The 143203-nt window shown below is 44.5% G+C and overlaps 4 protein-coding genes across 12 annotated transcripts; 1 reads left to right on the top strand and 3 right to left on the bottom strand.

The window, feature by feature from the left end:
* Positions 1-4098: 4098 nt before the first annotated feature.
* On the bottom strand, positions 4099-17479 carry SLBP (stem-loop histone mRNA binding protein). The gene is made up of 8 exons (XM_019478627.2): positions 17357-17479; positions 17126-17251; positions 11788-11892; positions 10711-10770; positions 10356-10487; positions 8174-8323; positions 6133-6217; positions 4099-5297 (listed from the first exon to the last, which is right to left on the bottom strand). The coding sequence occupies exons 1-8, from the start codon at positions 17422-17424 to the stop codon at positions 5181-5183; spliced, it is 843 nt and encodes a 280-aa protein (XP_019334172.1). The 5' UTR covers positions 17425-17479; the 3' UTR covers positions 4099-5180.
* A 7624-nt stretch (positions 17480-25103) lies between these two features.
* LOC102565949 (histone RNA hairpin-binding protein) lies at positions 25104-43566 on the bottom strand. 8 transcript variants are annotated; one of them, XM_019478653.2, is made up of 12 exons: positions 43403-43566; positions 42872-42988; positions 40255-40362; positions 39287-39418; positions 36881-37030; positions 34543-34677; positions 33687-33797; positions 32400-32510; positions 31930-32034; positions 29518-29664; positions 27573-27890; positions 25104-25800 (listed from the first exon to the last, which is right to left on the bottom strand). In XM_019478653.2, exons 1-10 carry the CDS (start codon positions 43495-43497, stop codon positions 29523-29525), a joined length of 1206 nt encoding a protein of 401 aa, XP_019334198.1. In that variant the 5' UTR covers positions 43498-43566; the 3' UTR covers positions 25104-25800; positions 27573-27890; positions 29518-29522. The 8 variants fall into 8 exon arrangements, with proteins under 8 accessions (XP_019334198.1, XP_019334195.1, XP_059577461.1 ...); XM_019478650.2 differs by having other exon boundaries at positions 33687-33800; positions 34543-34674; positions 43403-43564; XM_059721478.1 differs by having other exon boundaries at positions 29487-29664; positions 33687-33800; positions 43403-43564.
* A 569-nt stretch (positions 43567-44135) lies between these two features.
* TMEM129 (transmembrane protein 129, E3 ubiquitin ligase) lies at positions 44136-59342 on the bottom strand. Its single transcript, XM_014607714.3, has 4 exons — positions 59085-59342; positions 57150-57624; positions 49810-49969; positions 44136-48192 (listed from the first exon to the last, which is right to left on the bottom strand). The coding sequence occupies exons 1-4, from the start codon at positions 59287-59289 to the stop codon at positions 47944-47946; spliced, it is 1089 nt and encodes a 362-aa protein (XP_014463200.1). The 5' UTR covers positions 59290-59342; the 3' UTR covers positions 44136-47943.
* A 3932-nt stretch (positions 59343-63274) lies between these two features.
* Positions 63275-85587, top strand: TACC3 (transforming acidic coiled-coil containing protein 3). 2 transcript variants are annotated; one of them, XM_019478678.2, is made up of 16 exons: positions 63275-63377; positions 68922-69084; positions 69196-69341; positions 72409-73464; positions 74951-75029; positions 75584-75773; positions 77422-77474; positions 78253-78380; positions 78474-78588; positions 79677-79832; positions 80747-80823; positions 80909-80952; positions 81359-81519; positions 83169-83275; positions 83943-84063; positions 85391-85587. In XM_019478678.2, exons 2-16 carry the CDS (start codon positions 68923-68925, stop codon positions 85457-85459), a joined length of 2664 nt encoding a protein of 887 aa, XP_019334223.1. In that variant the 5' UTR covers positions 63275-63377; position 68922; the 3' UTR covers positions 85460-85587. The 2 variants fall into 2 exon arrangements, with proteins under 2 accessions (XP_019334223.1, XP_019334228.1); XM_019478683.2 differs by lacking the exons at positions 63275-63377; positions 68922-69084; positions 69196-69341 and adding an exon at positions 71464-71528.
* Positions 85588-143203: the final 57616 nt, after the last annotated feature.

Consider the following 143203-nt stretch of genomic DNA (forward strand, 5'->3'; position numbering starts at 1 on the left):
TTCCATCTCCCCCAAACAAGGTGCATGTCTTACTTGGAGGTTTGTGGTAGTCACAAAAATTTGGTAGCCCATGAGAGAGAGAAAGCCAGATTACAAACATCTATTGGTTTGTTAAGGTCTAAAATTTTAAGACATTATCTCCAAAGACTTGCAGTCCAAGATGTGTTCCTGGATGTTTTTTGTCCCGTTAAGGTAATGCGATAGTGTTTTTTTATGACATCAAGTGTGTGAAGTTTCACTATGCCCAGAGGGTGGATGAACTTTAAGAAGGAAATCTAAAAGATGAATTGGTCCCCACAGGATTCAGCACGAGCCTCAAGAGTAAAACATAGTGTTTCATAAAACTAGGAAAAGGGAAGCCAATGTGAGGGCATTCCTTCAAGCAGAGATAATTATTAAAAAGATAATCCTCATCAATCAACAGCTAAAAGGGCTCTGACTGAGGTCTCACCAACACTGTTAACATTATTTTGAAGGTACCAAGAAGGGGCTCCTAAAAATCAAGTGGCAGGGGGAGAAGGGTAGGCAGAGTGGAGGGGCACTATTTACACCCTTCAGTAATGTATCCACTGTGGAGTAAGGAAACACAATGCAGTCTTGGACGGAAGAGCCACGTGAAGTTATGGCTGCTAAATAAATCCTGATGCAACTAATGGATGCTAAACAAGCCAGAGTCCAAATGACACAGGGAATGAGCAGCACCACAAACTAACAAACTGATCCAAGCCAGAGATCCCTCCAAGACCTTCAGGACTGATGTACGAGAATCAACTTGCGAGACCTTTTCAAGTTATGCAGCTGAAGGTGGGTAGTACCTACACACCAGTTCAAAAGTGCTTCAGTTGATTAGAGTTGCGCAAATACAGACTTTTTGGACAAAAACCCCCCAAAAAAACAAAAACAAAAAAAAGCCAAACCCCCCCCACCAACAGTTCAACTAAAACTGAAGTGAACGCTGGCCTTTTTCCCTCTCCCTTGTAACAGAAGAAAAATTTGCTTTTTGTTAATTCAATGTTTTGCTAGACTCCAGACCTGGTTGTGTTTCATGTTCAAGTTAAGAGACAAGAAGTTTAATGAGGTCAACTTTAAATAAAACGTTATGAACATGTTAAAATATTTAGAAATGCTGGGACTGTTTAATTTAGAAAACGTCAAAACAATGTTTTAACAGAGTTAGTACATTGTCGTAGCTTAGGAAATATGCAAGAAGCAAGGGCTTTTGGATGATACCTTTTATTGGATTGACTGTATAAAATTGGTCCAATTAAAAAAAAAAAACTGTCAAAAAGCAATGCTTTGACATTTAAAAAAAAACAAAAAAAAAAACCACACAACTTTCACTCTTTTTTTGGCTGAAACTTTTTGTTGATTTTGTCTTTGTCATCTCCTCGGTGTCTAAGGAAGCACTGGAGTGCTACAGAAAAGTTATATTTAGAGACATCTCTAAGGTCAGCGCTATTTTTGCCAAAGTAGTATAAGAGGACGGGAGTACCCATCTTGAGTGCCACAGAAGCCTCGAGTGCACGCTTAAAATCTAGTTACTCTGTTTACCTAAATCCAAGACAAACTCTCAGTTATTAGGTTCTATACATGGAAAATTATGAACATCTCATGCTTTCCACAGCCCAGTGTATCAAACATTTCCCCTGCATGCTGCCAACCCCGCATAGCGTGATCTCACTTGGGTCAGGGTTGGAGTTGCAGCAGCTGCCTGCCCCAGGCCAGTACTCAAATCTAAGACAAGGTTTCTTCCCCCACCCTCCTGCTGAACAGAGGAAAAACAACCTAGTCTTGGATTTATAGTAGAAACCACTGTATTTATTTAAGACTAAGAGAGCAGAAGACTGAGCCCTCTTTAAAGAAAGTAAAAGTAGATTAACAGCCTACCTAGATTAAATAATTACCCGTCACATTTAAATCACAGAGAAATGGTGACACTACAAGAATTCTAACTGATGCTAATATTATTTTGAAGGTCTGAAGAAAAAAAGGGTTTCAACCAGGGGCCTTCAGATAGAATGATGCACAGATGCAAATGCAGCACCAGCGGATACTGCTGCCCAAAAAATTTATAATAGCTTGTGCATGCACGATAGAACCAAGCATGAGATCCATATGGATAAATATTTGATGAGTCTATCTAAAAAGTAATTTATGGAAAGAAAAACCAAGAAAATGGTTTCAGTATTTGAAAAGAAAGAGTTGCTTACTATGTAGGGGCCTGAATCAGAATAGTTGGGAAAGGACCTCAGTCACTAATTCTGCAGCCTGTTCCCAGTTCTGCCCTAGTTTTGATTGTTTTTTGAAGGTTCAGCAACTTGGTGGCAATTCAGTTTGGTAGTTTTAGTGCTTTCAGATCCAACACTATAGTATATTGATTGAGATGGAGGGTGTTCTGAATAATAGTAGCATATTCATGAGATGGGTGCTGCACAAGAGACTCCTTAGAAGCCTAAGGTCTTAGGCAACAAATTAATTCTAGGGGTGCACCAATAGAGATTTTGGGGGCCGATACCAATAGGCAATTTTTAAGGAGGCATGTCAGCCAATACTGACCTGATTTCCAATACGCAGCCAGGAAGCTTGAAGAGTTGTGTGCAGCTGGCAAGTCTGCTGTGGTGGAAGCAGAGGGGGAAGGGAAGGGGCATGGGGAACAGATTAAAGGCCCCTGCAGTGAGGGAGGAGTGGGGCTGGGGCAGGCACTGCACAGCTGGGGAGGGGTAAGGTGTGGGATGGAGCTGTGGCTCATCCATGGGAGGGGGCAGCTCCTGCCGCTGCACGCACCCTAGAAGGGCATGGTGGGGCATGCCCTAGAACTGCACAGGGCAGGGTGGCTGCTGCTGTGGACTGGGGCAGTGCTGGGCTCTTCCCAGTGTGGGAAGGGGGGGGGATTTGGGCCAGGGCTGTCCTTGGGGCAGGTGCTGGCAGCACTGGGAATGGGGCTATGGAGGGGCTGCAGCCACCCCAAGATTCACCATATCCCACCCTCATCCCAGTGCTGCTGCCACCCACCCTGAGATAAGCTCAGGCCTAATGCATGTATGCAGTATGGCAGACTTACTTAGGTTATTTATACATTTTTCCCCTACAAAATGTATACATCATTCAGCGAACAGGATAGAATCTCATTCAATATTCTAATTTTACTTATTATTCAATATATGGCAATCTTGCTTATTCACAGCACCAGGTTTAGATTCCGTCCGAACACAGATTTTGTAGTTTCATCACAGGCTTATGGTGCCTATCACTATAGTATCTGGATGGCTCAGAACTGTACAACACTAGAGAAAGAAGAGCAAGGGACCATCATCATTTTGTAAATGGCAAGTGGATGCAGAATGAAATGTCCATTAATTTTGTGTCTTTGATTTAAGGCACCTATAACCAGATTTTTTTCAGAACACTTAAGCATTAAATATAGTAACGTTCAAAGCACAGCTTCCAGTGATCAGCTGCAACTGTACATACGCAGGCCCATGGCTTCTGGTTGGCACCCAGAAAAAGAGAACACCTAATTATCACCTGCCTATTTAAGTAATTCAACTTTCTTCACATCATAAAGGAACTCTGAAAGAGGACAGGACAGAATCCAGTACTCCAGGTTAACATTCAACAGTCTCAGCTCCAAGATCATCCTTTCTTTCTGCAGCCATTGGCCTCATGAACAAAATCCAGCCACACACTATCCAGCTTCTGCAACAAGTGTGATGGAGTCCTATGGACAGCTTCTTTCAGTACAGTACATAACCCCAATTCATCCTCCTGCCCAGATCACACAGCTCTACTGAATAAGACCAGGGTCCTGTAAAAAAGTAATCATGCAGTGTCTCTACTAACACATATGTACAAGCCAGCCACATTCTGATATTACAAATACATTAAAGAGTTAGGAAAAAAAAAAAAGACAGTCAAACTTGCAGTTTCCTAGGTTCAAAAAACCAATTGAACCAACTGGAAAAAAGGAGAAGTTATTACGTAGAATCATAACGATGCACCTATGGGTCACTATGATCCAGCTTTGTCAAGAACCCAGGGGGTGGGGAGGGGGCGGTTAACAGGAAAATGAAGCGTGAAATGAGAATTACAAGTCACAGGTTAAGTTACATGTACATTTATTTTTTAAAAACACCGTCTCATACAAAAAGCAATAGAAACATTAACTGCTTTCAGCAGAAAGTCTGTACAAAAAGGTATCATTTACAACAGCTTTACATTAAAGCAGTTAAAAAAAAAAAAAAAATCAAGCGCTTTCCCTAGATAGATGCTTTTTTCCTGCAGGTGTTAAACAAATTGAATATCCATGACTATTTACAAGTACCAAATGACTACTGTTTCTTAAAACACTACTGCCACAATTCCAGGATTCTGTTGTTGCTTGCTTGTTTCTTTCACTATACTAAAGCCTCATTTATCTTGTACTATTTTCTTTTCCCCATCTTTACAAAAGAGCATTAAGCGAATTTCTCTCATTTGGAAAAAAAAAGTCACGCAAAACGAAAACCTCAAGAACAAAACTATTTACACAGGTCTGTCATTGATAGGATATCGTGCCAAAAACATTAAGGACTAGGCGATGCTGGAAACTACCTTCAGACAGAACGTTTCAAATCTGATCATAAGCTAGTTAATACAGGCCACTCTAGCTGCCTTAAGTTTCAGTTTATCAACACTGATTGGCAGCATTACAAGGCCATGGCTTCAAGAAGTGCCTGCAAGGTAGGCCTTTGTGGTCAAGCCTGTGCATGCAGCAGGGCAGTGCACAAATGCTCAAATATACTTGCATATCCTGACCCTTTTCTGAGGATAAGGAGTTGCTCTGCTGACTGCCAAAATAGCACAAACTATAAACTTACTTATGGACAGGAAAAACAACTTGATATTTCACCCAGCTACTTAAGTTTGCTGAAGGGCAACAGTCTGGCTGGCTTCTATTATAAAAAGTCTTATAAAAACAACTGATATACATATATTAAAAAGACAAACTGGAAGTTACACAGCTTAAGTTCTATTCTTTGACAAATTTGGTCCAGAAAAATAATTAAAATAAACCACAACTTTGGAAGCAACCCTTAACTTTGTTCAAATTCTGTTATCAACCAGCAGAGAGCATCTAGGTTGTTAATACTCCACCAAATCTTTAAAAATAACATGTGCAGACTCCTGGGAAAGAATGCTGTTTAGCTCACAGAATTGAAGTCTTTAAGTGGCTCACTCAAACATGCCTCCAGGTCAAATTCACCTTCCACTTGATAGTCAACATGTCTAACCTTAGTGGGAGTGCCAGAATAGGTATCCTAAAACACAATTAGTGAATAAGCAAGGTCAGAATGCAGCTCACATTTCACCATCAGGATTCATTATTTCTGCAACTTATTTAGAATACAATTTTATTAATATATTACATTTTAGATGTTAATAAGCCAAAGCTAGTTTAAAACTGAAAAGGTTTAAGTAAGTGTTTACAATATCACCATCTTTCAAGAATGTGCCTTTGCAGTTGTAAACTTAGGGGTTGGTCAGATAGTCGGGTACAGCATTACAGCACTACATGCATGCACTGCATCAGAGGAAGGAACAAGCCTGGAAGCAGGACAAGGACAGTGAAACATACTGTCCTGTACTGTGGTTTATTGCTCACAGGGGGACAAAGTACTTGCGTTGCCATTCAGACTTTAGTGAGAAGTCCAGCTTTTGAAAGTTAGATAAATCATGCCTCATTAATTGATATGGTCTAGCCAAAATGAATGGTTTGACAGCAACCTCTCCCTTCTTGCATACTTTTGAGTGAAATATTTAATGTTAACATTTGAAGGATGCAATTAACAGCTACTCTTTATTACTTTCTGGAACTCAGAAAGACATTGCTCTATCAGTGATACTTTAATGCTTCCAAAATGTTTTCTTCTTCTTCCTCTCTCCCCTCCTTTTATTTATTTGGTATTAATTAACAGGCTAGAAACTAAAATAAAAATAAAAATCACAGACTCCAGAGAACAAATGAACAGTCTGTTCACACCCCTGGGTAGTCTGGTGGACAACTGACACTTTGGAAATGCTAGTTTTAAATCAGTGCAAGTTTAAAGATGTGAAGTAATTTCAATTAATAGTTCAAAAGAAAATTATACTTACATCATTGCCTTGAGAACTTGCTTGAGATTCAGTAGAATTACTTGCTGTGGATTCCGTTTCCATCTCACCAAGATCAATAGGAGTCCTATACAAAGAGGAAAGTTATAATATTATACTCTGAATACAAGCTCTAACTGTAGCTGCTCTTTAAAGATCGCCACCAGACATTTGAGGGCTGCCAACACCCACCAGAGGAAACTTAGAGCAACATGGGGAGAGAGCAGACAGTGTTGCCCGAATTCTTTATCTGTCTCCCAGAAAGATGCAGCAAAAAAGAAAGTCCAATTCCTCAGCTGCCAGAAATTGGGGAATGAAAATAAAGCTCTCTCGCCTGTTTTGTTACTAGGAGTGCCGTAAATGCATTTGTTTTCGATCTTTAGACATGACCCCTCCACCACCACCACATTTACTAGGGTAAAGTAGGGAACTAAGCTTTTCCCACAACAGTTTCTAAATCAAATGCTTTGATTTTTCTTAAAAGCAGTTTTGAACAGGCAATTCAGAAACTAAGCATTTACTCTGTTCAAATCAATAGTTTTGGATTTAAAAATTACTGTACAGTTAATCCTTAACTACCTTCTGGTGAGGAAAGCAAGTTAGCCAGGCCAAATTCTCTCTCTATGGAAGCCCTTCAAAGTTGGCTCATGGACCAGGTAACCTCAAGCAGCAGCAGCACACTACTACAAAGACAACCTTCTCTTCTTTAACTGCTGCTTGTGCTACATACTTTCAGCATTTTAAATGTACCACTCCACTTCATAAGATTTTCAAGTGCTCAGCTGTGAACAGCCAGAAATGGTAAAATTTAGGTTGCTCTCATAACCTTTGCTGCCCTTTCCTCCTCCCCCATGTGTGTATGCATTATTTGTCTTATTACACAGTAACTGAGCATATCTACACATATATTACCAAAGTTTAGTTAATATGCATTAAATCTAGTACCTCCATACTGACGTACTAAGAAAATGCGCATTAGCCTGTCTTAACGTGCATTAACTAAGGAGCACAGTTTTTAAGTGATGCTTAATGTGCATTGGCCCATTTTAATGCATATCAACTAAATAGCACTTTTATTAGTGATGCTTTAATGTGCAAAATAGGCTAATGCACATTAAAGCACACATGTAGACACACCCATTGTATTCCAAAGGATACGGCCTTATTCACTGCACAAGCTGCACCAGGCTTCAAGAATTTAAATCAGTATTGTGTAGAAAAATTTGAGCAAGGCAGGGATCTACAGGATGAAGTAAAGACAAATGTCATACAGGGAAATTTGGTCTAATCCTTCCATTTACAAATTTTCCTATATGATGCTGAATTACATAAACCCACATTTTGAGGATGACTACTTTTGGAAAACAAAAACTGCAGTCTGAATGTACAAAATTAATTCTTAAACTGTAGCTTAAGTTTCACACAATGAAATAATCATTTTAACTAAAATATCACAACATTTTTGAGTTAGGATATCCTTCCTGCGTTCTTTACAAACATTCTTAATATACGCTGACAAGCAGAAACTCCACAAACCTGTTTTAGGATTGTGATAGAGCACAACAATACCAGTACGTTTGAGGCAGACAAACAACAAATGTAAAGAAACAAAATTTGCCTTGCGTCCTCCAGTTCTTCCATACCTTCATTAGCCCTTGTTACTGTTCTATGGCCTTGGGTTAAGGCTTGTTTTCTTGTTTTGCCTCCATTTAAACAATTTGGATGAAATAAACATGTAAGACTGAGTTGTATAGTATAGACAAGTCATATTGTAGTCAAACATTTTAAGGAAACTATAAACAAAAAAACCCAAACCAGGCTCAGGTTCTGAAATGGGCTCCCAAGTGAGGTGGTACTCTCTCCTACCTTGAGGGTCTTCAAGAGGAGGCTGGACAGATATTTGGCTAGGGTGATATGACCCCGGCACCCATTCCTGCCCTGGGCAGGGCGTCAGATCGGATGATGTTTAGGCCTCTTCCGACCCTAAGCCCTATGATACTATGAAACGAAAAAAAAAAACCCCTCTCCCTTAAATGATACTTACATTGCTTGCAAGTCGCATCCTTCTTCAGCAGGAGGGTCCCAAGAATGCAAAGCAACCTTCCACAGTCTAATCTGTTGGTCCCAGGATCTGCGGCTATATTTCTTAAATTTGTTTGGAGTCCTGGGATGGACCCCTGGTATTCGATGACACCTATTCATTTAGAAAACCGTCATGAGAACTTTAAAAATGATGTTAAACCCATCTTTAAAACAATTCAGTTTGCCTAGCACTGCAAGCCAATTAAGTCTCAGACTCAATGCCTTGGGTTGGTCTTTACTGGTTTTAGCACATAGATACGATTTGTTGTTTTCTCTGTCACAAGCATATGAAGTGCTATTCTCAACTGCTGTGCAGCTTGGTAGTGCTGCTCTTAAACATGGAGAAAAGAATGATTTTAGTTTTTCCTTCCTCAATCCTGGGAGAAATACAAATGATCAAATACTTCAGTGCAATATTGGGTTTACAAAAGTTGACAGCAAAATTTAAGACCCAAGAGAGAATTTTAATTCCACTGTGGCTGGGTACAGCTATTCAGGGAGGCTAGACCAAGTTAAAAATGGCCACCTGATGCAAGGTAAGTAGGAAGTAGCAGGGGGGAAGGGAGGGCTAGTGGGAAGGGGAAGTCGGCATCTGCAAGGAAGGAAGCTAACTTACACTAAACCTCCCTGAACATCTGTATGCACCCTACATAAAAAGAGTACCTCCCTTAAAGTGATACATATGCAAAATCCATATATAAACAGTAAGTTCCTACACAGTTTTTTTAATGGAATAAACATTTAAAAGTGTATTTTACATTTAAGTTTAAAGCTAAGACTGCTATTTGATCCTGAGAGTCATCTAGATCCTTGTAGTGGCACTAATATTGAGTGCCACTAGGTATGTAAACATCTACACGATTTCCAAGACATACCCAGAAATTTCAAATATAAAAACATTCTAATCTGCTATGGTCCAACTAGCAACAAAGAAATGCTCTATTATCATTTTGTTTCCCTGGCACCTCTTCTTCCCCGAATACAACACACACTCCCCTGCCCCCCCACCCTCCCCCCAAAGAACTGCTGGAAATAGCACCAGAACAGTTTACTTTCATGTTTACTGGCAAGAGGCAGAAGAATTAGCACTCAACTCACAAGGAGCAAAATATTTGGCTCCGCTCCCTTGCTGCTGCTAATTAAGTTATTACAAGGAAATATTTTTCTTTGCTCTGCTTTTTAAAAAACAAGGTTCATATTGTATTCTCAAAGCGTGCATGCAAGAAAATATGGTACATGTCTGCAGTCAAAACACACAAGAGATAAGAGCTAGTATATTCCAAGTGACCTTGACCACGACCTGTACTTCCAGGATAGGGCCTTGTTTGGACAAGACAGGCTACATCTCTCTCCAAGAGGTAAGAGTCTGTTCTCTTACAGGTTGGCTGATCTCCTATGCAGGGCTTTAAATTAGGTTTGTCGGGATGGGGATGTTGATGACAGGGTGAGGCCAGGAATGACAAGCCATGAGCCAGGTGCTGGAACAGTCCAGGTAAGTACCAAGGGCCCTGCTAAGCATCAGGGTGGGGAAGTACTAAGGGTACCCTGTTGGGGAGCTTAGATGTCTCTACATTAATGCTAGGAGCAGGGGGAACAAGCAGGAGGAACTTGGACTGGCAGACAGGACACAGCAGGAAACAGGGGGATATGATGTTTACCAGGGCACCCATAAGGGTAACTAGAAATAATGGCCACAAACTAAAGGAGAGCAAATTTAGATTGGACATCAGGAAAAAATTCTTTACAGGGAGGGTTGCCAAAATATGGAATACTCTTCGAAGGGAGGTAGGTGCTATCCCCTTCCTTGGAGGTATTTAAAAGGAGATTGGACAAACACCTGGCTGGGACCATCTGACCTCAGCACTCTTTCCTGCCCAGGGCAGAGGGTGAGACTCAGTGATCTAATAGGTCCCTTCTGCCCCTAAAATGTATGAAATCTATGGAAGTGGTGTCTTGAGTCTAATGAGGTTGAGAACCAGGGGACTGGATTCTGGTTTCTTCTGGCAAAGTGAGTGACAACATACCATTTATATAGCTTTCAGTGAATCTAATCTGTATGAAATCAAGCCTAAATGCAAATATAAGAGAAAGCCGGGTGCTCACAATTTTCATATAAAATTCATAATTCCTCAAATAAAAGTTACCTTGGAACTTCCTTAATATATCTGTCATATGCTATTGTGTTCTTTCCATAATTTATCTGCTTTTGCCTTCTCATTAGAACCACTTCATCTGTCTCGAGTTCAACTGCTACAGTAGACTCCTTTGAATCCGAACTAAAAAAAATTGAATACAAAAATATTTTTACAGTAAGAGAAGTTATGTAAAACAGTGTTTTTATAACAAACCCTCAAGTTTGAGGAATTATAATATTGCAGTAAGTTTATGAAAACAGGCTACTTCAAGTGCATGTTAAAGAATACTAAACATGCAAGGAATTCAAAACAAGCAATTACTGTAGAATATTTTTTAGGTTTCTAGAGATCAAATGATGCTTACCTTCCAGAAGAGGACCTCCTTTCTCTTGAAAATTCGTTTATCAAAAGCTTTCTTCTATATCTAGAAAAGATTTTATACAATGCAACTTCATTGGAAACTACTTGAAAATAACCTTAATTGAGTAGATTTCCCCAACATTCATGTTATTAATCTTTAGAGCTTTTGTGATGTTTAACTCAAATGTATTAAACATTTCTTGGCACTGAAAGGGCCAAACTGGAGATTTATCTTTCCCCCATTCTCACTCCAAAACTCATAAAGCAATTACCTTGAAGACAAGCAAGCAAGGGATGGACACTCTCAGAAAAAGAGAACTCTGGATTTGTTACACAAGTGGTTGAAAACCTGCAGCCTATAGAGACACTGGATTTGGCCTGTACAGCTGGGAGGTTTTGCTGGCTTTCTGGTGAAGGATGGGGAGAGGAAGGGGAAATGATTCAGACAGAAGTGGCAGCGAGGATGAGAGCTTCACCCATGTGGCAGGGTCCAAGTGCTGGCCTGCCTCAGATCTGAACTGGGTCACTACAGCTCACCACTAACAAAAATTGCTGACCAATGTGCTACAGCATCAGAAACTCAGCAATACTAGTCACCATTTTATAGGAAGAGACTACATCACTTTTTACTATGCTGCTTAGACTAAACCAGCATGAGAACAGAAAATCAGAGTTAGATCCTCGTTATCACAGGTAAATGGATGTCTTTGATTTTGCAGCTAAAATGCTTAAGCGCAAAAAAGTATCTATAAACATCATACCTATTTTTGCAAAGCAGGGGATCCCAAACTGTGGTACACATACCCCTGGGGGTACGCAAGACATCTCTGGGGGGTTACGTGGGAGAAATTGTGTAATGGTAGATTTAATTTTCATTATAATAACTGGCATTTAAGGGGCTAAAATAGTAGATGTATGTTAGTAGGCGTACGCAGGCAGCTGGTAAATCTGGAAGGGGGTAACGCAATAAGAAAAAGTTTGGGAACCTCTACTATAGAGTAATATTATCATTCAATTCCCATATCACAAATGTGATTTTTTTCTTAATAAGCCAACCAATAAACCCACTCACTCCCATTACCTTGCAATTTCTTTATTAACACTGGTCTTCATTTCATCTTCTTCAACTGTAGCTCCCCAGTCTGAACACCTTGATAAAGGCCCAGGGCCCTCCGGCGTTGTAAAGCTAAAACAAACAAGCACACAGCCTGCATGAAAACTAGATCTTATACCAGTTCTTCTGCCTGTAACCTTATTAAACATTTAAATAGTTAGTCACACTCATTGCAATCTCAAGAAGAGTTTTAATTCTATTTTTTTACCCAAACACCACGGAGGCAGTCAATCCCTTATGCAGTCCACTGAAATGTAAGACAGAGCTTAGGATACACCATGGTTTACTCCAGAAGGCTAACAAGAACATTAAGGTGCAGGTCTGCTTTTCTATCTGCTTTTATTAACAGAATGACAGTGCCAGATGGTAACATCTATTTTGCTTTGATTTTAATGAAGTTAATAAATGTAAGCACTCTCAAAGGCAACAGAGTTGCAGAGATGAAAATTTGCCTGGTAGATTAGTGGTCTTCAACATTTTTTCATTTGTGGACCCCTTTGGACATTTTGAATGGAGGTGCAGATGCCTCTAGATTGTAAGTACAGGTATTCACACACTTTTGATTGACCATAGTCATCTTTCATAGACTCTGTCTAAGGGATCCACAAAAGCTCAGGGGTCTGTGGACCAGGTTGAAAACTACTGTTGTAGACAGTCCACACAATTTAACTTTCTGCTGCTAAATTGAAGTTACAAGACCTTATGCTAACTAGGGATGTAAATATTGGGTTTTTTAAAGTTAACCATTTGCACTCTAATTATATCTGCCAACCGTTTAAACAACACCACAACTTCACAGCAGTTAAATATCTACTCCACCTATATTTGTCATGTATTGCAGTACCTACAAGAAAAAACAGGCCTAAGTGCATATACTCTTTCAATCTATTGCAACCTTCATCTTATTGAAAACACTGATACATTTCTTTCAGCTTTACAAAGCATTTAAACCATTAAGCCATTCTGTACACAACAGCACGGAGCCTGGAAACAAGCAGGAAGAACTGGAAGTCCTTGCACAGTCAAGGACCTATGATGTGGCTGGAATAACAGAGACATGGTGGAAGCTCGCATGACTGGAGCACTGTCATGGATGGGTACGAACTGCTCAGGAAGGGAGGGCAGAAGAGGAGGAGGAGCTGCACATTATGTAAAAGAGCTGTATGATTGCTGAGAGCTCCAGTATGAAACTGGAGACAGGCCTGTTGAAAGTCTCTCTGGGCTAAGGTTAGAGGGGTGAGCAACAAGGGTGATGTCGTGGTGGCTGTGTGCTATAAGCCACCAGACCAGGAGGATGAGGTAGATGAGCCTTTCTTTAGACAATTAACAGAAGTTTCCAGATCACAGATCCCAATTCTCATGAGGGATTTTCAAATCACCCTGACATCTGCTGGGAGGGCAATACAGCAGTGGTTAGGCAATCCAGGAAGTTTTTGGAGAGTGTTGGAGATGAACCTTAGCGCAAGTGTTGGAGAAACCAAACTAGGAGCTGTTCTAGTTTTGACCTACTGCTCTGAAACAGGGACGAATTGGTGGGGGACACAGAAGTGGAGGGTAAGTTGGGCAGCAGTCAGAATATGACCGAGTTCCGGATCCTGACAAAAGGAAGAAAGGAGAGCAGCAGCGTGGACCCTGGACTTCAGAAAAGCCGACTCTGACTCCTTCAGGGAACTGACGGGCAGGATCTCCCAGGAGGCCAGTCTGGGAGAAAAGGAGTCCAAGAGAGATAGTTGTATTTTAAAAGAAACCTTACTAAGGGTGCAGGAAGAATAGTAAATGTGGCACGCGACCAGCTTGGCTGAGCAGAGAACTCTTCGGTGAGCTTAACCACAGAAAGGAAGTTTACAAGAAGGGGACACTTGGACAAACAACTTGAGAGGAGTATAAAAATGCTGCTCAGGCATGCAGGGATGAAGTCAGGAAGGCCAAAGTGCAACTGGAGTTGCAGCTAACAAGGGATATGAAGAGGAACAAGAATGGTTTCTACAAGCATGTCAGTAGCAAGAGGAAAGTCAGGGACAGTGTGAGCCTCCTACTGAATGGGGGAGGCACCCTAGTGACAAGTGAGGAGGAAAAGGCTGAAGTGCTCAATGCCTTTTTTACCTCAGTCTTCACAGGCCAGGTCAGCTCCCAAACTACTGCACCAGGCATTGCAGCTCGGTGAGCAGCCCTCAGTGGTAAAACATGTTAGGGACTACTTAGAAAACCTGGATGTGTACAAATCCATGGGGCCAAACGCAATGCATCTGAGGGTGTTGAGCGAGTTGGCTGATGTGATTGCTGGCCATTATCTTTGAAACCTCATGGCAATTGGGGGAAGTCCCAGGTGATTGGAAAAAGTCAAATATAGTATTCATCCTTAAGAAAGGGAAGGAAGAGGACCCAGGGGATTACATACCAGTAAACCTCACCTCAGTCCCTAGAAAAATCATGAAGCAGGTCCTTAAAGAATCTACTTGGAGGTGATTAGGAACAGTAAACATGGAGTCAGCAAGGGCAAGGCATGCCTGACCAACCGGATCGCTTTCTATGATGAAATAAGTGGCTCTATGGGCATGGGAAAAGCAGCAGACATAACATATACCTTGACTTAGCATGGCTCTTGATACGGTCTCCCACAACACTCTAGCAAGCAAGCTAAGGAAATACAGGCTGGATGAATGAACTGTACAGTAGATAGAAAACTGGCTGGATCATTGGGCTTAGAGGGTAGTAATCAATGGCTCAATGTCTAGTTGGCAGCTGGTATCAAGTGGAGTGGGTCAGTCCTGGGCCTGGTTTTGTTCAATATTTTCATTAACAAATCTAGAAGATGTGACAGATTGCACCTTCAGCCAGTTTGCAGATGACAGCATGTGGGGGGGGGGGGGGGGGGGGAAAAGAGGTAGTAGTAGATACACTGGAGGGTAAGGCCAGGATTCAAAGTAACCTAGATAAATTGGAGGATTAAGCCATAAGGAATCTCATGAGGTTCAACAAGGACAAATGCAAAGTCCTGCACTTAGGACAGAACAATCCCATGCACCAGTACAGGCTGACTGGCTGGGCAGCAGCTCTGCAGGAAAGGGCCTGGAGGTTACAGTGGACAATAAGCTGAATATGAGCCAGCAATGCGCCCTTGTTGCCAAGAAGGCTTACAGCATACTGGGCTGCATTGGTAGGAGAGTTGCCAGCAGGTCAAGGGAAGTGATTATTCTGCTCTATATTCACTGGTGAGGCCACATCTGGAGTACTGTATTCAGTTTTGGGCCTTGTACTACAGAAAGGATGTGGAAAAAGTTGGAGAGTCCAGCAGAGGGCAACGAAAATGGTTCAGGGGCTGGGACACATGACTTATGATGAAAGGCTGAGGGAACTGGGTTCATTTAGTGTGGAGAAAAGAAGACTGAGAGGGGATTTAACAGCAGCTGTCAACTCCCTGAAGGGTGGTTCCAAAGATGATGGAGCTGGACCTATTCTCAGTGGTGGCAGATGACAGTACAGTCAGTAGTAAAAGCTGCGCTGTTTTTCCCAATTTTTCCTGAAGAGAGTTCATGCAGGGGCAAGCAGGGACAAGCAGATGAGGCAGCCACAGTGCCTGCTTGGTCACCTTCTTGGGGCACTGGGCCACTTCCCTTCACCACCAGGCTGAGCCCCATGTTTACTATTAATGCATTGCAATTAATGTTTTAAATATAATTATAGTCTAACAGCTTGTTTCACATCCCTAATGTTAACAAACATCTTTTCTGTTAATTGAGCATGTCTGAGGCTATGATGCACAGGCCACCTGGACAACACCACAGAACTAATACTAGTCACTTTTCAAAGTGAAGTTAAGCTTCAATTGTGTAGCTTCTTATTTATATGCCAGCCCCAGCAAGTAAAACAGAAGCCACCGATTGCAAGAATGGAGTAGCAATGTGCTTAATGTTATACTGGCAACAGAAACAGTGCCTCAACTCTGAGCACATTCATGAAGATGTTTGCTAGGTAACTATAATTTTTTTCCTGCAATATGGTACCTAAACGGGTACATAAGATTTCATAAGCAAAGAGAAGAAAACAGGGTTTCCTGTCTTGGTAAATCTAGCATATATCAACACTGGACTCTTCACTAGCCCAGAGCCAGGTTTGGCATTTGGATCACGTTGTGCTGCAGTCACCTTGGCAGACGGGGAACTCTGCCCCTGTCAGTTGAGCAGTGGGAAAGGAACAGCTGTGGCTGTAAGGTCATAATGCCTGACCAAGCACCCCACTTCCCCCTACCCAACTTCATATAGATTTATAGACTGTAGGGCCAGAAAGGACTTTAGAAAATCATGGGGTCAAGCCCCCTGCACCAAGCAGGAAAAACAACTGGGGGTCAGGTGACCCCAGCAAGGTGACCATCTACTGCTAGGCCTCAGCATTATACAATTAACTGGCCAATTGCCCAAAAAATTTAGACAGGCCACATGTACAAAGTCATGATCACATGATTAAAAGGCCCATTCCTGCTATTAAATACAGAACAGCTCAACAGCTACTCAGCTTTCATCTGAAGGTGCAGCAGGGCCCCTAGAGCAGTGTCTCTCAACCCACCTCTCACAAACCAAAAGTGGGTCCCATGAATATAGGAAAGGGTTGCAGAGAAGCTTAAAAAAAAAAAAAAAAAATGGATCAGCAAGCTTTAAAAAATGGATTCTCTTTTAAAAGGAGAAAAAGGTGGGGAAATCAGTGAGTTTCCCCCTTGCAGGCTGCCCAGTCCCAGCCTGGCCGGGGCTCCGTGCCCCACACTGGGGGCAACGGGTCAGGACTGAGGGGCACCGGGCTCACAACTGGCCCTTGATGTTTACAAGGGGGGTACAGCCCGCCGCCCGGGGCTACGCGAGGTGCGGGCTGCAAGCAGCAGGCAGCCCATCAGCCTCCGTTCTCCGCGGCGCGCTGCCAAACCAGCCCGTCTTTCCTGGGTCCCGGCCCCTTCGCCACCTCCTGCAGAGCCTCCTGCTGAGCTCCTGGCCACAGGACTCCTCCCCCCGCCCCCTCCCACCATTTTATGTACAGCCTCCCCCGGTACTCCTGGCCCTGGCGATGCTGGCGAGATACCCGACCCGCTCCCGGCCCCGCGTACGCTTGTGACATATCCAACAGGGAGGCGGCTCCGGGCAGGAGGACTGCAGGGTCTTCTTGTCCCTCCGCTCACACCCCCGGCCCGTTTCACTGGTCCCATCCCGCGTCCCGCTCGGATAAACAGGCCCCTCGCTCCCGCCCGGCGGCGTTTCCTATTGTGCTGCGCTGTGCAGCCACCCGACCCCCTGGGAGACCGGCCCCGAGGAGCACCCACCTCTCGGCGCGGCCGCCCGCCGGCCTGGCCCGCGGCTGGTCCTCGTCCTCAGGCCCGCTCGGCGTCCGTTGCTTCCCGTCGGCTCCGCGCTTCCTGCCGTGGGCCCAGCGCGGCGGCGCCGGGGGGCTGCGGGGACGGGACAAGCGTCAGAGAGCCCCCATTCCCCACCCACGTTTCCCGCCTCCCCAACCGCCCCCCGCGGGAAGGGCCCGGCCGCTGCCTGCCCCCGACCTGCAGTCGCTGTCGCGCGGGCGGAAGGCCATGGCGCGGGGGGCGCAGCTCGAACCCTCCATTCGCATCTCCCGCCGGACGCCGACTGAGCGGTCCCGCGTCGCCTCACCCTTCTCCCCGCACTGCACATGCGCGGGCCGGCCCATGGAGCACAGTGAGTGGGGGGGGTAGCGACTCGGAATGTTCCATTCCCCACCGGCGCCATTAGCGAGGACAAATGGTATGAGCAGGAGGGGGAATGGAACATTCCCCTTCCCCCCCACATGTGGCGGCTCATGGACGCGTCAGGCAGCTGGCGCGTCCTGTGCGCAGCGGCCCCGCCCTTCGGGGCGTGTTGGCGGGAGAATCCGAAGTGGGCGCTGGGGTGGCTTTAGCGCATGCGCGGGGCGTTGCTCAGGCCTGGAGGGGGAACTAGGAGCTTTACTCACCCCAGGGTGCAATTCTGCAGGAAAGCAAACAAGGGTGGCAGTAGGGGGGGGAGAGATCGAGGAGAGGGAGATGATAATAAGCCATGAAGTCAGTTGACTCTTTCAGCACTTCCTGAATAGAAATGCAGTTGTCCCTCCCAGGCAGTTGGTTTTAAACTTTGGGTGGATCCAAAGGTGGGGTGCAAGTGCACCACTGCACCTCCACCCCATGGATCCACCCCTTGCTTGGGGCACTTGTGAGCCATGCTGTGCACAAGCCACCTGCAGCCCACAAGGATGTTCACCTCCACTTACTGAGCAAGATCATAGGAAAGGAGGGGTGGAAGGGACCTCACAAGGTCATCTACTCCAGCCCCTGCTCAAGGCAGGATCAGCCCTGACTAACCACCCCTGCCAAGTGTCTGACCAACCTGCTCTTGAAAACTTCCAGGGGTGGAGGAGGTTACAGAGTTTCTCTAGGCAGCCTGTTGCAATGCCTGACCCCCTTCATAGTCAGGCAGCTCCTCCCAGTCTCCAGCCTAAATATCCCCTCCTGCAGCTTGAGGCTGTTGCTCTTAATCCTGACCCCTACAGCCACAGAGAAAAGCCTATCTCCATCCTCTCTATAATTGCTCTGCAGGTATTTGAAGGCTGTTATCAAATCCCTTCTCAATCTTCCCTTCAGACTAGCTTTTTCAGCCTTTCCTTATAGGTCTCGTCTCCCAAGCCCCTGATCATTTCTGTTGGTCTGCACTGAACCCTTTCAATCTTTCTGCATCCCTCTTGAAGCATGGGCCCAAAACTGGACACAATTCATGAGTGTGGAATAGAGCATAAGAATCGCTTCCCTTGATTTGCAAGATAACACAGCCAGTTCTCTACCAAGGGTTCAAAGAGTACGATCCCTGCCCCTGCCTCCAAGGAGCTCCCACATATCTAGTATTGCGGAGCCCAGTGCACAGTGCAGTTCCTGTGTGTAGTGCAGGGCATGTAAATCCCTGCTGTAATTGGGAACAAAAGGTCCCCAGAAATTAGTTGTTCTTTTATGCCCCTGAAGCTAAGGAGCTAGAAGAGTGCAGATAACTGTATGTAACTCAGTTACATGATGTTTTTGAAAGGCTTAAAGCATCTAGAGAAGGGTTCAAATATTGTTAACTTCCTTGAAGCTGAATCAGAATAAGCAACATGCAGAGACTGCTTTTGTAGTGACAAAAAAGGACATTGATTTTCCACAGTTATAGCCATACCAATGTGGTAGAAACTGCATTTTAGAGAATAGCATGAGCTGTTATGCTCTTCTTCTCAATGGGCTGTTAGTTGATCATTTAAATGCCCTCTTTTCTGTTTGTTTTAAATACAAGTAGAACAAGGTAAGCAGAGATCCTGGATCAAGGAACTATTTATTTCCTTCCTAAAAAGAAAATAAACCTCCTACCCTGCCTGCAAGGATCAGAAAGAGAACTGCATCCCATTTGCACAGCTGCCTGTATGGCTTTGCAGGCAACACGTCTGCAGAAGTCCTCTCCCATCCTGCCCAGATTCTAAAAGCTCTGTTCAATGCCTTTTTTTTTAAATAAAGATACATGTTCTCCTACTTGTAGAGAAAGAATCCTTGTATGTTAAGGCCTTCACACTGCTACCACAGAGGGATGGACATGTATGAATTTCAGCTCCTGATTTTTTTTCTTGTAGTAACAAGGCCAGAAGCACAGCATAATTCCTGGTTTCTACATACGGTAGTTCACATGCGGACACGACATCCTCAGACCTACTAAAACTAGAATCTTTTTTTCCGAAAAGGCAAAACTTCTACTGTAGTGTGCATAAAAGGATAGTGAACGTGTCTTAGAACTAGATTAGCTCTCTAGACTAGCCGTTTTTTATTGCATGTTGTGTTCTGCATAATATTTGCAAGGCTAGAAGTGAAGCATTATAGAAGAATGGAAACAGGAAGTGGAAACTGCTGATTCTGAGCAGCCTATTTCAAGGGCAATTACTAGCACCCACTGAGGTGCTGTACAGATGAGGAAGGCCTTAAAACGCCCTTTGATTGTGTGACACAGCCAGTAATCTTATTTTTTAAGGTAAAGTACACAGCCAGGTTCTGAATTGTTTTACACTTTAGAATTTGGTATGGTGTTATTGAACCTGGGGTGGAGCTACAGCTCCATTGTGTTGAGAAAAAATACAGGGTACATTTGCACCTCATAAATGAAATCAGATCTATATAGTGCAATTTTTTTGTAAGCCCAAACTCACTTCATTAGATGCTGTGATCACTTAATCAGCATCTGAACAAGTGAGCTTGGTTTTATGAAACTTATGTTATAGATCTCTGATTTAGTTGGTCTATGAGGTGCACAGATTCCCTGCCTTCTGCCTGTTTTCAGACTAATATGGCTAACTACCTCTCTGCTCATGGAAACAAAACACTCATGGGTTTTCACAAAATAGGACTTTAGCATGACAAAAAAAGCACAAGGTGCTGACCACTCTGGGTTGCATCACAGTTTGGTTTCCTGGGCTGGACAGCAGCTCTCCTTATCCACTGCATGAGAAACTATTGCAGGCCACAGAGGGGTCTGGAAGGGAAGTATACACCTCAGGCCAAAGGAGGAAGGAATCATCCACACAGCATGACGACGGCCAGACCATAGGACTTCAGATACATTGTTCTGCATAGACTGCAATTCAATGCACCTTGTGGGCTTCCTACACTTTCTTCAGCATGCTTTTCTCTCCATTCCCTGGCCTCTAGATCCAAATTTCTCCAGTAGCTCCAAGAACACATATCTTGTTCATTGTTCTTGACTCATTATCACAGTCAGTCTTTCAGCAGTATGGAAAGGGGGTCTGCAAAAGTATCCCAGCTTAAGCTACCGATATATCACCAAACATCTGCTGTTAGCATTAATAGGTTAGTTGACAGTGATCATTGGATGCCTGCTCTTTCCTATTATTTTTCCTATAGATCTACACAAAAATGAACAGGGACAGACTCACTGCCCTTGGTGCACACTGCTGGCATTTAAGGGGGTATTTTACAAACCCTGTAGTCATGTGGGAGCAGGTGGGGGCATCCTCAAGTAAGCCTAGTAAGGACTGATTACAGGCAGTAGTAGTTTCTATGACCTTGTCTCATGCCTGTCTCTGGGCACCACATTGTCCACATCCCCCATTCCTCAATCAGCAAGTTATCACTGTGCAGTTCTTCCCCATGTTAAATCAGTGGTTCCTACTCCCTTTAGCATTATGTTTTAACTAGTAGCAGTGCCTCTGGTGAGAGCATGGCACATTCTGCTGGGCTCCTTTGTCTCTTGGTAAAGTCTTCTGGATTTCCTTCTCCTGTGCCTGGGCCTGAACTCACCACTCTTGTACCTCAATTTCTGCCTCTTCCACATAAACTGCCTCAATTCCTTCAGAAATGCTGTATTTGCACTCATACTGCATCACCAAGGAAATCCAGACCTTCTTTTTGGACCAGGGACCACTGTGTCCATCTATCAATGCTAACTGCAAGAATTACTGGGGTTGAGTGGGAGGATAGTAGGAAAGTGTTTGTCAAGAACTGTGAGATGGGGAGACTGCAAAACAGGCACCTTCCAAGCATGAGGTCAGCCTGCAGCCATACCTGCAGGTTTGCTAAGGTTACCTAGTAGGAACAGAAATGTTTCAAAACATGGTAGGCTATTCAAGTGGGGGACTATGCATGTGTGGGGGGGGAGCTTCCAGTCACGGTGATCCCCACAAAGCAGAAGATGTAAAAAATTAAATGTTCAATTCTGTGGGAACACTTGGTTTCAGTATAGCTCCTAAGCATCTACAAAGGCATTACTGGCACACTGCAGTGGGTATAAAGCACTTATGCAACTCTGGAAAGTGGTATAACTTGCATGCCAAGCTGCCATAGGCAGACTTTTACTGAGAGGACTTTGAAACCTAAAGCAGAAACCCTTAGAGACCCTGGTTTTGATTACAGCAGTGTCAGCCTTAGAAATGCAAATGGCCAGATGGATTTTGTGCAGGTGTGAATCGCTCACTTGGCCAGCTGGCAACAGGGTGTCTCAACACTGATAAAGGAAGGAGCATTAAGGGCTTATCATAGGAACAGAGAAAATCCAGCCTGCAGCCCAGATCTGGCCCATCAGGCCATTCTATCTGGCTTGTGGGGTTCCTCTAAAATTTAGAAAATTATTGCCTGCTGGTGACTGCCTATCTAAAAGCCGATGAGGCGCCAGTGATGGGCAGGAGGACCCAGCAGCAAGACCCACCCGGCACTCCCACACCCCACCCTACCCTTAGCTCCCACCAGAAGCTTCTGCCTAGCAGAGACTTCTGGCCTGGGACCCTGCTGCTGTTCCCCTGCTCTCCCTCAGTCCAAGAGTGGAAACTCAGGTAAGAACAGTGATGCACACACACATACCCCGCTGGTGATTGCTCTGCTGCAGGGAGCTCATAGGACTCTGGCTTCATGCCTCCATGTGCCACTCCCAGCTAGAAGTGGCAGAAGCACCACCTGGAGGCACAGAGCCAGCCCAGTCTGAGGGTGCAGGACTTTCCTTAGCTTTTGGCACTCTAATGTGACCTCGCATTCAGCCAGAGCCAGCCTGGCAGCACATCCAGGACCTCAGGATGCAGAGGGAGTTAGCTAGGAACCACAGGGGCCAGGCAGGGCTGTCTCAATGCCCCACCTTAAGATCCTGACCTTGCAGCTGGGGACCACAGAGGCTGGGCTGGGCCAGGCTGGCTCCAGCACCATGTGGTGGCCAGGACCGCAGAACGCAACAGGAGCCAGTCTGACCCCACGGTTCCCAGCTGCAAGGGCGGGACTGTAGCGTGTGGCATGGAGCCAGCCTGGCCCAGCCCCTGCGGTTCCTGGCTGGCTCCTGTTGCATCCTGAGGTCCCGGATGTCATCGCTTTCTTCTGCTCCTGTGGTGTGGGGCTCTTGTTGCTGTAATAGCCACCCATTTTCACTACTGCAGGCTAGGCCAGTAACGCTGGGTGCAGGAAAAGAGTTGCAATCCCACAAGCAAACAGCCTTCTGCCTAAATTGCTGACCAGAGCTGACCGTACAAACAGGGCTTGCACTGCAATGCTGTTCTAGTTTGTCCACACCACAGTGCTTCTAGTCTCCTTGCTCCTTTGCTCTCCAGATATTGGGAATACAGTCCAGCCTTCCTTTGGGCATCTGCAACAAAGTTCAACATCTGTAAAGCACTCTTTGTCCCGGGAAAGGCATGACAGAATATAAGTGTTCTGTACTGTTGTGGTTTAACTCCCCTCCCACTGCTGGCTTTGCCACTTTTGCATCCCACAGGCTCCAGCTCCTGCAGCTTCCCAAACCACAAACCCATACCCTTGTTCCACTTACTGGTGACACCTGGAGATAGATGAAGTACAGGGGCTGTGAGAAATCAGTGGCTGGTACAGGAGCAATTGCTGATTGCAGCTGAGTCACATGTGCTTCCCCCAGGAACTATTTGCATCCCACCAGGGGGTATGCTCCACGGTTTTGGAAATGCTGACAAACAGAGATGAGGGACACAGGGCTGGTCTCAGGCTGGATTGGACTCAGACTGGCCCCGTGCACCAGAGCTAGCAAATGAGGCCCGTCTAGTGCAGACAGCTAATGCAATGCCTGTTCTAGACCATCCCTGCATGCTGAGTGCAGCACACACTGGAACAGGACACCAGTGTGGATGGGCACCAAAACCAGTGCTCAGGGCTGATGTAGTGCAGTGCCAAATGTAGCGTGCACCCTGGATCATGCATGCAGCATGCGAGTAACATCCATCCCAGCACACTGCATGCAGCATATGCTGGCCCCGGTCACTCTACATGAGGCATGTAGGGCTGGCGCTGGACACGTGGCATGTGGTGCCCATGCTGGACTGGTCCTGCATGCTGGCTCCAATACACAGGGAGGGTCGGTGGACCTGATCCTGCTCCAGAGCTTGCATACAGGGCCTGTCCAACACAGACACTGAATGCAGTATGCACCAGACTGACTCTATGCATTGCATGCAGTGAGTGGGGCTAGCCCAACGCATGTCACTTGTGGTACACAGGGTCAAAGACCCACAGGCTAGATTGTAGGGCTCCATGGGCCAGATCCAGCCTGCAGGTTGTATCTTTGACACACCTGCTGTAACTGAATCAGTGCAAGTGAAACATTATGTTTATAGTCACCCCTTAAGATATCAAGGAAGGCTTCACAACTGTTTGCCCATTTTGTACACCCAAACACAGAATACTGAAGCTGAAAAAGCAAAGACCTAGCAAATTCATAAGAGGTTTGTTTTTTTTTGGGGGGGGGGGGGGGGAGGAGGTTGGGGGGGGGGAGAAAGCGGTGTGCAGAATGACACAGAAGTTAGGAGCTAGTCTATTAATTATTCCAGAGCACTTTTTGGGGGCATTTAAACTGTTGGTCAGAAATAGGCAGAAAGGGAAAAACACGGATCTAATTTTTTTAGAATGTTTTTACCCATGTTCTATTTTCTCATTTCTCTGTTTCTGCCTGCTGCCTCTGATTTAGGTCTATCCTTACCTGTGCTCCTCCCTGTGCTGTCCCTGTAGCATGCAGCACTCTTCCTCGACTAGACTAAAAAGTCCCAACCTCCTCTTTTAAAAATCCCTGAATCCCCACATATTTCCATAGGGTTTACCATACAGTAGCTGATTAGTCTTTTACTCATTTATTCATCTTATGAATGCATGAGATGAGCTACATTTCATTGGGTTGTACCTTAGTCCTTCTTATTTGCTCTAATTATATCAAGGTTAGATCAATTCTCTTTTCTTTAGCCCTGACTGGCAGCTTGTTAGAAATTCCCATCCCCATCTTAATATGCCCTAAATTAGCTTGCAGCCTCTTGTCAAAGTTCTTATTTACTCTGTTTTAGAAAGTACCCAGGATCATTTTTGGCAGACAAGATGATTTGGGTAAATCTGATCTCTTTTATTAGACCAACTCAAACAGCTGGAAAAATTCTTCTTTGCAAGCTTTCTGATATAAATATTCTTTGTCAGGTGGAGGAAGCATCTGCAGTTGGAGTGCTCTTCCTGGATGGAATTAATGGTAAAGAAGCCAGCGGCTGGTATTCATTCCATCCAGGAAGAGCACACACCAACTGAGACACTTCCTCGGCCTAATGAAGGGTATTTGTGCCTGAAAGCTTGCAAAGAATTTTTCCAACTATTTGAGTTGGTTTAATAAAAGGTATCAAATTTACTCAAAGAACCTTGCCTGCCTATGCCCTTAGACCAACACATCTACAACCTATAACCCTAACACAGAATGTTTTTGGCAAGTTTAATAAATGGGAAAAGACAATAGTCATAATTTGAACCCATTTATTCCCCTGAAATGAAAGATGACAGCCCATATTATCATTATCATTAAGAGACATTTAAAAAAAAATCGGAGAAGGTTGCCCAGATCATGGTCCTTATTTCCTTTTTTTTTTTTTTTTAAACAAAGACACCATGCTACAAATTTTATTTTTCCTTCATTTACAAACATATATAAAACATATGGAAACATGCACAGTAGAGTAACAAGATGGTAAGTGCTACTTCTTCAAAATATATCATATTTATTTCTTAAATGTACATCTTTAATGGTAATAACTGGAGGCTGTCAGATCTCACACATTCAAAGCTGAGCTAAGTTCTAAGTGCTTTGGGACTTGTTGACGACTACTTAGTATGTTGTAGTTTTTCCTGGAGTCAATATGAGACTAATGTTCCAGTAGGTCATTAGCATACCACCTGCAGCATGGTACTCCTGCTGATAACAGCAGGAACTGCAAATGGAAATAGCCTTTAAAATGTCCCACATGTTACCTCATTACCTGTGTTGGCAGTCTCAAAAAGGCATACCACTTAAGTTTTAAGAAACTTCATCTTAGCACAAAGGTTAACTGATGGGGTGTGAACAAATCAGATGTCAGTGAAGTTGTAGCACAGCCACAGAAGGAGGGAGAGAGATAATAGCAGCAGCCTGTTATTCCTGTCCTTCAAAGACCTGGGAAAACCTAAACAAAACATAAAGAAAATATCCTTTATAACTAGTTATGCAACTGAAATGATTAATATTTACATCCCAACAGACATGCAAAATCTGTCTTTTCCTCAATTCTACAAGGAAGCATGGTGACAAAGCAATTAAGGCAGATCCAGAGTCTGACTCCTGCGGAGGGCTGCCTCCAGTTCATCCTGGCTGTAAATGGGTACCTGGTCATTCAGCCAGATGTGATGCTAGCTACATCATGCCCTTCTGTGCCACTGGCTCCATAAACTGGCATGCCTTTGTCAAGCCAGGCTGCTGGACCTTCTAGCCTTAGATGGCAGCTATAGGTGGGAGCTAGCTGGAAATTAAAGTACTGTTTTGTTAACTCTAAATACAGAATAAAAGTTATTAGTAAGCCCATGAAGCCCATGATACTTCTTAGTTTCACAGTTGGTAGGGTCGGAAGGGGCCTGAGCAGATCATCAAATCCGACCCCCTGCCATGGCAGGAAAAAGTACTGGGGTCAAACGACCCCAGCGAGGTGTTCATCTAACCTCCTCTTAAAGACCCCCAGGGTAGGAGCCAGCACCACTTTACTTTGAAGTTGGTTCCAGATCCTAGCCGCCCTGACAGTGAAGTAGCGCCTCCTGATGTCTAGTCTGAATATACCCCCTGCAAGCTTGTGACCGTTATTTCTAGTCACTCCTGGTAGTGCTCGGGGGAACAGGGACTTCCCCAATGCCTGCTGGTCCCCTCTGACTAGCTGGTAACAGGCCACCAGGTCCCCCCTCAGCCTTCTCTTGTGGAGGCTGAACAGGTTCAGGTCCCTCAGCCTCTCCTTGTAGGACCTGTCCTGCTGCCCCCTGATCATGCAGGTGGCCCTCCTCTGGACCCTCTCAATGCTGTCCACATCTCTCCTGAAGTGCAGCACTTACTTCTTGAAGTAAGCAGCTTTCAGAAACTTAACTGTTTTACAATAAATTATATTATTACAGGTATGTCACAGAAATGAGGCAAAATACTTAAATTTTCCCTATCTTGATATAGAAAGTTTTTTATTTTTCTATCTAAATATTAATCACAGAACCATGGAACTGGAAGGGACCTCAAGTCATCTGATCCAACCCCCCAAATGAATGCAGGAATGCTACTCCCAAATCATCCCTATCCAATACTTACCCAATTTCTTCCTGAAAACCTCCAGTGAAGGAGATTCCACAACTTCCCTGGGTAGTTTATTCTACTTCCTCACTGTTCTAACAGCAAGGAAGTCCTTCTCAAGATCTAGTCTGATGTGAAGCCACTACTTTGCATTCTGCTCTCTGTAGCAAGGGAAGAACAGTTGTTTTCCCTTTTCCTTATGGCAACCTTTCAGAAATTTAAAACAGCTATCAAGTTCCACCTTAATTGCCCTTTCTCCAAGCTACACACTCAATTCTCTGCCTTTCCTTGTACAGCTTGCCTTTTAACCCCTCGATCGTTTTTGTCATTCACCTCTGGACCCTAACTTCTCCACATCTTTCTTAAAATGTGGAGCCCAGGACTGCACACAACACTCTAGATAAGGCCAAGCTGGTGCTGAATGAAGTGGCCTTATCACCTTCCCCTGTCTTGCATGTAATATTCCTATTGATCCAGCCCAAAACAGCATTTGCTTTTTTTTTTTTTTTTTTTTTTTAAGATGCTGCTTGATAAAATACATTTTTCTTTTTCCAGGAAACACTTGTCATATTAAAGTATTATTGTTACATTCCTTCAGTGGTTTTAAATGACCACAGCTTTTGGAATCACAAATACCTGGACTCCAAATATTTGTTCTTCTTCCCTTCCTGAAACGAAGGATTCAGTTGCTGATCATTTATAAGATATTTTTTCCTTTTTTTTTTTTGTTTTAAAAGTCAAAGCAAAAACAGTTCCTCACAGGGTTTCAGACAGGTTCCTGTGGGATGGTTTTCAAGAAACATTCAAATTCTTCAGGCGAGTCAAAAAAAAATCTTCTTTGGCTTTTGTAAATCAGATTTAAACACACTGGAAGCCAAACATCGTAGGGGAAGCTTCTCTTTAAAAGTAGATCTTGATATCTGAACAAATCCCAGTGTCGCTTCATAATTTCACCTTTTTAAAACACAAAAAGAGAAATAATGGTAAATTTACTTTTTGTATCTATATGTCCCATGAATTATCTTTCTATATAAACATTGGCCAAAAGGAGAATAACAGTGTATCCCATTATATTTTTTATTCAGTTTATTTAGTTTACAGGAATGAAAGACTATCAGTGTATTTTCCACGTGAACTATAAGTTGGAAAAGACTCAATTCACCACTGTCCTATATCTTGTGTTCCATTGTTTGCCTTCGTTTATACCTGTGTAACTTAATACAAATTTAAGGTAGTGGAGGAGCAGACCCCAAATGTCTTGGATTTTTTTCCCTCTCCTAAACAGAGTTCCTCATGCTCTGCAATCTGTTCTCAACCCTCAGTGTTTTTTACCACTTGTCATTATAGCTTGTTAATTTCCTTTTTCGAATTCTTTAGATTGAACAAATAAGAGTCACTTGATTCCTCTCTCCTTCTTGGGGAAAAAAGGTGCGCTGCAAGTTTAAATTTAAAATGAAAGCGTCACTACATTAAAAATAAGCTACACTATCTTTTTTAAATGGAGACAAACACGTTTCTTTAATTTGGATGAATCTAAGGAAGCCCAATTGTTGATACTGTACTGACACTTTACTCTCTTGTACCTGTAAAATAATTTGGAGGCAGTGTGGTTTTTTTCATTTAGTTGAAAAAAAAAATCATATTTCTGCCACCACATGTGCAGGGGGCTGCCACTTTGACATTACAAATCAGAAAATGCAAGTTAAAGCATTCAACAGAAAACTTGCCATCTCTTATGCAAATTTAGTTTTGCTTAAAGAAAGTACTGTTGGGTTAATTCCCCCACAGGTCTTACAATTCTATTTGGCTGGTTTTTGAATACTCGGAGAATGGAAGGATAAAAATCTAGTAGGTTTTACAAGCTGGGAAAGCAAAGAGCCATAGTCAGCACTGACCCAGGAAGTCACAGTCAAGATAAGTAGGTAGGAACAAATGCAGCAACCCCTGCTCAATGACCGAGACACTGCCAGAGACCTGGGAGATGGAAATTGGAAGCAGCTAGTAGACTCAATCTTCTGTGTAAAAGCAATGTTTAAAACCAGAGTTCTTTCACTAATTTCCCAAGAAAAATCTGCCATGACTCAGCTCTCCACATGATATATAAGAACAATATGCAATATCTTTCCTCCTCTCCCCACCTGGACCATTCTCCAGATGTGTACAACACTGAATAAAAATGATTCCTGTCAACAAGTAACACGTCCCATTCTGCAGCACTCTTCCAGCCCTTTACTGGCAGGATTAGATGGTGCAGCACTCACCAGGAACAATATATTTGTTTTGCAAACAGTTAGAAAGCATGTATTCTGAACAATCTGCCTATCAAAAGCTAGGGACGTTACTAAAATATGGTGCTCTTTCAGCTGGTTTGTGACAATTTGGATGAGATGTGTCGTGCAGCATAACAATGGCTTGAAAACAGATCCATGCTGTGTGACAGTTTCTTTGAGGTTTGACACTCTGATAAAACAAGATATTTAATAATTCAGCTAGTGAGGCTAGAAAAAAAACTTTCATTTTAACTTTAGCACAATGACCTGATTCTTTCACCTGTGCAGTTTGGACTGTTAATCATACATACACTGCTCATAAATCTGTTTCTTTTTCATTGTAGGAATCCTTGGAGTCCAGATCTGTCTTCCAAGGTTTGATCTGCTGATCGCAGGAGGTCAAGCTGCACTTACATTCATTTTGCGTCCCTGAAGGAAGTCCTTCTTCTTTAATGCTTCTATTTATAAAGATGTATTAGATGTTTTCAAACGTTAAATTAGCACTTTTTAAAAACAGATCACATTACCCGATTTCACTGTCAACTGGAAGCTTGCTCTTTCAAGGGACCAGTTCAGAGACCACTGAAATCACATGAAGAACTGTCACTGACATTACTGATTGGTTCTTAATGATACATATCTAAACTCTAAAACTGATAAACCAATCACAATATCGAAATACTAACTCAGCATTCAATTTTTAGTAGAGGTGCAATGATATATCGGTCCATATCATATCGGCACCAATAAATGGGATATTGACATTATCGGCAATTGGCTTTTTTTGGCTGGTATGGCCGATAATGTTGCTGATAAATGCTGCGTGCATACACGCAGCCACAGCATGCACACAGCCGGCTAGCCCAGCACCTTGGACAGCGGTGTCTGGCTGGTAAGTCTGTTGGGGGAGAAGCAGGAGGGGGCGGGGGGCAGATTAAGGCCCCCGCTGTGACAGAGGAGGGAGGCTGGGGCTGGGACAGATGCTGCCCAGCTGGGGCGGGGCGTAGTACAAAACGGAGCTGTGAGTGGTTCATCCGGGAGAGCACAGGAAGGGGGGGGGGGTGGCTCCCACCACTCCACGCACCCCTGGGGAAGGCATGGGGGGTGTGTGCCCCCAGATCCATGCGTGGGGTGAAGGCAGGTTGCCACTGAGGGCCAGGGCCAGGGGCAGTGCTAGGTTCTTTCCGGCCAGGGGCGGGTTGAGCCCGGGCTGTGCTTGGGCTGGGCAGCAGTGGCACTGGGAGAGGAAGCTAAATGATGGGCTACAGTCCCCCTCCCAGCGCTGCCCATGCCTGCCTCAAGAGCAGCCCTGGCCCAAACCCCCCCCGCCGGGGAGAGCCCAGCGCCGAACCCAGCTCACAGCAGCAGCCTGCCTTCGCCCTGCACTTAGTTCTGGAGGAGCACAGTCCCTCCATGCGTCCCTGGGGGTGCAAACAATGGCAAGAGCTGCCCACCTCCCCACGCCCCCTGGACAAGCTGCTCATGGCTCCATCCTGTGCCCTGCCCTGGCTGGGCAGTGCCTGCCCCAGCCCCCCTCCTCCACTACCATGGGGGCCTCAATCTGTTCCCCGCCCTCCCCCCCACATACATACTTTCCCACCCCTTTCCCACCAGCAGACTTACCAGCCGGATGCTACTTTCCAAGCTGCCAGGCTGCATATCGGCAATTGAATCGGTATCAGTCAATATGGCTCATTAAAAATTAGCTGTCAGTATTGGCCCAAAACATCTTTATCCGTGCACCCCTAATTTTTAGTAGGTTGTAACACAGGATGCTAAGAGATGACTGTCAGGTGGTCATAACTATAAAATATCACAGAAAGATATTAGATTAATTAAGCTCTCAATTCACATCTTTACCAATTACCACTGCTGTACTCAAGGAGTTGTCTCCTCTATTTGATACTACAGTGAAATGAAAATCTGTTAGAAATGTTTTTATTAGTCATTGCTGCAAATGCAGCATTGTGACTTCACTGCAGAATGAAGGGAAAACCATCACTCAGGAAAGCCATTACTGAAAGCATATTTTCAAAGGAATAAGGAAAGATTTTTCTACTTATTAACAATACAGGAAGAAACAAAATAAAGGTAAAAATATGTATTCCCAGTTTATAGTTGAATGGATTATAAAGGAAATTGGCATGCTAATCTAGAGAACAGGAATGAAGTGGATTCAGCAAAAGTTAAAAGAGGCTGTTGGGAGCATCATTCTGGCTACGTCCCATGAAAACAAGTTCTGCAGACAACTTGTCAGACCTTCCTCAGTAGTCCTGGCAGAGACTAAAGAAGGGAGATCCACACCCCACAATACAGTGAGACTGACTGCCTTACTGGAGGAAAGTGCTGCAGGAGGTTCCATTTATTATTCTTCAATTTTTTTTAAATTCATCCTTAAATAATACACAAAAGGCTCTTGGCTTAGTGGATGAACAACAGTACATTTTATCCCCGTGCAGGAGACTGGCTCAAGAGGGATGTCTGACTGAAGTCTTCTCTTGTCCACTGCTGAGGATTGACCGTGAGCATCATTTAACTGAAAAGGTCCGTGGTTAAAATGAAATGGATGCACAGTGAGTTGGGGAAAATACTGACCAAGGAAGAGGCATAAATACAAATTATTCCAGCTACACCAGCCAGAAGTTTGAAGTAAACAAATAGATGGACCTTCCTCACAACAGACTAATTGTACTAGAAAACATAAGAAGTTGTCATACACTTGCCTTGCTATTTCTTTAATCTTTTTCCTCATTATTTTATCTTCAGCACCCACATTTCTCCAGTCAGAACACCTCGAAAGGGGGCTACAGTTTTCTGATAACATACACCTGCAAAGTTTAAACCGCCAAATAAAGCAGCAGCCTTTTATGCCTCACTTTCACCTCAACAGTAGCCAAAGACTAATGCATTTACTTTGGTTACTTAGCTAAATACCTTTACTAATGTGATAAAGTGACACCTGTATCAAATCATAATTTTCAGTTTATTCTCTGAAAGACTGTGTTCTGTCACATACATTGCACTTGCAGTGAAGCAGTGTATTAAGGACAGCCTTCATTCAAGCTGCATACATTTTAAAACCATCTTTAAGTATACCCAGTAGACACTGCAACCCAATTTGCAATTACGTCTTTAAAGAGATCTTTACACCTAACTTAATACTTCCAAAAATGCTGCAGTGTATGCTTTATACCTCTCCAGTGTCGAATCTGATTTTCCGCACTCTTCTCTGTCAAATACAAAGTCAGGTTCATTCTGTATTTCACGGTTCCGCCCTTGAGAAGATCTGGGTGGCAGCTGAAAACTGCAGAGAAGCAAACGCAAACATTAGCTGTTAGGTACAATACTGTGTCCAATGAGGCAAAAAGGTAGAAGCTTGTGACTGCTGCATTTAATAAGTAAAAAGTCAATTATTAGCAGGCCTGATTCTACAAAATACAGACTATGCTTCACTTCCTTGAAGTCAGTGGGAACAAAAGGGGCCCAACATCTTTGCAGTATTAGATCCTGAGAAAAGGAAGTTTTAATAGCAAATACACAGGAGCCAGGTTGGAAAGTGTCACAGAACCAAGAATAGGCATCACATTTAAGGAGCTTGGAGAAAAAAGGAGGGGCACAAACCAAGAGAGAAACAGTTGGGAGACCAGAGATAGTATCTTAAGGAGAGAGATCCACCAGGATAAAGGTGGAAAGAGAAGAACTAAATGAAACAGTGAAAGTGGGGATGGTTAAAAGTAAGCTTACAGAAATGTTAAGGATAAGGATATATGGGAAGGGATTTGTAGCACAAGAAGATATGAATAGCACCATGGTATTTACTTGGTTACTTCTTTACCAAACTATTCTCATTTCACCATCTTCACCTGATGTTACCCAGTTTGATCTCCCTGTAAGTGCCTCCTGACCTCCAAATTCAGTAAAACTAGGCAGAAATTGAAAAAGTCTAAAGAAGAAACAATGGATCAAGCTCACAACATCATTTAAAGGGCGTTTATCTTCTTCACCTAGGTGCACATTAGAGGAACAAACAGTGCATATAAGCATTGGCCACAATGATATAAAGGTACACAGCACCATCAGTATATGTAGCATTATAAAATGTGAACAGTACTAAGTAGCTGGTTTCTGTTCCAATACACAGTCTAAAACAGTGGTTCCCAATCTCAGGTTGTGACCCAAATGAGGGTTGCAGGGGCAATTGACTTATTTAGATTTAAGATATCTTCCACGCTTGCACTACTTAACCTACAGCTAAAGCTACTTCACTTTCACAGTGAAACGCACAAACTATTTTACATCGTGCTACACAATGGTTCTGACAAAGTTAAGAATTTTTTTTCCTATTAAAGTCACAGCACACTTTTAGATAAAATTGCAGTCATTAGGAATGTGTTTTATAGAAGCCCAGTCAAAGTACAAAAACAAACAAACAGTTGAACATTTCAGTAAGCTATGCCAATACGTCGGCTGGACTTTATACCTCTCCAGGCTGTTCTCTTGATGTCTATACGGGTTTTTGCCATCAGACATGGGGGAATCAGGATCGTTCTGTTTTCTGCGTTTCCATACTGGAGAAGAATCTGGTGAATGACTGCTGCAAATGTAAGAAACATGGATACAGCATTTATCTCTTTTGCTCGTTCCATCGGTCATAGGTGGTGGCTCAGCTAGGTTTACTTCGTAGATGTTTTTATGGTTGTTTCCTACAGTTACTGTCTGATACACGGAGAATAGCTGAAGAAAACAAAGATGTTTTGGATGCATGCCAACAACTGCTTTTGAACCAAGGCATTTGCTCTCCACCAAGGAAGTAGTTCTTGGTGCATAACTGTCCATCTCACAGAATGCAGTACTGCAGCAATGGATAGGGCTTGAAAGTGAAACCACAAAACCCTACACGCAGTGCCTTTTAGCTCAGAGTGAAGGCATGCCAATGGGGCCACATGAAGAACCTTACTACCACTTTACATGCTATTCCAAGACTGAATGTTAGTTAGGGACGTCAGCCTTGCTCTCAAAGGTGCTACATGTTCTACCTTTAGATTCAACGGCTAGAGATACTTTAGCATTCAACTACAAAAATATACAGCTAGCCCCAACTATTGTAATTCCTTTTTTCTATAATTACAGCAATGACTACTCCTAGTATCTTGGCACAGTCAGCATTTTCCACCACAAAAGCACCGACTGCAACACGATCAAGTACAGAGTTGCCAAACAGGGCAATTATGTCCTGGCTTCCTCTCTATATTGAGTAGCTTGTTAATGAAAATTGACTTTAGCAGCCACATCATGCACTGTTCCAGTAATCCCAACAGGAAAGTAGTACTTCATACCTCTCAGGCCCATAATCTGAATGCTGGCCTTGGTTTTCATATGAATTTCTGTTCTGCTTTTCAAACTCGGAGGAATCAGGGTCATTCGAGTCTCTGCAGTGCCATTCCTGAGAACTGCCTGGAGGGTCTGTGCTACTGAAAAATGTAAACCAGCAGTTACTGAAGTCCTGCAGTATTAACTTCATTATGAGAACACAACTGGAGTTACAGTAATAATAAGCACAAGACTTTTCATTCCCAAAAAGTGGTAATGAAAAATGTAAATTGATTTTGTTGTGTTGTAATACAGTTGTTACATTGTTGTCTCCTTCATTTGTGACCTTAAAATCAATATTAAAAAGTTGATTTAATGGGCAACACCTTATGCAGAAGCTCAACCTTCAAAAAAACGCACAAAATGACTCTCACCCCGAGATATGCATCTAGCAGTCAACTTCAGTAACATTTAACATTCTGTATTAACAGACTTGCACCAGCACTCTCATTGGGCATCACTGCACATCACCTGGACAAGGGGGAAGAGATTAATGTCATATATTTTGACTTTAAAAAAGTCTTTGATCTGGTATCCCATGATCACCTCTTGGCAAAACTGGCTAACTGCGGTCTTGGCCTCACCATGATCCGCTGGCTGGGGAATTGGCTCCGTGGTAGGACCCAGAGGGTGGTGGCTGACAGAAGTCAATCATCGTGGTGTGCTATGACCAGTGGGGTCCCTCAAGGCTCTGTCCTTGGGCCTATACTATTCAACATCTTCATTAATGATGTGGACATTGGTATCAGAAGCAGACTGGCCAAGTTCGCCAACAACACCAAACTCTGGGGTAAAGTGTCCACACCCAAGGACAGGAGGGTGATCCAGGCTGACCTTGACAGGCTCATGAAATGGGTGGACAAGAACCTGATGGTGTTTAACACCGAAAAATGCAAGGTTCTCCACCTTGGGAGGAAAAACCTGCAGCATCCTTATAGGCTCGGCACTTCTATGCTGGCTAGCACTACGGATGAAAGGGACTTGGGGGTCATGATTGATCACAAGATGAATGTGAGCCTTCAATGTGATGCTGCAGCTAGTAAAGCGAGCAAAACGCTGGCTTGCATCCATAGATGCTTCTCAAGCAAATCCCAGGACGTCATTCTCCCACTGTACTCAACCTCGGTGAGGCTGCAGCTGGAGTATTGCGTCCAGTTTTGTACTCTGCAAAGGATGTGGAGAAGCTTGAGAGAGTCCAGAGGAGAGCCATGTGCATGATCAGAGGTCAGGAAAACAGGCCTTATGAAGACAGGCTGAGAGCCATGGGACTCTTCAGCCTGGAAAAGCGCAGACTGAGGGGTGATCTGGTGGCCACCTATAAGTTTATCAGGGGTGCTCACCAGGATTTGGGGGAATGTCTGTTCACCAGAGCACCCCAAGGGATGACAAGGTCAAACGGTCACAAACTCCTCCATGACCGTTTCAGGCTGGACATAAGGAAGAACTTTTTTACTGTCTGAGCCCCCAAGGTTTGGAATAGACTGCCACCAGAGGTGGTTTAAGCACCTACACTGAATGCCTTCAAGACACATTTGGATGCTTATCTTGCTGGGATCCTGTGACCCCAGCTGACTTCCTGCCCCTGAGGCAGCGGGCTGGACTTGATCTTCTAAGGTCCCATCCAGCCCTAATGTCTATGAATCTACGAACATATGCTCCGGGATGGGGAAGTGTTTTAATAAGAGCGGCCCCAGGGGACACTGTATACACAAGACGGTGCAGCACACTGGAGCATTTTGATTAGAACAGTCCAGTAGACTTGATTAATCAAGTCTGCTCCAACGTGTTCTAATTAGACGTGTTAGAGCATGTGTAAAAGCGCCCATCATCCCCCTCAAATTCTCTAATAATATAAGGGAAGGTCTATGCAGTTTCTTCACTATGATCCAGAAACTTTTACTGTATGACTTGCATAGGAAAGAGGGGAATGCTACTATCAAGTCCAAATGCCAGTAACAGCAATAACAAAGCCTCAAATTACCTGAAACTTCCTCAAAGGAGTGCATTTCCTTTCTGCCCTTGGGGAAGAGAGATGGCTACCACAAGGGTTACCAAAAACTCCTTTCCCACAGGATTATTTGGGGATGTATCTAGGCTAAACATTAAGAAAAATCTTTAAAATTATTTTAAAGAAAGTTAATATAATGAAACAGGATACCAATGGAGAGTGTGGTAGACCCTTAAATGAGCCTGGGACAGATTCCCACCTACCCCACCCCAATTTAGGTAAGGCTTAAAGAAAACCAAATCAAGCCCATTAAGAAACAGGAATAAGAGACTGCATGCTGCTTCATCCATACGCACACTGGCTGCAGGTCCCAGGTTTCTTCAGTAGGGGGGTCCCAAGCATGAAGTGCTATCTTCCATAGCCTGATCTGCTGGTCCCAGGATCTGCGGCTATACTTCTTAAATTTGTTGGGGGTCCTAGGGTGAACTCCTGGTATCCGTTGGCTCCTACACAAACAACCATGTCAACATGTCTGTATACTCAGTGTCCAATTCTATAACTGATACATCACGGACACAGACAAACATACAAAACATGGGACTATGTGGTTAAGAGTTACTAATGCATACTACAGGAAGTTATTGCAACAGGTATTGTTATACTTCCTGTGCAGACTGTGGGGATTTCAAAAAGACTATCCAGATGCTGTAGGCACCATTAGCAATTCAGTAGGTGGTATGCTTTGAAAGAGTAATACTGAACTAGTGTTACTCCAAGTCGAGGTTAGGGGGCCACTGCACAACTAGGGGCAACATCATTGTCTCTTGTACTCAAGATCCTGCCTGCCCATGATCTCTTGAGGGCCCAGCCATTCTTCAACCACCAAGAAAAACATGCCTGCTTTTCTTGGTTCATTTTAGAGTAGATTTTCTGTGGGGTCAAGAAGGAATAAAAAGCATATTATACCTCGGCTAAAACATAGTGTATTTTATCACATACAACACACACCTATCCCCCTGAAATTCAGCTGTTGGAAATTGGAGTGAGCATGATATTTGAGGAAATATGGTAACAGCAATTTCTGCAGCTTAACCCTCTGCCAGGGGGCAGTGAAAGTTAAAAGTAAAGCTGTGTATGCTGCATTCAGGGCTCCTCAGGTGTTAGATCTGATGCCCCGACTGGGGACCGTGCAGGCCACGGTGGAGGTTTAAACTAGGGATCCACCGATAGAGATTTTTTGGGCTGATACCGAGGGTCGATTCCTAAACAGCCATTATGGCCAATATCGATCTGATTGCTGATATGCAGACCAGCAGCTTGGAGAGCAGCATCCAGCTGGTAAGTCTGTTGTGGCGGAATGGGTGAAGGGAGAGGGGCAGATTGAGTCCCCCGCCGTGAGGACGGAAGTGTTGCTGAGGTTGGGGCTGCACAGCCAGAGTGGGGTGGGGTTGTCCGGGGGATGCTGATGGGAGGTGAGCAGCTCTCACCATTGCACGTAACCCAGGAGGGCATGGGGGGCATGTGCCCCTGGGATCTGTGCATGAGGAGAGGGTGGGCTGCCATTGTGAGCTGAGGCTGGGGGTGGCACCTGGTTCTTCCTGGCGGGGGGGTGGGGCTGAGCCAGGGCTGTGCTCAGGGCAGGCAGGGGCACTATGACTGGGGTTATGGCAAATTTTGGGGTCACTAGCCTCCCCTGTAACTCCACTCCTGGCTGCACACCTCAAGTGCAGCCCCAGCCCAGTTACCCCTCTGGAAAAGCCCGGCACTGTCCCAGCCTGCAGCAGCAGCCCGCCCTCACCCTGTGCACAGATCCAGGGGGCACATGCCCCCCATGCCCTCCTGGGGTGCATACAGCAGCCAAGCCACCCCCCAGATGAACTGCGGCTTCATCTCACACCCTACCCCGTCTTGCCCCAGCTATGCAGCGCATGCCCCTGCTTCAGCTCCATTCTCTCCCTCAATGTGGGGGCCTCGGTCTGCCCCCCACCACGGCCCTTTCTTCCCCAAGGTCCCTTCTCCCACAACAAGTTTACCAGCTGGATGCTGCTTTTCACGCTGACATGCTGCACGGTGGCTGTACGCATGCACGTGGCATTTATCGGCGACATTATCAGCCACATCAGCCAAAAAAAATGATTTCCAATAATGTCAATTTTCCTTATATCGGTGCCAATATGATATGGGACCGATGTATCGGTGTACCTCTAGTTTAAATTGCTCCCCAGTCTTTCTCAGCACCACCCCCCCCCGGCCTCCAGCTCAGCTTCTCGGCTTCCCTCCAGCCAAGGGCTCACTCTAGCACCTCTCAGCTTCTGACCTGAGCCACTGCAGGCATGTGGTCGCATTTCCAGAATCAAAGGCAAACATCTATTCACTTGCTTGCCAGTTCAATTTATGCAGGTTAGACTAACCTGCAAAGCTTTAATTGATTCAGGTTCGGGTTTTTTGAATGTCTGACTTAGCCTTTGTGGCAGGTTCACATTCAAAAGAAATGCAAGGATAAGGGCTTTATGATGGGTACCTACAGTGGAATCAACGCCTGTTTTTGCCTAGATATGCTTTCCTATTTGCTTGCTCAGATGTATAAAATCCCCATTTAAGTTGGCCATTCAAAAAAAAAGTTGCTTTTATGCAAATCTGGCAGACGTGTTCATTTTACGTTACTTTGATTTAAAAACCCAGTCACGCAAGATCTGCACACACATCAGCTGTAAGTGGACATTCAACAACAGGAATGTATAATGCACATAACTGCAACTTACTTTGGGACTTCTTTAATGTATCTATCATACGCAAGTGTGTTTTTCCCAAAATTGATCTGTTTTTGTCTTCTCCTCAAAACCACTTCATCTGTTTCCCTTTCCACTGGTTTGGTAGAGTCATTTGAAACAGAGCTAGGAAAAAAATATAGTTGAAATGCAAAGCCATAGCTTTTATACCATACACTAGAGCTACAGAAGTTCTTAAAAGCATCAGGCATGATTCTCTCATTTTCACGTCTGTAAATAAAGGCAATTGACGTCACTGGGGTGAAACAGATGAAAAACTAGAATTAAGAGATGATACAGGTTGTCTCTCCTGACGAAGTAATTATTTTTGATTTAACATGCAAGTTAGCCCATGTCTGCAGACTATAGAAGTACCATACCAGAAACTAAAGGTCATTTCTGAAACAAGGAAACCACTGGTAGCTGATGCTGATGTGCTCACATAACATCCTCCTACGAATTTAAGTTATAGGTCTCCATAAAGCAGAATGTGGGAAAACTTGGCCTGTGTTATAAGGAGGGCAGATTAAATCATTTTATGGCTTTCTCTGAAACTATGAAGCTACAACGAGAAAAGGAAAATTCCCTATATACTGGAAGACGCTTCAAGCGAAAACCTACTGTACTTCATGGATAAGCAATTTGCTGTTTAAAAGCAACAGAATTTGGGATGATGTTGCCAGTGATTTTTGAAGTAGTTCCAAAGAGAATTTCTCACTGCCTTCAAGTTTCATTTTGAATTGAAAGTTTGAGAATTTATTTGGGCCTAAAGGTTCAACTCAATATTGAGAAATTCAAGGGAAGTTGGGAAGAGAAGAGTCAAGATCCAGGAAAATATTACTGACTTATTTCCTACCCATGTTTACAAAGCTTTTGTTAATGTATGAAAAGTGCTCAGCAATCCCAGAAAAAAGGCAGAAAAGATGCAAAGTACTGTTATTAAATGATCATATGATACCTACTTTCCATATTTTTTTTTGTTCAATGTCTTCATGGTTTTGCCTTCTTCAACTGCGTTTCCCTTATCTGAACAACTTGAAAGGGACCTAGAACCGTCTAATCCTGGAAAACTGAAAAATAATTAAGATACCATAAGCATCTCTTGCCAAATTTTTCCTCCTAATTTGTCACTTAACTGACAGCACTTTAGGGTCTCTTTAATATCCCAGTTTCGTGGGGCTGAAAGTAATGTGAAATTTAAAATTACTTTAAGGAACACTGCCATCAGCAGCAAAGCAAGGACGTAATTAGGAGGGAAATCCTCTTTAAGTAGTATGGGATCCCACAATAAGAGCAATTTAAAGTTATTAATGTAATATTAACCATTTTTCTTTTGAGTTTCCCCAATGTTTTTCTTCTCTTAGGAAGCTGTACAATCTGACACCCAAAGTAGTTCAAACTCTATGAGTACCCTGCAACTTTGTAGGACATAAGGGGCAGAGTGAAGAGTTTCTCTCAACCAACTAATTAGCGTTTAACTTTTCAGCCATATTTTGGCTATGCGCCCCTGCCCACCTTTCTAATGGTAATCCCTTGTCCACTAAATCCACCTCTGTGTGCTGTTATGTTATCCATCAATCATATCCTCTCTTGCTTTTGTTTTCCAGTACTTGATACATGGTGCTGGTCTGAACAAAGAGGTACTTGAGTTCTGTATAATTCAAAGACTGAGTGGATACATATTCCTCTTAAACTACCAGAAATTGAAGGTGGTGTCACTATCTGCACATTTGTGTCAAGGTCTCCATATTACCCTCAATAATTTAAGTATTTTTTATTACTTAATAATAAAAGTATTACTATTCCTAAAGACTCAAGAATCTCTACTAGTACATACTGGATTCTTCTTAACCTTTCTTCAGTTATAATCAAGAGATGCACTTATCATTTTTCCATATTCCCTTTGATACTGTTTCTCCCATAACTTGTGCAACACAATACTCAAAAGTGTATAAAATACTCTAGAAATGTGGTACTTAGAATTGGACAAAGGACATCAACAAATTAAACTTTTATGCCACTGTAAAAAGATATATATTTTATATATATATATATATATATATATATATATATATATAAAATATATAAAATGGACAGATACAAGCTCCTAAGTCTGGGTAACTTTGTCTAATCCAGTGGAGAAGTACGCCTAAAGGGATCAGGGATAAAACTAGCTGTATATATTATACTGGTTTAGGTTCTGCCTTTCCACGTTCTCTGTCCTCATCCAAAGTCTACCAGGAAGTTTGCTAGCCAGTGAGAACTCAATCTCTTCTAGCCTGTGTGCCATTCCATTCCCTTTGTGGCAACTGCCAAACATCAACGATTATGTATTTATCTTCATCATTTCCCCTTCCATGCATCCAAAAATAAGCAAAATGGAGAACACGTGAAACAAAAGCCACCTCATCTCGCATCATTCTAAGTGGTGCCCCCATAAGGATATCAAGGAAATAAACTTTTACTTCCATATTATGGTGTCACTGAACAGTCAGCATATTAATAAAGTAAGCGACTGCCAATTTTATCGCATGGCTGTCCTCAATCACAGCAAAGGATATGACAACAACACACAAAAATGTACTGCTTCTTATAGAAATGTTCAACTACTACAGATGAAACTTCAAAGATACCAGCAAATAATGGTGTCAAATTACCACTTTACCAGGCATAAATTTCTCCCTTTCTTTGAGTAGAGTGCTTCCTGATGTTATTACACATATATAATAAATTAGGTAGACAGACCGAAAGCTCTCATATAACAGCTGTTATCTATATACAGGAGAAGCAAGATTTATTTTGGTAATATGTTTTGCTGGAGCAACTCCACTGTTAAAAGAGATGTTAGAAAAATGTTAGACAAGTTTGCAGGCACAAAATGCTTTTCTCTCTGGCCAGGGAAAGAAGCAGACCTGAAGAAGGGCATTTTGTGTCCAAAAGTTCATCTAACATCTCTCCCTACTATACAATTTGGTCAATAAACCATTACCAAACAAATCCTACTTCTTGCATATTCCTAGACCATCATGTCTACCACAGCACAGTATTATAAAGATGTATTGCTTGCTGGTTTTATGCTACTTATTTAAACATGATTTATTAAATGTAATAAAAAAGTCAAGTCCAAAAATTGTGTTTCTCAAGAAAAAAAAAAAGAGACAACTGCACTTCATTTGGGGGTGTTTCAATAACTCAAGTAACTGAACCCCCAACACTCTTTTCACATCACAATTAGAAACACACAAATTCAGGATGGAGTTTTACCCCATGATCACAGGGGCACAGATTTGCCTTCCTCTGCAGCAGGGCCAGTGGTGGCCCTCTACCTGGGCTCTCTTGAGCCTATCCTGGCATTTCACAGAAGCAGGGCTGTTGGCTGCCGTGGTTCCCTGCTTTACCTGTGGCAGGTTAGGGTGTTATGTATCAGGGTCGACAGTAGTCTTGTGTAGAGTTCAGATGATGGTTTGTATGGGATGGCTTGGATAGGGATGATCCTGCCTCAGGCAGGGGGCTGGAGCAGGTGACCTCCGGAAGTCCCATCCGGCCCTACTTCTCTATGATTCAACCGACATGGCGCACCTCTCTACCCCGTCGTCCAAGCGTCCACTGTGACGTTCATCCGAGGCAGAGGAACCCGAGTCATTCCCGCTCCTGCGTTTCTGTCCTTGGGCCCAGAGGGCCGAAGGTCGTGCAGTGCTAGAAAAGACGAATCTCTTTTAGGAGTCAAGTGGGATAAACTTATTGCACCATCAACTTATTGGGCTGCAACAATGGCTGCTCCCCCCAAAACCTGGAGAGTCGGCTGGTGGGGTGCAAAATGCCCCCGCAAACGTCACCGTGTTGGGCACCAAGCTGCTTCCCTCCATCACTCTCCCCCAAAAGAGAAGAGAAGGGAGGAAAGAGATCAAGAGACACAAAGACGTGTACAGCCCCCAGAGCCCTGCCAGCCCAGGCGGGTCTCAAGCCATGTCCTACCCCAGAGAGACCCGCCACTGCTTGGGCACAGACCACCCATCCTGGCTGCTAGCTCTTCCCTCCCCTGCCACCAATATAAAGCCCTGGCCCCGGACAGACGACCACAGAAATGCTCTCCCCTCCCCCCCACCCCACCTGCGCGTGCCGCCCGGGGCGCTCGGCTGCTGCCCGCTGTACATGGCCCGGCAGCAGCTGGAACAGCTGGGCTCCCCTGGAATGCTGGCGCGCATGCGTCACCTGAGCACCGGGGAGACTGACAGCACCGCGCGCATGCGCCACCTGCGCTCTGCCAGGGAGACTGACAGCACCGCGCGCATGCGCCACCTGAGCTGCGCCGGGAAACTGACAGAACCATGCGCATGCGCCACCTGCGCTCTGCCGGGGAAACTGACAGCTCCGCGCGCGCGCGCGCGCGCGCGCGCGCACCACTTGCTGTCCTCCGGGTCCAATGACGCGCATGCGCAGTATTGGCATTACTCAGGCCCCCGGGAGCGCGCGACCACTCATGCCCGGAAGTCCGGGTCTTCCCCCATGCCCCTGAACTGGGGTGGAGAGGTTCAACCCGGAAGTGCTTGTGGCTGGACGCATTTAAAAGCTTCTTGCCTGTCAGTGGCTCAGTGAAACCCCTGGCCCACCAAGCCACTGGCTGAAGGGCAGTGCCCAGCCCCTAAGCCTGGGGGACGATGTGGGCAGCGCTGAGCCTGCAGCCGCACTGGGTGCAAGTGAGCGAGGCACAGTGAAGCGTGACCCTATCCTGCCCATGTGACTGACACTGGGCCCCTGACTCAGGTTATTCCCCTCCAAATCACCCCGTTCTGTCTCCCGCTGTGCTTCAGTTGGGAAGAAATAAAACAGGAAACCAGGAACCTGAAAATCAAACGATCTTTTATTCACCTCTGCAAACAGTTTTCAGATGACCTACTTCAATGCCATTAAGCCTCTTGAAGACCGATCCAATAAAACAGTAGTGTTTTTAAAAGTATATAAACAATTTCAGTAAAAAAAAATGCACTAAGTCTTTGGAAGGAAGTGTTTTATAATATATGTGAGGCACTCCCACCAACTAAACTGATCCTCAATGGGCATTAGGCCCAAATACAGCTCAAAAATCAAACCCAGGTCCGGCCTGAGAAGCGGCACTGAGGACCTCATGGGAGGCGAGCCAGGTTTAACCTGGCTTTGGGGTGCAGGCAACCCCCGCTTAGCGCTCTTAATTGGTTCCTGAAAAAACGAGCGTTAAGCGAAACCTAAAACATCTTTCGACCGAAGATGGCAACTGCAATTGTTTTTAATGACCCAAGATGACGACTATGAGCGTTATAACAAAACTCGCTGAGCACCAAGTGAAATCAGGTATCAATTTAAAACGAGCGTTATAGCGAATTAGCGCTAAGCAAAACAGCGTTAAGCAGGGGTTGCTTGTATACACAGAGATTTAATACAGCAAAAATATTCAAATCGGAAGTGACTGCATAATGGACCTCTGCCTTTGGACCATGTATTTTGGTTTCAAGTTATACAAAGCCTCATTATTGCAATTTTATTGCAACACAGATTTAATACACGACAGAAAGACAGACCTGCTGAGAAGGGCTTTTGCAGAGCAGTATGTCTGGTTTGGCAATAACGAACGGACAACACTCTTCGCACCAAAATATCCTGGATTGTAGATGCTACAAGTCTAGCAATGGTATAAAAGAGTGAAGCTGACGCCTATGTTTCAGAGGTGTTGGCTGTAGCTGTGTTGGTCTAAGGACATAGGCAGACAAAAGTTTTTTGGGTAAATCTCAGATCTTTTATTAGACCAGATAAAATAGCTGGAAAAATTCTTCTTTGCAAGCTTTTGGATACAAAAAGAAAGGCTTGCAAAGAAGAATTTTTCCAACTGTTTTAGTTGGTCTAATAAAAGACATCACATATGCCCAGCTTCAGAGAAAGTGGGAATTGGGAATCTCTGTGTACATAGTTAAGGATGTGCGGGAACATGTGCTTCTGAAAATTTGTCCATTGTAAATCCCAGTTTCAAGGTAATTATTATTTTGAAACAAATATTTTACACCACATCACGAAATGAGCTTGGCTAGTCTTTTAAAAAACGAGTCATGAAAACAATTCCTAAATATTGGTTTTATGCTTGGAGAGGTTATCAGGACATGGTGGGATGTCACTAGGGTGGCCATCACAGAGGACATCCTGGTTTTTTGCTACTCTGTCCTCCACTGATACAAAACCCGATACCTTCATGTCCTCTATTTTTCTCTTCAAAGGGGCCCAGAGTTCAGACTTCTACTCCAAAAATCATACCCCCTCCAACTTCTGTTGTGCAAACTTGACTGAAATAAGAGGCACATTATCCTTATCTGCAAACATTACAGCAGAGTGGGGTGCAGAGATACATATCAGAAAGCAAAATTCAGCTCTGTATAATGGTGTACTGTAGGTTAGAATACTGCTAACACAATTTCAAAACGACTTACCTGCCTATGAATCACTAGAGAATATTTTAAATTTTTGGTTAACACTTTGTATAATTTCAGACTAAGCACAAACCTATCTGAAGCTAAGCAATACAATTTGATTCTATTAAAAAAATGGAAATGTCACTTAATATTTTTTGTGCAAGAGACTCAAACCCATTCTGCCAGCCTCTATGACAAATTTCTACTCCATATGATCTGCTATTGCTGAAATATAGGCCCCAGAAAAGAATTATTAACTAATGTATAGCAGAAATAATAGTGAGTACTGCATAATAAAAAGTGCGAATGTAACAGTTATGATGCATGCCCAGAAAAGGATTATGATGCATATCATAACAGTTATGATGCATGCTCAGTTATGACGCATGCCCAGAAAAGGATTATTATTAATTAATGTATGGAAGAAATAATAGCGAGTACCACATAATAAAAAGTGTGAGTGTAACAGTTATGATGCATGCTCAAGTGATTATCCTACTTAAAGGAAAGCAGTTTTGCCATTTACAAATACATAATAAAAAAAATGGTTTATGCCGTGTCTGTTTTACGACTGAAATGTCAACCTGTGTTTTCACAAGTTCTCTCCACAATGTAAACTTCAGGCACTTTTATTACCATTACTTGGTATGCCAGGCTCTAAGTATACCCCATAAAGGTTTTTAAATAAATCTCCCATTACTGCAGCTCCCCTACTGGTACCATTTTTCAAACTACACTGTCTACCAGTCCAAAGCAGTCCTATATGACACAGTGATTTAAGTGCTTCCTACTAATGACACTTTATTGACTGTAGTACCTTTCCCGTTGTAGGATGGCACCAGTTGGAGGTATTAAGAAAGCTGGTTTGGATAAGGCAGTACAGAAAGACAAGCTAATACTTAGGTCTTGTCTGTAACAGGAAAAAAACCCACTCTGTTTTTCTGCGTTGATGTCACTCCATTTGCAGCAGTAATGATGGAAGCAATGGCATAAGCAGGACACAGGCAGTGTAGCAGTATTGTCTAAACTAGGCCTGTCTACACTCATTTCTGTTCTTGCTACCAATAGTTCAAAATCTTTACAAATTACTCTGATGGAGACCCATCCTAAGAGCTGAGCAAAATTCTCCTATTATTGAAAAACAGTGACACATGCTTATAACTAGACTTGAAAATAATAAATAAAGTGCTAATCTGAAAAAGCATTTCAGTGCTGACAGACTTGAAACATTCAGCATGGATATATGTCCTTATCTTGTCCCAAAATCCTATTCATGGTGAAGCCTGTTTCTTAGGAAAAGGCTGCAGGTTAGGAAGTAGTTGAACACTCTTTTACATTATTAAAATAATTAAGGTTGTTGCTGCTTTCCTTCCAAATATAGGTAAAAGTCGTACTTAAATTCTATCAGCTGAAGAAGGTTGATTTACCAAGTAAAACAGCTCTGGGACATAAGTGTTTAATTAGAAGATACTCTACGCAGAAACAACAGCAGTTTAGGTCAATGATCTATATATAAACATACTAATAAACCTTTCTTGCATGTTAAAAATGTCTGTAAACACGAGGGCAGAGCAGAACAGAATAAAAAAGAAAAAAGCGCAGGTGTCACATGTACTACTATAGATAAGAAAACTCAGGCCCCAAAGTTCTGAAGCCCTGTTCAGATGGGGGAATAGGAGAAAAAGAAAGACAGTATTGAGCTATCTCTTTTAGTGAAAGCCCACAAAGGTTAACAACAGGCTTTGGAAATTAATTCGAGATAAATAAAGGTAGAAGATTTTTAGCCTATTAGCCTTAACAATAGCAATTTGCTTAGGATAAGGAAAAAGCCCTTTGCTAAAAATACTTGTGCTTAAACCCTTTAACTAGAATAGCATTTAAAATAGTCAGAATACCAGGATTTCATCCAAAATGAAAAGCAAATGGGTCACCACTGCTTTAAAGTGTGGTCCAAAAGAAATTAAGAATACAAAAAAAAAAAAAAAAAATCAGCAATCTAGAATGTAAACTGGTGTTTTAGGAAACAAGAACTGAGGATAACTTTAGAAGCACAGTGAAAATAAAAAGATGGTAGGCTGACATTTTCAGGGCCTTTTTGAAGGGGAAACAACAGAGTTTCTACTTCTCCAGCAGAACATGAAATCTAATAGGGCTTGTATCAAACCCTGCTGTGAAACGCATTCAGATTTCGAAAGGTAAACTATACCAAGACACTATTCATCGTATAATGCAAACATCTAAAATGCAAAATTTGGCTCTGCAGGTTGGACAAGGCACTTGGCTTGAAAGCCAGGTCTCTGGGTGCTGCTGATCTTGCCGGCTGGCAAACCATTTGCCCATGCATGTCAGACACCACATTGGGCGACAGTAGCATTGTTGGCATTCTCCTTCATTTGGCTCTTGGCAGCTTTTTACAAGCTTGATGTTTGCATTCGTCTGCATACACCCGATGCATGGCTCCAGCTCCTACAGAAATAGAGAAGGCCAAAAAATGTAACTTTTATAGGAAATAGTAATGCTTTGCATTTCAATTGGGCTTTCTGCTTTCAAACCACCTCGCACAGCCCAGCAGATAGGACAAGGCACAAGACTGGGAGAAAGAACACCTGGGTTCTGCCCTTAGCTCTATCAATGATTTGTACAGCCCTGGGCCCGTTACTTAACACACTGTGCCTCAGTCCTCTCATCTCTGAAGTGGGCATGATTATAGCTGCTCTACTCTGTAAAGCAATTTAAGATCCATAAGTAGAAAGTATTGTGCAAGGACCACACATTAGTTATACTCAAATCATCCTAACACTTTCTGTGCCAATGAGTTATTTTAATTTTATAAGTGGGGAACACTGGGGCTCTGAACAGTTAGGTAACTTGCTCCAAATCACTCAAAGTTTCTGAGCAGGGAAAAAACCCTAGATTCTTCCTATTTCTGTGTCTGAGTTTTAACCTCTAAAAACAGGGGTGGGCAAAATGCGGCCCGCAAGGCCATTCTATCCAGCCCACGGGGCCCGTAAAAAATTTAGAAAATTCATACTTATCTGCCCCTGGCTGCCTGTCATGCGGCCCTCAATGGCGTGCCAAAACTCAGTGAGTGGCCCTCCGCCCGAAATAACTGCCCGCCCCTGATCTAAAACCACTGTTTCTGTTTTGTAATATAAATCATTGCTTACTTCATCAGGTATCAAACCAAAAGCCATAAGTACAAATAGTTTACATTAAATTTTGCACAAGGTAAAAGGTCTGCAATAAAGTGACTCTTTCTTAGCACAACAGTTATTTATGCACAACTTGAATCTGCAGGCTTGTTTCTGTTGGTTATGTTGGCATTGCAGATGAATAACTGCAGCATGTGCAGACACACTGAAGCTTGCTATGATCTTGCTGGCTTGGATACCAGTGATGGGAAGATGTGACAGCACACCTTGCACAAGCCTGTCCAGGCCCCTTGGTACTTAGGCAGCTGAAGTTCATGCTATGACATCATCACTGCATTGCTACCAGAGCTAGCTAGATTAGAACTAGCTTAGGTATGTCTGCATTCCCTGCCAATGCAACTGTGCCTGAAGGGGAGACATACGCACTGAAACCTGGCCTTTGATTGTCAATGTGATTTTGAGTCCTAAGAAAGGAAGATCTAATTTAGAAATCATGCCAAATATTAAAGAATAAGGTCTAAATGCAACCTAGTTCTCCTGAAAACTTAGCTTTGGCCAGTCTAGCACCATTACAGCTAATTGTCATGCATATCAGTTTCAATTATTAATTAGAATTTTGACTCTAGTTTGCTGGACAGCACCTGCAAACTCCATTTTCAAGTTCCTCAGGTAGCACCTAATCAGGATATTACAATTAAAATAAAGTTCCCTATCACAACATCTCCCAGCCTTCTCTATGCTTATGAGCACCCACAGGCCTCTGGTTGAAAGAGCAGGAAAAGAAAAATAAACAGCTAGATTTTCATATGTTAGTTACTGAACTGTAAGGTTGTCATTATATAAAGTACACTAATCATAAGTCTGACCATAGGAATCCTGACCATGTCACAAACTATGATTATTACCATCTTAGCTTATTAAAAAGTCCCACCTGATTGCTGGGAGCCGGGTACGTCTGGTTCATTTCCACCAGCGATGTAAAGGTTTCCAGAAATAAGTCACTGAGACTTTGATGGATCACAACATTGGCTGCATTACGGATAGGAGCACGGAGTTTCTCCCGCAGCTCCCCATACTCTGTGGAATTCAGCCTGAAAAGAAAGAGTAGAACAGACTGTCACCTAATCAATCCACTCATGTTCTGCTTATTACTTTGAATATTATCAAAAGAAGAGAACACAAAAAAGTTAGGTAGCTTGGTGTACACTGGTTCTTGGTCCGAATGTATACACTTTGGTCATTTCTGAGGACAGAAGAGAGGGAGGTGAAAAATACTACAGTAAAAAGGAAACTTTTGCTTTTCTAAAAATCTAGAAAAGTAATGAAATCCCAAAGTTACATGTTTCTATTTCTGTGATGGGCAATATGGGGCTTGTGATTTTGAGTGCCCAACCTGAGATGAACTTGAGTTGTTTTTGTCAGAAGTGCTGAGCACCATCACTGATTTCATATGAAGATGCAGGAGGACAACACCTCTAAGAACCAGAGTCAAATGGTCTCAAGATGAGCTTTCAAAATCTGGGTAACAAAAGCCACTTTTGAGAATGTTGGTCTAAACAATTTGAAAAGCAGCGCCTAACAGTCCTGTTAGAGTCGAGTCATTTCTTTATTTAGCCACAGGATATTTACAGTAGCTATTGGACAATGCATGCTTCTCACCACTGGCCACCAGTGTTTCCATCCAGGCTTCAAAGCACCCCTTGTAACATGGATCAAAGTGTAGTTCAAGCTTCCTGCCTATTTAGTCCCTGGCATCTCTGTTGAGCTGCCAATAAAGGGTATGCAAAAAAGTAATTAAAATATTACCTAAAAATATTTTAAACCTTGTTATTAATAAATATACCAACCTTATCCAATGTCTGCCTTATTTCACATGTCTATAATATTGCTCAGCCCTCCCCCTTGTTTGTTCTCATTCTTTTATATTGTACCTAAATTATAGTCTATGCGCACCACAGGACAGAGACTGGTTTACCTATATTTATTATATTAGACACAAACAACATATCTAGCGGTAGCACAAACAAATATCACAACTGCAAACTGTTGTGCTCTTACAAAGTAAAATGATAGGTAATGACTGAGGTTTTAAATAGGCTACATTGAGCAGCCATTAGATGGTACCAATTCCATATTATACAGGACTGAAGCCAGCAACACTTACTGTGGGATACCAGGGAGGGTGACGAATAGAGCAGGGGCAGGCTAAGTCTGGCCCACGGGCCACATTGGGCCTATGGCAAACTCCATTTCTTAGTAGCCCCTGCCCGTGTCATTGTGGCTGGTTTCCATGTAGACCCCAGGAGCAGTGGCACCATGACAGCATGTGGCCAGGGTTTACCTGCCTGTCATGGCCCTGGTAGAGGCAGACTCCATGCAGATCACCTCCAAAACTGCAAGCAGTGTAGCCAGCCACAAGCTATCTGGGGCTATGCATGGGCTAACTGGCAATGTCATTCTGAGGCTATGCAAACGCAGGTACATTGCTCCCAGTTATGGGGCAGCCTACGCAAAGCGACAAGGTACCTCTGAGGGCACTGGTTTGGGCATGATACATTTGTGTGTAGGGCTAAAAAGAGACACTGGATTTCTCCTAGGACACATCCTTTTACCCTGGGATCCTATGGGGGATAAGCCCACTGTCCTCACATTAAGTATCTGTGAAGTATCCAAATTAACACTTTACTCTGGGACAACATCAGCTAATCATTTGAGCTGTACGTACAGGACTGCCGTGAAATTAACCCAAGCTTTGACTTGTTTCAAAACAACCCGCCCTGGATTAAATTCAACCTCCATTTTTTTCATTAAGCTGTCAGAGGTGTGGCCCAGGTCAGGTCCAAGTGGGATACTCAGTCATGAAATACTAGTTTAGCTATGGCCTCTGCTTTTAAGCACTGCTTCATTTAGCTCTGCTCAGAGCAGGACAACGTAACACCGCTGGTGTCTTTCCTACCAATTACTTGCACAGCTTCTACCACTGGTGAAACTGAAACCGTAAAAAGGTTTGGCTTAAATACCCTAGTGCAGACACAACCAGAGGGGAAAAGGTCTATGTGCTACTGCTAAGTCCCTGTGCTATCACATTCTAGCCATGATTTTCTATTGTAAACTTTCTCGTCCCCTATTTTGAGCCACCATAGTTCTATGGCACCAGTTGTATTCAGAATAAATCACAGCAATCAACACACACAGCTGCAATTTTTTCTTTAGCTACTGACAGCACACAAGAAAAACCAGGACATGCGAGGTAATTATGGTGTCTCTTTCTAGGTAACTGCAGTGTCTAACACAAAAGGCCTACAGTGGGAAAGTTGCATCAGAAACCTGTTAAAATTGTGGTTTTGTCACTGTAGCCAGCTGAGACACAGCTAACTGTTTGGTCCAGCCACAACCAGAATGGCTAGAAAACAGTCTTTCAGGAATTATTTGAAAGAAATCTTCCAATGGAAAGGCTAACCTGATTTTAAAGGGTAGGGTGGAAAATGCTTGTCTGGAGTAGTAATAACCTGCTGGTCAGCCTTCTTGAGATAACTTAAATATTGATCATATGCATCTGGAAACGCTCCCATCATCTTTAACTACAGCTTCTGTAGCCTGAGAATCATGTTAATAAGCAAAATTACTAGACTTGAGTAAAACTATCCTATATGAGCAAAGTGAATATTACCAAGTTAAAGATTTTTCAGCTGTAGCCTCACAGGCTGTGGATGGAAAGGAAAGAAGCTGCAGATAACAGTGCAGGAGAGGGTAACTAGGAGCAACAGGAATTAAAGAAATTAATAGATGATGCACATCTTGTGGAGAAAGGGCTACTACATTTCAAATGTAAGCTGTGCTTCTCCGAGCCAATGAGCCTCAAGGAGGTTTTGAATTTTTTCTGCATTAATAATTTGCATTACAATAGCTCCAACAGGCACCAGCCAGACTGGGCCCCACTGTGCTAAGTCTGCACACTCACACAGTAAGACAGTCTCTGTCCTCACTGTGAATAGACAAGATTGACAAGGCGTGAGCAGGAAACAGAGGCACAGGAGGGGGTGGGAAATACCTGGTCCAACCCTGCACAACAGGCAGAGCTAGGAACAGAATCTAGGCCCTCCCATGGCCTATTCACTGCCTGCTAGTGCTGTGCTGAGTTAATGCTATTGTGGCAAATTTGCTCCCAGCTTGTGTGAAAACACTGTGCAGTATTATCTAAGTGTTCAGGGGGAGAATCAACAGCAGCTGGGAGAAGGCTGAGGAGGTCTGGGAGGAAAGACATGGCTGTTGAGGGTAGGATAAGGACAGGAAACAAGTGGTGGGCAGAGCAGCAGCTTGGAGCATCACAGTGGCTGAAGAAGCAAGATAACTGGAGGAGCAGGGGAAGGCAAAGCTGTGGCTAGAGCAGCAGCTTTCAAGCTTCCTAAAGTCCAGAACCCTTTCATATCACTTCTGCTGAGGAACCGCTACCCCTAGCTCCATGTGAGCTGATGCAGAGCCAGGCAACCCAGTCCGGCAGTAGCAGCAAAGTGCTTCCCAGCCCACTCCACCATTACCCGGATCTAAGTACAGATGTCTAAAACGCCAGAGGCGAAATCAATCCAATCTACGCAGGTTTCTCTAAGTGGTGTACATTGGACCATTAATGAACAGAACTCATGTTCGCTCTTTGGTTGAGGAAGGCAGGCAGATGCCTGCACTCGCAAGGTCAGAAGGCGCGGGGCACTGCCATACCCCTGCCAACCTACCAGACATTGCCCAGGACAGCTGAGCCCAGCTGAATGGGGACCATCCCTGATAGCTGCCAAGAACATGCCCCCAACCCCCTGCTGTCAGCTGCAGGGATGAGGGGGAACCGGCACAGAATTTCTCCCCTGCTCCATAGCAGCATGGGGAGTGGTGGTGGGGGAATGGAGCTCTCGTCCTGGCCAGAGGAGCCCAGGGGGATGGGACGGAAGGAAAGCCCCTGTGGCATGGGACTCTCCCTAGCTGGGCAGACCCTAGCTCAGGGAGGATCAGGGCCATGTGGGGGAAGCCCATGCAGCACGGCCCCTGCTCTCAGCTGGGCAGACCCCAGCTGGGAGGTGAAGATCAAGACCAGGGCAGAGGTCAGATGCAGCAATCTGCTGGGGGTCGGACTGTCCAGCTCAAGGGGCAAACCCTTGTCAGGTGGGGATCTCCCCAGCTGGACAGATCCCAGCTTGAGGGGAGATGGCTCTGTTCTCCTGCCTCCCCCCTACTGCCCAACTTGGTTGACAGATGCAGGCAGGCAGCTGGCTGGGGCACAGAGGTTTTGCTGCCTCAGCTCTGTGACAGCCCGGGAGTGGCCAGGGAAGAGCACTGGAGGAGGCTAGCCCACCTGCCCTGCGAGGGGGCAGTTAGCAAAGTGGGGGCCCACAAAGCATTTTGGGATACCAGGGGACTGCAACCTAACTTAAGTCAGAAGGGAATCTGGAAGGGAATTTCGATAGACCAGTCTAACCTAAACTGATTACATCTGAAACTACATGTATCCAGGTCAACCTTAAACCTCGTTCTGCCATTTTTAAACCGGTCTGTGTGCACTGAATTTCAGCTCTGTTACAGGTGTAGACCTGTTTCCGATCACGTATACTGGTCTGTGTATAATTTCTGTACTAGCCCCAATCTCTTTGCAGAACCCCTAATGATCTGTCATGGAAACCCTGGGTTCTGTGAAATGGTTTGAAAACCACTGGACTAGAGCTACTGGTCAGTTGTGAGACAGCAGGAGATGAAGTTGTCTTCAGGGGCATGAGTCTAAAGAGCAAGTTTTAGAAAACCAGTCAGCTGCATGAGATGGGCATGTTGCAACCCCTCGATTTGGAGAATAGGTTGTACATTACAGTTGTACATTACAGTTAAAGGGTCCTGTTGCTACGTGCCAAGAGAGGAAGGAACTCTCTTCAGCGTAAATGGTAGAAGTCTGCAGGTTTAAACCAAAAGCCATAAGATCTAAAATCTCACATTGAACACAGGTGAAGTGTGTGGCCTTGTCTACACATGGGAATTTTTATAAGAAAAACTTTTCACTATTGCTAATTCCAGTGCAGTTCAGCCTAGAGACATGCACCCATACTGTACACAGAGGGAGAGGGAATTTGCATCCCATTGCAACCTGCAGAGATGTAATTCCATATAAAAGAGATGTTATATTTCTCCATATTTTGACTACATAGTCTCTGGAAAACTCTTGCTGGTGCTATTCAATTGACACTGTCGCTCTTTACAGAGCATGATGTGTGCATCAATGAGTTCTTTGATGGCTGCTGGGTCCAATGCATCCTGCTCACAGGTAGGGCACACCCATGCACTAACAATGCTCTGAATCTGAGCAGCAGATTCTTTCCTCCTCTGACGCTGGTTATCACACAACTTGATCCAGTCTGCCTCGCAGCACCTCACTCCAGCTGCAAGCTGACTCCACCAACCCGGGCGGCATTCTGCACTCCTTTCCCAATCATCCACAGAGATGCCAAAGGATGCCAAGTCACCTTGGCAAGCATCCAGTAGTGAGCACTGTGGTATGGGTACTATTAGTCAGGTACAAAAGAAAAGCCACTTCTTGGGAGAAAAAAAGTTATCAAGGAAAGTGCTTTATGTCTCACCATGGTCATAATTTTATTGCCACCTCAACAAAACACCACTGAAATAATTACATAGAATCAGCCTGTCATCATTTTCAAATCCCTATATATTTCTGCTTCAATACTTATACTCCTTTGTCAAGCTTTGCCTCACCCACCATCTCCTCCTGCTCCTTGCCAAAGCTTCTACGCTCCATCCACCCCATCACCTTCTCACACAAATCGTCTCCAGACTACTTTCCATGCTTGCTATGGCCTCTTTAAACTCTGCTGCAAGGCCCCCGACTGGTTCACTTTTAAGCTCTGTTATGCTGCCTACAAGTTAATTTGTATATAAATTGTCTATTGATGTTCTCCTAACTCCTGTCTACTTGTTTATCCTAAGACTGTAGGCTCCTTGCTGCAGAAGGCATCCTTTATCACTGTTTGGGAACTCTTAGCGAACATTACTGTAAATATTGAAACTGATGGACCAATTGCAGATCAAAGCCCCTACAGTTAGGGAGGGAATGGGGCTGGGGCTGACCAGCCGAGGTGGGGATAGGCACGGGACAGAGCTGTAAGCAACTCATCCAGGGAGTTGGGGGGCATGTGCCCCCCGGATCTGTGCTGCTCTGTGCAGCACAGCACAGGGCGGGCTGCAGCTGCAGGCTGGGGCCGGACAGAGGCACAGCTCCGGGGGGGGGCAGCCCCATCAATGAGCTGCGCTTGTCCCACACCCGCCCCAGCCCCACACCCTCCCTCACCATGGGGGCCTTGATCTGCACCCCCACACCCCCTCCCTCTCTCCTTCCCCCTTCTACCACACCAGACTTAAGAGCTGCATGCAGCTCTGCACGCTGCTGGCTCTGCTTCTCACTGCCTGAGTGCTGCGCTGTGGCTGTGCATGGGCAGTTATCGGGCAAATTAATCGGCCGCACTGGGCTGATATCCGATACAGAAAATTTTCTTTATATCAGTGCTGATCTGATATTATACCGATGTATCAGCACATCTCTAGTATTTACCTATTAGCAGGCGGTGGCCAAACAATGTTATAACTGAACATTGCGTGACTTTAAAGGAGTATGTTCTCTAATAGATCAGCAATGTAATAGCGAAACGTTAACCCGGATGATGTTAAGTGAGGAGTACCTGTAATCTGAAGTCAGTTTTGAGGCCTAAGCCATTTTCAATAGTTCTCTTTAAATGAGTTTTGTTAGCAAAATGTCAGTGTGACACCTTCAGAGCAGCTATGTCAGGTTTTGGAGAGGAGGGAAAGGGAAATCATCAGTAACTCAGAGCCTATATTGTTAAAATCATTCATTTTATCAGTGTGTGTGATGGGAAGGAGATTTTCCCTTGATTCCTTCTCTCTCCCATCCCTCACCCAAAGCTCTTCCAGTTGCTTCCTTCCCCTCACCCAGGGTCTCTCTACTTCATTCTGTGAAGAGAAAATTTGGTCCCTCTGCCCAACCTGCTTTTCTAGTGTAGGGATCCCTCTAAACAATCCCTTCTTCACTGCACTTCAGTGGTGGGAACCAGAAGACAATGTCTTCTGTAGACTGGAAAGTTAGCAAAAGGGACCTGGAAAAATGCTAGCAGTCTTGGGATTTATCAAGGAAGCACAGACGAGCTATACAAGGCAGGATCATCATTGCACAACAGATACATGACATAATAGGACAAGGGTAATTTATCTTACCGGATATCAAAAGCCTTCACGTATGGGTTAATGCTGGCAACGTTGATGGTGAGGAACTGTACGGGCATGTTTGAATCTGGTGAGAGTTCATGCTGTCTCGAATCTGTCACCGTTAGATGAATGTCTTGCTGTTGGGCAACATGTAAACAGTACGTGGTCACTTTAATCACCCAGGTATCTGTGACAATCACCCTTGCTCCAGGGGCGCCAGTAGCAAACTTGTCAATCCTCCTGAATTCTGTATTGATGGAAGAAGCCACTGCCCTCCAACTGGACTGCGGGAGCGCGTGAACCGCAAGCGTCCGAGCTAAAGGATGATTATCCCAACCGTTCCATGACCAGTAATATGCTAGGATGCTGGTGATCGTTGGAAAAACAACAGCCAGAAAGAAGAATATTTTCCAGCCTTCTGGAGCCAGGTAAAAATAGCAAAGCTGTTTCTCAGGTGCTGCAAAACACATGCCAATGTAATAACCTGCAAGGAAAAACATTTGCTTTCAGAAGGCAATAAAATGCACGCTCACATATTCCCTAATCTTACAGTTCATTTGACAGGCAAGGTCTGTGCTGGGTAACTTGTTTTACTTACAAGCAGTGACTCTAACTCCAAGCCTCTGGACCCCAGTGGTTTTTAAAATAAGACTTCACCTCTAGCAGTATTTATTTTTTACCAAAATTAAATGGTGAAAGCACAATCATTCTAGTTTGTTGAGAAAATAAACTTTCATATAGTTATGTATAGCAAAACACAGGCAATGGGGTTTACGGACACTAAAGTTCAGAGGGAGATGCACTGGATCAGCAAGCCCGAGACAGAATCAGCCCCATCTTTCAGTTTGATAGCTTACTCCTGGGAGAAATATGAGTTTTCCATCTATTGACTCCTCTGTGATATCGTGTGAAATATGGACTTTCATTTCTACCCATGAGAACTTTTACAATCTTTTCTCCTATACCCGATGAAGGGTGTTTGTGCCTGAAAGCTTGCAATTAAAGATTTTTTTTTTTGCAAACATCTTTTGGCCTAATAAAAGATATCCTCTCTACTACCAGTCCTGACTGCCTTTTCTTGTAGACCAATATGGCTACAACCTGGACGCCTGACACAGGGAAGGTATCAAATTTTAGCCCGTTTTTTAAATGAAATCTGCGTATTTTCCCAAGCAAGAAGCAACTGTGACCACCTGAGATCCTGCTCCCGCCTTTTGTTCCAAGGCAATCTGCATCATCACAGACCCTCGGGGGAAGTGAGAGGCTCCACACCAGCTATGAACAGACTGCCCAGAGGAGTTTTCCATCTATTGACTCCTCTGTGAAATCCTGCGAGATATGAAGTTTCATTTCTACCCAGGAGAACTTCTACAATCTTTTCTCCGATGCCTGATGAAGGGTGTTTGTGCCCCAAAACTTGCAATTAAATTTTTTTTTCTTGCAAAAAACTAATAAAAGAGATCATCTCTACTAAGAGACCTGATTGCCTTTTATTAAAGCACGTGGCTCTTAAGGGTGCTCTGCCTCACACTGCCTCCCCAAACTGCCCTTCCGTCCTCCCTTTTGCTCTGCAGGACAGCCATCATCATTCCTATTGTCCTCATGCAGCTGCACACCATCCCAGCCCCCGCCGGAGCGGTACGGTCACATCCCCACCGAGCGCGTCTCATCACGGCAGCGCTCTCCTATCACTACCCCAGTCACCAGAGTTTTTCTGGTCACGTCCAGACGGAGCGTGTCTCATCACGGGTTGCGCTCTCCTAATGCACTACCCCAGTCACGAGTGTTACTGACCCGGCCCCACAACTGAGGAGGGTGGATATTTACTTCCACGACTGTCATAATGCCGTGGCATTAGTTTGCAGCACTGGGAAACCAGCGCCCACGTGCTGCCCCCCTCAGCAGCCCCCGGGCCCTCCCGTCCCGTCCCCGCGCGGGGCGCACCGAGCGGCAGCAGGGCGTGGGCGAGCAGGGTGCCGGTGCTGCGGCGCAGGTGGTGCTGCACGAAGGCCGCGTCCTCGCTGCCCAGCCAGGCGCCCAGCAGCCCCTGCACCGTCAGCCCGGCCGCGCGGAACTCGTGCGGCGGGAACACGAAGCACACAGACAGCACCACGTAGGCCAGCGTGAAGGTCACCGCCGGGCTCTCCATGGCGCCGAGCCCCGCGCCCCCGCCCCGCGCCGCGCCGCGCCGCTGCCTGGGAGCCGTAGTCCGGCACCGCCCCCAGCAGCCCCGCCCGGCGCGCGCCCCGTCACCAAAGCCCCGGGCTCTGCGTGGGGCGGGGTTTGCACCGGTGCACGCACGCGTGGATGTTAGCATGCACACGTGCACGCACATAGCACACATTAGCATGCACATGCACACATACAGACACATTAGCATGCGCACACATACGCAGCATACACAGACATATTAGCATGCACACGCACACATGCAGGCACATTAGCATGCATACACATACACACACAGCATACACAGACATATTAGCACGCACACACGCACGCAGAGTACTCATGCAGATGCACACATAAGCACGCACACACGCTCGCACACAGCACACACATAACCACGCACATGCACACACGCATTAGCATGCACACACACACACACACAGCATACACAGGCATTAGCATGCACATGCGCACACATAGTACACACATAACCACACACATGCAGACACACATTAGCATGCACATGCACACACAGTACACACATAACCACACACACGCAGACACATATTAGCATGCACACACAGCACACACACAACCACACACATGAGCATGCACACACAGAGCATACACAGACACGTTAGCATGCACATGCATACACATAGTACACACATAACCACACAATGCAGATACACATTAGCATGCACATGCACACACAGCACACATGCAGGCACATGTACATGCACACACACAGCACACATGCAGACGCACATTAGCATGCACACAGAGCACACATGCAGACATATGCATGCACATGCACACACAACACACATGCATACATACAAGCCAGCACATGCACACATACATGTGCAGGCACACAAAAGTATGCACATGTACACACACATAGCATACCAACACACACATAAGCATGGACATGCACATGCATAGTGCACACACACATTAGCACACACATGCACACAGACATAAGCATGCACATACATGCATACATAAATGCATGTACACACACATGCACACAGACTTGCACAAATGCATGCACAAACATACCTACACACATACACACACACATGTATCAACTATGTATGAACTATGCACACATCTGTCACAAAAAATTAAGTGGGGAGAGGATAGAAAAAAAAAAGGGGGGGAGAGGAAGATGCAGGGTAGGAGAAGAAAAGGGAAATGTGCCCGGACCATTTGGGGTCAGGAAAGAACTTAACCCCTGGTCAGATGGGGACCAACTGGGGTGCAGAGGCCCTCTACCCCGGTGTCTTGAGCCTGTATTGACAACATTTCATAGAAGCAGGATGTTGGTGCTGTGGTTTCCCTGCATTATGCGTGGCAGATTCGGGTGTCACGTCTGTGTGGGTGGGCATCCTGAGTAGAGTTTAGATCAGGGTTAGGCAACCCCCAGCATGGGTACTGGAGTGTGGCATTTTGCAAAGGCATTTTGCTTGGCACATGCACTCGGGGCAGATGGTGGGGAAGGGACCAGGGCAGGATTGGACCCCTCATGGCTCCCCTGCCATCTGCTCCTGTCACACCAACATCTTACAAGTTGAGGTTGTGGGTGTTTTTAGCACTCTGCCGAAAAACGGTGCCAACGCCTGGTTTAGATTATGGATTGCGTGGGATGTTTGGATAGGGCTGATCCTGTCTCAGGAAAGGGGATGCACTAGATGACCTCTGGACGTCCCTTCTAGCCCTTGTTCCTTGAGTGTGGCTACTGGTCATAAAAATAACAGCAGAAATTAGGGTTTTTTTGTCTTCAACAGCGCTGGGCACACAGCCTGCACTTCAGGATAAACAGCCATAATCTGAGGCTTCCTATTAAAGAGGAAAACTGCATCACCCTAGAGGACAGAGAGCATCTCATGGGGCCCTAACTTGTCATGAATTAAAAATTAACAACAAATGGACAGAGAGTAAAACCACAAACACTCTAGGGATCTGCATCTTGGCAGATGGCTGAAACATTGCAAATGGAGGACAGATTTCTTGGTTCTTTGTACACTTTACTAACGCTTCATGTGCCTGTTTTTGCCAATAAAGTCATATTTAAACCAAAATAGTGTGGATCTTGCAAAGGAGGTTGCAGCATTTCATTGTAGGGCACTTCAGCCTAAGAGATTTAATTGTTTCTATAGTTGTAGCACGGTCTCTGGCTAATGCAGCCGCCTTCCTGACTCAAGAGCTGGAGCGCAGCAAGTTTCACAGTAAATCTGCAATTAAAACAGACTAAGAGCAGCAGGTTTTTAACTTGTGATTTGCTTGCAGAGGTTATTAGGGAAGAATAATGACAGTGCAGTGATAGCATTGGAGTGATGAGTCTATAAGTAATATTTGTAAGAGGCAAGATCATGATTTGGAAAATGACGTTACATTAAAACAATATTTTGTATTGCTTGAGACAGAAAGCTATGGGGCACGTCCAGCACCCTACAGGAAACATTGCAGCATTTTGTCTCTAGTGGGTTATGGAATAGAGAAAATCCCACACAATTTACTGATTCGTTTTGATGCACTGGCTGGGGAAGTATTGATTGCACGATTTCACAATGATTACACACTTAATTCATACAACACAATTTTATTTTAAAATTCTTTGCTACGCATATAACACTGCTTAGCTTTAAGAAATACCACAAAAATTAAGAACACAATAATTACATATATCAGAAACAATGCTCCGAATGCGCTTCCTTCTCAAACAATGCTTTAAGAATTAGTATTACAAAAACAACTACAATTACAACTAAAAGTTACACTTGAATCAATACTATTATTTGCATAATATACTTACAATCCTAGAATTCCGAGAAGCCAAACACCTAAATATGGTTTCATTCCTCAGTAGTACAATTTAATGGGCTGGCCTCAGCAGTACGATTCAATGGGCTGGCCACAGCAGTACGGTTCAATGGGCTCGCCTCAGCAATACAATTCAATGGGCTGGCCTCAATACTGATAGGACTAAGTCCCCTTCTTTCAGTCCCTTTCGGGCGCTCTGCAGCTTCAGCGTGAACTAAGAGATTCGTGTTCACGGAGAGGGTGGTTCAGGTGATCAGTCTGATCCGGTCTACGCTTGCGATTCTTCCTTCATTGTTCTGCAAGTATAGTCACCTCCAATTTGGGAGAGTAAGTTACGGTTTTTATTGAGTGAGTTACCGTCCTGGGCCACTCCTACTCAAACCTGTCATTACCCCCAAATTTGGGCTCAGATCTTACTCAACAGATTCTTTTGCTTGGTAATCAGTTTCTTTCTTGAAAATTCTAATGACTTTGGGGAACTTCCATATCACTGCAAGTGACCTTTTCTTTCCAATCTTTTCGAAAAGGCCCTAGGGTTAGATCTCTCCGCACTCAGGATATTTGCTTTAAGGATCATTTTCAGGTTCTCTTTGTTAAAGACTTCTAAAGATAAAATTCAAGAGTTAAAACTTTAAGCAAAGTCTGGATCTTCTACACGTAGTCCAAAACAATGACCTAGATAAGGAGATAAATCTTATCTTCTTTCTGAAACTGGCTAATGGGCAACCATTACAAACATTCAAACTAGTTCATTCAATATGACACATTTGTCTTTGGAAGAAAGCAGAAAAAAATTATTTATATTAAATCAAGCAGGTTTTTTTCGTCTTTAATTCTCTAGTAATGTTAGCCTCTCATTGCTTTCCCCGAGATCACGTGGTTCAGGACCTCGTTCTGCTCCTCCAGGGTTAACTCTCACTCCTGGAAGAAGAGCAGGGCAGTGGCCTTAGCCCCGCGAACTACATTTCCCAGCGTGCTTCACGCAGCACCCCACCCCCTGGTTGCTTCCAGCATCCGGAACATCTTTATTGGTTGAGTGCTCGGCTGTCCCGCCCTTCTACCTTTCTCTGATTGGTCCATTCAGACAGGCATCACCACGGCCTTTCGCAGCTCCTGCCCTTTCATTGGCGAGAGCGGCGCCGTTGAAATTTGAAATCCGGCGGCGGCGCGCGGGGCTGAGGTGGAGGTAGAGGTGGACTGTGGGCTCGGGCACCCGGCCGGGCAGGGCCGCTCGGCAGGCAGGTAGGGCCGGGTCAGGGCTCGCATGCACGGGCAAGTTCCCCCTTGCACACGTGCTCTTGCACACTCGCACACAAAGCCACACGCACGCCCCCCCTTATTGTACACGCGCACGCAAGGACACGCACATTCCCCTGTCTTGCACACTCTTCCTCTTGCACACGGGCACACAAAGACACATGCACACTCGCCCTTGCATATGCACACACAAAGATACGCGAACCCCCCCTTGCACATGTACTCTTTCACTCTCCCTCGCAAGGACACACACACTTCTGCCTTTTGCACACTATCAACTCTATATGAACTATGCACAAGTCTGTCACAAAAGTGAATAAAGGGGTGGAGGAGGGCAGTGTGCCAGGGCTGTTTGTGGTGAGGAAGGGATGTCTCCCCCGTGAGATGCAGGGGGACGTTGCCTTCCTCTGTAGTGGGGCCTGCCTCGGGCAAGGGCCGGTCGAGATAACCCCTGGAGGTCCCGTCCAGCCCGACTTCTGTCTGACTTCTATGACTAATATTTTAATTAGCAAAATAATCTAAGGGTTCTCTCTAAATTGCATAAACTTTTCAAAACGGTTAAGCGTGCTGGATGTGATCCCATAGGTGCTGACTGCTGCTCGTCCTACCTGATTTCCACCCTTGGGCTAAGGACAGAAGTTACACGTGAACCAGTTTAAGTCATCAAAAACGGGTTTAAACCTCTAACGGAACAGAAGTTCAATGCACATCAACCCGTTTCAAAACGTCTGGAACTGGTTTAAGATAAACCGGGTTGAATGTAGTATCAGACTTAGCTGGTTTGGGTCAAACCAGTTTATGAAACTTCTGTCCCAGGCGCCTGAGATGTCCTTCTCAAATGCTGTAGTGTATTTGGTCACCATGTTGGCTTGAGACAAAAAGAAATGCAAAAAATCCAGAACTGTTGCTTCTGAGATGATGCCTTTTATTAAACCAACCGAGAAATTGCAAAAAAAAAATCTTTTTTTCAGCAAGCTTTTGGGCTCACATGCCCTTCATCAGGCTCAGGGAAAGTTAAAGATGGTAAAAAGTCCCCATCGGTAGGAAATCAACTTCATTTTTGCACAGGGGAGGCTGAAGCTAGAAATCTGTCCCTCTGGGTCCATGAGAGTGTCTTTGGGATGTGCTCTTTGTTGTGCAAATCACAACAAAGTAGAGGGGTATCAGACATGTCCCATGGGCCAGATAGCAATTTTCCCCAATTCTCACTTCAATGGGACATATCCCTACAGTGACAGCCACGGTGAGTGAGACCCCCAGCACAGCCCTGTGGCTCGTTCCTCCTCACCCAGTGGCAGCCAAGCACCGAGGATGTTGATCCCCTTCCTGCCAGGTCCCAGACCAGCAGGAGCAGGGGTCATGTGCCCTGGATCTGGCAAGGAGCGTGGGGATGGGGAAATGGCGCTGATCCAGCCCTTGGGGCCAGAAGAATTTGATATCCCTGTTGTAATACAATCCCGTGTGTCACTAATAACTGAATCCTTGCAGCAGGCCTTGCATTCATTGGGGATTTACAGACTGCCCGTTTGCCAAGGGTATCAGCGCTGCATTTGAAACCATGTTGGCTGTAGTTAGTTTTCTTTCCAAATACTAAGTTTTTCTATGCAAAATGTGATCTGAGTTGTATTGGACATCAAGAAATATTGTCAAAAACTCTGTGTTTCACTCGTGTTTCCAGGACCATCCCAGCTACAGGACCACTCCAATGCTACTTTGAGACTTTCTGTGGTGTTGTGCATGAGCCCTATGTCGCTCTCATTAGGTTTTAAGCATTAGTTAGGGTTTAGACTGCACATGACTAAAGGTCTAAACATTGGTCACAAAGGCAGACTAAGACTAAAATGTCAGCAATACTTGTATGCTGTTTGTTGCCCAGATAACTGGATTAGTAGTACTGGAGTACAATAATCCCATTCGTGTCTGCTGCAAACTCATTGCAAACCTTAAGCATTCAGGATTTGTGTGTGGCTTTGTCTGTTGTTTCCTAGACAGTCTCCTTCGTCTCAGGGCACCCATTGGAAAAGGCCAGCTCTTGGTTGTTACTTGTTTTTTGACTACAGAGAAATAATAGAGTCATTCTTTGGTTGTAAAGAAGTTGGAAAGACCACAACAGAAGAGAGTGCTTTTAATACTATGGGTTCCTATTTGAAATTTTAGACAAGGTTCTTTGGGTGAATTTATCTTGACTCGGGCTTGCACGCCGAGCAGTGATTACATTGTGTGGCACCCTTGAAAAGATCTCAAGGCAACCCAGGGTGCTGCAACATTGGCCTAAACTGTCAAACCTGAAGCGGGGTCTAGTATTTCAACTGGGCCTCTTCTAGCTTCAGATTGGGTGCATGCACTTGATCTGAAAAACTTGAGCTGACTGCCTGTTCAAGAGCATCACTAGAAAGCAATCCCAGACTGGTACTTGTACTTAACTATCCCGTGCTCAAACCCAACACAAATGGTGAAGTTTTGTATACATTGTACAGAAAGCTCAGTGATGGCTTTCACAGCCTTAGCTCTATCCCATTCTACACCCAATTATGCAGTAATATCACAAGTATAACAGGAGCATAATTGTATAAATAGACCATAGAATAGCACTTACAGCCATTATCTAATGTATGCAGGTAAGATCTTACTCAAATGTTGAATTAAAGTAATTTGCTATCTTCAGCGCTGCTGGAATTCCACTGACCATGTCTGTAATTCAGCTAGACTTCCTCTGGCAAATTGAAAGGCCAGTAGCAGTTAAACTGTTATTTTAATGATTCAAAATACAACAAAAGAGTCTAGCGAAGGGCTACAAAAATGGTTAGCAGGCTAGGGCACATGATTTATGAGGACAGGCTGAGGGAACTGGGCTTATTTAGTTTAGAGAAGAGAAGACACATACAGGGATTTGATTGCAGCCTTCAACTACCTGGAGGGCAGTTTTAAAAGAGGGTGGAGCTGGACTGTTCTCAGTGGTGGCAGATGACAGAAGTTGGAGAAAGGGAGGTTTAGGTTAGATATTAGGAAGAATTTTATCACTAGGAGGGTAGTAAAACACTGGAACAGCTTACCCAGAGAGGTGAGGGAATCTCTATCCTTGGAGGTTTTTAAGACCCAGCTAGACAAAGCCTTGGTTGGCCTGATCTAGTTGGGATGGTCCTGTTTTGAGCAGAGGTTGAACTAGATGATCACTTGAGGTCCCTTCCAACCCTAACTTTCTATGCTTTCTATATGTGACGGGCTAGTTGGCAGTGACCTAGCCCAGGGGTTTTGAAAGGGCAAAAGATGATTGGAGGACTTGGGATTCCCTTTCCTCACCAATCTGGTAATGATTTGGCCCAGGAGTTTTGAAGGGGTAAAAGATGATTGGAGGATTCGCTTTCCTCACCAGTCAGGCCCCAGAGACTCACCCTCCGTGTCCCCTGATTGGTCCCTTGGGTCACCTGAAGGGGGATAAAAGGGGCAGCGCAGCTGACTCAGGGGAGACTAGCCAGGGACCACAAGGAAGGAGATTCAAAGAGCTGGGCCAGTGGGGCGGGAGCAGTTGCCCCAGAAGAGCCTGAAGGAGCGAGACCTGCAGGCAGCAGTTGGACCCTCAGCAGCGCGGCGTGCAGCCAGCCGAGAGGCATCCTGCTGGGCTCCAGGATCATTTATGAGAGGCTGTGGCTAGCAGGAGAGGCTCCCCAGCTCCAGCAAAGATCTGAGCAGTGACCTGAGAGGTTCCCAGCCCTGCTTTCAGTTCCTCCAATAAGAGGTCTGGCAGCTTGTCCTGAGGCTGGGGCACCAGGAAGGTCAAGCCCCCAGCAGCTTAGAGCAGTACTAGCACTGGTGGCTGGGTGGGAGAGTTTCTGCCTACCACATGGGAGATCAGAGTTCAAGTCCTAGGTGGGGTGCCTTGGGGTGAGTGAGCTAACAGGGAGAAATTCTTCTTGCAGTAGAAAGGGGCCATTGTGTTTTCCCCCTTTCTCCCCCTCCAGGTACTTGGGCCCTATATTCCTTGTCATTTGACATTTTGTATTTTGTGCCTTGTATATTTTACCAACCAGTATTGTTTGTTCTGCTGTTTGTGTTTTACACTTTGGTTAACCCTGTTTTTTGTCAACTGGATGACTGTCTATGATTGTAAATGTCTAACCTTTGTTGAATCTTGCCCCCTCGGGGCATTGTAGTGTCCCCTATACCCCCTGGTTTATACTGGTTATGTTCCCAGTATTGTTCTCTCATTAAAAGGTATATGGTTAAGTCCCCATTGGTGGTCTGGCTCTGCTCTATAGGGGGAGGAGAGTCCCTACACCTCCTACAGCGCTTGTGCACCTGCTTTGATCCCTTCATTTGGAGAGGGGGTACCTCTTGGAGTACTGCCCGGGTTACATATAAAATACCAACTTTAATAAGCATTGTAACTTTGCCATCTAATATAATGACTGTACCTACTTGGTAATTATGCTAAAAAGCATTTTAGCAGAATGCTTACTAGGGAGATTTTTTTTGTCCCATGCCATTCCAATAGATCCAGCTCATGCTAGCCAAGAAATCTACCTCACTTGTTGCTGTCCCTGTAAATTTCTCATATCGGATCTATCCAAAATCTTCTAGATTTCACCATAGCGCCTCACTTTAGTCCAGCGATAAACAGTCTTGTAAAGACACAGTCGCTTGTAAAGGATGTCGTTTAAGGCTTGCTTTCTCTTTGCTCTAAAGTAGTTTCCTTCAGTCTTACCCTTGGTACAAGTTCTAGAAGTCAGTGTACTATAAATTATGACTTTTTTTTTAAACACTAATAAAACATTTCCATGGTAGAGGGATGTATATAGTAGGCTTCTTTTAAAAAGATAATACTGTATGGAAGTTCATTGCTTTTATCTGTTTCTTATGCCAAAATTATATTCAAAATAAGAGCATACAGTCATATGTGCCTAACTAGAATGAATCTTTTGGGATTAATAACTAGCATTACTCTAAGAAGTGAAAACCTGCATGTGTTCAGTACCACTTCCCTAAACTGATATTAAGGACTCTGCTCAATAGGAGTATCCAAGAGCTCTCTCTATTTTGCATGTGTATAAGCTCATAACATGAGTAGCATAGAGAAACTTTGCAGGCATTCTGCCCACTCACCATGGCTGTACTTAGTCATAATGTCATATGGCTGCTGGATGACTACGTAATGCTTTTTTTGTTGGGGGGAGAGGAGAAGGTTGGGAAGGAACTGCTATTACCATGTTGTGGTTTACAGGCTGGACAAACTGATCACAGGATTCTTGTTAATAGTGGAAGTATATTATGCACGGTGAATTCTCTTGAGAACTGTGAAAAGCAGAGGGGCTGTGGTAATTCAGTAATAATGACACCCTATAGTATACTGGAAAACAGCCTCACCTGGATTTTGAATGTTGGTAAAACTCAGTTTGATGGCTGTTCTACTTTTGCTTCACCAGCGTGTGGCTAGCTGGCTGTTTTAGAGTCCAACTATCTGGAAATGCAGCTGTCTGACCACACCCTCATTCACATGGCTTCCTAAATAGGTTTTTTTCCCCTACTCCTTAGAATGAGTCTGCAGAATTTAAATGTTGAAAACATCAGTGATGACCTAACAGCAGAAAGCGGTGCCTTCCTTTTCGCACCACCAGACCCTACGGGGAGACCTTCTATTCTTCGTCCATCACAGAAAGAAAATTTGCCACCGAAAAATGTTGCAAAATCTATGAAGGTACGTATGTGTGGTTACTCTGGCTTCTTTCTGTGATCTTACTTGCCTGCTGCGTGGTATCTTGGAGCTGCAGACTATTCAAATCTCTTTTTTTTTCTTTTGTCCTCAAAGGTAACTTTTCACACTCCTCTTCGGGATCCTCAGACTCACAGAATCCTAAGTCCTAACATGGCAGACAAACTCGAGACCACTCTCATTCTCAAGGACTGTGCAGGAGTTATAGGGGATCTTCACCTAGCTGCAATCAGCACTGTTGAGTGAGTAGTGCAGATTATCCCTGAAGTTATCTGGGGGTGATCAGTATGTGTAAAGGATGGCTGTCTCCCATTAGAAAGCTGCCTAAATCAACTCTCACATAACTTGTTCTAAATTGTCTAAGGGTAACCCCATGCTGTAGTTAAATGTAAGCAGAGGAGCTTCCACACTTGACATCAAGAGATGCTGGAAACAAATAACATGAAGCAACTCCTTTATAACATTCCAACTTCTGGGTTCAATTTCTAACAGCTAGTGATGCTAAATGAATCACTTGACCTCTCCCTGCCTCAGTTTACCTAGTGTGAAATAAATAATGCTTCCTTACTGCCATGGAAGTAGACAGAACGTTGTTTTTTTCTTAAGCATCTTGAGTTCACAAAGGCACCAAATGCAGACATGTAATAGAGTCATCCTTTGGTTGTAAAGAAGTTGGAAAGACCACAACAGAAGAGAGTGCTTTTAATACTATGGGTTCCTATTTGAAATCTCTGCATTTATCTTGAGTCATGCTTGCACACCTAGCAGTGATAACATTGTGTGGCACCCTTGAAAAGATCTCAAGGCAACCCAGGTTGCTGCAACACTGGCCTAAACTGTCAAACCTGAAGCAGGGTCTAGTATTTCAATTGGGCTTCTTCTAGCTTCAGATGGGGTGCATGCACTTGATCTGAAAAACCTGAGTTGACTGCCTGTTCAGGAGCATCTTTAGAAAGCAATTCCAGACTGGTACTTGTACTTAACTGTCCTTTGCTTTGCGTTTCTGTGGATATGCTTGGGGTTTTTGTTTGTTTGTTTTCCTTGGGGCTTTAAACACCCTTTAAACACTTACACTAAAGATTGTAATAGAAATGGGAATTTACAGCATTAGTCTGAAAGTTCTAGACCAGGGGTGTCAAACAGAGCACCCTTGAACTAGGGAATTTGGGAGCATGGCTCACAGAGGTCAGGATCCACCACAATCTTGGGGTCCTCTTGGACATGGCTTTTGGCAGCAGGAGGGAGAGTGAGGGCTGTGCTGACACAGCCCCTCTCACACTGAGGCTGCTTGCCCAGTGGATTCAATCTGGAAGTAGCCCGAAAGCCCAGACCAAATCTGGACCATGGGGTGTGATTTGATATCCCTGAAACCAAAAACAGTTCATCAGGTGGCTAGCAGAGGTTTGACTGTCCAAGGCTGATGAGCTTAAATTTTCCTTTCCATCATTCAGTTATTACTGTGCTCCTCAGGTTGCTTTCTTAACTTATTCATACACTGCATTAAGCTTATTTTGGGTGAGAGTGGCTGAGGTTCAAAACATTCTGGTAGGACAAAATGAGGAGATTATTAGTGCAGAACTGCATCTCCAGGACATTGCTAACTCCTGTTTCAGCAGTGCTCAGACTTCAACTCATATCCCTAGAAGGCCTGGTCATCTGGAGTTTAAAAGAAGATACTATACCGTGCAGTTAGAGGTGTGTGTGGAGTAGTAGTCTAACAAGGAAGGATGCTGAGGATGTAATTTGAGCTCGTGCTGCAGTGAAGAGAAGCCCTTTGGCTATGGGTTTTGTTTGTTTTTCAGTGCAGGAACGATCAAATCTTCAGTATCGCTCATGTATACAGTTATCTGAAAACAAAGATTGGTAGAAATGTATTGTCAAACTGAATGCAAAAGAACTGAACAATCTTTGAGCATCAGGAAAAGTTTTTTTAACCCATGTAGCCCCTCTGGGGTTGACGGCATTGTTTAGATTTAAATCTTCAGGTGTGAACGGTTATAACTAAGTCGTTACTTCTATGGCAGCTGAACTATTTATGCCCGACTTCTTAAAAGTGTGGATTTCAGACATCTGCCCTTTGGTCAATGAACTTTTTGTAGTAATAAGCAGCTACTGATTGTAGGGTACAGTCGTAAGCAAAGGCAAGTGTAACAGCAGTTCAGGAGAGATTGCCCTTGTACATGTTCTTTCTCCCTTCCCATTGCCAGAATGAGCCGTATATTACAGCACTGTATTAAATAGAGTGATTTATCCTAGAACTAAGAAAAGGGAGGTACTACAGAGTCATAAAATAAATAAATAATGCTCTATATTGCCTAGCTTTGTAGCAGGCATTTATTGGGTTAAATACTAAAGGAGGATGGGAGGGGCCTTAACTACTTAGACAAGTCTCCGGTCTGAACTCAAGGGAGAAGAGGCTTCCGAACAGGGTGAGGAGATGTTAGTGGACTCTATATCATTACTTTCAGTTGTTTCAAACTAGCATTTTAATGATCTTGTTCTTCTTTTGGTCATATACTTCTGTATATGATGCTTGAATGCCATACATAGAAATAATTATTCTTGCACCCCATTCAAAAGGGACACAACAATGGGAGGAAATCCTGTTTCAGGAAGTAATGTCTTAACTCTCTATAGTCTGAACTTAGGTTTGGAGAAACTCTTAACACGGAGAACATAATTTTAGAATTTGTAATGGGTACACAGAATGCTTCTGTGATGTTTGCTTTTTTAGAGAAGCCAGCCTTCTTGTCCAGTAATCTCAAAGTTTTTCTCCTTGCCTTCAACTTTGCTCTTCTGCTCTGTTATACTAAACTATTAAAATCCAGTCTTTGAAATTCAACCAAAGCACAATGATCAGACAAAGCAGAGCATGAATGAGTCATGTTATAATCAGACACAGTACACTAATGTTCACAACTCTACACTTTCTGTATGAATCATTTTCCAGGAAGGTGCACCACAAACTGCTGAAATACAGGAGTTTGTTAACACCAACTGGCTTGTAAGTACGGCAGTACCTATTAAGTCTATATGCAGGCTTATTTAAAAGTTTGTATTTGGTAGTGAATCCCCCAAAGGGGAAAAGATTTGCAGTAATTTGTACTTGCACAGAAACTGAGTATATGGATACTAACCAAATGCCCTTTTCAACCAGTCTTGCCAGTTTTTCCATAATGCAGTTATAGCAACAGACCATGTTGCCATGTGAGACAAAAGCAAAGAAATTTGCAAATTTGGAGCAATTTTTTAAAATGATGTCTTTAATATAACTATTATAGATTTTAATGTTGAGTTTTTCTGCTGCAGAAGTCAACAAGTAACTGAAGCTGAGGCAGGATCTACAAGAGCGGATACACAAATGCAAGAGAAGGCCAGTATTGCTCCTTATCCAGATGATGAAATGCCAGTGAAAAGTCAAGGTTCGTACAACATTGACTTCGATAACTTGGACAACATCAACCCATTCCAGAGTTCTGCTCAGTTGCAGAAGTCTCCAGAGAGCATTAAGTCTCCCATTCAAGTATCTACCAGCACTGAAAAAACCTGTGAGGAAAATGATAGCAATTCACCTTCACTGGATGATACAGTTTTTACTTCCTCACTAACTGCTTCTGTGCCAGAACCTTCAAGGCTAAATGAAGACACTACAAGCTGTATGGAAAAAGAGACAATTTCTCTGGTGTTGGGTAATGAGCCTAAGGTGATTCCTCATGACTCTGAGCTGGATACAAAGCCTGCTTCTAGTGCAGACAGCCAGACTGATCCTTCTGAGACATCAACGCAGCTAAAGAATATTCTACCACCTGCAGAAGTGTCCTACAACTTTGATCCAAACGGCACTGACATAATAAATCCTTTCGAAACTGGGAGTTCACAGCTTCAAATTTGTCCAGCAGCAGGAGGAACTTCAGCAAAAGAATCAAAACCTGTGGAAGAACCTAGTATTGGCAAGGCAGAATCCATCAAATTGGAATTTGATTTTGATAATGTGGTTAGTAAAAAGCCACCTCCTAAGAAACTAGGCAAGAAGTCTGGAATTAAACCTCCTCTCAAAAAAGTGGTGGGAATCAAAGGAAAAACATCAGAAAGCTCTGAAGCAAAAAGCCAAATTAAAACAGAAGAGGAAATTCCTGTTCCCAAAGCATCTTATACCTTTGACTGGGACAAGCTAGATGATCCCAACTTTAACCCTTTTGGAGGCGGTTCCAAAGTGTGTGGTTCACCCAAGTGCCCCAGCACAGAAAAAGCTGACCTGCCAGAGGAAGAGGATCATGACTTTCCTGAAAAAGAACTTCCTTCTGCAGAGCAGGACGACAGGTCAGGTGCTAGTGAGACGGCCGAGAAAAATGGGTCTGGAAGTCAGTAAGTAAATCTGCCTACTTGAACTCTATAGAACTGTCTTGTGTCCTCTTTTTTTTGGTGGGCAGGTGACTTTTTAAATATTTCAATTTAGTGTCCTAGGCAAGTAGCTAATAGCTGACTTATAATCCCTTGCTTTCACACTTGGTGCTGCTCTGAGGGTTGGTATCAATCTGCAGGTTCCTGAATTGCTAGACTTGACATCTTAACTCTTCTTTGTCATCAGTCAACTAAGTGAAAGGCAAAGGAGAAGGGAAGAAGATAGACAAGTGTCTCTGTTTGTTCTCCTTTTCCCGCTGCCTCTACTCCTCTGAAATAAAGTGTAAGGGGAAATGAAACAGATACTTATTACTTTTATCTCAACAGCAGGTTCTGAAGCTTAGCAGGCATTTACTAAATAGTGGTTGGTTTCTGCATCTTGTTATTAATGGATGGCTTTTCAGTTCTACAGTCCTAGGGGGAAAATCCTCAGTTGTCTCTTGTAACTAACTTTGCTTTCTAGGGATACAAGACAAGTGCTAGTCTGGGGGCAGGGGAGGGGAGTGGCAATTTAAGACCTTCTACAGCAACATTCTTTAAGTGTTGCTGTCCTGCAGCTTACAAATTGGGCAATGAATATGCTGCATGTACATGTTTTGCTTTCCCCATCAACTCTTGCTTTAATTCCTTAAAATTTCCTTTGCCACAATAACATCGGGGGAATATGCCTGCAAGCCATGGGTTGGGAGCCACTGAATTATGTGTAGGCCCCACAGATTTTGCTTCTGAATACTTTTGTTAGTATAAACGTTCGCCATAGATCTAGAATCAGACAGTAAGAAGGAGATGCAAGCTTTTCTCTGCCCCAGTTCATTTTAGGGTGGAAGACAGTTTTAATTACTCAAATGCCAGCAGCTTTACTGCTGGACACATTGGAAACAACTAGCTGCTTGTAAAGTGTAGAAACTCTTTCTGGATATATTTATTTGACAGAAATGAATCTGTTTGCTATTCCGGGCTCAATCCTCCAGGGATTTCTTAACTCTTCAGTTGATAAATTCACATAACCACCAAACACCTCCCATAAGGAGGCTTTAGGGACCATTTCTATAACATGGTCCAGTGTTAGTAGCCAAGTTTTCCAATTTCTGGAGTGGTAAAGGGAGGGAAGGGATGGAGGGGGTAGAAAAGTTCCCATAAGGGTTCAGTTGCTGGGGGGGGAATCTAATGTACCGAACTGCTGAGGAAAGTGGAATGACAGGCCATTCTATGGTGCCTTTATGTATTTCAGGTTTGGCAGAAAGGATTGGAGGTATAAATTTACTGTGTCTTAACTGCAGACCATATTTTAAACATCAAGTTTTTCATTTGACCAGGGTAATGTTGCTAGTGATGACCTAGTGCAGTCTCAGACAAGGTTTCTGTGCTGAAGTGATACCTGGGGCTACGCAAATCCTAGATGTGAGTGAGTCGGCTGTGGTTGATTTTATCCATTTGTCTGTCTCTTTAGGGAAGCTATTAAGCAGATTATAGCTGAAGACAAGCCTATGATTCAAGCGGAAGTAGATTCCTCAGGAGAACTAGCTGTGGTAATGTATAAACTCAAGATTAGCCAGGTCTTGGTTAAAACTGTATGCTGTTAAATAGAAAACTGCTCTGTTTTTCAGTGAAATTCTTATTCCCCTTCCTCTCCTCCTTCCTCCCCTATATGGTATGCTATATGTATGCCATATAGTTTTCACAGGCTGAGATTTCAGAAGCCTAGATACTTGTTTTTCCTGAAATGTAATGAACAGTCTCCTCTTTGAAAAGAGGGATTGGACTCTCTAATTGTACTACATTGTGAATAAAGTGACCAAATTGATGTTGTGGAACATCTCTTCGACCAGGATTATAAAGTATGCAGCCCTGAAAATTTTAAATTGAGGACAGGATCTTGGATATATCATTCTTATCTGTAATGAGGATTTACATATACTGTGTTGAACTGCAACCTGGGGCCACTAGAAGTCTTTTGTCCTGATGGACTCTGGGGTCTATTTTGGTAACAAACCAACCTGACCAGTACTTCTGTGCTTAAGGGTGATTATGGAACACTCAGAGGGTCATTAGATCTAAAAAGTCTCTCTCCCTCTTCCTGAAGGAAAAAACAAGTACAAGCCCGCTGAATAGCTCACCAGTTGATGTCCCTGCTGCTTTAACCGGTAATGGAAAATCCTTGGTAGCTGATGAAGAACTTGAACCCAGTAGCACGACAACTGAAATAGCAGTAGACTTAAATGACCAGGTTGCTGGCACTGAAGCTGAAGAGTTCTTCAGACCTTCTTCAGAAGGTAAGAGCTGTTTCTCCTTAATTGCCGAGACAAACTTAGAGGCATGTTTCCATTTATTACAGGAACATGTTTGGTTACTAATTTGAATTCTCTACATCTTATCCTGTTTGTTTTTAAAGTGACAGTCCTTTAAATTCTAACATATGATCTAACAGATGTTTACAGGGAGGAAAAAGTGCTCTCGAACTGTACTGTACATTGGAAAACCTGCTTCATGGTCTGTTTCCATGAACAGTTAGTAAGAAGCTTCCTTCATTCCCTTGTTCCATACAGTAGCTTTCTTTGCTTTTTTTAAAAAGGTTGTCGTGGCAGCTGGGGTAGGGTGGAGGCAAATGACTACAAAGCCACAGTAATTACATGGTGGGTACTAGAAGAAGGTGAAGTACCCAAAACTAGTTTGTTTTTGGAAAAGATTGGATTTGAAGCCAACTGTGTGCAAACAGCAATCCCACAACTCCTTCTTCCTAACTTCTAGCCCTTTTGCTTCTGTTCTTTTCAATACTATCCATTAACCGAAACAAAATGTCCGTAGAACAGTTCCCTAAAAGGGCTCTGTGGAGGCTTCTAAAAGCTGCGCTCAAGAAATGAGAAGCACAGTGCACACATCTTCGCAGTATGTTACAGACAGGGAAGATGGCTCACTTTTAATTGAGGTCCCTGACCTCAGCAGTGACCCTGCATTGATGTAGACTTAAATAACCAGAATTAAATTTAGATATAGTCCAAGCAATACCATCTGTGGAGTGACAGTCCTTTTTTTTTTTTTTTTTTTTAAATGGGTTTCATTGGCAGGTTGCAGCATTAGAAAAGCACGTGTGTTCATATCCAATTAATAAAAGCACTTAATATTCTTAGGGCTATTCAAATGCAGACACAGCTATAGTGATGCAGATGCAGTTTTTCTGCCCTTTCTTATTTAATACAGACTGGGTATGGGACTGCAATTAGAAAACACTTAAATATACTGCACAGTGCTCAAAAGATCACGTTTAGTTACAGTCTAGATGGGTGCCTGTTACTTTTTTTGTAACTGTGTGAACAAATGAGAACTGTTTTCAGTCACTAAAACATCTTAATACCAAAGTGAAGCTGGTATATTGGAAAATGACTACGCTAACTTGACGTAGCATCTGGCTGCTTATCATTTAACTATGTCAGCTTGCAATATGCTAAAAATTACATTTGTACAAGAGCAGTGTCCACTTGAGCATGCTTCACAGCTTAAAATAGGCTAACTGTAACTTTTCAAATGAACATAAAAGTTCCTGAATAACTATAGGCAGATAGCAAGCTTAATAACTATTCTCCACCTATTTGGGTTGGTCTAATAAAAGATATCAGATTCACCCAAGAAACCTTGTCTGCCTATGTCCTTAGACCAACACGGCTACAACCTACACCCCTTGAATAACTACATACATTTGACAGTAGAGGAAGGGGTTTTTTTCCTGTTTTTTTCCCTAACCAGGCTGAAACTCGGTTGTCTTTCTGCTACAACATAACCTCTTTAACAGGAACCGATGGACATGGATTTTATCATCGTTTCCTTTTGGTGTAATTTATGAAGCTTTGTTGATAGTGTGCATAACAACAGTATTGCAATGTTTATATCTTCACTGTATTAGTAATTTCCTTTTTAAATTCCTAGTTTTAGGAGCAGGCATAGAAATAGACTACCTGGAACAGTTTGGAACTTCCTCTGTAAGTATGGTGCTTAAACTGTTGGGCTTCCTGAGTTGGGAGGGAGGGACAGGGAGACAATAATAATGTCTGTCAAACCTGAGATGTCTTGCAAACGCTTCAGGTTTCAGTTGTCATAGTTTTAGGTGCTATTCTAATAATTTGTCTGGTTTCTTGGTCTGTCCCTTGTTATATGCAGGGCTTTGGAACATTTCTTATAGGCTAGGCCTTCCACACTACTAGACTCAGTCTGCCTGAAACATGGAGTCCTCATCTGCCTCACTCCACATGCAAAATCCAGCAGCTGCAAGCTGGAAATGACCATGCACTAGCAGTGATGAGATGGACAAATGTCTGTTTTAATGCATACTTGCTGGGAGCACCTTATTCTAGAAAAAAATTGTCAGTGTGTTTGGGGCAAATTTCAATAAAGCGAAACTTCCTGTAAACTGGAAACCCCACTCTGTAAGCAAACTCCAGAGAACCCTTTCCTACCAGGCTACAAATTTGAATCTGATCCAGCCAGTAGTAGACATGAACATACCATCTAATTGCTATGCTGAGGCAGTGGGTTAAGATGAGTCCTTCTGGTAATCCTACCATGATGGCTGTCATTGTTGGCAGTTAGTCAAGGCTGAGGTTGTCACAGGAATGCAAATAGAACTAACTTTTCCATTTCATGTTGCAGACCAGTGATAAGGTGGTAGCAGAACATTTGTGTAAGGTTGCTCTTACACAAGAGAGAGCCAGAGGACTTTGAGTTCTGTGGTGGCTGACCTATCTCACTATTTCTTTGCAGTTCAAAGAGTCTGCTTTGAGGAAACAGTCACTGTATTTGAAATTTGACCCCCTGCTAAGAGACAGCCCCAAAAAGTTGGTTCCTGGTACCAGTGAAACAAACATATTAAATGCACCACTTCAGAGTGGGTATGTATAGACTAAACCTAAGTAAATTGCCTAAACTCTGTTCTGAGTTTTCTGTTGTCTCTTTTTTTTAAATTGTCTGTCTACTTGTTTCAGGTCTATTGTTGAACTAAGTGAACTTCCTGGGGAAACCATAAAGCCTGCATTTGAATCTTTTCAAAATGAAGAGAAACCTAAAGGACTGGATCTTCTGGGAACTTTCACAGCTCCAGTAAGAACATCTGAAGCATTTGAAGCTGCTTGTTTGGGTTTCTGGAGGGACATCTGCAGTGGGAGAATTAGACAGTTTATCAACCTCTTGTCTATTCTGCATTTTTGGACTGCTGTGGGTCACAGTATTTTCAACTGTAATACCAGCACCTTCAAACCAGATGTGCATGGGTACAGTTGGTGGATAGTGAGACTAACAGACTAGTAGTGTCAAGAGATGTCAGATAGCTTAGTACACCTCTGCCTCTGAGCTGTAAAACTACATAGACCTATTCAGTCTTCAGGTACTGATTTCTTTTACAAATGTTCATAAGAATCTAGGAGTGTGAATCTCTGCATGGACATCAGATGAAAGTAGTATGCTTACAAACAACAAGCAATCATACCTTGAATGCTGCTTCAATATTTGGTAATCAAGTCATTAACATTTAGGTGCAGCATTAAGTGAATGTAATTGTCGATGTCAAAACAGTTCAAAGGAAACCTTATTTAGAGACATTGCGATGTTAGATGGTGGTATTGTTAGACTGCCACTTCTGTATGATGAACAGCTTCAGCTTTGGCAAATACAATCACATGCTCAAGATCTGTGTTTTCCACCCCTTTTGGAATCCTATTGCAAACTGGCTTAGTTTTCAATTTACCTGTTGTCTTTCAGATCCTAAAGGTAGCATAGGTTCCCATTTTAGTAGTAACTGTTTTTGGGGGGGAGGGGCAGAACCTCTACTTCTAAAATAAAGTCTATGTCCTCTGTGCCAAATGCTACCTTTTATATTTAATCACATTTGTAAGAGTTCAGATTAGTGTACATCTACTTTGTTCTTGCACTATATTCAGTTTGCCAAGGGTAGCTGCTATGTGCGAGTAGACAAAGACCAAGATGAGCATATTTTACCATAGCAGTTCTGCAACGTAATTGCTAGACTAGAAAAATGATTAACCAAAGTTGGACAAATAGATTTTTCTTTTTTTTCTTTTTTTTTTTTTTTAAATTACTTTTAAGTTAAGTTGGTATCTCTAAAAATCTGAATGAACTATAGGAAGTAGCTGTATTAGTCACTTAAACTCTTTTTTCCTCTCTTTATGCAGGATACAGTTCTTCTAACTCTAGATATCCCAGACAGTAATGTTTCACAACTTGCTCCTTTTGCTGCACCTGCAAACACTCCAGTTGATGCTATTATAGATGTGCTGAAATATAGCCAAAAAGACCTGGATGCAGCAGTTGAAGTGGTTAAACAAGAGGTATGGCATTCTTAAATAGGGAATAAGCACTTGGTACCACGGCTGTCTGTTACAGAGAATAAAACCCTATTCCACTTAAGCTCTGAAGAATAGTAGATCCACTCCCAATATCTGAGCACTTACTCTTGGAACACAGAATGAATTATTTGATGACTTGTAAGAGAACTTGTTGGTTAACTCTAATTTAAAAGGAGAATTTTAATAAATAAGAACTTGTCACACCTCCCTTGCCTCCTTAATGTTCTCTACTCAAGCATTATTTAGCTGCACACACTGGCCAAGATACAGATATATCTGATACAGGCCAGCTGCCTACAAAGACATACTTACACACTTGGTTGTGTAAAAGAAACTCTCAGGTCTACATTTTTTTACTGCCTTTCCTGTTCATTGGATTCTCCCCTGGCTCTTGTAATGAGTGAGTGAGTGCATCTGGACTTTCTCTTCCCTTCATTGACACACTACCTATTTTTGGCTGCCCTCACCCCCTATTATTTGCTTCATGAGGATCTTGCTCCACCATCATCTTCTAATATGGGACAAGGAACAATGACCTGACATAAGAAAGATCTAGGCTATATACTCAGGAAATGTTCCACTTCTAAGGAATCTTTACTTGGAAGCAAGTAAGAGTGAATGTGCTTTTGGCAAATCCTGTGGTTGCACTAGGTTGGGTAAAACTGAACCCTGTGTTTTTTATAGCTAGGCCAGATGGTCTCTTGGCCCAAGAAAGTTCTTGGTAAAGTTTTTGCCCTTTTAAGGAAGCCTAGTCCTGATTGTTTCAAAGGGACCAAGTCAGTCTGATAAATGTTGCCTTCTGTCAAGATCTGTCAATTTTATCTTTCATTTCTGTTTCAAAGGTCTTACGTTTGTATTGATTCCTGTAAATGAAACCAAAGACTGTTTTATTTTAGGTTCTCGAAAAGCAGATGGAAATTCTCGAGTGGAAGAAGAAACATAACATACTCCACATGGAATACCTAGAAATGGGGTAAGTGCCTGCTAATAGTCCAGCTTGGTTTATTTCCTTCAGTTGAATTTTTTTTTCTCATTTTATTCTCAACATTCTTTTTTAGAAAAATTGTTGCAGAGTTTGAAGGCACAATAACTCAAATGCTGGGTAAGTACACTTCTTACCTATCATTGACAGAGAGAGACCCTGGTTTCTACATAAGAGACCATTAAAATACTATTTTTAGGTGTTTGTTTTTAAGTTATAAGGTTTCCTTATTGTAAACTGCCCTGAGCTTTTGTTGGGAGAGGTGGTATATAAATTGAATAAATTAATCCATGCAGTTTTACACTCGAATAAATTAGTAAATGCCTTGGTTATAGACGTACCTGGTTCCACTGTCTAACATACTTTGTGAGCAAATAAAGGTTGGCTTCCTCCTAATCTGCCTGTCCTCTCAATCTGGCCCTTGACTCCTTTGTTGCCTGAACAGGGACATTCTGCTTGTATGTTAATTTTTATTAAAGAGGATGAGAAGAAATTGAAGGACAACCTTCCTGTATTTCTGTTTCAGAGGATGCTCAAAAGCAGAAAGAGATTTCAAGGAAAGAAATCCAGAAGGTGCTGGAGGAGAAACAGCAAGTTGTGTGTGACCTGAACTCCATGGAGAAATCTTTCTCTGATCTCTTCAAGCGATTTGAAAAACAGAAAGAGGCACTGGAAGGTTATCACAAAGTAAGATGATGATAAGATACGGGTACGGTAATTGCAAGAAAGTGAGACTAGGTCTCTGTCTAGGCCTAGCCTGGGAAAAATGGCAGAATTCTAAAATACCTTGGAGAGTCAGGCTTTTAAAGCTGTGAATGTTAGGTAGTTGTTACTAATTGTGGGGAAGCCTAGCTAACATCTCTGAAAGATCTCCAACATTAGCTGTGACGTGGTTTCATAGTTTCATAGTTGGTAGGGTCGGAAGGGACCTAAAGCAGATCATCAAGTCCAACCCCCTGCCATGGGCAGGAAAGGATGCTGGGGTCAGACAACCCAGGTAGGCGATTGTCTAGCCTCCTTTTGAAGACCCCCAGGGTAGGGGTGAGCACCACTTCCCTTGGAAATTTGGTTTCAGATCCTAGCCACTGACTGTGAAGTGCCTCCTGATATCTAGCCTGAATCTAGTCTCCATCAACTTATGGCCATTATTCCTCATTACTCCCGGTAGTGCTTGGGGGAGCAGGGACTCTCTCATTGCCTGCTGGTCCCCCTTGGTAAGTTTATAGATGGCCACCAGATCCCCTCTCAGCCTTCTTTTTGTGGAGGCTTAACAGGTTCAGGTCTCATAGCTTCTCCTCATAGGCCCTACCCTGCTTCCCCTTGATCATGCAAGTGGCCCTCCTCTGGACCCTCTCGACGCTATCCACATCCCTTTAAAGTAACTTTTATTGTACTTTGCAATTGGAAGTACTCCATACTTCATGTCTGGTTGCTTGTTTTAAAATTTGTATCAGAATGACTAGTGGAAGTTGTCTCCTTAATCAGTGTGGCTTGGGCAGAAATTAGTGCACAGGATGTCCTCTTACTGGATTATATTGGCTTCAGGTTCAAGTGAGCTGTCTATTCCAAAGCATTTGAAAGACTGACTTGATGCCAGTATTCCTAGTGTACAATATTGGTTCAAAACTTGCATATCTTTGCCTGTTTCCTCTAATTCAAACTTGAAACTGGCTTGGTCATTTAGGGGTGAATCCAAGGAAGGACTTCTTTCTGCCTATTTACTTGTATTTCTGTAGCAGTGTTTATCAGTATCCATCCAGGAATTGGGGTGGTTCTTCATTCACTGCTAAAAGGGGATGTGGGAGGCCTGGTGACTTTGTATAGGGATCTCTGCTAGGTTCTGTGTCTTGGATAATGGAGCACTTACTTGTCTCTCCTCCCCAACCTTCCTGTCTTGATTTAGTAGCTTCTGCAGCACTGCAGTATTTAATGCTTGTAGTAAAAAATAAGATTCATTAGCCTGAATTTCTTGTGGGCTTGCATGCTTCCTGGGAGAGCCTGGATCTAGCTACTCTCCAACTCCTGTATTGATATAAGGAAATTAAAACTGTACAGGGACACCTGTATTTTGTCATTACCTTCCTAAAGAAACAAGCTTTCATGAAACTGGTTTTGAGATGCTGGCAATGAAGAATAAGTCCAAAAACAAGAAAACTCATTCCCTATTGCTACCACTAACCAATATGTGATCAAGCAAGGGATTTTAATACCTGGTTTTAAATATCTGTGACATGAAGGGTCCTCATAGAGGTAGAATAACTGCAAATGCATACCTCACACTTTGAAGCTATGTACCAGTGTCTAAGAAGCTATTAACTGAACTTTTATTGGATTAGAATGAAGAGGCTCTGAAAAAATGTGCCGAAGATTACCTTGCAAGGATTAAAAAAGAAGAGCAGAGATATCAAGCACTGAAGAAACATGCTGAAGAAAAGCTATGCCAGTGAGTATGGAATCATAAGGCAATATGAGAGAACTCAGGGTTTATTTACCGTATGCATATATCAGTGAAATTATAGTAATTTAACCACAAAACACTGCCAATCCCAATTTTTTATTTGTTGTTTCCATTGTAACAAATATCTGTTACCTGTATTCCGGTTACGTTGATGAAATGCTTAACTGCATAGGAATGCTTTAATTCTGCTGTGTACTTCACAAATTATACTCCGTTTAACTGTATAATTGATTAAACTGCCTGTTATAAATCTTCTAAAGCAGCCTTGAAATTAGTAACTTCTGTCACTTTTAAGGCTGCTATTAGAGACCTAAAGTGCTCTCAAGCAAGGTAACTAGGTTAATGAGGTAGGGAGAAGAGAGTCCAGGTGTACCTCCAGTTTACATGCATTGTGTATACTGTTTGAATAAGTGCATATTCTACATAAAGGCTATAGTCTTTTCTTCAGACCTGAGATATGCACTTAAACAGCGTGATATAGAGGATGAATCTGTCTCTACTGAAATAAATGTCTGCCAGGGTTATGATTTCACACTCTAGTTCCCAGAAGTTAAACTATTTTTAAAGTCCAAAAAACAGATTTAACCTTATTTTAGCAGTTTTGCAAATTAGTTTGAAGTCTCATTTTAAACCCCAGTTGCTTTCATTCCAGAGCAAATGAAGAGATTGCCCAGGTACGAAGCAAAGCCAAATCGGAGACATTAGCACTGCAAGCCAGTTTGCGCAAAGAACAAATGAGGGTCCAGTCTTTAGAGAGAAGCCTCGAACAAAAGGTTAGTTTAAGTATTTTGCTATATAAATACGGAATTGCAGATTAATTTCCTTAGCAGTAGCAGTGCTAAAAATGGACAGGGGTGACAGCAGGCCACAAACTCAATGCGAGTCAGCAATATGATACCATTTAAAAAAAATTGTATCAATGGAAGTGTTGTGTGCAACATATTGTAAGTGCTGATACCACTCAGCTGGTATAACAGCATGTATTTTGGGTACAAAGAAACTAGAAACAGTCCAAAAGAAGGCAGTGAAGAAATCCTATTTTCCCATCCCAGAAGCAGGACCAAAATGTATGGGTTTAAATTGCAGCAAAACATCTAGATTGAATCTCAGGGGGAAACTTCCTAACTTGCCTTGAATAACAAATATGAATTTAATTTATCAGTTTTAATATATTGTCAAAGTAATAGAATCAGCTTCCTAAATGGGCACCTGTAAACCATGAACAGTAATGTTTATTGATTAGTCTTTTTCTTTCCTTAATAGCTTTGTACAATAAATGTATTACTTTGTGACTGTAGGATTTTATCCTTGTATGTAAGTCATGTTGTCTTATCAGTCTGGCTCATTAAGGGATTCTTTAATTGTTCATATAAAGACTTTCCCTGTCATGAGGCAGTAGAAGCAGTGCTTGGCATTAGTTTTCCTCTTTATAATAGCCCTGTAATAAGAGTTAAGTGCAGAGTTGCAACTTTTTTTTTTTTGTGATACTACCAATTCAAAGGCATTTCTTTTCTTTTGGAGAGAAGTCCCATACTCAGCCCATCTTCCCCAAATTAACTTCTAAAGTGTGCAGCCTCTTCCCATTTATGGCTACAAGTACTAGCTAGAGGTACTACAGAGTAGCAGACGAGGCAGAGCAGAGTGGTGGATTGGGCAGGGGAAGAAAATTGGAGTGGTCCTTGGGGAGGGAGGGGTGAAGCTTAATTTGTGGTGCCCCATGCCGAAAAGGTTTGCCCCCACTGCTCTAACGATTCAACATTGCTCCTACTGCAGTTACTGAAATAGGTCTGCTGGTTGGGGAACTTTTCAAAAATAAGCAGCAGAGAGAGGAATTTGGAAGTAGTAGCAGAGACTTTCCAAGTATGCCGTCCTGCCCAGAAAGACTAGAATATACATTTCAGACATTGCCTCGAGGTTAAAGAAATATGTTCACTTGTTCACTTCAAAATGTGAAGAAACCTAAAGAAGTTTTTCGTGAGGAAGCCCTGTTCTAATAGAACATCTCTTCAAGGTAGTGCCAACTGATTTCTGACTCTGGTGACTGCAGTCACATGTTTTAGGAGGTCATGACTCATTAACTTTTTTTTTGTCTTTTACCAGGTGAAAGAAAATGAGGAGCTAACAAAAATCTGTGATGACTTGATTTTAAAGATGGAAAGACTTGAATAGCTGAACTGTTTTTTGTACATATGTCTAGTCACTTTCAGGTTCCCTTTTCTGTCTTCTTTCTTTGTATGTTCAGTGATTTTTTTTTTTTTAATTGTGTGTAGAAAATAAATAAACAGTTCTCACTTGCATTTGTTCCTTCCTTAGTTTTTATAAGGATTAAGCAGGGTTTAGGCCAGTGGTTTTCAACCTTTTTAGACTCAAAATAGCCCTCCATAACTTCTGTGAATTGAGTGACATGCCATTTCAAAAACTAATTCACGTATTACAGTGCTTAAATCCTTGCAGAAGGGCCTGGCAGTGGGGATGTGGGATCATCCAGGCAGGGACAAGCCTGAGCTTCTGTTTATCTCCTAAAACCTACTTACTCCTCACATTTTGGCACCCTTCAAAAAGTTCCGGTGGCACCCTAGGGTCACCCAGCACCTTGGCTGAGAATTGGTGGTCTAGGCAGTCAAACCTTATATGTAGTGGCTTGCCTTAAGTTGCATGCTCACCAGAGTAAAGCCAAGGTCATGTTGAGGGTCTAGAGAGGGTCACTGTCAGTCAGAGCAAGCAGTCAATCCAGGCCAAGAGATCTAAGGCAGTAACAAGCTTTAACTGGCAATGGAGCAAGAGGATTCTAAACAGCTTCAGCTAGTAATGCCATTCATAGATTGTAAGGCGGGAAAGGACCTCAGAAGATCATTGGGTCCAGTCCCCTGTACCAGCAGAAAAGATAACTGGGGGTCAGATAACCCCAGCAAGGTGACTGTCTAGTCTCCTGTTGAAGATTTGGGATCTTATTCTACAGTCTGGACACCCTGACTGAAGTTTTTCCTAATGTTGAGCATGAATCGATCTTCCAGGAGTTTGTGGCCATTACTCCTGGTTTTCCCCTCAGGTGCCCTGGTGAACAGCTTCTTATCGAGCCATTGATGTACTCCCCTAGTGTAGTGGTAAGCTGCTACCAGGTCCCTTCTCAGCCTTCTTTTCCTGAGGCTGAAGAGTCACAGATCCCTCAGCCTTTCCTCACATGGCTTGCTGTGTAAGACTTATCATATGGGTGGCTCTTCTCTGGACTCTCTCAAGCTTGTCCACGTCCTTGTTTAAGTGTGGTGCCCAGAACTGGATGCAGTACTCCAGCTGCGGTCTCACCAGTGCTGAATAGAGCAGAAGAAGAATCGCCTTGGTTTTGCTGGAGATGCATTGGTTGATGCATACCAGAGTATTATTTGCCCTGCTGGCTACAGCATCGCACTGCTGGCTCATATTCATACTGTGGTCTATTATTACTCCCAGGTCCCTTTCATTTGTGGTGCTAGTCAGTTTGGTGCCGCCAAGCCTGTAGGTGTGTTGGGGGTGCTCGTCCTGAGGTGGATCACTTTACATTTCTCGATGTTGAACTTCACCAGGTTTTGATCTGCCCAACTTGCCAGCCTGTCTAGATCTGTCTGTAACTAACCTATCTTCAAGCATGCCCATGCTCCCCCATAACTTGGTGTCATCCATGAACTTGGCCACTGATGGGACCAAGGGCCTGCAGGAAGCTAGAGCCTTCCAATCATGGCTGTGGTTTCTGTTGCTGTCACCTGGGCTCCTGCTCTCCCACTAAAAACCTTGCAGGAGGACCCAGGCTGATGGGGCTCAGATCTGGCCAGGTGCCTTGTTGCATTACCTCATGGGCCTCTACCTGCAGGTGTGAAAGGTCTGGGTTCAAATCAAATCTATGACACTTGCAATAAATATAAATCATTAGCCTTGTCTGGTAATGTGGAATGAGTAGGTTTCAGATATCTAACTGGAGAATTCAATGGAATGAGCAATTGGTGTACACTTTCATTTGCTTTTTCTAAAATAATAAATATGCACAACTTGTGGCTGCCTAGTCCCTTACCCATAGTACTCTTGTGAAGGGTTCTGGGCTGATGAGCTGTAGCCGATTATCTATCTCAAAGTAGTTGAGCCAAGAATTGGGGTGCTTCTGATACTCGCCTGGTAACTGCCTGAGTTCTAGCGTTCAAACAGATCAAATGAAAGTAGGAGTACGGGTGATTTGAATGGTAAAAACCAGCAAGGCACAAGCTCCTATGCAACTCAAAGTTCTTGCTAGTCTTCCCTGCTTCGTCAGGTGAGACTCCTACCTTGTGTGGACTTTATAGAAACTTTATACAGTCTCTAAGCATGATGCAGGATTCTCCTGGTGTTCTGTACCTCATGAAAGATTATAGAACCAAAAATAGTGTTGCTATTTCTACAGTGGAGGAGGTGTACAGGAGCTTCCTGACTCACCTGAAGCTCCTTGAGCTCCTCATACACTTTCATTTAGGGTAGCAAATGAAATGTTTTCATTGCACTTGCTGGACATTTACAGAGCGTGGGCTACTACTTCCATAGGACTAAGCTGTTCAGAAAGTCTGGACCTTCCAGTGGACAAGATCTGAAGGTGCAGCAATGCCAGTCCAAATATTGCCTACTGCAGCAGTTTTCAACCTTTTTGGACTTGAGGCACCCCTCCGTAGCTTCTGTGAATCGAGTGGCACCCAATTTCAAAACTATATATTACAGTGCTTACCTCCTTGCAGAGGGGCTGAGCAGTGGGAATAAAGAATCATCCAGGCAGGGACAAGCATGAACTTGCCCTTATCTACTCATTGGTCTGCTGTATTTTGGGCCGTAGAAAACTTATGAGATGGTGAATAAGGGCAAAACCCAGGCTATTTCCTTAGCATCCCTGTGTAATGTCCCCATAAGTGACATCTGCAGAGAAGCCACCTGAAACTCCATCTATCCCTTCAAAAACGTGCCATTGTGGAAGCTGCTAGAGCAAGTACTACAACTGGCAGAGCAGTCCTATAATTGCTGTTTCCTTGAGGGGACGGAAGGCATTTTTGGATATGTAAATATTGCTCTGGAGTGACCTACAAGTAAGCATGTGAACATGGACAGTTATGCAGAAGAGCAAACATTTTGGATGTCTGTGAGATGTATTGCACATTTGAGTCTCACCCTCCTTTTCCTCTTCGCTGGAGTCTAAATGAATCGCACCCTGCATTGGAGGGGGGAACGAGATGGAAGAGTGTGCTGCCCTTTTATCCTGTTGGCTTGATGAGGAGTGAAGCTAGTGTATACTCTGTGGGGTCCTGTTAATGCAAAATGTTTCCAGTCAGAGCTAAAGGAGAGATGCATGTGGACAACATATCTTGAGGAACTCCAGGTGCTGATAAGCAACTGTTTGTCATCAGCTGTGATTTTTTTTTTTCTTCTTTTTAACCAAGGCAGGAGCATGAACTGCTTGCGTATACAGCTCTGGGGGCTTCATGGATCTTCAGCTTCCATTGCAGAGGCTAGCACTGAACAGGTAGTATTTAAAGCTGTTGTGAGGCAATCTGTTCAGACTCCATCACTATTAATTTTGGTTTCCTTTTCTAAATGAATTCAAGGCCCTTGGACATGCCAGGCTGATGGCATTGGCCAGCAAATTATCCACAGAAAGAGGATTTGGATATTTTAATTATTTAAGTTAAATATTCTCCAGGTATTAGCTACTGAGATGAATCTTTCTACATTTCACAGTTGGATGGGACCAAAACTGCATTCCCACATGTTTCCACAAGATGTAGCTGCTGCCTTTTTTAACCATGCTGAAAATATTATCCGTAAACAACCTATTTAGTTTTTTCAACCTGTGCAATGCATTGATTCTCTGTCTGTTCTTCAAACACTTATGTGTACTGGAAGATACATTAATACAGAGTTCTTGTTCTGATAAACCTTCCATAGGATGGGGAAACCGCTGCATGCAAAGGCAAATGAACCTACTACTCATAAATGAAAGTCTCCCTAGATAGTGGATAATGTGACTCGGTACACTTGGTACTCTCAAGATAACCTGTACCCCAGCTGCCTTGCACTGAGATCCTGCTGTTTTTTTCACGGTAAGCAGGAGGGTCTTGGACCAATATTTGAATAGAAATTTTGCAGGAGACTAGATATGAAAGAAAACAGGGCTGGTGGATCAGCAGGTGGTGCCTAAATGAGTTGTAAAAGCTTGCTTTTTGTGGTCATTAGTAGCACCATGAAATTTAACATTAATAACATAGAACAACATTTCAACAGTTCAGCATCTCTCCCAACTACATAGTTGCTCTAAAGATATTGCAAAACCCCCTGCAACTCAGGTAACTGTATTGTACCTGCCAATATCTCCCTGCATGGATGTGGTCTTCATCCCTACCTGCATTATCTGCTGTTAACAGCCGCCAGCAACCACCTCAGAAATAACTGCATTTCAGTTGTGGGGGGAACATATCTCCTCACGTGGATGGGGTGAGGTGCTATAAAACTGTTAGAGGACTTTGGCTGAAGGGTATTTTAGAAAGACAAGTATTGCATCGCTCTAGGGACATCTTTCTTGCTACATTTAGATGCCTCAAGTCCTGAGCACCCCTAGATTGCGGCAGTCATAGTGTGGACCCCTTTCCTGTGAACTACTTTCAAATGTTTGACTGTAATTGGGTGGGGTAGGAATGGTTTCACATAGTTTAGGAGATGATTATTTCTAAAAACTGGCACTTGACTAGGACAAGGAGCAGGTAGCGACCCTATTCTGGTCTCTCAAATTGTGAGCAAAGACCATTACAGTGGTGTAAAACTGATGCGAGAGGGCACGTGTAGACGAAATGGGGGGCCCTAAATTGAAGCGGTGGGGAGGAGTTTAATTGAAGCTGATTAAACCCCTGTGTCATGGGCACACCCCACTGACTTACCTGCCTCTCCGGTGGCGGGGAGGGGAGGGAAGGGCAAGCTGCCATAGAGGGAAGCACCGGGCCCCTGTGCAGCTCAGGCAGGCTCCAGGGGAAAAGGGAGGAGATGAGGCTCACTGCTTACCGTTTTTCTTGGGCAGAGCCTGCTTTCCCGGGCTGCTGCCAGGCTTCCTGCAGAGCCATGGAGCTCAGTGCTTCACTTCATGGCTGTAGGGCAGCAAACTAACACTCCTCCTCGGAATTCTAGTTTGCTGCGCCCTGAGTCATTTAAAGCACACTGAGCCACTATTTCCTACAGTGGCTGCAATTAATGTGCAATATGCCACTGAGGCGTGCAAACACCGACACCATTAAAGCAGCGCAAAAACATTTAGCCCGCTTTAAAGTGTCATGCACACACGCCCCTCATTTTGTCTGCACATGCCCAGAAACGAATCCAAGTAAATACTTTTTGTTTCTAGTGGCATGGAAGCACTGGGCGTCAGCTCCTGGAAATCAGCATAACTCTGCTGACTAGATGATAGGGAGAGATCTCCTTGCCCCCTTATGCTTACTGTCTCTAAGGACATCAGACAAGAGACGTTTGTTTCCACTGAGATTTTTACCAGATATGATCAAGCGGTTTATGATAAGTGCTCTGCTTACAGTGTCATCTTCAGCATTGTGTACTGTCACAGCGGCTTAGCTCCCCTGCATTTCCCATAGTGCTACTTGATTTCTCTTTGCTGTGATGGAGTTTGGGAACTATACATATACTCTTTGCTTATCTCCCCTAAGCGATAGTACCTTGGAGGCAATGTGTGTTATACACCTACACCAAAAGTTGCTGCTGGGTGGAAGTGACTTCTGTAATAGAACTATTTTATAATAAGCCTGAGACCTGGACCTGTAACATCTGCATAGCCCTGTTTCCAACATAGGAAAGTCTCTGGCTAATGTGCCAAAGTTGCTGCCTCAGGAATTTGGCTAGTTTCATCTGAACTAATACCCTACAAATTTTTTCTTATCAGGGAGCCTCCAGCCATAAAATGCTCCCTTTATTCTAGAGTTTGAAACAGGGGCTCAGATGTTATCAAAAATATTGGTTGGAGAAACTTGATTGAAATCTGGAATTTCTCCATATTTCCAGGAGTGTCGTTTGATATCAGAGGACAAGATCCTGCCCCACATGCTAGTTTGCTGCGCTGCTGCAGTAGCAGAAAAGGGCTGCAAAATTATCCTAAGTGAGAGCTGTGGATCTGCTTGGGGTGGGGGAATTTCAGTGGAGATTTTTCAGAGGGAGAGATGGGGTGATGCAGTGGTGAGCCAGACTGTGACTTCAGTCTCAGACACAAAAGAGCAGCAGATTTACACTTAGAGGCCACATCTGGGTGAGCATGGCCGTGCGGTACATGGTGCTGCAGACGCATACAAGGGAGCAGCACGGAGCATGCTTCAGCCAAAAAAGTGGAGGTGTGCATGCAGTGGCAGCATGCAGTGTCCCCCCGAAGTCGGAGCCTGGCCAACCGGAGTTGCATTTAGTTGCCTGGTAGGCTTTGCGCAGCAGGATCACCACTGCTGCAGCCGTGGGAAATACCCAGGACTCCAGGTAAGGGCTATTGGGGCCAGCACTGAGCTGGCCCCAAACTCCTCTACCCCATCTGGGGTAACTTGCTATGCACCTGTGTGTGTGTGGCACGGGAATTCCCCAGGGACAACTAGCGGCGGCACAAGGTGTGCCGCTGCTAGTTGTCTGTGGGGAACCAAAAGTCCATGCACATCTGGATGCAGTCATAGGGCACATCTACATATGCTATTATTATTATAAAAGCTTACTGGCCGGCCTTCCCTGGGAGCATGTCTACATGTGCTCCTTGTTGGGAGCAGCCCAGTATAGGGCTACTCCTATCCTGTTCTGGCCCCCTGCAGCAGCCAGGGTGAGCTCCAGGATCCCCCGGGATACTAGCTGGGGAGTAGGCAGGGAGCATGAGGGCTGGTCCTGGTGCGCATGGGACCAGAAGAGCTCAGCCACCTGCAGCGGCAGCTGTCTCTTGGCCCAATGCACATCAGAAGGGGTCTTGCTGTGCATGGGGCCGGGAGACTGCTGGTGCTGCAGAGCTCTCCTGGCCCTGTGCACATGGCAACAAACCCTGTGCCCAGTGGGGCTTCCCTGCACAACCAGGGTCTGGCCAGGAGCTGTCCCATTTCTGGAGAAGTTCCCAGCCTGCCCCCAGCTGCTCGGGAATTTCTGGGAGCTGGCTGGGAGCTGCCCCAGAAGCAGGACAGCTCCCAGCCAGCCCCTGGCTAGGCAGGGAAGCAGAGAGCTCCCCAGTGCCAGTGCTGCTTGGCTTCCAGATCTGTGGAGAGCTAAGCAGAGTCCAAAGATGGGGGGGAGGAGCAGGGGGGTGGGTTGGAGCAGAGAGCTACCCCATCCTGACACTGCTCGGCTTCTGGGGGCATCCAGGAGCTGAGCAGTGCCAAGACCAGGGAGTCCCTTTGCCTGGGGCTCCCCGGTGTTGGGGCTGAGCATCCACGCATGCGCTACTGCACAGTACCTATTGAGCAGTTCAACCTGTATTTATAGGTAGCTAACTCTGCAGTAGACTAATTAACTACACAGTAAACAGTGTGCACGTGTAGATGGTGATACTTTAGTGTGCAGTTGATTAGTCTACTGTACAGTAAAGCATCTCACGTAGACATGCCCATAGTGTACATCTCGGGGACAGATTGAACTTCATCCTTTTTTGCATCATGATAGAAATTTTAAATTAAATGAGATTTAACTTGTTGTGTGTTTCTATTTTCCTTCCAGATCTGAGGAAGGACTTTAAACTGGAATACGCAAACCAGTGCATTTTAAAATGGACAAGAATTGTGTGTTTGGAAGTTTTGTATGTTTCTGTAATGGAAATACAGCATTAAGGACTTTTTTCCCTTAAATTCCCTGACTTTGGTTACTCCGGGGCCTCAATTTTTAGAAAGTAAATATATCATAACATAACTATCCCCCACCTTCTTTTGTTTTTTTGTTTCTTAAAGGTTAAAATTATTTTAATTTTGTAAAATGAACTACCCACAGGGCTGGTCCAAGGGTAATTGGTGTCCTAGGTGAGCTGTGTACCCCTGCACCCCATTGCTTCCAATATAGAGGAAAAGGTAGGATTCATAGATGCTAGGGTCAGAAGGAACCTCAATAGATCATCGAGTCCGACCCCCTGCATAAGCAGGAAAAAGTGCTGGGTCTAGATGACCCCAGCTAGATGCATATCCAACCTCCTCTTGAAGACCCCCAGGGTAGGGGAGAGCACCACCTCCCTTGGGAGCCCGTTCCAGACCTTGGCCACTCGAACTGTGAAGTTCTTCCTAATGTCCAATCTAAATCTGCTCTCTGCTAGCTTGTGGCCATTATTTCTTGTAACCCCCGGGGGCGCCTTGGTGAATAAAACCTCACCAATTCCCTTCTGTGCCCCTGTGATGAACTTATAGGCAGCCACAAGGTCGCCTCTCAACCTTCTCTGGTGGAGGCTGAAGAGGTCCAGGTGCCCCAGTCTCTCCTCATAGGGCTTGGCCCGCAAGCCCTTAACCATACGAGTGGCCCTTCTCTGGACCCTCTCCAGGTTATCCGCATCCCTCTTGAAGTGTGGCGCCCAGAATTGCACGCAGTACTCCAACTGCGGTCTGACCAGCACCCGATAGAGGGGAAGTATCACCTCCTTGGATCTGTTCGTCATGCATCTGCTGATGCACGATAAAGTGCCATTAGCTTTTCTGATGGCTTTGTCACACTGTCGACTCATGTTCATCTTGGAGTCCACTAGGACTCCAACATCCCTTTCCACTTCCGTGCCACCAAGCTGGTCATTTCCTAGGCAGTAGGTGTGCTGGACATTTTTCCTCCCTGGGTGCAGCACTTTGCATTTCTCCTTGTTGAATTGCATTCTGTTGTTTTCTGCCCACTTGTCCAACCTGTCCAGGTCTGCTTGCAGTTGTTCCCTGCCCTCCGGTGTGTCCACTTCTCCCCACAGTTTTGTGTCATCCGCAAACTTGGACAGAGTACACTTCACTCCCTCGTCCAAGTCGCTGATGAAGACATTAAAGAGTATTGGTCCAAGGACCGAGCCCTGCGGGACCCCACTGCCCACACCCTTCCAGGTCGATACCGACCCATCCACTACGACTCTCTGGGTGCGACCCTCCAGCCAATTGGCCACCCACCGGACTGTGCAGTCATCCACATCACAGCCTCTTAGCTTGTTCACCAGTATGGGGTGGGATACCGTATCGAAGGCCTTCCTGAAGTCTAAGTAAATGACATCCACCCCTCCTCCTGCGTCCAGGCATTTTGTAACCTGGTCATAAAAAAAGACTAGATTAGTCAGGTATGATCTACCTGCTACGAACCTGTGCTGGTTTCCCCTCAGCATAATTTGTCCTGCCGGGCTCTCGCAAATGTAAGCCTTGATAATTTTTTCAAAGACTTTGCCAAGGATGGAGGTGAGACTGACTGGCCTATAGTTGCCCAGGTCCTCCTTCCTCCCCTTCTTGAAAATGGGGACCGCACTGGCCCTTTTCCAGTCTTCCGGGACCTGGCCCGTGCACCACGAGTGTTCAAATATTCCCGCCAGTGGCTGTGATTCACGATTCTAATGATCTTTCCTCTGAGATCTTTTCAGAGGTCTTTCTCCCCTTACCGAACCAAAGGTTGTAGACCAAGGTGGAGCCGTAGCTGGCCAGGGCTGTTATTTAGAATGATGTTTCTGTTAGTTTGTTCTGCAAATAATTCCCCCCCCCCCCCCCCCCCCCCAAATTTTGGCACCCTAGATGATCTCCTAGTTCGCCTAATGGTTGGACCGACCCTGCCTACAGCAGAAACATTTTTAAATATTTCCCTTGCTTTTCAGTGGGTCCAAGTGGCCCAGATATTCCATCTCCCTAAATTAGAAGGTAATTTTTCATGCAGCTTTCATCCTTTCTGGTGCATTGCACCAATAAAATGAATTGTAGTAGTACAACTCATTAATATTTCCACTACTACATTAAGTGCTGGATTATGTCCACAGTCAGTTACTGAGCAGTGCATGTTGTCACTCTTCTCCCAGTTCACTTGCAGACTCGAAGGCCCTTGACAGAAGTTCACTTTAAGATGTGCTGTGATCCAATTCTTGATCCCAAGAATTGCACATGCTGCCAAGCTACATGTGCATCATAGGACATGCAACTGTTGGGATTGGATCCCAGTCATACCTTACTTGCTGGTACAGAGAGAGCCCAGGCTCATGAACCTGGCCTCCCCCTGCATCAGCAAAATAAAACCAATCAGCTGATTGTCAGTTGGCGCTAGGAGCCAAACCAGTCCCTAGCCCCAACCCACAATTATCTTGGTGCATGGGGAGCTTTAAAACCACATGTGATGCCCAGCTGGGTGGCACACGGGGTTTATACAGTTCCATGTAAGGCAAAGAGCCACAAAATTATTCCACATATAATGTAGCTTGTTCACTGCATTATCATACCTTAAACTGACTTGCACATGGGACTAGGTTGCTATTTAAGAGGCAATTAACCTGTTAATTGCCTCTTAAATATAATGTGCATCAGAGGCATGAGTATAAATGCCTACAACACTAGCATGCAGGATCCTTGCTCCCTACTGGAAGTCAAAGCCACAGGTTAAGTATATAAGTTCTCTAGGCAATGCCTGGTAAAAGATACCTAAGACTAGAGGCCACCAAAGGCATTATGAGTGGGGAGCTGCTTAAGGGGGACCCAGGGCTGCGTTTTTGCCACCCCCACAGCCATGACTGGGCTATTTTTATTTTATTCCCTCCACTCCCCACTACAACCCTAGACAGACAACTTCCACCCTGCAGACCTACCGGCCCTCCCCAAGCCTGACAACCCCCTGGACATACCAACCCCCCGTGCACCTGCTAGCCCCCACGAGCTCACCCACCCCACCCCACCCCTCACTCTGACTTAAGTTGTGTTCCTAACATGACTCCCAGCACCAGCAACTGTCTGCACGAGTGGGACCTGGTCTACAATCACACTGTGTAAAGTAAGCCATGAGACTGTAGCTCAGGTCCTGCAAACATGTAAATGTGCCTTATGAGTTTCTAGCTTAGTGGGAAGGACACTCATGGGAAAGGAGAGCTGTGTTTCAAGTGCTACTCTAATGCATACATAATATGAAATACGTTACTTTTGGTATGGAGTGGAATCCAGGTTTCCTCTCTTGTAGGTGAATGCCCTAGCCCCAGCGACTTGGGTATTGATTCTTGTGCAATACAAAAGTTAGGCCACATGTAGTGAAATGACTTCGCCGGGGGAAGAAATCCAGACACCAGAATGTCCCATAGCCTGCTGGTTCAGATCAGTCACCTCGGCAGTAGGTTCAGTCTCCTGGCAGCAAGGGAACTGAAACCAGATGTCACATATCCAGAGTGCTCTGGCTACCAGATGGAAAGGGGGATGTTAGCAGCATCACCTCCTTTGATTGGGTTTTGTACTCCAAGAACCCTGTCTGAAGACAAATAAAGGAATACCTAGTTTGTGGATCCTGACAGAGCTTAGGCATGAGTTGTGTGCTGGGTTGCTCATGTCTGTCAAGATTGAGACGATTCTAGACATGTCCAAAAGCTGACCTGAAGGTGCCTACTGATAAAAGATACATGGCTTTGAGCTTTAGGTGTCTCCATCCAGGGTTAGGCTGTAGCTGAGTTGGGGTTCTGAGGTTCTCAGTTTTGGGCTGACCTAACTACATTGGTGGATACATGGCACTTAGGCATCTAAGTCTGTGTATTAGGCCCCCGTCTCTTTGCTTTGTGTCTACAGAATATTTAACACAGAGAGCTCCTGCACCATGACTGAGGATCTTGGGCACTACAGCAATAAGAAACACAACAATGCTAAAGGGCATCATCTTTAATCAAATTTGTCTCACTTCTCATTTGGACAACATTTTCATCAGTCAATGGGAGTTCTGTCTTAGTCAAAATTAAGCAAGGGCTTCAGGCTTTGGTCCCATGCATTTAAATGTACGGCATAAATATTCATTTAAATAGTGAGCTCGAATAGGCCTTTGTCTTTCAGACAACTATGGAAGTGCAAGATGGAACATGATGGCTCGGAGCCATCTAATCAGTCATTTAATCTTGCTGCCTTTTCTATCTCCTGAGCTGGCTGAGGGATACTGCATCCTGGAGCCTGGTTTGCTGCTCTCAGTTTTGTTGTTTTTTTCCAGTTCTCTAACAGCTGAAAGAACAAACTCCAGCTTTTCATTGTCTGTTTTAACTTGGTCCCCAAAGAAACCCAGACCGTTTCTCCACAAAGCCAAGCACCTGCACACTCTGTACGCACTGCATAAAGAATGGTTTTCACATCAAGAGCCCAATTCATAACGGCGCTGAAGCACTTCCCCTCCCTCCACAAGTAAACTGTGCACTTTTTGAATTCAGTCAACCCATTTTTGTCTGTACAAAGTGACAACCTCTCCATTATCCTCGTGGGGGGATGCACAAGCCAAAGGAGAACAAAGTCAACAGAAAAAGAGGTAATTCCAACTCCAGCAAACAAACTGCCTATATTCATTAGGGCAAACGGCCCACTCATCTGCCCTGCACTGGTGGGTTTTAGTCCAGCCTTGTCAGTGAAAAAAAACTGAATTTCTTCTGGACACCTGGATAGGCCACCTCCATGACAGTGCCCCATTGCCCCCACCCTGCCTCCCATTTAGGCAAACATGGATCAAGCAGCAAAATAAACCAACATGTGTCAACCATTAAGATTTATGATGGAAGAAAACATTTTGAAACAGGCTGTAGTTTTCACGATACAGAAAGTTCCGCTCGCGTATCTTTCCTGCCCCCTTCTCTTTTTAATCCTGGTCTTTATTTCCATTTACAAATCTCAGGAAGCCAGGTTCAAATTGTGCCCTGATCGCTGTGCTGAAGGGTAGCCTTGGAAACTCATGCTTGACAGCTGCTTGTTTCATTTATGACCGTGGTGTCATGAGTCAGTATTTCCATTTTAATTCATCATCCATAATAAAAAGAACCACGTTTGGGTTGGAAGAGAGGTAAATTTAAGGCTAAACGTAGCACCACAGCCCAGGCACTGGACTGTGCTTAGTGAAGCTCAGGAGCTGGGAATGTGATGGTGCATTTTCCCCCCATCTCTCTATTGCCATGGGCTAGGGAATCAAAGGCGACTGGACATGGTAGTACCCACATTACTCCCTTGTGCTGTTGGCTACAGAAACGGAGACATCTCCACCACATGGCTGGTTAGGTGTTAGGTTTGTGGTGAACTAAAGTCAGATACTGGAATAGCATCAGAAAGTAATGGAATTAGCTCTGAGATTGGGATTAGCTCTAATGGGATTAGCTCTGAGAAGCTATTGCAGTTACAAGGGACTGTCAAGGTGCAGGGATTCTATGGTTATGACCTTTTCTAGACGAGATGAGATGTAGGCTATTGAAGGGCAGTATGGTTTAATGGACAAGGTGCTGAACTAGCAGTCCAGGGACAAAAGCTCAGATATGCTATGAGATACTGTGAGTTTCGTCTCCTCTCTGCCTCAGTTTCTTGAACTCTTAAATTAGGAATAATTGTACTTACCTCTTTTGTTGCAAGGCACATTTTGATTTGTGGATTCCAAAAGCTAGATGCTATTATAGATGCATTCCCGGCTTACGGGGCAGTACGGAGCTAGCATTTCAAATCTTAACTGCCCAGAGCTCGAGTTAAGAATTATGTCATTTTTCTAACCGGATTCATTAACAATGAAACGACACAGCTGGTAGAAAAGGACTCAAAAGTTTGAGCTCCAGTTTCTATGGGGATTTCTGTAAATAAATAAGCTATCACTACTTCAATCAGTAGTTTGTTTTCAAACAATGGAACAAATTGGACAGAAATTGTCTAAATCTGGATGCCAAATCGAAAGCCCTCAGCACTTTGCAGAAACTGGAATCTGGCTCAACACTTACTAACAGTAGTATTGTAACAACATTATACCCCATTCTGTGGCCAAGAAATGTGCTGCGAAGTTAACCCTTTCATGCAGAATCTATTACTTATGCTTGTAGCCCTTCTGGTTGCAAAATAAGCCTTCCCCATATAAACCTGGTTTAAACTTCTTCAGTTCTCCTGTCCTGCAGACTGACACTAAAATGAGAGAAATCTACATTGCTTCAAATCATGTCAGGAGGTTACCACTGAAGCCTGACAGCAAACTAAATATCAGCCTCAGCATCTTCATAGCTGCTGATTTTTAGCACAGTGATGATGCTTAGTGCACAGCCCCATGGTGCCTTCTCTTCTGGAGAAGAAGGGTTGTTGTCACAGTGGTCTAGGGAGCAGGGTGCTGAACTGCAAGTCAGCTGGTCTCTACCATAAACCTATTACTTTTATAAAAAATGGGGCCAGACCCTTCACAGGTATATGTCAGAGTAGCCCTGCTCTGAAGGAAGCTGTTCCCATTAACACCAGCTGAGGATCTTCTACCACTATCAGTCACTTTCATTGTCTAAAAGATAAGTTGGCCTATTCAAGATGACCTCAAAACATGGACAAGATGCTTGCATCCAGGAGATAAAGAAGGGGAAGAACTGAACAGAGTTGAGACTTGCCTATATAAATGCAAAGAGCGGAACTGATTTGTAATGAGCAAAATGTGCAACCTTGGGGGAGCCTGGAGCTTGTCCTTAACAAAGTTTGGTCAAAGCCAGTTCCTGTTTACTGCAAAGTGCGTGCTCTTGAGGAAACTGCAAATGATCCGTGCTATTAGGGTTAGAACATTTTACTAGGCTACTGCTCATACTTAGAGCTTCCATCCCCTTGGAGAGTGTTTCACATACTCCGCTATTCCACAGCTCGTCGCAGCTGGTGCTGTACAGTAAACTAGTTGTTTACCTGGCACTGACATGCCCATTCCTCAAACCTTTGACGTTTCAATGCAACATGAACATGGAGTGTTATTAACTTCTTTCCGCTACTTTAAGTCCTTCTAGTGACAATTATGCACATAGGAATTTGGAGTCACTTTGTCTGCTTGAAATCTGTAATACATTCCTGTGGTTTTTCATAAAGCTCCCAGCATGTATAGTTCCTTCTACTGGAGATGTCCTGGGATGTACCATTTTGCTTAATTACATACCATGCAAACCAAAACAATATCATAGATGGGATATTAGTTAATGGTCCAGTAATGGATGATCATGGGATATATCATAGAAATCACGGAGGAGAAGGGCTGGAAGGGACCTTCAGAAGTCATTTAGTCCAACCCCCGGCCTGAGGCAGGATCATCCCAATCCAAACCATCCTATGCAATCCGTAATCTAAATTCTTTGTAAGACTACCCTCAACCCTGACATAACACAAAACATAACACCCGAACCCACCGTGCAGGGGAACCATGATAGCCAATGTCCTGCTTTTATGAAAGGTTGTTAGTATACGCTCAAGAGATCCCAGGTAGAGGGCCATGCCCAGCACTACAGAGGAAGGCAAAACCCATCACAGTCTGTACCTATCTGACCATGGGTAAAATTCCTTCTGGATCCCAAATATAGAGATCAATCTGACCCTGAGCAGAGGGGCAAGACCCTCTAGCCAGCAATCTCCAAGTTTGTCCCAGCAGGAGCAATAGCACACCTTAGTGAAAACCCCCAGCCTTGGCTGTAGCCAACACCCAATCCCTCTCAGGGAAACTTAAAAACACCCTGACACATGTAGCAGAGAGTGGGAGGCAGGGAAAACAGCAAAGCCCAGAAGCATGGGAAATACCTGTAGTAGAACATAGGCATAGCTCTGCCTAGATCATGTCCAGCCAGTGACTGTCCAACCTCTTCTTGAACACTGTCAGTGATAGCAAGTCCACAACTTCCCTAGGCAGTCTATTCCACTGCCTCACTATTCTATACTGATGAAGTTTTTCCTGATATCCAACCTAAACCTACTTTGCTGCAACTTAAAGCCATTGGCCTACATCCTATTCTCTGCAGCAAGAGAGAAAAAGTGCTTTTCCTCTTCTTTATGGCAGCCTTTCAAGTATTTGAAAACTGCCATCATGTCTTCACTTACACGCCTTTTCTATAAGCTGAACATGACTAGCTCCTTCAACCTCTCCTTGTATGACTTGCCCCCTAAGCCCTTCATCATCCTTGTTGCCCAGACTCTGGACCCTTTCTAACTTCTCCACATCCTTTTTAAAATGTGGAGCCCAGAACCGCACATAGTAATCCAGATAAGGCCTAACCAGTGCGAAGTAGAAAGGCACTATCACTTTCTGGGTGCATCTTCACAAGATGCTTTACTGAGCATTTTATATATATGTGTGTGTGTGTGTGTGTGTGTATTGCAAATATAAGGGTTTATATATATATATATATATATATATATATATATATATATATATATATATACACACACACACACACATATACACAGGCAGAGATGCCAAACATAGTATTGCTAGCCCCAAGCATTCAAGACTCATAAGTCAGGTCCCAAAATCATGAGATATGAACAACAAAAGCCTTTTTTTCTTATTTGGCTTTTGACCTTTTAGGGATCATATTTGCAAGGTTTGCTCTTCAGCTAAAAACTATCATTTATTTTAAAAAGGTAAGCCTTTGTAATCACGTGACTTCAAATGCTGGGACTTTATACAGCCAACCAAATTAGCAAGCATAAGCCATATTGTATTCACAGTATAGAACCATTCTTGGGGACTTTCCTGTACAGCCATCTATCCATGCCCCTTCAATCTTCTGCCCCAAAGAGTCCATCCTGGTCTTCTTAGGCTGTGTGTAATCCAGACAATGTTAGCACAGAAGTCCCACTGCTACTACCAGAAGTTCAGTTTGTATTGTAGATGGGGCTCTGGCATTTTTATCTGCATGTCACTTCGAGATCTGTCGAGGCTGACTCATTGGTGGAAGAGTTCTGCTAAAATTCCCACAGTGTAAATACAGCCCTGTGCTCTGGGCTGAAGCAAAAAGATCCCCTGACCAGGAAGAGTCAACAGAGATCTCTGACTCAGGAAGCACCGTTCTAGCATCTGACACAATGAGGATGCAGCAAATTAGCCATGCTTTCAGATGTCATCGCATCATAGGAAAGTAAGGCTGGAAGGGACTTCACAAGGTCATCCAATCTGCTCAAGTCTGCTCAGACCCTGTCCTGCAGTTACTGAGCTCTATAATGTATAGATGGGCAAACTGATTCTTTCCAACGCTAACCTCTGTTCTTAGTGTTACTGTTATCACTGTGATGCATTTGGGAACCACAAGTGAGGATCAGGGCTCCATTGGTCCAAGCACTGTACTGATGATTACTGCTAGGGTCCATCATGCTCAATGAATCCATTCCTCTGCAATCGCAGACATCCATAAACTGTAAGTTCAAAAGGGCGAATCTACATGTTTCTTAATGTGCTGTAATTATGGCACATTTAGTACCTGTAATAACAGGTACTAACTTAATGTGCTGTAGTCGGTGCTGCTGCACAGTAGTACAGGCACATTTTTTTTAGGTGATGCTAATGCACAGTAGACTAATTACACTGTGTATTAGCATGGCTCTTGCTGTGATGCGCTCATGTGCAGTAGAATTAGTCTGCTGTGCTTCTAGCGTCTCGTGTAGATGTACCCAGAAGGTTCAGAAAAGCACCTGGTGCAGCTCTGTGGCATGCCACAAAGTGCATCCTAACACCCTCGCTCAAGGTTAGGATTTTTAGTACAAAACAGGACTGTTAGTATGAAAAAGATGATGGCTCACTGAAGCAACAGACGGATGAGACAGACAAATGGGGCAGGAGGATAATACATGATTTAACAGAGAAAGCTGAAATCCCAGCTCCACACCTGGCTAACTCCTGCCAGAAGGCAGGAATTTGGCTGGTTATTTTTCTCCCATGTTTAGGGAATTCTATCCAGGGACATCAATTTTTGCTAAGACATTTGGTGTTTGAAGCACCACAAGAGGTCTCTCAGTCTCTCTTTGGCCATAACTGGCTGAAAGGGAGGCCCAAACGCGTATTTTGTTTCTTCTTTAATCCTGAGCATGCTTTCCTTTCTGCATTTCTGACAGAACGCTTTGCAGCAACAGTTGGTGAAGAAACAAGAAGCTTTTTCTCCCCTCTCTTGCAGCCAGGCTTCTTTATTTCGAGAGATTTTCTTTTTTCCTCCATGCGTATTGTGACCCACGATTGTACATACCAGAAGATGACTGACCCTGCATAATAAACTGTAGATGCCCTGAAAAAAGGATACACTGTATTTTCTAGGGAGTTCAAAAACATATGCTACAAAATCTGTTTGTCTGTAGATTGTGACTGTATTTTCATTTGCCAAGGAACTGCATGTACACTTTTGCGATTTCAAAAGCATATTGTGTATGCTATTGACAAGAGGCAGCTTGGCTCCAAAGGACTGCCAAATATCGTTGCTCAACAGTGTAAGAAATTCTTTTTTCTTTCTTTCCTTTTCTGCCTTTTTTTTCTCATAAGCCTAACTACACAAGCGATGTGCATGCCACATAGGAATAACTTTAACAGTCCAGCCCCTTGTGTGAAGACTAATGACTCTGGTCCATTAGAGCTATAGTTCGTGAATCAAGGTTCTTTCTCACTTATTTCTTAGTGCCCTATTTTCCTCAAAGCGTGGTTCCCATGTATATTTTAATCATGTTCTAGGATAGCTGCTTATGCTTGCTAATTACCAGTGGTGCTGGCACTTTCCTCCTTTCTCTTGGAAGGAGTTTTCTGGGTGCTGTCAGCTGCCTGGTTGTTTTTGGGGGTTTTTTTTTAAGCTGCACATTGTGTTAATTTGGCTGTTGTGTGAACTTTGTTTTTCAATCTTCCACTAATGCTGCCTGATTTTTTTTCCAGCTTGTCAATAAAGATGGATGGCGTCAGGGAGGAGGGAAGTGCCACTCTTGCCAGAGCAGCTACAGCAACCCCCATCAGTTCTGTCTTTCCTGGGATAAGGTTGAGTTTCATGATCTTGCAGCTTTCTTCTTGGACATCGTGGTGAGGACAGAACCTGAGTTACTGTAGACAGAGATGTATAATTGGTACCCACGTGCTGGTGCACCTGAGTCAAAGATGTCTGAGAATCTCATTGTATGAGCCCATGTAGATTTTAAAGGGAACATTACAGAGCTTTATATGGTAGGAAACTATAATGAGCCATAGGTTACTTGGTGACCCTCTGTCGGTCACTTAACTTCCATGTACATTGGCAAGTCTATACTGCCTGATTCATTTCCATTCAGTCCTCGTTGTAAAGTACCAGTATCATCTCTGGTACTGAAATGTTTTAAGTCTTAGTCTATTTGGGGTTGGCTGGGCTACAGCAGTTTTAAGGTGCCTGGGTAACTTGTTTTCTTTGAAAGGGAAAGCTCTGATCTTAGTAAGGGGACCTGCTGTTCTGTATTGGGTTTTGTCAACCATGAAGGGCTATTTTGAAAAGTGGTGACTCAAAAATTCCTGAAAACTTCCTGGGTTTCTGGTTGGCCAAGTAGCCTGAACCACTGTTGCAGTGGGACGTATCGTTCCACATTTTGTATGTTCTCCATTGTCTCTATGAAGCATCTTCCAATTTTGATTTTGCCATGCAGTTGGGGGGCAGGGGGACTTTGTACCAAGCAGAAGCAGGAACAGGGTGAAGGGGGAGGAATTCCTTGTCCATTATTGAGTGCAGAAAGTGTTGCTGCTGGTTTTGATTGGGCTGATCTGATGGTGCTTGGGAGGAAGGCTTTCTGTGTGCCTGCTGCATATGGCTGTTAGCAGCCTTTAAATGTCTACCGGATTTTGGCTGAACAAGTCACGGGCCCTCTAGTCACCTGATTTCTTGTGTAATACATTGGGGTAGGAGTGTTGTAATAGTTTGAGATGTAAGATGAAGTTTTTCTCTGAGTTATAACAGAGTGATTTGTCTTTTGTGTTTGCTCCTACTGGAGGCTTGAGTTGTTATGGGACTGGTTTGGAGGCCACAGGGGGTTTGATCCAGGTGAGCACCTGTGGATGGGTAGGCTGTGACAGAGGAGCAACAGCTGTATCAGGGCTAGGGACCCAAAAGGGGGAGAGATGGTGTGAGAACAGCCTGCAAAGGCCAGAGGCCCAGGGCTGGTGAGCTGCTTTAAACACGGGGCTATGGGACCTAGTGAATGAAAGCTGAGTAATACCTGTGAGGCATGGGTATGGCTATGGGGGTGGCCAGAGACCATGATTAAAGCTCTTAAGGCACAGTAAGGGTCAAGAAATCTGGCTTTGGGCCAGGGCAGCACAAGAGAGACAGTAACAGAGGGGCCAGAGCCTGAGAGACCATGTTAAGGAGTAGAGAAGACCCAAGTACTTTGTCAAGGAAAGAAAGCACCAAGGAAGAAGCTATTTCAGTTTCTAGGGGCAGCCTCCCCAAGTAATCACAAACATCAAAGTGAGGCAGGCCAGAAGCAGGACATTAAGGGGGCTGGAGAGCCAAGCAAGCTAAGTGGGGCACTAAGAAATGCCATGGCTGGCCTCAAATGTCAGGTCCTGTCACAGGGAGGTAGTGGGGAGTGGTTTGAAACTAGAAAGAGTTGCTGACAATATAAAGACTTGAAGAGGAAGGATTTGCAAAATTTTCTAAAGTTGCCCAGACTCTGAATTCAGCTGATAACCCCTGGTAAGCTGTTCCATGACTGGATCCCTTTGACAGAAGACACTTGATTTTGTCCCCTGCTCTTACATACTTTGGCCTTGGGCTTTGTGAGGCATGCTGTATGATTATAGTGGATCATAGGACTCAAAATCAGTCCTTGATGTGCCCAGGGACTCCACTCATTGCTTTAAAAATCATCTCCAAGGCCTTAAACTGGAATCAGAAGCTGATTTGGGCTATGTGGGGTGGGTGCCTTTAGCATAGGTTCTATATCCTCAGGGCAGCCTGAGCAATGGAGAAGGTAGGCAGCCACATCTTGTACCACTTGGAGCCTGGGCATCATCTTCCCATTCAGCTATAGATGCGATGAGTTACAGTAATCCAGCCTGGAGGTGACAAACCTTTAGAATAAAATGACCAGTTTCTATTCTGGAGTATGTACAGAGCAAAGGTTCTTAGGAAGCTAGAGATAAGAGGGCTTTTTTGAAAGTTGGTGTGACTTGTCCTCCAAAGCTAGTGAGGAGGCAAACAGGATTCCCAAGCTATACACCATTATGATGAATATATAGACTGCATGCCTGGAGTAGAAGATGAACATCCTCATTTGAAAATGTTCTCAATGTCTTGGCCAGCTTTTTGAAACATTTCCCCTTTTTTACCAGATTTACTTAGGTCCAACTTGAACCAGCTGTTCTTGTTCCAGGAGCTAACTTCCTCTAGGCATTTAGATGGAAAGGGTAGTTGCTTTGGTTGAGAATGAAGTGTACAGTTGAATGTCACCAGCCTGCTGTTGACAGCTGAGCCCACAGCATCTCACCGTCTCTCCCAGAACTTTAATGGATATAAATGGGAGTATTTCAATTGACATCAGTTGAGTACATCAGATGGACCAGCTGGGACCTGAAACCAGATGTGTAAATAAACAGAGCTGAGGTTGTACATTAACAGTAGCCTTTACATTTCTGGATTTGCAAGTGGTAAAGCAGTCGGACCTTGACAAATAGCCTCTACTAAAATGGATGGTCCAACAGACATCAGTGGTATTGGATTCCTTCTTTGAGTCATAAATTACAGGATTAGACTCTAATCCTTATTCAGAAGGGCCCTTAAAGTCATTGAAGTCAATGAGGTTACTCACAGTCTTGAAGTTGGGCATATACAATATACACATACATAATGATCTTGAATACATTTTTGCATTTAAATTATTAATATGCATTGTTTTAAACAGCGCATTGAACCATAACTATTATTGAAGAAGGCAGGAAACTGGAGTCATTGTTTTGGCCAGGAAAGTTTTAATACAAAATACAGCTATTGACTGCCTCATGCCCCCTGGATTGTAGCCTATGGCTGTAATATGTTGATTCAGGAATGCCTATTAATACTGACTAATACACTTGGGCGACTCTTGTAAGAAGTAGACAGAATTAATTCCGAAGTACTGCAGAGGCGGCTCTTAATAAAGGAAACAAACAGTTGTAAGTTGTTTTTCTACCTATTTGCTTCCAAGGAACTTTAAATGAGTCCTCTTTGTTTGTCTGCAGTGAAGCAATATACCCAAAGAGTTTGGCAGAAAACCAGAAACTGGCAGAAGCCAGCCACCAGTAAAAGCTCACTGAGCAAAAGGTGGCGGGGGGAGGGAGGAGAAAAGAGAGGAAAAATACACAGATCATTTTTTAACTTTGATTTAAGTTTTGTGTTGGAGTTCACTGCTACTTCTTGAAGCAATTCAGTGGTCTTTTCCAGCCCTACTTCCTACAGTCCTATGAACCCCACCAATCAATCCATCCTATAGACTGAGCATTGTTAACCTGACCAGCACTACAAATGAAAGGGATCCGGGGTAACAACAGACCCCAGCATGAATATGAGCCGGCAATGCGACACAGTAGCCACTAGGGCCAATAAAACTCTGGCATGCATCAATCGATGCATCTCCAGTAAATCCAAAGAAGTGATTCTCCCACTTTACTCAACATTGGTGCAGCCGCAGCTGTAGTATTACATCCAGTTCGGGGCGCCGCACTTCAACAAGGATGTGCTAAATCTCAAGAGGGTCCAGAGAAGGGCCACCCACATGATCAGGGACTTGCATGACAAGCTATACAAGGAGAGGCTGAGGGATCTCAGACTCTTCAGCCTAAAGAAAAGAAGGCTGAGAGGGGACCTGATTGCAGCTTACCGCTATATCAGAGGTGTACATTAGGGGCTCGGTTAACAGCTGTTCACCAGGGTGCTCTGGGGGAAAACTAGAAACTACAGCCACAAACTCCTGGAAGATAGTTTCAGGCTGAACATTAGGAATAACTTCTTTACAACTAGGGTGTCCAGACTATGGAACAAGCTCCCCCCAGAGGTGGTGCAATCATCCACCCTAGAGGTCTTCAAGAGAAGACTGGATGATCACCTGGCTGGGGTTGTCTGACCCCAGATGTCTTTCATGCTCATGCAGGGGGTGGACCCGATGATCCTTCGGGGTCCCTTCCAGCCCTATGATTCTATGATCCCTACTTTTGTGACCTATTTTAATGGAAACATAGATCGACTCACGCAGTGTCCCTGCTTTCTACATAATATGGCCAATAGATTTGTGTTGTCCTTCAACAATTTCATCACTTGGTAACATCATCAATTTCAGTCCCTGAATTGGTGGTATCACTAGGTCACATTTTGCAGAGTCTTTTCTTCCATGACTAGAAAATAAATATGTGACTCGACATAAAAAATCACGTGGTAAAGTTGGCCTTTCCAAAGTCAACCTTGGCCCTCAGCCTCCTAAGTGATTCTCCAAAGAAGAATTTGTACTGAACTTTGCCGTTTGCTTACCAGGGACCAGATAATGTCCATTAATCCTATCAGAGGTATGGGCATACCTCTGAATGCTGCTGTGGTTATGAATGTCCTGACAACAGTCAGTATAAGACACTATCACCCCAAACAGTAATCATAGAGAAGTGGGACAATGAAGGTTCCCATGGAAATAAGACCAAATCTAAGGGGGCTCTGGGATGAAACTATGAAGGTGTAGATCAGAAGTGACATTAGACCATTAGGATTAGATCAGAAGTGTAATTTGTAACCCATGTCGGAGTGATCTCAAAGTGAGGTTCTGATCTGAAAACTGATTCAAGCAATATGTTGAATGAATTTCAGTGACTCCAGAAAGAGTGAGCACAGTTTATAACTGCTGGTTCTGCCCTGGTATCTGAGAGTCAAGCTGGGTTCTTCTGAATCTCGTACTCATCTGCACTAAGCCCTTTTACACAAACACGAGTAGTTAAGCTGCCAAAGCTCTGTAGAAGAGCCTAGTGTAAATGAGAAATGGGGCCTCCTTCTCAGCTCTTCACCAGAAATAGATTTTTGCTGGCCAAATGAGGAAGTCAGCCATAGTCTAGAGCGGACCCCGCAACCCTTCAGATTATGTCCTCGTTGGCAATGTAGTAAACAATGTGGTAGGTGATGTGCCAGGTGATTCAGAGGCCAGGTCACTCTGTCTTAGCTTGCAGGACAAACAAAAATAAAAAGAATATAAACTTATTTTAGTCACCCAAGTTAGCAGATGTAACTCAATACCCAGCAATCGGCTCCACTGGGTAGTGAGCCGTCATCTTTACAAGCATTTTTTCAGCATATATATTTCAGGACCACATCAATTCTTTGTTTTAGTTCATGATGTTTCAAGTTGCAGAGAAATCCTATGAGAAGCAGATTTCTCCAAATTCCTGGGGAATTCAGTGAAACTTGGAGCTGACATCAGACAGGATCAGATCCATACACTGTCACTTTGCAGGACAAAATCCCTCTCTGATGCATACAGCATGGGTGTCACTGTGCTCCACAACAGAAAGAATAATAATAGTTTCACTGAAGTCAATAGGACAATCGGTCTATTCATGCAAGTGAGGCTTGTGTTTTATATATCACATGCTGGGTATTAATGTGAAAATAGCTCCAGGTTTGTAAAACTAACTGGTTGTTCATTAGGTGACCTATTTACAGAGATGCTGAAGTTAGTATTCAAGCCAGGTCACACACTGGCTTCCTGGTGCTTTTCCCAAACTCTTTCCACCTGTCATCTGTGTTACACGTTCTGTGCAGGTCGCAGCATTTTTCCTTTTAACAACTGTTGTTTTTGCTGCTGCTGCTGCTGTTGGGTCTTTTTGCACATTTGCCAATTTGCTGGGGTCAAAGGATACTAATATACAGCCTCTTCCCCTCCCCTCCCCAAGGAGATGATCTTTGTCACTATTCCAGTGCAGCCTGATGGGCCTCATACTCTTTCAAATATTTTGCTCTTTAAAACAAGTCTTTCTTGTTTGTGTTATCTGACTTTTGGCGGAGGTTGAAGATGGGAAGGAGACTGAGGACTTGCTTCTACCATGTTGCTGCCTGCATTGGTTTTTTTGCAATGCTCACGCACCTAATTGCTACGGACTCTCTAGGAGCAAGAAACAGCTGATGGTTGAGGGGATTTTTATCCTCTTGGTCCTGGCCTGGATGCTGTCTGCTGTTACTTTGCAGGAGTCTTCAGTTTTACTTCCTCTGTTGTATATTGCAATGCTTTTACTGAGAACGCACGATATGACACTGCATCGGTCAGTGCCGTATACAAGGAAGAACCTCGCTGTCCTTCAGGAGTACTGGCAAAGAGAGAGTGGTCAAGTCTGTTCTGTTCAGGTACCTCACACATCCCAGCTCTGACACCCATCTCCATTATGTGACCACCATTGGCCCTGTTATGAAATCATCCATGCATGTGCGCTTCTAGCAATGTGAACTTTATCAACGCTTTTAATAATATAGAACAACTCTTCGCCATAAACAGGCGTTCCCAACAGGCTGGTAATTTTCCAATAGCTGCCTTGCGAAGAGCACCTCTCTCAACTGCTACAGCAGTGCTTTTCAGCGGTGGCCTGCTTGGGGCCTTTCAGCCCTGGAATAGTTTGGTTGTTGGGCTGGGCCTATGGGATCTTGTCTGCTCTGTTGTAGCAGGCTGTCTGCTTCGTTTGGTGGTTTATTAACTACTTCTTTCTGTATGTTGTCTATTGGTCCTCTATTGCAGGGGTTCCTAACCCCTGGGCCGCAAAGTGACCGTGGACCGGTAAACTGTAGACTGGCAAACTGCGGACTGGAAGTGACCGGCATACTGCGGACTGGCAGCCAACCCTGTTTTACACTGAGTATAAGAAAGAGTTGGCTGCCTGCCTGCAGTATGCCGGTCACTGCTGGTCCGCGGTTTGCTGGTCCACGGCCACTTCCGGTCTGCAGTTTGCTGGTCCTCAGCATAAAACAGTTGGGAATCCCTGCTGTAGACTCCCCTTATGGAAGCAGGTTCGTGATTCTCTGTCAGTCCTTCTTCCAGGCTACTACCTGGTTTCTAGCAGGGTATATTGAGATGGCCTAACAATGTTAGAATGGGATCTGTCTCCTCCAGTCTACTTTGCATTTGCTTGCTGTCTTTCCTATTGACTTTGCCTTGCCATTGCCTTCTGGGTAACTAGAAGAGACTTCTTGTCCCAAAACAGCCTCTCGGTGCTGACTAATTTGAATTCTGGGACAGTGCATTGTGGTCCTGTGTCTGAGCCTAGCATGCTAGATCAAAACCTTGCTGTATGCCTCTGTTCCCTGATTGTATGTTTTGCCTGGTATGTCCAGACACACTATTCCAGAAAAGTTACCAATAATCAACCATTACTATGTAGTTCCTGCCAGTAATAGTGAACAGGTCTATTCTGACTTATTCACTAAGTTGAAATGGGGTTTCATGAGCTGTAAACTCACCTGTCTGTTGTTCATCACTGTGCTGTTTGCCTCCAATCCACACATAACTCTGCTTATGTGATCTGTTCTGTTGTGACAAACACTGCATATTCCTTACCTGCATATTCTTATGGGTAGGTGTGCTTGCCGAGTCGGGGGCTACATGTGCCTGTCTTGATATTTATGGGTAAAACTATTGGAGTGTAAAAACCAGGGATTTTGCAGTTTTGCAAAGAGCTCTCTGCAGGGTGGCAGAGTTCCAGCCTGCACGGGGCTGGGCAGAGCAGAAGGAGGGTACTTGGAGGAGGAGGTGATTAGGTGATTATTAGGTGATTAGGAACAGTTAACATGGATTCACCAGGGGCATGGCATGCCTGACCAACCTGATTGCCTGCTATGACAAAGTGACTGGCTCTGTGGATGCAGGGAGACCGGTGGATGTGGTGTACCTTGATTTTAGCAAGGCTTTTGATACGGTCTCCCACTACATTCTCCCAGGCAAGCTAAGGAAGTAAGGGCTGGATGAATGGACTGTAAGGTGGATAGAAAACTGGCTGAAGCATGGGGCTCAGAGAGCAGTAATCAATGGCTCGATGTCTAGTTGGCAGCCGGTATCAAGTAGAGTGCCCCAGGGGTTGGTTCTGGGGCCGGTTTTGTTCAATGTCTCCATCAATGATCTGGAAGATGGCATAGAGTGCACCCTCAGCAAGTTTGCAGATGACACCAAGCTGTGGGAAGTAGTATATAAGCTGGAGGGTAGGGCTAGGATTTAGAGTGACTTAGACAAATTGGAGGATTGGACCAAAAGGAATCTCATGAGGTTCAATGAGGACAAGTGCAAAGTCCTGCACTTAGGACAGAACAATCCCATGCACCGGTACAGCCTGGGGGCTGACTGGCTGGGCAGCAGCTCTGCAGGAAAGGGCCTGGAGGTTACAGTGGACAATAAGATGAATATGAGCCAGCAGCATGCCCTTGTTGCCAAAAAGGCTAATGGCATACCGGGCTGCATTGGTAGGTGTGTTGCCAATAGGTGCAGGGAAATGATTCTTCCCCTCTATTCAATACTGGTGAGGTCACATTGAGAGTACTGTGTCCAGTTTTGGGCCCCCCACTACAGAAAGGATGTGGACAAATTGGAGAGAGCCCAGTAGAGGGCAACAAAAATGGTGAGGGGCTGAGGGGCAAAACTACACAGTCAACCCTGATACAACCATAAGATATAGCACCCCACCTGCCAGGTAAAGCATGGGGACAATAGTGGCCAATGTTCTTCTGCTTCAAGAGTTGTTAAAAAACATGGAAGAGATCCAAGGAAGAGGGCTGCACCCTCCACTATAGAATAAAGCACAACTTCCCACAGTCCATACCAGTCTGACCATAGGATACAACTCCTTTCTGACTCTAAATATGGTGATTGGTCTGACCCTGAGCAGAGGGGCAAGACCCTCTAGCCAGCAACCTCTGGGTTTATGTCCCAGCAGTATTGGTACACAGGATTTGAATTACACTGACTCTTTGGGGGGGGGGGGGGGAGTGGTTAACACTAAGTTTAAACTAGTTCATTGATTAACAAGTCCACTTGGAGACCCCCCCCAGTTATGATTTTCAAATGTTACAGGGGGACTCTTGTCTCTTGTTGGGGGGGGGGTCTCAGCCCCCCAAGCTCCCCTGTAATTTGGACCCTGTTGGTAACCCCCCCAGACAAAATCTCCAACCTTGGCTGCAGCCAACACCCAGTGCCTCTGAAGAATGTATAAAAAACCTCAAACCCTGACACCTGCAGCAACAGGAAGGAAAAAAGAAATCCTTCCCAGCCCCAGGAAGCAACTAGCATAGCCCAGAAGCATGGGAAATAATCATAATAGAGCATAGGCAATGTCATAGCTACTCCTAGATCATCCCTGATCAATGCTTATCCAGCCTCGGCTTGAACACCTCCAATCAGAGAGCTTCCAGTTTCCCTCAGCAGTCCAGTCTGCTGCCGCACTGTTCTGACATTGGATATCAGGAAATAACTTCTTCAATCTACTTTGCAACTTTAAGCCACTGGTCTGTCTCCTGCTTTCTGCAGCTAGAGAGAAAAGGTGTTCTCCCCCATTTTTACCGCACCCCTTCAGATATTTGACGACTGCTATCACATGCCCTTTTCTGTAAACTGAACATACCCCTGTCCTTCAGCCTCTCCTCGTATGACTTGCCTTCCAAACCCTTCATCACCTTTCATCACCTTTGTCACCTACCTCTAGACCTTTTCTAACTTCTCCACATCCTTTTTCAAATGTGGAGCCCCAAACTCTACACATTATTTTAGATGACTAAAGTGGCATCATCACCTCTCACATCTGCTCCTATTGATGCAGCCCAACACAACTTTTGCCTTGCATGTGGCTGCATCACACTGCAGACTCATATTGAATCTGTTCCATCAGGACACCTACATCCTTTTCTGTAGTGTTGCCATCCAGGCATATGTCACCCATTTCATATTTGTGTTTTTGATTATTCTTCTCAAGCACCTTTTCCTGGACCATGTCCACTAGGTAGACAACTGCTTTTGGAGTGGGCCATTTGACAGGTTGGAATAAGATGATACTGCAGGCCTGGGGTGATCAGCAATGGCAGCAGAACTACAGCACATCAAAAGCCACGTCCTTAGAGCACTGCACATAACTGACCTTGGAGCGCAGCGATGGGCTTCCTCCATGAAAGCTTATCTCAGTGTGTGGAAGGACACAGGCATTGCTGCGGCTGCTTGGAAACTCACAACACCAGACTGCATCTGGCCATTTGCTAACCAGAATGGTGATGGTAGGTGAATCACCAAGACAGATACAATGAAGGTGTGCACTTTTCTTAAGAAGGGTCTGTCCCTTGGATCAAAAGATTAAGGAACATGCAGGTGGTTATTAATGCTTTTACACTGTTTGGGTTTCTGACTTGTACCAGGATGCTAATGGGACTCGTGTGCCTATTATTTTTTCCTTTCTCCCCTCTCCATCAGGCATTAGAGTTCATGGACAAAAAGAGTGCACCTTCAAATTGCTGCAAGGTTTAGTTGATCACTGTGGAAGTCTGCCTGTCTTTACATGGGGTTGCCTGGAAGTGACCAGAACATCAGGATCTCAAGAAGCGCTGATCTTTTTTCTGCAGTAACAGTGTAACTTGTGAACTCGTTGCCCTCATGGACATCACTTGCATCCACCATTCCTCCTGTCCTTTTGGAGAGATTTAGTTTATCCTCTGTTCTCCTGGTTTCATGGGTCCTTTTACTGGATGCTTAAATGGCAGAAAGGACCTATAATGACAGCTGCTTGTAAGACCTAAGGAGAGAGCCTTGAAGACGCACAAACCTCTATTTACTTCTGAGCCATTTATTAAGTATTTATTGCAAACTTGCCTGGTTAAATTATAGACCTTTTAGTCAAGGAGCTTAGACTGTCCTCTGTTGACTTTGCTCACAGGCATATCTGGTTCACTAGCAATCCTTAATCCACAGTTTAGGGCTGTGGAAAGTAATAGGTGGAATTGCGAGAAAGGGTTTGGGCTCCGTGGCTGCAACAGACCCAGGTCTTCTAATAGCCTTAAATGAGAGACTGAGCTTGGTTTCTCATCAGGTGGGACCTTTGAGTAGATTTTAAACACTGGAATGAATCTGCCAAGGCAGCAACATACAGACAGCTATCTAATCCTTCTCCCAGGTGCTGTCACCAGCTACAAGAGCTGAGTTCAAATAGCTGGGGTCCTGCTTAAAGCATACTACTTGACTTAAATCACTTCCCAGAATTTCTTCCCTAGACACTCTTCTCTAAGCAATGATTGCATTGCATGAACTAGCAAAGTTGTGGGCCACATCCTCATTGCTGTAAATCTGTAGCTCAATGGACATCAAAAGAGCTATACTGATCTACAATGCCTGGGATATGGCCCTAGGTATTTTGCTAATAAAAAAACAAAGCCAGGAGTTCAGTGGGCAGATTTTTGCACTCAGGCTGGAATGGGATAACTGAAGACTAAGAAACACGAAAAAGAGGAGAGTTTCTTTTTATCAGGAAATAGATTATTCATGTGAAATCATCAGCAGAATAGCAGGCTGTAACTGCACAGCATGCTTCCAGAACAGCTTTGTTAAGCAGTGGAGATGAATGGCTGGAAAGTAACAGTGCAGCAGATTCAGGCCCTCAAGCTGATATCCTATTCTTACGGCTCACTGTTCTTACAGCTCCCACTTTAAGAGAGAAGATTAGCACTCCATTTAGCCGCCTTCTACATGCCAACACAACATAAATTAAATAAAAAGAGGAGAGGCGCATGCGTGTACTCACACAGTCTCTGAAACTACTTGTTAGCAAGACAGCCCGGATTTTTCTCCAGGCCTTTTCTCCAGCGCCTGTGTGGTGTTGAGTTATCTGGAGTTTGCCACAATCAAAGCAACCATTATGCCTTGAATCTAGGATTCAAGGTGGAAGCTAGCATTTTAGTTGCCCTTACTGCAGAACCCAAAGAAGAAGGAATTAGATGAGTTGGGGGAACTAGGACAAGTTGTTTTTTTTTTATCAGACAAACTTTTCAAGGGCACCAAGGATATGAAAAGGGTAGAAAAAACACAGACACTACAAAAGTCAAGCGATTGTGACTGTGCACAAAGCCAGGGGCTAGATTCTGAGTGGCTTTGTATTACTGTCATTTCTGGAGCAACTCCTGAGGGCTTCTCTAGACTTACATGGATGCAACTGAGATCAGACTCTAGCGAGCCAAGATATAAGACGACATAAAGCTGAAAAGGAAACCGCATCCTGAAACCCCCCTCTCTGTATCCCCTCTCTTGCATCGACAGCCACAGAGAAACCCATTCATATAGCCAGTCAATCAGGAAAACTCCAGGCATCACCAGCAACATATTTTCCAGCACCCACATCCTTCCTGTGCCCCTTCAGTTTTTTAAGTGTGTAAAAACTGTCTTGTTTGTTAAACAAACAGCACGTTCCTCTAACCCAGGGAAGGCATCACACCAGTCTCTTGTGACAAGACGGGCTCGTGATGGAAGCATCTCCTGCGCAGTGTATTCTGTGCGACAATGTGAGTGTCCTGGTTGAGGCTGCAGGTGTGGGGATGGATTGATTTGGCTCCAGAATGGAAATGGTAAACTCCCCAAGACAGCGTTGACATGCAATACTGACACTTTGCAAGGGAAGCCATTGTTGGAGACAAATGAGTCTGTCCTGTATCACGTTCTTCCCTGTAGAAAGGATTTTGAGCTGTTTGCTTTTGGTGCCTGGTTTTCCTTAACCTTCCTCTTCTCTTGTGAGATGGCAGCTCCAGTACAGGCTGCTGGCTGAGAGGTTTGTTTGAAGTCTGCTGGCCAAGCTTCTGTCATTCAGGAAGGTAGTGCAGCTTTCCCAAAAGAAAACCTTTCTCTGCCTGCACTGCTATGGTGCCAGCAGCCCCATAAGGTAGCCAAACCCTAAGCCTCTAGACTCCATTTGCTTAACTGAAAAATGCAAGCAGGGATGCTCATCTAACTCACACGGTCTTTGAAGCTGATGGTCCTGATCCTCTGGTGCCCTGTGGGATTGCATGAAACTGTTCAGTAAGATGCCACCAAGCATGTGTACAGGCAACACAGTTTGCCCATTAGCATTTATACCTGGGCACAGTAGGTGCAATGTGAGAATGGCTCCTGAGATTCAGGGGAGGTGAATTCAGTTCCTAGCTCATCCACCAAACTGCCTTGAATTGCTGGGACAGGGCTAACATCATATGTACAGGTTTCCCTCGCTTTATGCGGGTTCTGTACGTGCGAATTCGCTTTTATGCGATGACTCTTTTTATACCAAAAATTCATTATATGCAAGGCAAATTCGCTCTTATGCCATCGGTGTGGCGGAAACCCACAGTCAGCTGCTTTGTGTGGTGCATTGTGGGAGTGACGTGCAGCAAAATATAGTCTCCTGTGTGGATCTGAGCTCCTTGCTCATTGTCCACGACACGTGTTTCTGCAGTTGCCATCCCCATTATGGCTTCTAGGCGTCCTGCTAGCTTATCTCCAACTGTCTGCTCTTGGTGAGTACCAAAATTGTCTTGTAAAAGTGGTAGAAATGGGTCTGGGGGATCAGTACAGTTGAAGTCTTGGAACCAATCCCTATTTGTTACACTGTAAAGTGGTTTCCCTTTATGCGAATTCAAGTCATGTGCCGTTTTCCAGGAACATGTCCTGCTTAAAGCAAGGGAAACCTGTATGTACTTAGGCAGAAATACAGCAGGACATCCTGGCCACACTGAAATTCAAGGGATTTTTGTTACAGATGCCAAAAGATCCAGGGTTTCCCTGTCAGCTTGCAGTGGTGCACTGCCTCTATGAGGGGAAGGAAAGTGGAGTCTCATGCCTGATAAGGACAATCAGGGGACAGGAGGATAAGACATAAATACTGGAAGCCCCTGAGCCTAACCAGCCTTTCAGGATGGTACAGAGAACAGCCGGGCCTCCATGGGCAAGGGAGGGGCACAGCTTTCCACCCCTTTCCCCACAATGACATGAGGGCTGTTAAAAGTGTCAGGAAAGGTGGCTCTATTCCTTGGACATTGATGAGGAACATGATTAATGCAGTTAACAAACTGATACCCTGCTTCTGTGTCTGCAGTACATAGGGTGAGTGTATTCTTTAGGGATCTACTGCTCAGATAATTTTAATTAAAAAAGATTTGTCCCAGAAAGGGCAATACATAAAGGATAAAAAATTCTTGGAGTAGGGGAAAGAGTGACTTTATATTCCCTCATTGACACCAGTGTAATCCTCCATGGTCCTGACACTGACATAACCTGACTTGATCCTGGCTCTGATCTTGTGAAACCAGTCACGTCTACTTTCACTAGCTCTTTTCCCATGGAGAAACACTCTGAACTGCTGCACCCTTAACTGAGGATCCCTTGCCATATTAGGGCTATTTTGTCACCCAGACAAGTACTGTTCATGGACTGGACAACACAACCCAAAACGTACCGATATGTCTTCTCTTATCAAGTCGGTATCTTGGTTGTTTATCCCTACTGTGCACCTGCATAGCCTGCTGTTGGGTTGTGGATGAGCTGCCAGCAGCATATGAACTGTGGGGTAGGAAGAGGATTCCTGACACCAGGGTGCATCCCAAGGGGATAAGCAGTATGATCACACTCCCTTCTGGTTGTGTTGCATGTGAGCTCCCAGTGCAGAGTGTGGCTGGAGCCCCTGCCTTCATGTGACCCCAGAGGGTAAGCACTGCCTTTCCTGCTCATCCCCTCATTTCACCTGATGAACATCAAGGAGAAGGGTGAACAGCAGCCACGTTCACCCCTTGGGTCTCCCCATGATCAGCTGGTGACCTCAGAGCTTATAGCTCATGCGGAGGTCACTGTACATGCATGGCACAGCCAAAGTGTGTGTGTATGACGGGGAACCCCTCCCCTTCCCTCCACCCCTTACCCTGTTTCTGGATTCACTAATGTCCTGAGGCATAGGTGATCTGGAGCTACATGTTCACTCAGAAGCCTTGCACTTCTGCCCTGGGGCTTTGTTGGGTTATGGGGAGAGGAATGGTGCAATATAGGCAAAGAAATGTCCCTCCATTTCACCAGTCCCTCCCTCTGGATTGGCCTTTTGGGAGGAAGAGGGGCCAGTTTATCCCATAGTGATGCATTTTAATTTACATCTCCACAATAGACTCCTGGACTAATGCTGCAAGATTTAATCGGTTCCCACTGCTCATACCCCTTCACTCCATCTTGGAAATTCCTTTTAAAATGTACATTTTGATCCAGAATATTTCTGCCCAGCAAGGACCAGGAATTTTGCATGTTGAGAAAGTATCAGAGTCTTTACTGGCAGCTCTTCATACAACCAGAGAATCACAGAGAAGGCAGGTTGGAAGGGACCTCCAGAGGTCATCTAGTCCAACCCCTGCCTGAGGCAGAATCATCCCTATCCAAACCATCCCATACAATCCATAATCTAAACTCTATATAAGACGACCATCAGCCCTTATACACAGATATAACACCCTAACCTCTCACAGATAAATCAGAGGAACCATGGCAACCAACATCTTGCTTCTATGAAATGTCAATATGTTCAAGAGATCCTGGGTAGAGGGCCACAACCCCCACTACAGAGGAAGGCAAAACCCCCCACAGTCTGTACCCATCTGACCATGGGGTAAAATTCCCTTCTGACTCCAAATCTGGCGATCGGTCCGATCCTGAGCGAAGGGGCAAGGCCCTTTAATCCGGGAACCTCTGGCTTTGGTCCCAGCAGTAGCATTGGCACAGCCCAGTCAAAGCCCCCAGCCTTGACTGTAGCCAACGCCCAATGCCCAGACACGTAGCAAAGAGTGGGGAACAAGGGCAACCAGCAAAGCTCTTGTCTCTAGTGGGCTTTCTGCTTACAATGGTGACCAGTCTCTGTATTCTCAGCTCAGTCCCCTGCCAGGCATCTCTTGGTTTTCAGGGTTTGCAGATTACAAATCTACTTGATGACATACCCATTAGTATGTTTCTCTTAGTGACAGTCACCAGAACCACTAGCACATCTGTCTACTGGGTTTGGATTTTTGCCATGTGCACAGACAGTGATCGACACTCACTCTGAATGCCTTTTTTTGTTGTGAGCAACGGAAAGAACAAAAACTAAGTCTCCATGAAGGAGGCCTGGGTCTCTCTCCTCTGAAGCATTCTGCTTTTGGCTGGTCTCCCAAGATGCTGGCTGCTCAGGCAGATTCCTTGGACAGGTAAAGGTGCAGTGGACAGAAAATAAAGTTGCAGAAGTAAGAGAATGTGTCCTCTTAGAGCTCTCTAGTGCAGATATCTCTGCATTTTTTGCTTACTTTAATAAGCCAGTCCCTGCACAGGGACATTCAAATGCCACTTACCTAACATTTTCACAGTGCACAGTCAGGAAGAAAAGGGAGCAGAAATGTATTTCTGTCTTTCTTATTTAACAACCCCCACTTTCCAGTACAGAGCTAGATTGCGATCTTGGTTACTACAATGCTAATTTGAAATGATTCCAGTGAAGACAGTGGCATTAGTCTGGATTTACACCCATGCATGTTAGGCCAGAATCCAGCCCTTCATCTTTTCTATGTGTTATCTAAGTTCCAAAGCCATTGATATGTGGCTGGTTTTAAAAAGCAGGCTGGTTGATCTTTTAAAAGAACAGTTGCGCTAGTGAATTGTTCGGAGATGCTTTAAATTAGGCTGTAGAATTTATAATTAAAAGGAATGTGCAAATTTTAATCTGCACTGGATTCAGTTGCAATTAACATCTCTATTACTATGCTGATTTATTCTTGCATAGTCCCTTATTACCCCAAGAACAGGGGGGAAGGGGAGGGTGGGGGAGAGAGAGAAATTGTGGGAGATCAAAGACACAGAGTCCTGGCATTTCAGCATATCCTAAGCAATCTTTGCTCTTTCTTGCAGAATACTGCTATTTCTTTTAAAGGGGCCAGAGACTTTTTTCAGTTACTCGTATGGAAAGGAGATCAGCACGTCCCTTTCATCAAAGGATTTCAATGAACTTTGCCTGTACTCATTATTATTATTATTATTATTTATTATTTGTATTAATCCAGCACAAGATCCCATGGTGGTAGGCATAATATACAGACATGTAAGTAATCTGTCTCACAAAGGGCTAACAATCTCATTCACCTTTCATTTATACCCATGTCACTTTATGGACTTTGATAGCATTATTGCTGCTTTCCTCTGGTGAAAGTGAGAGGAAACTCAGATAAAGAAGCAAAGACTACCTTTAGTTGCTTGTGTATCCATTGAATCTAGCAGAAATCATGTATCAGGGCTGGAGGTCTGCTTTGACACATGTCAGTCTTAATTGTCTTTGCTTAATTAAACCTCACAGCACTTAAGTAGCACTTGGGGGCGGAGATCAGTTTTTGTTCAATGTTTGCATAGCGCCTGGTGAAATGGAGTCTTTTGCAATGGAGACTGGGTATGATGGGAGCTCTTAGCCACTATTAGCAATACTACTGCTGCTACTAATATCATAGCATCACCACTCCCCTGCACTATATGTATGAGTAATTTGAGGTGAATGGGAGACAAGTGATGTGGCCAAGGTTGCATAGTGACTCATTGACAGAACTGTAACTACACTCTAGCAGTTCTCAATGCAACTCTCCCCACCCCTGTCCCTGGTTTATCTGCTGCATGTCAGGACTTTTAAATTAATTTTTTATTTATTGAGATTTAAATAGTAAAGAAAACACCTACAAGGGGTGCCCTGACATCCCAAGAAATACACTGTGATCCCAACAGCATTAAAAGAGAAGGCGCTCAAGCAGGAACTCAGCCAGAGTGGACATTTCTCTGAGGGACAGAATCATGCAATCAGAGGAAGGCAGGGCTGGAAGGGACCTCAGGAGGTTTTCTAGTCCAACCCCCTGACCAAATTATGCCAGGCTACAGCTTCTCTATCCTGCTCTAAGAACCTGACCAGGATGGAGAATCCACAACTCCTCCAGACAGAAATAAAACAGCAGCTGTGCTATATTTTGTAGTATACCAAATCTACTTATCTCCTTCATATGCTGCTTGCCACTTACAGTTTCAGATCTCTCATTGGACAGCTGGTAAAAGGGATTTAGGGCCAGACTGGTAAATTGGGAGCTGAACTGGACCTTAGGTTGCGCTTCGCAATCTATTTGCAATCTGGCTCATACAGACTAATCCAGATCCATCCTGCTTTAGTGGCCACTGGATCTCCTTGGTGGCAGTGCACGGGAGGACAAAGATTCTCAGGTGCCTAAACACAGGCTTCATTGCAAGTGCAGAAGCACTCCAGTCTGAGATGTTACATGCCTGGCTCCTGCCTGAGCTAGGGCAGTGCCTAACTCCTTCATCATTGGCAGAAGAGACCAGTTTGATAGGCATCCCTACTGCATACCAGTTTGCTCAGAGCATCCCTACAGAGCATCCCTACTGCACACCAGTTTGCTCAGAGCATCCCTACTGCACACCAGTTGCACTGAGTCCAGCAGAAAAGAGGAGGGGGGGGACTCATTCAAAGTATGGGCTGGAAGAAGAGCTGCACATCTTTAATTAGATAGCCTGGGACTGAAAACAGTTGCCCGTGAAATAGGGGAACCTAGGCTCAATTCCTCCTTCTGCTTGAAGAAATTCCTACCCACATTTCCCACTTCCCAGGAAAGCACCTTAACCATTTGCTTGTTGAACGGGGGGGAAGGGTGGACTGGGTATCCCCCACCCTGCTGAAGCTGGACCTCTGTGAAACAAGCTTCCTGGGGCCAGAAGGGGAGCAAACAAGTAGCAGCCTGGCTTCCAGCTCACAGCTGGTTGTGTAGCTAATGATCCTTGAAGCAAGGACTGGAAGCCAGGACTACCTCATCATCTAAAGCTCTGATGTCCAAGATGAGCCAGGGCTATATTGTCCCACCTAAAATCTAGTCATGTGAGGCCATAAGTGGAATTAAAGCTAGGAGTGTCCATGCTTTGGACTAGCAAGGTTCTTTGGGTAGACGTGATATCTTTTATTGCACCAAAAAAGTTCCAGCTACTTGGTGTAATGAAAGCTATCACATCTACCCAAAGAACCTTGCCTGCCTATGTCCTTAGACCAACATGACTACAACCAAAAACCCAGCATACTTTGGATTCACACTTACATGTCTTTGGCTCTGGATTCACAGGAGCCCACTTGCTATGCAGGGAGTTGCACAGACCAGTCAGTAGGAAGTGTCAAAAAGGGGAAGGCATCTGGATCCCCCCTCCCTGATGATTGTAGCCAGCATTTATGCTGTTCCCTGCAGTCCTGAGTTAGGCATTTCTGTTAATGTGGAATTCATAATCCAAGCCCTTTGCCTCAGCTTAACCACTTAAGTCTGTGCTCTCATGAAATCACAACTAGACAGAAAACAAAGACCACCTAGCACCTTTTTCCTAATAATTTAAGTCAGGGCACTTGCCTAGGAAGTGGGTGACATGGGTGTAGGCCCACTTCAGTTTGTGGGGTTCAGGACCCGATTTCTCATCTCTGCAGAAAGGGCCTGCCACGAGGTCATGATAGGCCTCTGCACCTCTCCTGTTGCAGCTATTCTGAACAGCCAAGAGCACAAGAGTCCTGGAGCCAGAAGAACAAGCAAGAGGGAGCCTGATTCTGTAGCCTAATGTGGGGTCTCCAGTAATTTGTTCAACCCATATTTCCCCTAAAAGTATGTCTGCAGATAAGCCCTTGAACTCCTGTTGCCCTTAAAAAAACCTCACAGGAGAATCAAATAACAGAGGAGAGGACCCAAGGGCTTAAATGCACTAAAAATACAACAATAAAAACTGCACCGACTTGGCAGTTTTATTGCATGCACAAAAATACTGCACGTACAAATGTCAAGATTGTTGAGAGCCTGGTTATAGCTTGATCTTGCTTCTAAGGCGAGTATGGTTTTTTCTGTGTGGCTCTTTTGAAGGAATAAAAAAAAGTATCCTTACTGCTTTTTGCATTGTCGAAGAGAACTATTAGCCATTAAAGAGGCAGTGCAACCCAGTGGTTTGGGGACAGGATCAGGAATCAAGAGCAAGAGATCTGGGATCATTTTTACCCTTGCTACTAGCTTGCTGGGTGACTTGGGCAAGTATGTCAGCCCTCTGTGTTTTGGGGTCTCCGCTCATAAATAAAAATAGGGAAATGGTTCTTCTGTTGGAAAAGCTTTGAGATCTAAAGGTGTGGAGTGCTACATCCCAGCTAGGTGTTGGTATGGAACATGCTTGATTTTGAGCCATGCATCATTGTCCCTTTGGGCTATAAAGCCTTTAGAAATAATACTCCAGGCCAACACCTTTTCAAACAGATTTTGCTGAGGTTGCTGTTTGGGCCGAGTCATTCATTTCAAACCCATAACCATTATTTGTGTTGATATTGTCTCTGCCCCTGGAGCAGGAATTTTTGCAGGCAGAAGAAAGGACTTGTGAATATAATAATGGTCTCTAGGTGGAGGTGTTGTTAAAGGCAAAGCAACCCTCAGCCTGCTTTCAGCCCAGGATGGAAGAGACCAATAAAAACAGCTTTAAATTTACAAAATCCCAGCAGTTGAGAGGGACTAGGAAAACCAGGGCCTCTTGGAGCTTTTGGAACACCTTGAAAGGTAAACCAAAGAATTTGGCCATTGCTCTCCGGCACTGTGTTCTGACGTAGGCACCGTGGTGAGAACTGGCATTTGTCATGTCCTCTTTCACATTGCAAAACTCAGAGGCTCCCGCGGCATCTCAGCAAACGAAGGAGACCACGAAAAGAAGACATCACCAAATGAGTTCATGTTTGTACAGGGCTTGGAACATGTGAAGCACCGTGAAGGTGTTAAGTGCAAAAGACATTTCTGGAATGTAATGTAGGGCCAACTCCTAGCATTTTCTGGGTGAGGAGTGGGGTCAGACCTGATGAAAGGATGAGCAGAGCTAGGAGTCGATGATCTACTGAGGTCCCTTCTGACCCTAACATCTATGAATCTGTGAGTCTGGGCTCATTGCAATTATTATTACAACTGAAACACTGAGAGAGCCTGCTTTTCAGTGTCTGAGACAGAGAGGAAATACTCCTTCTTGAGTGAAGTAGCTGCCTATACAAAAGGATGATACAATTAGAGAAGTGCAGAAACATAAGAGCTGCTCTGAAGTATCAGACTAATTCTCCATCTCATCCAGTATCCTGTTTTCAGAGCATCTAGTATTAGATACTCTGGAAGAACATGTAAGAGACCAGGCCATAGATGGATTATTCTGTAAGTGTCTTCAGGGAAATTCCTCCTCTTTTTCACTCATTTCTAGCTTCAGTCCTGAAGAATGAGGGTTTAAATAGCTTCCAAATATCTTAGGTTTTTTTTGTTTATTTAATACTTCCATTGTAAGGGGCTAATGTTGCTGTCCCTAAATATGCACAACCCTCTTGAATCTTTCTAAAGTCCGTGACCTCTTGCAGCAATGAGTTCCACAGATTAATTGTACAGTAGGCACAAAACAATGGAAGGGAGGGGCCCTCACCAAGGAGGAGTATACCTCTATTGCTTGAGATTGTAGGGGGGCTGTTAGGAAGGCCAAGGCAGAGATGGAACCGGGACTAGCGACCCAGATCAAGGATAACAAGAAGTCCTTTTTTAAATACAGGGGGTAAAAAGAACGTGCCCAAGTAACGTGGGGCACAGGACATGCTTGGTAATCTGGTGGTAGCACCAGGTGACAAAGGTATTCTCTTTAACAGTTTATTTTCTTCTATTTTTCTGAGCAGGGACAGGGACCGGGACAGGGACCGCACCCCCCCCCCCCCCCCCCACTGGGAATCTGGACAGACCCAGGGGAGGCGCAGCCAGGCCCAGGGTCAGTGAGGACCTAGTCAGGGAACTTCTGGAGGGACTGGACGTGTTCAAATCAGCTGGTCCTGACGACCTCCACCCCAGAGTGCTTAGGGAACTGGCAGAGGTCATTGTGGGACCCTTGGCATGGCTTTACGAGCACTCGTGGTGCTCTGGCGAGGTGCCAGAGGACTGGAAAAGGGCCAATGTGGTCCACATTTTCAAAAATGGGAGGAAAGAGGACCCAGGAAACTATAGGCCAGTTAGTCTTACCTTGGTCCTGGGGAAGCTCTTTGAGAAAATTATCCAGGAGCACATCTGTGAGGGGCCAGCAGGGGAGGTTATGCTAAGGGGCAATCAACACGGGTTCATTAGAGGCAGGCCCTGTCAGACCAACCTGGTGCCCTTCTATGACCAGGTAACAAAAGCCTTGGACGCAGGTGTCGCGGTGGACGTAGTCTTCCTGGACTTTAGGAAGGCCTTCGACACTGTCTCACCCCATCCTCATTAAAAAATTGGTGACTGTGGCATCGACGCCTACACAGTCAGATGGGTTGCAAACTGGCTGGAGGGCCACACCCAGAGAGTGATGGTGGACGGGTCATTTTCGACCTGGAGGGATGTGGGCAGTGGGTCCCCCAGGGCTCGGTCCTCATGCCCGCACTGTTCAACATCTTCATCAGCGACTTGGAGGAGGGGGTGGAAAGCACCTTGTTCAAGTTCGCAGATGACACTAAGATGTGGGGAGAAGTGGGCACGCTAGAAGAGAGGGACAGGCTGCAACTAGACCTGGACAGGTTACACGGGCGGGTGGATGAGAATAGGATGGGTTTCAATACTGACACGTGCAAGGTACTGCACCTAGGGAGAGAGAACCAGCAGCACACCTACAGGCTGGGGAACTCCCTTCTCGTCAGCGCAGAGGCAGAAAAGGATCTTGGAGTCATTGTTGATTCCAAGATGAACATGGGCTGTCAATGTGGGGACGCGGTCAGGAAGGTTAACCATACCTTGTCATGCATCCACAGATGGTTCACAAGCAGGGCCAAGGAGGTGATCCTCCCCCTCTATGCAGCATTGGTCAGGCCGTAGTTGGAGTACTGCGTCCAGTTCTGGGTGCCGCACTTCAGGAGGGATGTGGACAGCATCGAGAGGGTCCAGAGGAGGGCCACTCACATGATCCGGGGGCAGCAGGACAGGCCCTACAAGGAGAGGCTACGGGACCTGAACCTGTTCAGCCTCCACAAGAGAAGGCCGAGAGGGGATCTGGTGGCCAGCTACAAACTGGCCAAGGGAGACCAGCAGCCAATGAGAAAGTCCCTGTTCCCCTGAGCACTACTGGGAGTAACAAGGAATAATGGCCGTAAGTTGTTTGAGAGTAGGTTCAGACTAGACATTAGAAAGCACTACTTCACACTCAGGGCGGCTAAGAGCTGGAGCCAACTTCCAAGGGAAGTGGTGCTCGCTCCTACCCGGGAGGTCTTCAAAAGGAGGCTAGATAATCACCTGGCTGGGGTTGTTTGACTCCAGTACTCTTTCCTGCCCATGGCAGGGGGGCGGACTTGATGATTTGCTCAGGTCCCTTCTGACCCTACCAGCTATGAAACTATGAAACAACAGCCTCTGTACCCAGCTTGGAAGAGGACATACTCTGGGGAGGTTATCAGCAGCCTATAAATCCTGCCTCGCACAGCCCAGGCCAAACTTCGTGGAGACATTGAATAATTTTCTGAGCTCAGAAAGTCTGCTTTCCATGCAATGCCAGCGTTTGTGCCACTGTAACATTTTTTGGGAGGCTTTGATTGGTTCGGTTTTGTCACGTGGTTGATGAGCACTAGGTAATGGGGACATTCCTGGGCTTAGGCTTTATTTAAGAGTTGGCAGCTCGTTGTGAATTTTGAATAAACATCTTCATCAGTCCCCTTAAGTCAATTGAGAAAATATGCCCTACTCCAGAAAGCTTCGAGACGTTATTTTGTAGTTGTAAAGCCTTTTATTTTTCTCTTGCCCTCCTGCACCAGTTTACATCAGGAGAACACTGCTGAAATTCAGCATCCCTCATCTGTTTCCAAAAAAAAAGAAGGCACAAAAGAGCCATTAAAGACACTGAACATGCAAATAATCGACTGTGTTCATATGCCGAAGAATGGCTGCTTTTAGTAACTCATCATAGAACACGATGGCATTAGAGGTTTTGGAACGAGAGCCTCCCAACAACATCAATAAAGGGAAAAAATCCAAGAAGTAAGTTAAACAGTACTGCTGCTACAAAGCTCTCTTGAATATAGGCTTTCATTCAGCCGTCCCCGTGCCGTCTCAAACTCATTTTCAGTTTTTTGATAAATGATGGATTCTGTATTTTTTGGCTCCCTTTCAAGAGTTTATATTTTCATTCTATAATTTCCTTAAACATTTAATTTCCTACATTAGTTGACGGCCTCTTGCATCTGCCGGAAAATTAGCCGTAGTACTGCTGTGCCTATGTTGGTACTTTTTTCTGCATTATATGGTGAGAACTTACCCACAGGCACACTCTGTGTAGATGTACCAGCTCCCAGCTTTATGGGAAATTCAAGAGGACAGATCAGGTAGCAACAGGGGTTGACTCAAAGGGCTCGCTCCTTAGAAGCGTCTCTTCTGTTCTGTTTATTCTGTTGCTGGGACTATCACCGTGGTATCTGAATTCAGTGTAGCGAAAATTGCAGAAGTAACAAGCAAAAGTTAAACCTCTTGTTGTGATGCACAAAATAGCAGAGCCCACGAAAAAGTTTGGCCCATGCCGCTAGGTTTTAGAGATTGTAGTTCGTCTCTCCGGTGGGTATCATCTCCCATCTGAATACAGTGCTCTTGCCAGGCCTCCGTATTGAGAAACCCTTCCCGAGATAGTACAGTCAATAAATGGGGAAGAGGCACATTCCAAACCAATGCAGGGAAGTACAAGTACAATTAGCTTCAGGAACTCCTTGCCAGAAGGTACCACCAAGATGAAATCCACCTTTCCACCTCTCCTGACATCCTGTTGGAGGGAAGGGAGCAAAAGGGTCTCTTCCATTTTGTAACACTCTCCCTTAAGGACCAGGATGCCAGCAAGGCTCACTAAAGTGTAGTACATGACCCCAGTGTAAACCTCAGAGCAACTTCCCTGCTCCTTTACCTGCTTTTTCATCAGGGAATGTGGTGGGGTGAATGAGGAGTTAGCTATGCTAGCTTTATATTAGCTAATAATCCCTACATGCTGTCCTGTTAATGAAGTTTGAAGGTCACTTTATGATGGCACGAAGTGACTCTAATGGCGGGCAGGATCTGGCCCATATGCTATATGTACTTTATGTAAAGGTTTCTTGACTAAGAAGTTGATAAATGATATCTGATGCCTGCAACACTTCAGTCGCATTTCACTAGAGCTGGCTGAAAAAACGGATATATGCTAAGGCCTCTTGCAGAAAGAGGGTCTGTGTGTTGTTATTGTTCTTGGCACTGTTCAAAACAGAGAGGAAGCCACAGTCCCTGCCCCTTGGAGGTCTCAGGATAAATAGACAGAAAAGACCTAGGAGACACATACTGAACAGAGCTGACTGTATCACAGACACGCGGGGTTCAGCATTATTTATGTGTGTTGGCTGCTGTCTCTCCAAATTTCCCGCATAGAGACCCTGTAAATTCATTCCTGTGAGCAGCCCTATTGACATACAGATCTCCAAGTAATCTGGCTCTGCTGTTGCTGCATTAAAATTCCCATTGACCCCAGAGGCAGAGGACCAGGCACTTAACCCAGGTGACATGAAGGTCATAAATGAAATATGGTCCTCAGCATAGCCATTTTGGAGTCAACTGAAGTGTCTAATCATGGACAGCCCTTTTCCCCCAATGCACCCTGTTGATAGGGGTTAGTAAAAGCCTATGGGGTTTAGCTATATTTGTATCCCTCTGCCTGCTTTCTCACCTCCTCAGCATGCCAATCTTCACCCTTTACTCCAGTGCCAGTTCTGAACCCACAGAGAGACTGTCACAAGGTCAGAGGTACATAGAGGCAGCTTCATCCTCATTCCCCCCTGCAGGGGATTTGTGCCTGGAGGATTCCTTCCTATGCAGTTTTTGGGAGGGGATATTGGGCTTGTGGCCTTATTCTGGCAAAACTTCCACTCGCTTCACTGGGATTTTGGCCTGACTAAGGGTTTCAGGACTTGGCTCTATGTTATCAATGGCTGGATTTCACCTCATCCCTTTCTGCACAATATGCTAGCTGTCTCCTCCTCGCCCTGGCTCATTAGACAGGGATGTTAGAAATGCTGTGTGTGGTCTTGGCCTGGTTTAGATCCATGGCTGCTCCTGGAGGAATTGAGGTTTCAAAGGTAAGGGATTTTTTTTCTTGATACCAAGGCCGTCTGAAAGAGCACAGGTTGCCAATGAAATCCCTTCAAAAGCCACATGACAGTAGCTTCTGCACCTGAACTCACAGTAAAGCATGGGTTAGAGAAAATAAAACAATATGCAAGATAATAATGGATGTGGGAAATGCCTGCAGTTGTTCCTGAGCTACTAGTTATTATGCATTTGTCTATACCACAACAGGGGTGGGACCCAGAATGCTCTGGGGTGTCCCAGAATGCCCTACTTGTTCCCCACATGCCCAACTCCATAGTTATGCTCTAAATCCAGAAGTGTGTCAGTGGGCATGTCTACATGTGTGCTTTAATGTGCAGTAGCTTATTTTACTGCGCATTAAAGCGTCAGGTAAAAACTGCAGTTACACTAATGCACAGTAAAATAGACTACTGCGCATTAAGCAGCAGTTAAAAATGTGCTCTTTCAGTACTGCACATTAGGCTACCTTAATGCTCAGTACTGAAAGTGCACGTTTTTCAAGTGACACTTAATGTGCAGTAGCCTATTTTACTGGCTCACACTGGAGGTATTAAATTTAATGTGCATTAAGAAAAGCACATTGATGCACGTGTAGACACACCCAGTGAGTCTGCTCCAGGTTCATCCCTCTCTGCCTGCCCTCCAGCCCTTGGTCTTTGGCAGGCTTGAGGGTAGAAAGTTGTCTGGAAAAGGCCTTGGAGACCTGATGCCCACTGAAAGAAATTCTGATTAGGGAATTGAAGGTCATGACTGGCATGACCGAACTATAGTCCTTGCCAGACCTGTAACTTATATAATTGTTGAGGCCCAGAGTATTTCCTATGGTAAAATAACTGGCAGAAAAGACCTGATGTGCTGGGTGGCAAAGCTATTAGCCTGAGCTGGTCATTTATAGCTACAGAGTAGATCCCTACATCATGGTTGTCTTGGATATCATAAAATGACAATGAAAAGAAAACATAGATGTGCTGGGACAAAGTTAGAGGGCAATAAAGAAGTTCATAGACTGTTTTGTGCAACTCTGGTTTGGACTGGACTGTAAACCTGATCCTCAGCTGCTAACACCCGAGAGCTCCATTTCGGTACAGCTCTAAAGAGTACTTCAAAAGTTGAACTACTAAGAGTAGCTCCAAGTTCCTCCTACTCCAGAAAGTGAGGCACGGGAGTGACAGGTTAATGATTTTCACCAGCAGACGGTGAAAATTCCCCCTGATCCCTGTAGCCAGGTGGCCTGGGATGATATAAGGTGTATGTGATATCAAGGCTTCCTCCTTTCCCACCTCTGCTCACCAATTCCCAACCTGCCTACTTCATGGAAGACATAAATGGGTACGTAGCCCTACTTACTCAGGGACACATGGGTCCAGGTAGCCTGGATAGGAATGCATGTGGGATGCTATCAGCCATGGATGGATCCAGGATATACTAAAGGGGGGTGCAGCACGCTGCCCCTCAAACCATGGGGGACATAGGGTTAAGGTGTCGCTGGAGCCCCTAGGTTGGCAGGGGACACTAGGGAGCCAGGCAGGCAGAGTGGGGTGCAGGGAGCAGCTGTGCGAGGTGCTGGGTTCACCTGGGAGCAGTGGTGGTGGTACGCAGGTCCTCCTTCCAGGGTTTGTTCCCTGCCCAGCTGCTCCCCCACAGGGGACACTCGAGAATGGGTGGGCATGGAGCAGGTGTTGGAAAGAGGAGCTTGTGTGCGGCTCCTACCTCCCTGGGCTGATGCCATGAGAGCAGTAGAAGGGGTGTGTAACAGGGGGCCTTCTCAGGGCCAATTTGCCTTTGGCCCGCTCACCTGTTTCTGGGCCAACCGCTTGCCTTCTTTCCTGCCACATCTTGTTGTTAATTAATGATCTTAATTAGGCAGGAGGCTGCCCATTTTCTTGCCCTGATGCCAGGGGGCGCTATCTGCAGCTCCATACCTCCCCTGCATCACAGCCCATGCCTCGCAGAGGGCATCCATAGTTCTTAAAATCACCAGCCCCATGCTGGGCCCTAGACTTCTCTGATCAGGACCCCTCTAAGATCCCTCCATTCTAGCAGCCTACCCCACCTTTATTCAGGCTATCTAGCTCCCTGAAACTATATTCCCCTCTCAGGTGTGGTCCCCCCGGGACCTTTGGCCATACAGGCCCTGGCCTCACCTCCAAGGCCAGTCGGAAACCCGAGGCCCTCCTAGCTCTGGGCATCCCTCGCAATGGGCCCCTGGCCCTTTTGACCTTTCTGGTCCTGGCCCCAGCACTGACCAGTTGAGGGTACTCTTTCTATCAGGTCTGAGTCTCTAGCCCCACTCTCTCCCCTGGGGTCTGCCCTCTGGGCCCTAGTAGCAGGTGACCCACCCGGTTGTGGGAGCTGGAGTTAAGGCACCCCAACCTGTCTTTCACCAGGGTGGTAACTGGCCTGGTATTTCCTGGGGGCTCCCGTGCCACTGAGAGCCCCACCAGGCCACCCACTCCTGGCAGTGTGCAGTTTTAGGTCATGCCCAGGACCAGGAGCCTCCTAGCCATCCCCTATAGCTTCTCCCTTACCTCCAGGATGTTCAAAGAAGTCTCACAGCCAGGCAATGTTGCTGTCTGGCCAGCCAGCAGGGAACTGAACTATTTATATAGGCAGCCAGAATCAAAATGGTTGCCGCAATCAAGCACCTGCTGGCTGCTTGGCTCTGGTCTTAAAGTGGCAGGCACAAACAGTGCCCTGCCACAGGGTGGTGTGACTTCACTGCTGCCGCCACCCCAGATTCACCCTTGCTCTCAGCCTCTTTCCACATACAGTCCTACTCACAGCTGGAGGTGGTTGGGAATTTTCCAGCAAAAGGTTCATTTGATGCAGTTTCCTCAAAACTGAGCATTCAGTGGGAAACTCTTGAGACTGCCAACATTTTTTTTTTTTTGGATTTTCTGACAAGGATGTTTCAATGGAATATTTTTGATCCACTTCGCTCTCCATGAATCTGTCTCCTCTGAGCTCCTGCCATGCTGTTTAGGTGCTTCATGTCTCCATTCTCCTCCCAGAGCCTGGTCACTGTTTGGACTCCACCTCCCTCCCATGATGCAACATAGGATCCTCTCTGGCCACAGTGCATCATGGGATTCCTGTGACTCTGAAGCATCCTTGGAAGACGTAATTTGGCCGGGAAGCCCAGCCCATAAAGGAGAAGGGGTCACAAGGTGTCCAAACCACAGTTTTCATGCATAACCATAGAAACTCAAGTGGCGACCGTTCAGGGCTGAAACAAGTGAAAACACAAAATGTTCCGACATTTACATTTCCCCCCCCACCCGAAACGTTCTAGTCCCTGAAAAATTTGATATACGAGATCCTTTCCCACTTTGTGAAAACAAATACTGAAATTTCCCCTGGGACAGAAACTCCAGGTTTTGACTAGCCCTAGTCACAATTTAGACCTCTGTGCTCATTTTTTTTTAATGAAAGAAAAGTAAATAAGAAATGCTTTATGAATGATTTGTTGTTGAAAACTCCTTCCTAGTGGGTAGTGACTGGGTTTAAAAGCTTACTGCTTTCCAGGATCATGAGAGGCAAACAGAGCCTGGTAGACCTCCACAATGGGGAGGGAGATGTGCCTGGAAGAAAGGGACTTGACCAACAACAGAGGTGTCGAGCAAAACCTCCTGCTCGCTGTGTAAGAGGAGGCACCGCTGGAGTTCATTGCAGAGAAGCCAAACACGAACAGCAGTCAGCGCTGATTGTTGCTGTTGCTGCTGGCAGCTTTGCACAAATGGGATGCTGTGAGGAAGAAACAAAGATATGCATTTTTTATTCATTTTATTTTCCTGGCATATATAAAATGTGCTGCTTTGTTGGAAAGCTTTTTAGTTTATTTTTAATCGGTGTGTGGGATGTCAGGAAACATTCAGATTTGAAACCTTTCACAGTGGGCAGAATTCACATTCAAATGATGTTTGAACCAGAGCTTCGTCTTAGCCGGTGAGGTATATATACCAAGACTGGCACCTTTTTATAGGCAGGACTGCTGGACTGTTGTAAATGGACCCTTCTCTATCAAGCCCTGAGCCTTGCTCCGGCCTATTGAGACGGATGGTGGCTGGCACCTTTATTACTACCTTGTTCGTAAGAGTTTAACAGCAGGCTAGTGTGGTAAAAAGTGCTTGCATAGAGTTTGTTCAAAAACATCCTTTGATTCTGGGATGTGCAGAGATCTGACCTTCATGCTACCTCTCAATGTTAAAAGGAGGTTGGGAGACAGTCTAGGACCCCAGATCTTCAGCACCAAAGCACAAGCTCTTCCCCTTGAGCTGAAGGAGCAATTCAGGAGTATAAGCTGTCTCCAATTGCTGGCTATTATCTTCCATACGAACCACTCCTTAGAAGGGAGCTTGACTCACACGTCCACAACCTGTTTGTTACACGTGTCCTTGGCAAGGAAAATGATATAGCTTGTAGCTGAGCCTTAGAGAAATAGCATCCATAGTTCTATAGCTTGGCATCTGCAATGCTATATTTCCACTGGCAATGGCAAGAAGACCATTGGGCTGCTTGTCATGACTGCGAGGTGGTAGTACATAGTACCTTACAGAAAGACAAGCATATTGTTTAAAAACTGATTTTCCAAAGTCCTCTAAAATCTAGAGGCATACTTGGGAATTGAGAACCGCAGTGCTTTCTGCTCATTTCTTTGGGGATGAGTGGTCTAAATTTGAGGTGGTTGAAGCAAATGATTCTGGACATACAGCCCACCTAAAAGAAAAGTGTAAGACTGAAATATATATGGTTGTTTGCATGCACATGCAACTCAACCTTTTGTTTTGAGCCTTTCCAAGCAGATAGCTTGGGTTTTATCTTAACTAGTACCTCTTTTGTGGAGAAGAAATACTGCCAAAATTACTTAGCTGGAGCTACGATGTATGTTTAAGCTGAGCGGATCAGCATGGGAAAGTCATTTGTGCAAGTGCGGCCAGGAAGGGGGCTCTGTTGCAAGTCAGGCAGCAGCGTCAGAGTTAGTGGCTTGCTCCAGGTGACATGCTGCAGTTCTTGTGCTGAGGCTACACCCTGGCAGTGAGAGTCTGAGTCCTGCCCCTGTTGCTTGCAGAGCATGTGGGTTTGTTCTTGTGTTCTGCTTGTGGAAGGTTTAACCTGAGATAAAGCTTCTGGTGTCAGAGTCAATATTTCACTGTCCTCTGAAGTCCACAGGTGCACTCAGAGTTTACCCCACAAGTATTGTTAGGGAAAACAGCAGTATTTAAAGAGAGGGCGTCACAACTTGGACCAGTCCCACTCTCTGGATGGACAACTATCAGCTGTGATTGATGCTGGCTGCTGAATCCCAGGTCTTCCTGGGTCTGTGTAGTGACTAGTCCCGGTTCCTAGCTCCGGATCCCCAAAGTGCGGGCCCTATGCCTAACACCTTTCCCGGACTGCTGGACCCTATAGTTCAGGAACCTACTAGACTCCAAATCCAGGGCTGTTAGACCTCCTAAGCCTCCAGGTGCTTGGTAAGGTTCATCAGAGTCTCTCTGTCTATAGAAGCTTTATCCTTGAAAGAGCTCATTGGGGAGCAATGCAACAGTAAAGCAAGGCCCATACTTAAGCAAAGGAATTTCTGCCTCACAAATATTTTACTCTAAAAAAAAAAAAAAAAAAAAAGTATAGATTTATGGGAACCAAACTGCAGTTTGGGGAGAACCCCCCTTGGGCTGTTCTCATGCTTCCCACAGATCCGGTCTACATCCTGTGGGAAGCCCAGCCTCTCCTACCTTTGCTCTCTGCAGTGAGTTCTGCTTATACATAATGATGGAATTAACTGCTGAGAGAACCTGCCTCTTCAAATAAAAAATGTCTTTCCTCTTTAGTCAGGTGGCGAAACAGTTGTTTCAGCCGCCTCCTTAGAAAAGCAAAGTCCGGCCCCCTCCTTCCAGGCAGGTTTCTGTGTAGAAACCTGTATAAAAAAAATGCTGGCTCAGCTAGTAGAAAAAAAATGCTGTTTAGTTAGGGAAGAGTCATTTTATGCTGATGGTTCTTGGTGGCTGTCTCAAGGGTTCCCCCCTCAGTGGGGTGTCCCCCTCAGCTCAGTATGAGCACACAGGACAAGATGTTGTTTCAGCCTTTATGGGCCTAATATCTTATGTAGCCAGGTAAGCAGGCAAGGTGCTTTGGGTCGATGTGATACCTTTGATTAGACCAACTGAGTCTTTTATTAGACTTTTATTTAGCCTTTTATTATCACATTGACCCAAAGAATCTTGCCTGCCTATGTCTTTAGACCAACACGACTACAACCAAAAACCCAGTAGCCAGGTAAGTCCACTTCGGGGCAGGTATGCAGAGTTTGAGTTCTGTTTTTATGATGGAATAGGGTCACCCAAAGATGTGTATAACTGCCTGAAGAAAAATGCAGGAGGACCTTCCTACTTAATAGCCAAGGCACTTTCCTAGGGAACAGGAGACTCAAGTTCAAGAACCCGCCTTTACCTGGTTGGAGTCTGAAACTGCCTTTCACTTCCCAGCAAAACAGCCTAACCACCAAGCCATAGTTTAGGCATTGCCTAGAGTACTTTTCAGCCCTCCCTTCATGAATCCAGCAAAAAACAAAACAAAACAAAACAAAAAAACCCAGCAAGGTGAATTCATAGTTCCCAAAACTTAGTTAACATGAAATGAAAGTGAATTGACAGTGCTTCGGTTCCTCCTAGACTGTTGACTGCATCAACACCTCAGCTTCTGAGGTTAAGGGTTGAAAATATAAGAGTTAAGTGTAACCTGAAGTTAACAAAAGTATTTGTGGAGTGGTTATATCAGTATCATGGAGGAGTGTGCACTTCTGCAAAGTTGGGTTGAACAATGGATGATATAAAACTAATGACAAAATGAGTGTCAGAGAGTACGGGTTTCTTGAGACAGGACCATAGACAGGAGCTCAAACTCTTTCCAACCCTCTCTTATGCTGTTATGTTCTGTTACGTGACTTCACTTTACCTTCCTACTTTTGTTGTATTGTTTGCTGAGTTGACTGGCTTTTCAAGGACTTTTACTTTGGGTCTATACAGGCTGCGTCTACATGAGACACTGACAGTGCAGTTTTATTGCACAGTCATTCAGTACTTGCACACACAAGTACTAAATGACTGTGCAGGTAACTGGAGTTACTGCGCAATAGCAGTGCCGAATGGCTTCTAGGTGATGCTGTCTGCTCAGTAGCTCGTTACTACTGCGCAGTAGTTCGTTACTACTGCGCATTAGCGTCGCATCATGTTTCATGCCATGCAAAGCTACTGTGCAGTAGTAATGAGCTACTGCACAGTCAATGTCTTGTGTAGACGCGGCCACAGTGCCTAACAATGGAGCCCTAATCTTGGCTGAGTCCTGTAGTCACTGCTACAATACAAATGGTAATAATACTGATGTCAATGGTTCAGAGATTATTATAAAGTAAAAAAAGAAAATCATGAGCAAACAATGCCAGTATTAGGAGCATTTTTTTTCTCTTGAATCCTGGAACATCATCCTAAAACACCTGGAAAACGTGTTTGAACTGTACCTGCCAGATGCAAAAATAGTAAGTAGTTTATGTACCAGAACAAAACATGTACTAAAACAGTAGCAGGAATGAAAAGGTAATTTTCAAGCTAGGTAGAAATTGGACAATACTGGTATTTAAAGAGATCTGGTATGTCAAATATGAAAAGCACTTCAGCAAGTGCAAAGGGTTCCTTTGGGGGAATGATATTGCCAAGATTGCCTTGGTAACATACTTAGATTAACACAAGAAAAGCTGCCAGAACAGTAAGAGGAAACAAGTATGGGCAGCATTAACTCTCTGCAAAGTTTTTTCTAGCGAGATGGTTGTTTAGCTCATTGATGGGTGAACAGAAGTTCCCAGCACTGTTCCCTCAGGTCTGTCCCATGAGATGCAAGGATTCTCATTCTACTGTGAAATTCATTAGCGAAGGAGATGAAAGACCAAATTTGAGACTCATTTCTCAAAAACAAGGGAGCATTGATTTCTCTCTCATAGTAAAGTTTCTGGGGCTGATTGTTCTCTCTCTCATGTATTTTGCATTTATGGACACCCAGGCAGAGTAGGTGCTAAGTGCGACTATGACCTGGTAGCATTTTATACTCACATAGACCAGATGGAAATACTGCTTATACAGGATCTGTGCCTGATGTTCCTTTTCCAAAATGTGGATTCTACAGGAGCTTTCTCAAAGGCATTGGGGCTCGTTTTGGTAGCAAATGCCCCATGGTAGGTAAAATGCTCAGCAAGGTTTGCAGACTTAAAGAGGGGGCTCACACAATCCCTTCCCGTGCCTCAGCACATGAGACTCACATGTCAAGACTTTGCCTTTCTAATCAGAAACTAGGCAATTATAAAGGAAATGCATTCTCATGTTGTTTGTAGCTGCTATGGTGATTGGTGCTATATAAACCGATTAAAAATAATTAAGACTTGAGGAAATTAAGGCTAATACTGAAGATGGTGAAATGCACAGGCTTGTTTTGCAGAAATGTGAAAGCTTCTGAACAGTATCATTCCTTCCATGAGAGTTTCCCAGTTTGTGTCTGCACCAACAGTTTCTGAATTATATTCTGGTTAAGACTTACATAACAGGTCTGTTTCTACAACTGATCAGTTCTCAAGGGTGCTTCATTTATTAATACATCAGAACCTCCCCTGTACTAATGGATAAGCAGATGGCTCACCCCATCCCCCGGACATAAGCAGCTGCCCTGCCAAAGATTGTCTCAGGCTGAAGGAATCTCTTTGGTCTTCCTTCAAGGGTGCTTTGCATCATTTCCTACTCCAGACTGAGCATGTCTACATGTGTGCTTTAATGCGCATTAGCCTATTTTAATGCACATTAAAGTGTCACCAAAAAAATCATGCTTTTTCACTAATGCACATTAAAATAAGCAAATGTGCCTATTTTTAGTACCTAAGGTTGCCTATACATGAGCAGGGAGCCTGCTCCAACATGCTGGAATTTCAGTGCATCAGAGCAGACTCGATTAATCGAATCTGCTGGAGTGTGGCAATTATCACACTCCACTAGCTTCTTGCATCTTGTGGTATTAGCAGCCTCACACTTCAAATGATGGCAGGGGCACTTTATCTAAAACTCATTTGATGAGCTTTAGATAAAGTGCACTTACTACCATTTTGAAGCGTGGGGGCGCTGATACATGAGATGCTTCGGGCACTTTAAATTAGAACAGCTCACAGAGCTAAATACTAAATTTAATGCACATTACCAAAAATGTTACCTGGATTCAGGGCCAGACATGGAGGCCAGGCATGGCTGGGGCCACCTGAGCCCCACAGGGGTGTAAGACCCCAGAGGCCCCAGGGAGGGAGAAGTTGTAGGGCCCAGGGAGAGTGGGCAGTAGTGTAGCCCAAAGGCAGGCACAGCAGTATGTGTCCCCAAAGTGAGGGCAGTTATGTATGGTGGGCCTTCACAGAGTAGGGGGCATCTTTATGACCTGAAGGACTGTGTGTAAGAATGGTGTAGAGTAGGAATGAAAGCTAGTCTGAAGGGCTGCACCCGGGGTGTGTTGAGTAGGGCTGAAGGATGGACAGAAGGGCAGCACATCGGCCAACTCCCATGAATATATGAATTTGGAAAGGCACATGGTGAGGAGCTAGGGGCAGAATCAGCGTACTGTTTGGCGAGTTGCCCGGTCACTGGAGAGGCCCAAAAGGCTGTGCCAAAGAGCGAGTATTGCTAAGCCTGGTGGCTGACAGGAGCCGCTCAAGGGCGCAGGGCAGGATGGCTGTGGCCCATTGAGGGTCAAGAGTGCAAGAGGCCCGATGAGAGAGGGCAGAGTGGTAGAGGCCCCAGTGATAGGGGACGATATGTGTAAGGTGCAGAACAGGGCAGTATGTAAGAGGCCTAACAATGGACTGAGTTTGGCCTGACTTTAGGCTAGGGTACAATAACAGTTTGGATGCCATCTGTGAGGCATGGGCCACAGTGTAGGGAGGTTCGGACCTGTGGATAGTTGTGGCAGGTGAGACAGGGCAGACTGCCCTAGACAGGTGGGCAGGCCAACACAAGACCTGGCCCCAGGGTGACCCCCTGTTACAGCCCTGTTCTCAGATTGATCTCCTGGGTTCCTTACCCAGTTTGTCCCTGGAATCTGCTCAGTCCTCCTGACCCCAGTCAGCACCTCAGTCCCCAAGTAATAGTATCTTTTGTCTGAATATTTCTTGAAGATATAAAGTGCAAAATACTAATACTTAATAGTTAATGCTAGCTACTTAACAGCTTGACAGAGGGGGAAATGGCCTGCCCAAGTCTACCCCGAGACTGGCCTGGGAAGCAGAATTTGATCATGATTAGGAGTGTGAGAGAAACTGGAAATGAAACAAGTGGGACTTAGCTGGGCCTCAGTGGAATTAGTGTGTTTTCCAGGGTCTTCAACCTTCCAGAAAGAGGGAAATCCTCCTCCCCATAGGAGCTAATAAAAAAATACCATGAACTATAACAGGAAATAGGGAATTAAAAAAAAAATAATCAAAGGATGATGGCATTTGAAAAGCAAATTGCTACAGGTATAAATCAAATACATAACAGTCCAAATGGATTTGAAGCAGGAAGTTTGTCTGCATCAATGTGTCTGCTAGGACAAAGGAGGCTGTTGAGGAGAAGGCCACTACCCAGAATCAAAATGATTTCTTTCAGACCTCCTCTCAGAGGGCACGGACTTCAGATAAACAAGATGAGGTGCTAAAAAAGAGGAGATGGAGCAAACTGATAAACTAAGGAGCAACAAATCACCAGGACTGGATGATATATTCCTAAGAGTCCTGACAGTGCTCAAGATGAAGTGGCTGAGCTGCTAACAAAAATACACACTCTCTCCTTGACATCACCTACTCTCCCAGAAGACTGGAGGACACCATGTGGCCTAGCTATTTTTTAATTAAATGTAGGTTAATTTTGGAGTGCGACAGCAGTAACGTAACTTGGGGGGAGTGACCAGGGCATCGGTCCTGGGTGCCGATTCAGAAGGGGCACCAGAGTAGCATCCCCCAGGGAGCTGGCACTAGCACCACAGCCTGTATTCACGCTGCCACAGTCTGTGTGAAGCACTCTCCCTTGTGCCAAATTGGACACCAACATTTAAAGTTATGCATCTGTGTGTTAGATCAAACAGCAACTTGCATTATATGCAGGCACACAAATGGCTTTTAAAAGCAAAGACTTCAAAATCAAGTCAGGCAAATTTGCACCATCTGACTGGTGTAGTCTCTTTGCCTTAGGGGAGTTCATAGCTGTTTTTAGTCATCGCATTCCTAAAGCAGCCAATGTCTGCTGCTATAAGGATTATATGAAGGATAAAATACAAGGGCTGGGAGGTGAGGAGTTTGGAATGAATAAATGAAGTGAAGCCTTGGCTTGAGTCTCCTGTTAGAAATCTGTTGCCAAAATAGATGAATAATGGTTTTTTGCATGAATTATAAATACGGCAAATCCTTGAAACAACATGCCAGTTTCTATTGATTGCTTAACATCTTCTCAACAGCTGACAGTCGGGTACAACAAGACTGGGTGTTTTTTTTAATGGATGAATGCTGAATATGCATGTCGCTTTAAGCCAGTTAAAAATTGTTACAAAACCTTTCCTGACATGCAGTAACTGGCATTCAAGCAACACAATCTCAGTTCTTGTCTCAATTAAAATAAACTGGCTGTCATGGTGATACAGGATGTCTTTTTCTTTTTTTTTCTTTTTTTTTTTTTGTCTAAGCATATTATACTCCAGTGTTTTTACGGACTGTCTGAAGTGCATAGCCTGGAAGATCCTACAATGAGGATCAGACAGGCACTTTGTTCGAGTCAGTGGATGGAGTGGTGAGAAATTATTAAGAGGATTAGCTGCCGGTCCAACTATATGTCTGATGGAGCAGCCAAAATATTGCTAGGCTCAGAAAGAATATGCATTAGTTCATAGGCTTTCTTTGCTATGTTTAAGATTTCATAATTCCAGGATTCAAAGTTCAGATGGGAGTTAGACTAATGCGACAACAAAAGAATAGCTTGCTCCAGCAGCCCCTTATACAAAAATAAAATAATACGCATTATCAAAATGTCACTAGCACTATATAATGAGTCAAGTTCTGACACTAGGTTGGTAAGGGGGAAAATCAGCTAAACAATTGCAGCAAGGGAGAAAAACTAAATTGGGTATTCCCTTTCTTACTCTAAACCTTCACCAATTTTTTTAGGACCAAACAAATCATCCAGTGTTTTTGGAGGCACTGAAATATTTGCAGAAAGTGTTCTTGGCTGGACCAACAGATATATTCCAAGCTGCCTGAGAAACACTGTTCTCAACATGACAGTCCCAGGGTTCACTGAAGAACCCCCTCTCATGTTATTTCCAATCCCCTTATTCACTTAGGAGGGCTGAATAGTTTGGGGAACAGAATTTAGAACCCACATTTGAAACCCTTAAAGAGTCTCCTCCATCCCACCAGCATCATCCTGATCTCCTGGCTGGGGTGAAATCCTGCTCCACCAAAGTCAATTAGAACTTTGCCATTGACTTCAGTGAGGCCAGGATTGAACTCCATGCATCCGTGTTCAGTTGTTTTACAGTCAGAAACTCCCCCCACTACATTTTTGAACTCCTACTTTGGGTGTTACTATGCTCTGCTGTAGAGTTACCCTCTTGCTCAACCGTTGTATTACTTACATCTTTTCTCCATGGCTTACCTTCCACTTACTTTGGGGTAAATGTGGGATCATGAGCAGTTACCATGGAATAGTTGGCACCCACCCCTTTTTGTCCCATGGTAATGTCTTTGTATGTTCAAGCCCAGCAGTGCATCAGGCATCTGTCCTGTAGACTCATATTCTGAAAGAAAAAAATTAGAAAGGGGAGTGGTGGTGAAAGGGAAAGGGAATTGG

This window comes from Alligator mississippiensis, chromosome 2 (assembly GCF_030867095.1).
Source record: "Alligator mississippiensis isolate rAllMis1 chromosome 2, rAllMis1, whole genome shotgun sequence".
Taxonomy (NCBI): domain Eukaryota; kingdom Metazoa; phylum Chordata; order Crocodylia; family Alligatoridae; genus Alligator; species Alligator mississippiensis.

What these genes read in the sequence shown, in the direction of transcription:
- TACC3 (XM_019478678.2), top strand. Translation starts at nt 68,923, where the DNA reads ATGAGTCTGCAGAATTTAAATGTTGAAAACATCAGTGATGACCTAACA. An exon ending in CCTCAGGAGAACTAGCTGTG is followed by an intron (nt 75,030 to 75,583) that starts GTAATGTATAAA and finishes CTCTTCCTGAAG; the next exon opens with GAAAAAACAAGTACAAGCCC. An exon ending in CACTGGAAGGTTATCACAAA is followed by an intron (nt 81,520 to 83,168) that starts GTAAGATGATGA and finishes TTATTGGATTAG; the next exon opens with AATGAAGAGGCTCTGAAAAA.
- LOC102565949 (XM_059721478.1), bottom strand. Translation starts at nt 43,497, where the DNA reads ATGCGCGCCAGCATTCCAGGGGAGCCCAGCTGTTCCAGCTGCTGCCGG. An exon ending in TTGGACGACGGGGTAGAGAG is followed by an intron (nt 40,363 to 42,871) that starts GTGCGCCATGTC and finishes ATTATTTTTCAG; the next exon opens with TTTTCCAGGATTAGACGGTT. An exon ending in TACATTAAAGAAGTCCCAAA is followed by an intron (nt 37,031 to 39,286) that starts GTAAGTTGCAGT and finishes TTGTTTGTGTAG; the next exon opens with GAGCCAACGGATACCAGGAG.
- TMEM129 (XM_014607714.3), bottom strand. Translation starts at nt 59,289, where the DNA reads ATGGAGAGCCCGGCGGTGACCTTCACGCTGGCCTACGTGGTGCTGTCT. An exon ending in CCACGCCCTGCTGCCGCTCG is followed by an intron (nt 57,625 to 59,084) that starts GTGCGCCCCGCG and finishes TTTTCCTTGCAG; the next exon opens with GTTATTACATTGGCATGTGT. An exon ending in ACCCGGCTCCCAGCAATCAG is followed by an intron (nt 48,193 to 49,809) that starts GTGGGACTTTTT and finishes CTATTTCTGTAG; the next exon opens with GAGCTGGAGCCATGCATCGG.
- SLBP (XM_019478627.2), bottom strand. Translation starts at nt 17,424, where the DNA reads ATGCGAATGGAGGGTTCGAGCTGCGCCCCCCGCGCCATGGCCTTCCGC. An exon ending in AGGAGGTCCTCTTCTGGAAG is followed by an intron (nt 10,488 to 10,710) that starts GTAAGCATCATT and finishes AATTTTTTTTAG; the next exon opens with TTCGGATTCAAAGGAGTCTA. An exon ending in TATATTAAGGAAGTTCCAAG is followed by an intron (nt 8,324 to 10,355) that starts GTAACTTTTATT and finishes CTAAATGAATAG; the next exon opens with GTGTCATCGAATACCAGGGG.